We start from the raw sequence: 143,162 nt of genomic DNA, 5'->3' as shown, positions 1-143,162 counted from the left end.
ACCAAAACTTTATTAAGGTTATTTCAGGACCGGTATTTGCTCTCTCTCTGTTATGTTTGTGTGTGTGTGTGTGTGTGTGCGTCGGTCTGTCAGTCTGTCTGTCTGTGGGTGTGCATATGTGCACTGAAGGGAAAGGACAGTTTGGAACATCTCATGAAAACAAATAGTTATGTTACTATGTCATACTATAATATACACTATCAAGTGAATCCATAATTGAAGATGATTTACTTCATTACCATAAAAAATCCCCCAGAGACACAAAATGATTAACTAATTCTGGCTGTGTAAGAAAAGATTACCAAATCACCCTGACTCCAATTAGTTATTTCTTGCTGACTGCAGTGGTCTTGTAAAACCGAATACGATGAACGTATTTCAGCTTTATAGCATCCAGATCTCACAGATTTGCTGACATAGCCACCTCTCACGAAAAACAAAGTTGTTCTCTGCATTCCCAAGGCAAAACTGTGTTCAACGCACTGACATAATGATTTGTTTTCGTCTCACAGTCTTTAAGGAAAGAAATCACAATGTGTATTCAGCTAATGTGCTAAAGACTATACTTTATGTCTGCAAATGAGCAGGTGGTTATGTGATTCCTCTATACCTCAGCTAGTGACTTTGACAAGTTCTGTTCTGAAAAACATCTGTTAGCAATGAAGAATAAAATAAATCATACATTGGTATGTGTTTAGTTTATATCAACGTAAACGTAATAAATTAGAGCCAAATGCTCTTAAAAAATCATAACATTCATGTGATTTGGTGTACATTATGAAATGTCCCAAAAGCTGTTTTATGGAAAATACATTACAGAATGTTATTTTTTTTACAGACTGAACATGTTTGGCATCATAGTAATGAAAATGAATGGCATTTCCCCCCCTCTGCACAGTCCAAGCAGTCTGCCCAGCTATGTTCCTGCCTAGTCTCCAGTGTGTTTTGTGTGTATATCATGTTATTCAAAGCCTTAGGAGCAGTGGTGTAGTGGTAAAATAAGAGGTGGGTAAACTATGAATTCTGTGATTACGATAAGGTGGACTGCACAATGCGATATCGGATTTTTAAAAAAGGCATTCAGAACATGTTTGATGATTGGTGGAAGATATTATCCAATGTTTATAACAATTCCAGTGGTATTAAATGGTTCCTAGATTGGTGGTGTTGATGAGTGTACATCTTGTGAATGTGGATAATACAGTGTGATTTTTGAATGTTAAAAGTTGCAATTGGTGAATAAACTCTTTTGAGAGGTGGATAAATCCTACTTCTGAAATTTCAGAGGTGGATAAACTATGTTTACTTGCATTTAGCCTCCACTACACCCCTGCTTAGGAGGTTAGAAATAGCCTAAGTATAGCTATAAGCTTTGACATGACACAAGCCTCTATGACAAAAGACTTTCAGAGACCACACATAATCACCTGTCTACCTGTCTTTGTCAGCTTTGCTTTCGCTCTCTTTCTCTTTCTCTCTCATTACCTATCCATCTACTTACCTACCTACCTACCTACCTACATTCTATACACTGCACTTCAATGGCTTACCCTAAAGACCCCAAAGTAACTCCCCTCTGCCTCAGGATCGAGCATCCAGGAGTTGGACACCCGCACAAACAGGCCATCTCCAGTCCTCAGTGCGACAGTGCGGCCCTGCTGCTGGCAGTACATGTGGTATCCCCCGACCCTCCAGTGCTGTGTACTCCCACTTTTCATGATCACCGTTGGCCTGACGGGAGCTCCATGACTGGGCCGCTCATGGAAGACATACTGGATCAGCTGGACAGGGCTGGAAGTGGCCGCCAGACGACGGTCCGAGGGATATCCCCGCAGGTGGGACGTGAGGCCTGGCTCGAGCTCGTCATAGTAGCGGAAACAGGTTTTGGTGTAGACGTAGTACAGGCCTGGTTTTTGAACCAGAATCCGTCCGTCATGGTATCTGAACTGGAAGAGGAATCCCTGTTCAGCGTTCCAGTAGATCAAGGTGGCCCGCACCTCTCCTGATTGTAAGAGTGAATGAGTGAGTGAATAATACATCTAAAGGTTTTACAGATTTTTTATATTCTTTAGACAGTAGATCCAAAATAATAAACTGATATCCATGTATCTCAAAATCATAGGCATATCTGATTACAATACTGTTTCTGGGGCATGTTTTTTATCCAAGAAAGACCAATTGGACAAGATTTAAGCAGACATGGAGACACACATTCTTCTCAAATCCCACATTTATCACCCATATACAATATTTTCACTGGCACATCTCCAGAGGATGAAGAGTACATAGGCCTACTTACTCTGTGTGTGTGTGCTTGATGGATTTATCGGTAGATGAGCTACTGGTGTCCTATTTCTAGATCTCTTGAGAGATCTGAGTTGCTGCTTTTGATGGAGCTCTACAAAAGACTCCGCTTGGGCAGGGCTTTTGTCAGCCCCATGTGTCTGTAAGAAATAAGAAGAGACTGAAGCTCTCGGTCGGACAAAGTTTAAAACTTAAAAGTACCCCCTCAAAGAGTTCCACATGCCTTGGATCAAATAAATACAAAGAGACTTCATCATTCCCATGTTAAAAGCACATCTTGGATCAATTGTTTTGTCTTTGAGGGCTAACATGTAGGCCCCAAGACAGAGCAATATAATGCACCATAGAAGATATTTACGCTGCGAATGCTCAGGACTTGTCCACATCACTTTGAAATTCTCACCTATAAGAGATAGGCTCTCTGTCTAACTTAAAGCTGCAGTTGGCAAGTCTGACAGATTAAGGGGACTTAGCCAAAATGAATATTGAATGTTTACAACTCTCATGCCCCTCCTCCACTACCACTGAGCACCCTCTCATCGAGTTTGTGTTCGTCAGTGCGCACCAGACTGTGATTTACTGTCAGATCTCACACAGCCCTGCTCTGATTGGACCAGAAGAACCGGGAGCTGTGGATTTTTGTAAAACAAATAACAGGCTCTAGGTGGAGGTAAAAGTGTGTTTTTTTTCTAAAACCGGCTGATTTATGTTGTTCTGTCGGAGCATAGTGTCGGTTTCAGTAAATATGATCAAAATCTTGCCAACTGCAGCTTTAAAGAGAAAGAAACTTGAAAGCCCCCCCCCTTTCAAAGACGTTCATACACATGGAAGACACAAAAAAGACTTTGTCATCAAAGGTGGCTGGTTGCACTCATCTGAGATCATTTCCTGTGTTTTTGAGAGCTGATATGCATAATGCTGCGATGGATTACAGAAGCAGTGTTTTATGCAGCAGATGTAAAAGACCCATTGCCTCATTTTGTGCAATGCTCAATTATTGCCTTTGTGAAAACTTTGTCTGCTACATAATCATGTGGGCGCTTCACCTTAGCACTGAAGGGATACCCAGGGTGTGCCTGACCACAGACGCGTCACTGAAAGAAGACCACACACAAAGCATGAGGCTCATTCGAATTCATGCAGCGTTGCACTGATGGATGTTGGACTTTTGCACAATGTGAACATGCATTGTGTTGAGTCATCAATGCATTAGATTCAGCCAAATCTGCGCCGCTCTGCATGAAGATGACTGCTCATATGGTTAAGCTAGTAACGCGTGGTTTAATCAAATACACCTGGACTCCCTAGGACAGCGTGGGCTGACAACAGCACCACAAAGTGGCCAGTGGTTTAGGTTGTGCCCACTGAATCACTCACTACAGATGTGGATATGCAAAGTATCTGCGTTAGTGGATAACCTAAATCTCATAATAAAATATAAGCCTTTAAAATGTACCATCTCGACGAAAAGCATATTCATACATTGATAGATGTGCACTGTTGTATTCTCTGCAATGTCAGGCTAGACCAGCAAAATATTTGGAGATGTCGGACCACCGGTCGCTTTCGCGGTGGCGTGCAACTTCTGGTCCGCTGGTGGACAACCATCAACTTTATTTAACTTGTGAATATTAAAATAAATTTTGTCAGAATGAAGGAAAGAGTATAATTGTGTAAAAGCGCTTGAACTGCAATTGGTAAAGCGACGGGGCATTTGTCGCCAACCCGCAGTGGACCGCCAGAAAATCGATGAGTAACACGCCAGAGGATCTGCCCACACGGGACCGACAGTGGTCCATCAGTCTCTGAGAGTTATGTCATGAAAACGCACACATAGGCTAACTATTTTACCCAAATGATCACAGTAAAACATCGATCGTGGACAATATTGAAATATATACCGCCCTCTTCACCAAATAGGCTAGTCCAATGTTAAAAAGTAAACCCATTTATCTAAAGTTATGATGTTGCTAAGCATAATGGATCAAATAAGATGTCACTTACCTGAATGTGTCCCGTTAGATGTAATACAACTACGACGCAAGTCATAACTTGTAGCAATCCCACCAAGATGATGACTTTGGGAACAGATGCCGGCGAATTTGCCTGTAGTCTTGACGCAAGAGAATTCTTCATGTCAGTTCTACGCAGTAGGCTAGGCCACTCCAGGAGTAGGTTATAGGAAATTCAGGACCCTCAAACTTTAAGGATTGCCACACCACAGTTAAGAATCCGGCCGAAAAGCCCATCCCTCCTCTCTCGACTGCTTGCTATTAGGCTACTGTTTTCACGATGAGGATGTGCTAAAGGGCCGTCGATGATGTTTGGTATTCAAATGAACCTTTACAGGCAAGGCTGAACTCCCCCCACATATCCTATAACAGATAATACAGTTTAGATGAGATTAGATTCAATTTTATTGTCATTATGCAGAGTACAAGTACAAAGGGGACATTGGAAATGCAGCTGCTCCCAACTGTATTTCGTTGTCTTTGGGAATGCAGCCCAATTTGTATTTCGTTGTCTTTGTACTTGTACTCTGCACAATAATAATCTAATCTATTCTGTGTTACCTGTTATAGGACATGTGACTGGGAGTTCAACCAGTAACCTTGCCTGCAAAAGTTCATTAGGCCTACCAGCTGTAGTTTCCCTGGCCTAACCAGAGGGCTGCAACTTGCGGCTACATAAGGGACCGTTCGTTATTTATAAACGGGGTCACCGGAGGAAAATAGGTGAGGGTCATGTCTTTTTATTCTTTGTTGAGGGGAGGGTCACCTAACTTTTTTTGTCTAGGAGGGGGGGGTCACCCATCTTTTGTATTAATGAAAACAGCAAAAAAGTGGCTTGTTTGATAGTTGATTTCTGTCGCCATATAACGTTCTCTTTCGTTCCATAGCTCTGTCAATATTGAACAATGAAAATAAGGGAGATTTCCCAGGTTTCTCACGCAAAATACGGGAAATGCGATCCCCATTAACGTTGGAAGGGTTGGAGCAACAAAGTAGCCTACTTTATTCACGCCTAACAGCCTATATCCATTTGGTCAACTTTATCCAGCCCTAAAAAAGCTAACTTTGGTTTACTTGTAGTTTACCGTGTAGCCATAGCCTAACTTTAAACAGTGTGCATGTTTATAAAGCATAGCTTGTGCTTCATTCATCCACACATCCAGCTCCTAACGTTTTGACAAGCATTTCTACCAATTGACCTTGTTCCTGCCCATCTCTAGCTTTGCTGTCTCCATCCTTTCTGTTTTTGTTGTTTGCCAAAAAATATATAGTAGGCATAGGCCCTATTTATTGGTAAGCAACAAGTGTTACGTTCCAATTAGCAGTGCGTAAAATGTGTTACGTTCCAAGTAGCAGTGCGTAATTCTGCTTCATAAAGCAGAGTACAGAATACAAATACATTGGTCATATAAATAGCCAGTTTGTTGAAAATTTTCTTGCAGGCAGGGGAGGGTCATGCAACTTTTGATTGAAGCACTCAAAATCCCTCCGGTGACCCCGTTTATAAATAACGAACGGTCCCTAAGCCTAAACATTCATTCAGAACTTGATTTTAAAATTAGCCTGAAAAGAAAGAGTTTTAATGTGATATGTTGTTGACATGTCAAGTAGCTATAGGTTACACTGCACAGAAGTGCAAAACGTGCAAAACACTTCACTCTGTCCATATCCTCCTTAATCTACAGGTCTGTCTTCCAATACACCTTTTTCACAGCAGCCATTTTGACATTAAATAGTAGGACAAGCACAGGTGTTACTAATTACATTACTGTTCAATTTATGTGCAGCAGAATCAGAACCTTAATTAATGTAATTTGTTACACCTGGGCCTACCATATATTTCATGTCAAAAATGGCTGCTGTGAAAAAGGTCCATTAATGCCGATTGAAATCACCAAAGGCCCAGGAATCAATCATAAATCCACGTGCAACATGGGACGGGCTTTAAGCTATGACAGACACAAAGGAGTAGGGCTATAGACTACAATAGGCTAAATCAGTGCTGTTTAAAGGAACACGCCACCCAATGTCAGTAGTAATATATGTTCTTACCTTAACTTTCACGAGTTGAGTCATACCTCTCCCGTGTCCGTACGTGCACTCAAACGCTCTGGTGCGCGGCTGGACTGTGTTAGCATGTTGCTATGCTAGCGGGCTTTGACGGCAACTAAGCGTAGAAGTAATCAAAAACATCCACGTTTTACCGACTTAAATACAGTTGCACGAGTAGTTGATAGAAATGCTACGGCCACGCAACGTGAAACGTGGCGATTTTCCAAGCGAATAAACCGGAGAACTACAATGTGTGGCGCAATAGCACTTGGGAGTACTTCGACCTAGCGTAGTAGTATTGTTAACACCTAATTGTAGATCCTATCCACCACAGAGTTTAGAATCCATGCTGGATCGACCCTCAGCCTCTCCCTCCCCTCTGAGCGAGAGAGAGGCACACACACTAGAGATGCTGATGGGCTATTATTTCAACCATAACTGCATAGCAAAACTTATCATCCATCAGCCATCCATCAACACCAAAGTTTTTTGACCAATTTTCGAAACGGCACCCGCCCACCATCCGCTGGTTGTTTTAATGTAGGGGAGAACTGGTACAATTGTAACAGCGGTACAAATGTAACAGTGTTTAATTCTCAAGATATGGTGTAGCTACGGAAACGTAAACAGACACATATCATGTAATTATGTATAATCTTACAGCCATCCACATATGAATGGTCTACTATAAATACGACCAGAGATATTAAGCAAAAAGGTGCAAAATTCAAGCATCGGAATTTATTTATTTGTAACCGCAACTGTTTGTTTAAGTTTGCTTTGTGAAATTTGAGCGTGTGGACTTCAATCACATGTCATTCATATCTTCAGTCCCTCTGTTTCAAGTTAACATGAGTCCTATTTGATTTATGTAGTCACAGCACATGCAATTAAATGAAAATAAAAACATGACCTGTGCGGGTCAGTTGTAACACCAGTCTCTATGGCAAGATGAACTGATTTTATCGCGAATGCACGAACATTCTCATTGCGAGTTATGGATTATGATTTTTGTGCCGCCATCACCCAATTAAAGTTAACACAGCAACTTGAAATATCACTGTTGGACCAAATGCTTCAGACATGTAAGAAATAAGCAGTTTATCAACTATATTTACTGGTTTTATCAAGTGGATATGGCCAAAATAAGCATATTTAAAGGTTATTGTGAGCTAGCATAACACCGTATATGGTCTGCAATGGCTAATCAATAATGCAATAAATTAGCTTTAACAGTCATACATTTGGACTTTTTTTCTTGATTTTATATGAAAACAGATGCTCTTTGTTTAACACAGCACTGTTTTGTGTTAAAATATGTTATAGGATTCACGATTTTAGTGTTACATTCATGACGCTACTGTTACAACTGTACCGCACTTTTTTATGGCTGTTAAGTTAAATTATTGACAAACTATAACATCTTTTTTAAATTCTGTTTCAACTTTCATGGAGTAGACATGTACGACTCTGTTCTCTATCGTCTTTGTGTAAATCGAGTTTGAATTGGAAAAATAAAAAAGTGTTACAATTGTGCCGGTTCTCCCCTAGGCTATATGGGTGATGCAGCGCTGCTGACGTGAGGCTAGAAAGCCCTTGCCTGTTCTAGGAAGACTGATCCAATGCAGCAAATATATTAAAAGGCTAAAGTCGTACATTGGCTATGTTGTAGCCTATCCCCAGAATATCAGCAGCAGCTGTCTCGCAAAACAGTCTCCAAATAAAACGCACATCGGCCTGTTGCCTTTTCTGCCAGCTTGTGAAAATATATCGTCCAAAATGCTTGATTGCATTGCATTCTCCACATTTTTAGCTATATTTTCATGTACCACATCAGCATTTTTGTTCAGTGAATCTTTTGTAAATTGCTTTACAATTACCGTCGGGCCTATAGGCCTATTGCCTGGCTTGCCTCAGCTTCGGTCACGTCCTTTTACAATTTTATCATTGTAATAAAAAACGCAATTTGCCACATAATTTCAACATGCTCCTGGCCTATTAATTAATGCCTATTGTACTTTATTTTTTGCAAAAAGAAAGAAATCCTTGATAAAATAACAAGTCATTCACATTATAGGCTACTTTACACACTGTTATGTCAGGGTGACTGAAAGCCTGTTCTGAAGACTCCCATTCATTTTGACTGCACGAGCGCTCTTTTTCAGACAGACAGCGCAATTCATTTTAAAGCAATTTACAAAAGATTCACTGAACAAAAATGCTGATGTGGTACATGAAAATGTAGCTAAAAATGTGGAGAATGCAATGCAATCAAGCATTTTGGACGATATATTGTCACAAGCTGGCACTATAGGCAACAGGCCGATGTGCGTTTTATTTGGAGACTGTTTTGCGAGACAGAGACTGAGTTTGCTGCTGATATTCTGGGGATAGGCTACAACATAGCCAATGTACGACTTTAGCCTTTTAATATATTTGCTGCATTGGATCAGTCTTCCTAGAACAGGCAAGGGCTTTCTAGCCTCACGTCAGCAGCGCATCACCCCCTACATTAAAACAACCAGCGGATGGTGGGCGGGTGCCGTTTCGAAGATTGGTCAAAAAACTTTGGTGTTGATGGATGGCTGATGGATGATAAGTTTTGCTATGCAGTTATGGTTGAAACTAGATGTACCGCAGAGCGGTACAAAATATGACCGCCGCCCAGTCCAGCACATTTTTTCCACAAAAAGAAATCACGCTGAAAGCCCTATATGATTCTAACTGTCTCACTAAATTGCATTATCCACACTCAATTCTCACTGGTATCTGCTAGACAACAAGTACCAAAACATGATTAGTTCATAGATTTCACATGTAAAATTCATTTTATACAACCCCACCTCCATCTTGCCTGTTCATAATTATGAGAAATTCTTGATTGTTTGTGTTATGTTTATGTTATGTGTGTGGGTGTGTGTGTGTGTGTGTGTGAGTGTGTGTGTGTGTGTGTGTGCCTGCGTATGTGCCTGTGCATGGAAGCGTACATATGTCTACTGTGTGAGTATGTGTCATACGCAGTGCCGGCCCAAGCCTTTTGGGGGCCCTAAGCAGAATTTGATTTGGGGGCCCCCTCCCACAACGCAGTCACCTGTGCTTGGTGATAATTGACAACTTCACACTATAATGTCATATTATAAATGAATACAGTGAGGTTATGTATTAATACAGCGACTGATTATGAACTACTGTCCCCTTGGACACAGATGCATAAGGACCCTCTCCCCCTACCCTCTTTGTGCAAATGTGGGTACAAACGGGTGTGTGTGTGTGTGTGTGTGGGGGGGGGGGGTGGGTGGGGATGGTCAGCTGGAGAAGGGCAGTACCTAAATTTGTTCAGATTCATTGCCTTTTGCTTTTTGACTTATTGGTAGTGAATTCACACAACTACTTGGGGTTCAGGGTCCCTTGACCTCTTGGGCTCGGTAGGCTCATTCAGTAATCCATCCTTGCTCACATGCCAAAAATGTTTTGGGGCTCCAATCTAGACTTCTGGCCCCATGTGCTTGGTAAACCAATGTATTAATATAGTTGTTATTTACACCAACCCTGTCACCTTTTAATCTTAGAGGGTACTAAAATCACAGATTTATTTGAAACATTCATATTCAAAGTGAAGCACTAAGGGTGGTTTACTGAAGTTGAATTGACAAATAACAAAATACAACAGCATTTGTATTTGTTGTAAACAACTACATCAGTTTAATGACTTGTTTTTCATCAGATTTGCTGAACAAATCCGCAAATGTGCATTAAATGAGCAATTTTCAACTACAAAATAAAAACAAAATAGACAAACATTAATAATCAAAAATAAAATGTCCCAAAAAATAGATAATTATTCCTACTTCGTTCCTGGTTTTTAGGCATCTGCAACTCTGCAGTGGACGAATCTGCAATGATTAAATAAATACATAAATAAAAAATAAAAAAACGATGTTAAATGTGTCGTGTCATATTAACAGGCTATGTAACCATTTGCCATCAAGAAAACCTCACCTTCTGGTAGGTAGAGTTAGGTAGAGGTAGAGATGTGCTCCAAAGGACTTCAACAGTGTCTCTAAAAAAAAAAAATATTGCATAAGTGCATAGTTGATCGAGCAGAATGAGTTTATTTTGCTATCATTACTTACACTCAAATAACAAGCAATTCCACATGTAACAATTCATATTCTATTGGCAAATGAGGCATACTCAAAAGAGTATACTTAATTGCAGTATGGTGAACGCTTAACATGGTGATCTACTGCAGCCTAAATATTAGGGTAGCACCGCTACATCACTTGCCACTATCTTAATCAAATGTAAATTTATTTTCATCACAGAAGTCTCCCCACCCAACATGGTATATATTCTCAAACACTACCATCTCTCTCCAAAGATCTTAGAGCAGAGCGGACGTACTGTTCCATCTTTGCCTATGAAGCTGGAACGTTACCGATGCCCAGAGTCGCGCTAGTCAGTGGGTTGGGTTGGGACTGGGAGCCTGGGCTTAGTCTGTTGTTGCTATCAGACTTACCACTATGTCACATATTATAGAGCAGTAATAAACTATCAACACTTTCAGGTGCGAAATCAGAAACAATCCCTCTGTGGTAAATTTGCCTTCAGCTACGTTTTCATGTAGCTACTGTAGTGCTAATGTCCACTTCAGTCAGCTAGCTAACTTTAATTTACGACATAATAAGCCCACCTAGAGCTAGGGTACATGCTTGATTGAACATCCAAAACAATCCCAATATCCTTGACATCTGAAATACATCTAGATAAATATATATTAATGGGAGACATTTCTCTGTTGATGGCGGAGATTTAGCTCTGGTGATGGCTTATATTAGATCATGACAGCTAGCTAGCTACCTCAAGCACAAAACATACTGTAAATAATCATGCAAAACATACCTGTATCTTGCTCGTTTTTCTCCTCCTCTGTCATTTTCTTCGTTCTGTTTTCGGCACCAGAGGGATACGTCCTTTTTTGTGACTTGTCTGAACATTACCGTCTCTTCCGATTGTTGAACTTGATGCAGTGTCTGCACGAATTGTATATGCACCCGAGGTGTCTACTTTATGCGCGTGACTCAAAGGCTGGCAGACACAGTAGCAGTAGGCAGGCATATTAATCATGAAATCATAATTTTCTTGATTTGAATGATAATTGTTTCATTTATTCATTCATTGATGTCACTTGTTTACGTTATTTATTATGTAAAAAACAAAAAAAGAAACTCGATTGGGGGCCCCCTGGTGGCCAGGAGGCCCCAAGCAGCCGCTTAGTTCGCTTATGCCTCGGGCCGGCCCTGGTCATACGTATGATTACTGTGAATGTGTGTGTGTGTGTGTATCTGTTTGTGCACATGTGTGCACATGAACTGGGTTAACATGACCCCTGGAGGCAAATATACGGAAAAAATGGTCATCCTAGGCCCTACAGTTCTCAAAATATTCACAGAGAACTGTGTCTGGCCTACCCTCCTTTCGGGGGGTCCAGTCCAGCGTGGGGGCTACAGATCAAAACGAAAAATGACAGTTCCATGCTATCTATGTGGGGGTACATGCCCACCAAGTTTTGTGTACCCCGGTCTTTCAGTGTCCCGGGAATCCTTGTTGGTGTACGTCACTAAATGTACACATAAATTGTTTTATTGTAAGGCCCCCCATGAACGAAAGTACACAAAACTTGGCATGCATTCTGAGGGTGTCATAATGATCCTACACTTTCAATTTCGTGCAGTTTTGACCATGTCAGCCAGAGATATTGTGATGAAAACACCTAATTTTTTGCTTTTTAATTTTTAACTAGGTGGCGCTATACATGAAATAAGTGGTAATGGGATGGGTTGACATGGCCCCTTGAGATCAACATACAAAAAAAAGGTGGACCTCCTAGGCCCTACGGTTCTCGAGATATTCACAGAAAACTGTCTCCGGCCACCTACAGGCCAGTTGGTGTATAGTAACATAAATTAATTTATTGTGTGGCCCCACATGAACGGAATTCCACGAAACTTGGCGTGCATTCAGAGGGTGTCATAATGATCCTACACTTCCAATTTCGTGCAGTTTTGACTATGTTAGGTCACAGATACCTGTGATTACAACACCTCATTTTTACTTTTTTGTGTTTAACTAGGTGGCGCTATACATGAAATGAGTGGTTATGGAATGGGTTGACATGGCCCCTTGAGATCAACATACAAAAAAAAAAAGGTCCTCCTAAACCTTACGGTTCTCGAGATATTCACAGAAAACTGTGTCTGCCCTACCCTCCTTTCGGGGGGTGCAGTCCAGCGGGGGGGCTACAGATCAAAACGAAAAACGATGGTTCCATGCTATCCATATGGGGTTACATGCCCACCAAGTTTCGTCTACCCCGGTCTTAAAGTGTCCCGGGAATCATTGACAGAAATTTGGACATGCGAAAAAGAAAAAAAAATAAATAAATAAAAAAAAATCTGACTAAACCTATATGACCGCCGCTTCGCTGCGCGGCGGTCATAATAATAGCCCATCAGCGCATCTCTAGTGTGTGTGCCTCTCTCTCGCTCAGAGGGGAGGGAGAGGCTGAGAATCGATCCAGCATGGATTCTAAACTCTGTGGTGGATAGGATCTACAATTAGGTGTTAACAATACTACTACACTAGGTCGAAGTACTCCCAAGTGCTATTGCGCCACACATTGTAGTTCTCCGGTTTATTCGCTTGGAAAATCGCCACGTTTCATGTTGCGTGGCTGTAGCATTTATATCAACTACTCGTGCAACTGTATTTAAGTCGGTAAAACGTGGATGTTTTTGATTACTTCTACGCTTAGTTGCCGTCAAAGCCCGCTAGCATAGCAACATGCTAACACAGTCCAGCCGCGCACCAGAGCGTTTGAGTGCACGTACGGACACGGGAGAGGTATGACTCAACTCGTGAAAGTTAAGGTAAGAACATATATTACTACTGACATTGGGTGGCGTGTTCCTTTAACACAGCCAATGGCTGCGCTGATGGCGTCAGTGTTATGGACGTGTGTAGTGTGTAGGCTATGTATGTGGAATTGAGATTTGAGAAGAAATCTGGTGTTAACCAGGCTACTCTTTCCCAGAAAATGGCCCATACCCATTCAAGCATCGAAGAAACTATTTTTATATATTCCAGCAGGTGGTGATATTGGCCTCTTAGGAATAAATCAATCTGGTTCAAATAGTCAAGTGTTGGGCCCATCATTATTTGTAGGCTTCTTGTAATGGTGCCATAGTGGATTTAAACTAGAGACCAACCAATATGGGATTTTAAAGACCCATACCGATCTCGATATTTGAGAATTTTAAAAAGAATAAAGTGGCCGATATAAATTTTTAACAAACACAGTGTAAAAATGTAGTATAGGCTAGCATATTGAAAAGTTCTGATCAAGGTGAGACATTGTGTTTAAATAGACCTAACTATCTGGTATCCTAATGAAAAGCTCTTATAATAAAATAATTATTATGCATAATAGGTATTTAGCCTACTTTATGCATTATGGTGGCTTTTTACATACCGTTTAAAGCATCAAACAGTGTATTAATTGCAAAATGTAAAATAATGTTCATATTCCCATATGATTTGCAGCTTTAACACGTTGCGTCGCGTCTGGAATGGCTCCGTTCCGATTTTCATTTCAGGACCTATACAGCAGTCACACTGCCTTCATCATATATCCACGGCTCAAGCGCGGCTTGAACCGCGCCAAAGTCCTTTTAGGCAAGTCTCTCCACTCAGCGGCCATATTGCAACGCTTTTTGGGCACTCATCGGGCATCCTATTCGGCAGAAATGCGCGTGCGCAAGGCTTCACCACACCAACCTTGTTCCAGCGGCGAGTTCACAACACATGACTGGTCTTCACAACACACCACATGATTGGCTCAATGTATTCACATGTCGACGTTTTGCAGAGGAAGGGGTGTGATATTACAAACTAGCCCCATGCATTTCTATGGAGGGTTTTTTGAGTGCTGTGTCTCCTCATTAGAAAGTCTCTGACCGCGCTGCAACCGCGACCCAGCTAGAGAATAGAAAGGATGCCTATTTTTTCCGCTTCATGTGAGAGAAATACGATTTATCGGTTGGGCTCTAATTTAAACAGATGGTTAAATATTAGGCCTACCAAAAATAATTGTGAAATCCATGTAGATAAGTAAAGCAAATATAAAGGATAGTAATAATATTGGACTTTAAAGCTATTTGCAATGACATTTCAGATGGGAATGATAGCCTAATGAACATATGAAGTAGCCTAGGCTATCAAACTATTTACCAAGAGTAAAAAAATAAACCCTCAAAAAACAAATGAAAAACAACTTGTGGCGATAGAAGAAGTCCTCATGGACTGTGCAGATCTTGAAATATTTTGATCTTGAGACAGAAAGATATCCTGAAATTAGTTTGAACTCTTTCACCATCTTGACCTTTTGACCTTAAGCTTTCCAAACCATCCAGCAGAAAGTTAGTTGCCCTGTTATTCAACGGAAATATACAGTGCCCTGAAAAGGTCATAACTATTCCAAATCAAGACAACACAATAGCAAATACAGACAATACTTGTAAATAAAGAAAACAATTGCATCAATTTGACAGCACGTGTCACATACAAACAGCCTCAATTTACACAAAGCATGGGGTGCCCCCATGGTTGGAAAAAAAAACTTTTTAAAGTGCCCTTAGAAGTGTCCTATTGGCTGGCCTTTAGGCTACATGAGGAAGAGGCTATGAGTGTTTTGCACTCTCAGGTAACTAGACAAAGTCTTTGCAAAAGGAGCAACTTTAGATAAAAAGCAAAAGCAAGGCTATTCTCAATGCTCGCGGTGAATCTACCACAGATATGCAATTAACAAGTACCCAGTGGGTTCAGAGCAATCAAGAAACAGGTGTAGTGGGAGGGGTTTCAGCCCAGACCCAGACCAGACCCTTTCACTATATAGACCAGGTAGATAGATTGATAGATAGATACTTTATTGATCCCTAGGGGAAATTCAAGGTCACAGTAGCATACAGACAACATACACACACACATTCACTAACAGCAGAAAAAGTAATTAAAAGTATATAATATAAAAAACACAACTAAGCAATAAGGACTGTAGAAGATAAAGAATATACTAAATATACTAAAATACAAATTATACTAAATAAAACTTAATCTAAATCAACTCTAAAAAACAGTATCCACATAGTGGGTGATTAATCAATCAGGTGCGCTTGCAATGACTGAAGCAGGGACTGAGCCTGTGGTCCTCTGTGCATAAGGTAAGGTAAGGTGCTCTTTGTGAATGAGTGTCATGGTGATGGTGCAAATGAGTAAGTCAAACAGTGCAACAGTGCAAGAATAAAGTCTATATATCTATATATAAATAACTATATTAAGAAAGGTATAAGTGGTGGTCACAGTTCGGCTGTGGCATGGAGGGAGGGGTTGTGCATATGTGCTAATAAAGCACGCAAACAGTGAGGCAGAAGACAATGGTAAAGTGGCTAGTGGACAGACAGTTCAAGACATGGAGGTGGTGAAGAGGCAGACAGACTATGCGGAGAAGTCTATTTCTCCTCTTCCCTTAAGTGATGCATTGAACAGTTCAATGGCCCTGGAGATGAATGACTTCCTCAGTCTGTCTGTTGTGCAAGGCAGTGAGCTGATCAGGCTCTTCTGCTTTACAATAGTGCTGTGGAGTGGATGACACTCATTGTCCAAGATGTTGATCAGTTTGTTCAGGGTCCTTTTGTCAGATATTGAAGTGATGCACTCCAGTTCAGCTCCCACTACAGAGCCAGCTTTCCTTTCCAGCCTGTCAAGTCGCCCCGCATCCTTCTTCTTTGTGCTTCCTCCCCAACATACCACTGCATAGAAGAGGACGCTGGCAACAACAGACTGGTAGAACATCCTGAGGAGCTTGCTGCACACATTGAAGGAGCGCAGCCTCCTCAGGAAGTACAGCCTGCTCTGCCCTTTGTTGTAGAGTGTGTCAGTGTTGGCTGACCAGTCCAGTTTATTGTCCAGGTGGAGACCCAGGTACTTGTAGGTGACCCCATCAATGGAGACTGGTAGCAGAGTGGGCATAGACCTGAGGAAATCCACCACCATCTCCTTGGTCTTTGAAGTGTTTAGTTGGAGATGATTGAGTTTGCACCATTGCACAAAGTCCTCCACCAGGCTCCTATACTCCTCCTCCTGCCCGTTCCTGATACACCCCACAATTGCAGTATTGTCAGAAAACTTCTGCATGTGGCATGACTCAGTGTTGTATAGCAGAAGTCAGATGTGTACAAGGTGAACAGGACTGGAGAGAGCACAGTTCCCTGTGGTGCTCCGGTGCTGCAGATCACAGTGTCAGAGAGACAGTTCTTAAGTCTGACGAACTGTGGTTGTTCAGTCTGAGGAACTGAGGTTGTTCTTGTTCAGTGGCGTAATGCTTTTTAGATGGTGTAAAATAGCGATTTTTGGATCATGCGCCAGACCACACCATATGTTGTTAATTGCCACAGCCCAGGGCGCAAGGCTTAATGAAAGTGAAGCGCATGGCGCAAAATTTGAGTGGAAGATACGAATAAGCTTTGCGTCGGGATAAGAATATTCAGAGAACCATTCAGTTGATCATCACTTTTAATTATATGCCAATGAAAATGAACAATGTTTCTGATGTCTCTGCTCAAATGACTGTAGGTCAGTTTTTAGGATAAAGCGGTTCTCATTTTGTTTAGAAGCCAGATTGGCCGATGTGTACCAGAGGCACGTACTTTGTTTAGTGCTTTAGCTGTTGGCATATCCTCTAGAGCTAAAATCTTTGTATAGAAGTCTTGCTTTAGCCTCAAAGTCATTTTTGTCAGAGCAGATCCGATGCAGTCTGGTGACCTGACTGCAGGGTAGACCTCGTTTCAGAGATGTAAGGTGGCCACTTGTAGCATGAAGTAAGCTATTTTTCTCTGTGTCTTTCCTGTACAAAAAAGAGAATGTGTGTAAGGGAAATGCAGGTGTCTAAAAAGTTCACACATGAGAAAAATGTTTCAGTGCCTGTAAAGTGCCACGTTTGAAGAACATGTATCAATGAGTGCCCTTCTAGTGTTGTAAACATAAAGCAACACCCTAAGGTGCCCCTTAAAATGGTCTATTCTTGCCGTTCCCTATGTGTGCCCTTCCATTGGAAACGGGTGCCATTTGGAGTGCCCTTTATCCTGCCCCTACATGACAGTGTTCCAAATGGTGTAATTTCCAGAATAGAATGCAGCCCTATAAATTGTACTAGGTGGCTTTCTGATGGAGGAAGAAAAAAATCATGAAGTGCCCTCTTAGATAGCACTGCGGCACTATGAAGTGCCCTTACAATGGAAAGGAACAAATCCCATTAAAATGAGATGTAGTGCCCTTGCAATGGAAAGGAACAGAAGTGAGATGAAAGTGAGACCAAGAAGCCTGTGCACGCCACTGCAACAGAGCTATTCACACCTCGAAAAGTTTTCCAACCGCAAGACCTAAGAAGTCCCCTGTCTCTGGGTCTACACTGCAAAAAATGAATTCTAACCAAGTGTTATTGATCTTATATTAAGATTAAAAAATCTATTTGGTATTGTTTCTAGTATGAAGAGACTTACCTAGCGCCCTCTCAAAAGATCATTTTGACTTAATTTAAGAAGACTTTAACTTATTTTAAGGAGTCTTATCAAGACAAATTTGCTCAACGCACTGGCAGACAAATTTACTTATTTTTAGGACAAATTTGCTTAACGCACTGGCAGACAAATTTGCTTGTTTTCAAGATGAGATATCTTAAAATAAGTCAATTTTGTTTTAAATTAAGTCAAATGATTTCACAAGAAAGCGCTAGGTAAGTCTCTTTATACTGAAAACAATACCAACTAGTTTTTTTTAATCTTGATATAAGATTAATAACACTTGGTTAGATTTTGTTAGATAAGCAGTTTTTGCAGTGTAGAAACTAGAGATCAAGTGAGCCGGTGACAGATCACTAACAAAGTTATTTTTCTCTTTGAAATTGTATTTTCCAACAAAATAAATAATGTCGGATTGTTAGAAAGACATATGACTTGTAGAAAATGGGCTCGTAACTTACATTGCTGAATGTAGGGAAATTCTGCAGATGAATCCAAGCTAATGTTTTTCTATGCATGCAGACGCCAAAGACTGAGCTGTATTTCACATTATGTCCCTTGCTGGCCACCGGTATTTTAACATGGCGCACGTACATGGCGAGTCGACACGGCGCTATGTAAATGTAAATGAGGATTTCCAAGCCAATAGGTATGCTTCGAGTTGTTGGTGGTGGTAATTAAACATGAATGGGACCACATTTATGTATGGGAAATGTTGATTTTGTTAACAAACAACTGAAGAACATGTATCAATGAGTGCTCTCCTAGTGTTGTAAACATAATGCAACATCCTATAAGGTGCCCCTTAAAATGGTCTATACTTGCCGTTCCATGTGTGCCCTTCCATTGGAAAAGGGTGCCATTTGAAGTACCCTTTATCCTGCCTCTACATCAGTGTTTCTCAAACTTTTTCATACCAAGGACCACTTAACCAATAAAAAAAAAATTCATGGACCACCTATCTAAAAAAAAAAGTAGTACATACTTCAACAGTATATTACACAAGGCCTACTCACTGAACCACTTTTCTTATTGTGTCAGAGGATTAATATGATTTAAACTGGCATAGTTTACATAGGCAGTGTTGCAGAACTGTTTGGATTTACATACAAGTTGGTTCAATATAGCATCTATACTATATTTTACCACGTCTGCTCGCGGACCACTTGGGATAGCTTGCGGACCACCAGTGGTCCCCGGACCACACTTTGAGAAACACTGCTCTACATGACAGTATTCAAAATGGTGTAATTTCCAGAACAGAATGCAGCCCTAAGGACACTTCGTTCCTGCTGGTCGGGGTTCAAACCGGCAACCCTCTAGTTACAAGTCCAAAGCGCTAACCAGTAGGCCACGGCTGCCCCTCAGTAGTGTCTGTGTTGTATTGAAAGTCTGAAATGTACAGGGTAAAGAGAAAGGTGGAGGGCACTGTGCCTTGTAGGGCTCCCGTGCTGCAGACCACCACATCCGACTCACAGCCACGTTGCCTCACCAAAAATTGGAGCGGAGCAAGATATTTCACTGGAGCGGAGCAAGATATTTCATCAGGAGCCTCTTCCGGGAACCCGGATCGCACGAGGGATAATCCCCCTTTATGCAGAGCAGAGGCAGCGACTATGGGCATAGCTCAGTCTATGGGCATAGCTCAGTCTATGGGCATAGCTCAGAATGTTACCACATATGCTAAGGTCTTGGTTCTATAGAGTTAAGAATGTGAATTTCGGGCACGTTTTCATGATCCTCAACCCTTTCTGAAAATTTCAGGTACATTTTTAGCATTTTTGAGCATTCCAGTCTGGAGAAAATCGACTTTATTTTGGATTGGAATTTATGGATTGTATTGAATGCACTGGAAAAGTAAAAAAAAAACTCTACTCTCCAAAAAAAAAAACAGTACTCTCCAGGTGAGAGAGAGAACGGTGGAGGAGAAAGACTATTGCATCCTCCAAAGGGTCCAGCTCACTGCCCACCAGGCAACGGAGGTGATCAGGACAATCCTGTCCATGCTCTTCATCAGGTGTGATGTCAGCCTGAAGTGATTGGGCTCCCTGGGTGTGCTATCTTGGGGACAGGAACCACACAGGAAGTCTTCCACAGGATTGGGACTCTCCCCAGAATGAGGCTGATGTTAAAGATGTGCAGAAAGACCTCACAGAGTTCGTCCGCGCAGTCCCTGAGCAGTCTGGGGCTGATTCCGTCAGGACTGATTGTAAACAAAAGCAAATAATAGTAAATAAAACATAAATTAATGTTTAATTAATGATTAATAACACTACAACAATTAAAAGACATAAAAACAGGAAATGCATTTGATTGAGTTAGCAGAGCAATTTGGTCTTAAAACTAGATTTGAAACTGGCAACAGTTGGGGCATTTTTGATCTCATCTGGAAGTTGGTTACAAAGCTGAACTGCATAGCAGCTAAAAGCTGCTTCACCACAGTTAGTTCTGACCACAGGATTTACCAACAGATATTTCTCCCGTGACCATGCCCTCTGTATTTTTTTCCTTCAGGTTACATTTCATGTACTATGTGAAAAAGCTGCAAACTCAGCATTGTGTGAAAATGAGAGCAAAGTAATGTTAGTTGGAAATCACTGTGTGTGCTGTATTTAGGTCTATACAATGGACGCCTAAACTAATTAGGCTATTGAATGCACCGTAGAGTCTCACAGCTCACATAAACTTACATACAGTAAAACAGTACCCACATACCCAAAGTCCAACATAAGCAACCTAGGTTATTTCTCCCTAATGTGGTTTGTATTCACCTGAATAAAAACTAAATGTACAGCATAGCGCACAGTCCTGTACATTCTCTTGCAACTCATGTGCATGTAAATGATTGTGCGCATGTGTGTGTTTGCTTTTGTGTATGTGTGTGCTTCTGTGTGTGTGTGTGCGCACACATGTGTCTGTGTGTGTGTGTACGCTTGTGAGTGTGTGTGTGTGTGTGTGTGGGGGGGGGGGGGTTGTGTGTGTGTGTGTGTGTGTGTGTGTGTGTGTGTGCGCGCGTGTGCGTGTGTGTGTGCATATGTGCGTGCGTGCATGCATGCATGGAGGGTTGGGTGCAAATCACTTGACTAGCCTAATGTTATTTTGGATGGATGGAATTAAATGGATGGATTATATTTTTCATAAACATGACACCATGGCCATTTTTGACCTTGGTATTTGAGAAATCCTGGCTACGACTCTGTTTGCGACCTGATGTCTGGAGGATGTGTAGGCTACTGAAGCATGTCTGCTAGGTAATTAGGCCATGTTCCATTTAATGAATACACAAGCAGTAGTGCTTTAAAGTCAATTATATGAATTACATGTAAGCCTTAAAGGGAGAAATCCGGCGAGATTTCACATAGATCTCCATTTCTAGAGGCCACTGTACAAAAAATCCCAAAAACAATCATGTCCGTGAGGTCCCATTTACATGCCCACAGAGTGTTGCACTATAGCTGCCTGGCTGCATTAGCTGCTGGCTGTAGCAACTCGAGCTAGGTTAAACTGATTGTTTTCGGGGTTTTTTCCGTACCGACAGTACTTGGTGACCTCGAGAAGCGAAGATCTATGTGAGAATTAGTATTAGAGTAATGTGATTACTCTTTTATTTACATTTTCTGTGAGCACCCATCTGCTACATTTTGTATCACCTGAAGCTGTTTTGTGGTCTTTTTAGGAAGGCCTGTGAAAAGCCCACTGCAGTAATCAACCCTGCTAGAGATGCATGAATGAGTTTTTCTAAATCATTTCATTTTACATTTGTAATTCAATGTTTTGATACAAGACCTCTATGTTTGGCTTGTAGAGTGCACATCGGTATTCAGATGATTCAAATGAAGTCACCAAATGATGGAGAAGAGTGCACATCAGTATTCAAATTATTCAAATGAAGTCACCAAATGATGACTCTTTGCCCGGAAATAATTTTTGAAATATCGTGGCTATCCCCCCTCCTCTTTCATAAAAATTACATTTGGGGGAGCTGATATGATGAAAATACTGTTTGCTTGATCTAACCATGTTTCACTTAAAAGTAAAAAATGAAAGTTGTGTGTGCAAAAAAGATCATTAATTGAAAATGTCTTGAAAGAGATCTAATATTCAGAATTGTCCAGTGTTACTGTAGAAGTAATATGATCCGCTGGGGAATTCTGATGTTTTTGTGGTGAAGGTAGCAGGAGATTTGACTAGTTTACTCTGTAAGCTGTTCACTCGATCTCTTCTATTTCTTGTCAATATGACGGGAATAGAAAATGCCACAGGCCTACTGAGTTCCAGCTTGTTCTCAAAACTACTATCAGTGCCATACCTATTGCAGGAACCCAGACAATATCCTATTATCATACCAAGGCTGTAGTCTTGTAGTCTACACAGGTATTGGTATAGAAAATAAGTCCAGATATTGTGGCTAAAGTAGCAAGTGCGTAAAAAAATCATTCTCAGAAACAATGACCAATCTGTACACCTTTATATATGCTTCCTTTTTCTCACAGTCTGAATTTGACTACTGAGGTCGTGGGCAGTTTAGATATATAGATAGATACATAGATAGATACTTTATTGATCCCCAGGGGAAATTCAAGATTTGAAATTCAAGTTTGCCACAGATCAGTTCCAGCAGTGACTTCGTTGTCACCTTCTTGCCGGTATTTCCCAGAATTTGGGCCTACAGTGCATTTCTGTCCACATGGTGTAATTCTATTAAAACACATTACATCTAATAATGTTTAGCACCACTAATTATATAAACAAAAACAAGCCTAGACTTTTTTTATGGCTACTCTTACTCATGATTTTGAAACATTTTATTGGGGTTTTGTGTTAGTGCCGTACCACATTCGGGTCCAAGTGCCTGAGTCCAGCCCAGGTCATTTCCCGATCCCACCCCATCTCTCTCTCCCACTCGCTTCCTGTCACTATCCTATCTGAATAAAGACAAAAAACCCAAAAGCTTGCCCCTCCCACCTGTGCAACTGAAACTCTACTGAACGCACATCTCGTTGGTGAATGGCTGGGAAAGTTTGTTATGTTTCATGGTCTAGGCTGCACCAGGCTGTTTTTGTTGCCGTTTTTTTGAGCCTGGGCTGTCTACAGAGATCACATTTTTTTTTACAGTGTATTTAGGGGACATGCAGCTAGTCGATTGTAAGATGTTTGCTAGCCTATGTGATAAAAAATTTTTTTAGCTTAAAAACCGTGTAATATCGCTTAGAGCACCTTTGTCAGAGTTGTTTGACGGTAAGGTGTGCCTCTCTTGGTGTTGAGAATGCTTCCGTTGTGTTGGGGTCATTTTCCTGCATTGTGTGAACTTGCAACAGACATCGTTGCATGCTAGGCTGTTTGTATGTATCATGTGTTGTCGAATTGATGCAAGTGTTCTCTGTTTTTGCAAGGGTTGTCTGCATTTGTTATGTTGACTTAATTTGAAAGTGTTTTCAGGCCACTGTAGTAACACCAATACCTCTAAACAGGATATCAGGATCAGGATATTCATTGGCCATACACAAGTGAACACACAACATACAGAAGGAAATGTCACCACATCAGTATCACACAAAGGGAAAGCAGACAAATTGCTTACTCTGTCTGCTATTTGGGGGCAGCCGTGGCCACTGGTTAGCGCTTTGGACTTGTAACCGAAGGGTTGACGGTTCAAACCCCGACCAGTAGGAACGGCTGAAGTGCCCTTGAGCAAGGCACCTAACCTCTCACTGCTCCCCGAGCGCCGCTGTAGCAGAATACAAAAAAGTATACAAAAACAGTAATACTGTACACACATTTATGTTTATCTGCTATTATTATTTGATATGAGAACACGTTTATTTTATCACCCTTTGCAAGCCTATAATAATAGCCTAGTGGACGGCAAAAAGACGAATCAAATGAATGGGTTGTAATGGGACATCCACAGCTAGGAGATTATAGTGAGTGAGATTATAGTAATGCCCTTCCAGGACTGTTGGTTTGTTGTTTGGAATACAACATCCCATTTTCTTACATAGTTTTGTTTTCTTTGTGTTTGGGGAGTATTTTAACCACACGGTTATCTCCTCAGTTTATGAAGCACAGCAGCGGTTGCTATAGCAACCATAGACTGAACAGGACGGTAGACTACCAAGCAAGCAAGCTTAGGCAAAGTCTATGGCAAGATCTGAATGTAAATGGATAAACCCGTTCAAGCGTTTTCTTTATTTCCTATTTCTTTCAATTCTTTAACTTAACCCTTTAGGCGCCAGAGGTTTTTTTCCGAAACGATCAATTTTGACATCTTCATTTTAAAAGGCTATATCTTAAAAGTGATAAGAGATAGAGACTTTCTGTAAATTAGAGAAATATTAAGGATGACCCAAAGTTTATGTAGAGATTAAATGTTTATATCTAATTTGCATATTATGACGTCATATGGTGGCGGCCATCTTGGATTATAGAATTTTCATGAAAAATTGCATGTTTGAATGATACAATGCACCACTTCTTTCCCCCAAAATGTCCCTCACCTTCTGTATGCTATATTGCACAATACTGAATGCTCAGGTAAATAGTAAGTAGTGAACAAACTGTGTAAATCATTACTAATAAATGGCAGAAACAAACCAAATGCATGTAGCGGTAGACTGGCCTTTTGCTGTAGAGATTTTCCATTTACTACATACAGTAGGCACTCTGATTCCATGTATGGGGCACATATATATTATTCAGATGACACACAAACACAAGTAGACAAGACCTGTTTAGTTCAAAAGCTCATTTGCCACGGCAAGGCACAGATCAGGAGTGAGATGAGGAAACAAGACAAGAGACAATGTTAGTATTATTTTTCTTTTTGTTGTTTTTGTTGATATTTGTTTGTTTTTTTTCTTAGCTGACAAAGACACACACATCACAAGGACATGAACACACAAAAAGGAACACATAGTGTATGTCCTAAATGATCAGGGAAATAGATAGCAAATCAACAGTGTAAATCATTACTAATAAATGGCTGACATTTTTTTTTTTATGTAGCAGGCCTTTTGCTGTAGAGATAATGACTCCCTATCCCTATCCATAGAGGGCCGGCATTCCCATCATCTTGTGATAGACTATGCATGACCTAATGTGTGTGTGTGTGTGTGTGGGAGAGGGAGAGGGAGAGAGCGTGGCCAGATCTGCCTCGCGCGCGCCGAGTGGAGAGAATTTGCGCAGCTCGGACTAGGCCTACTGTCATTCTCATTGCGACTCCCCACACTGCCACTACGTTCCCCCCTAACTGTCCTATGAGCACTTCGACCTCGTCTAACATACCCAGTGACATTAGACAAAGGCTCCACCACGTTACTGTCGCCGCGATTGTGGAGAGGCACACGTTCAGAAGACAGAAGCTAGCGCTATCATTAGGCTACCTCCAGCCTCGTTCGCCACACCACTAACACCCTGCTAACTTCCCGATGAACACTCCGAACCCGTGAAACATTATTCCCACCAGTGACATTGGGCAAACGATTCAACGTTTGTGCTTGGTGTAAGCTAAACTATGGAGTAAACTCTCACTTTGTCCAGCTGCATCATTGCAAGGCAGGGACGCATCTGAAGCCTCACTAAACGAATCACCGTCATTTTCTGAAGGCAGATATTCCCCTTCAGAATCAGGGTCCGCGAATAGAAGACCCAACACTTCATGTCAGGTAAACTTTTTTGATGCCATTAGACGATAATCTAATGCAAATACCCGCTGATGTTGACAATATCGCTCTGACAAAGTGGCTCACACGCACACTAGCTCCGGTATTGCACGCACTGATTCACTACAGCTGTAGCTCAAAAGTTTTGTTTAAAGCGTGACCTTTTACGGACTCGGGGATGACATATGACATGTCTGCCATCTAGTGGAGTGGAAGTCGAACGAAATATGACACCCTATTTGACTAAATCGGCCGTTTTATTCAGTACCGCATCTTGTCGAGTTAACTCGACAGTGGCGCCTAGAGGGTTAAGACATGTAAGAATTAAGCCTACTTATTCGCTGGGCAACGTAAAAAACTGACGAGTTACATTAGCCCTAGCACTATGAGCTACGATAAACGTCAGCTAGGATAGCTATGGCAGCTATCATACAGTTATTATTTCATGTTCTGGTATGATATTCTTAACGTTTTGACTATGTTACAACTGATAAAAGCATGACAAATAAAGTAACCAAATCGCTTTGCAATATTTTAGTCCAGAAATACTTATGGGTGTTCATTTACAGTAATGTTACGACCTATCTGCCCTTGCTGTTACCACCAGTTTTAATAACTAATCTAGATCTGTGGGTTAGCGGCAAAATCTGGGTGGTCGGTGGGGAACGCTGATTGGTTGGCAGTAAGCAATGTGTTGATTGGCTCTTCAGAAAGGCAGTAAAATTAGGGTCAAAAGTCCGTAAGCTTGTATCTCAGTTTCTCGTACTTTCAGTGTTGCGCAGGAAAGCATCGCGTAGGAGATTCACACACGTACAAAGTATTTGTGCAGGTACATATTTTTTCCACACGTGTACAAAATATTTTTACAGATCCGCATTTTCCCCCCACATATGTACAAAACATTTCTACAGATACACATTTCTTTCACACAAGTACGTAATATTTCTACAGGTACATAATTTTTTCACACATGTACAAAATATTTCTACAGGTACGAAATTTCTTTTCACATGCAGAACTCCTTTTGCACAGCTGCAAAACTTTATTACACATGTGAACATCTTTTCACAAGCTCTCAATATTAAAGACCCTATTTTGACTCCATATTATCTGTCTATCTATGTGCCTGTCTTCCTGTGCATGTCTGTGTGTTTGGCTCGGCTGCTCTTTTGAAACACATGGCAGCTGATGAACAGGTCTTGCATAAGTCCTCACAGAGAGTGAAAGGAGTGGAGGACAGCTCTAATGACACAAGCTGCACCTGCATGTGGGGGTTGCGCTTCAAATGAAGGCACATTCACATATGTAGCGCCCCTTTGCTATGCTGGCAATTAATAGGGGTAGCTATCCTGAATTCTTTTAAAGTATTAAATAAACTAAAATGTTTAACTTTAATTGTCTGTCTTGTTTGTATTTATTTACTTTTGGGTTTTAACGAATCATAAACAATGTTAATCTAAGTGATTAAGCATCCATTCACCTTTAAATTAAATATATCCCCTTAGCTTAATAATCACACACTTATATGCAACAATAACTATTTACTTACACATTAATATTATACATGACACACATTCAACAGTGAATTGCTTCAACCTAAAATTCAGTTTCACCTTTCTCAAATGTAAACTGTTCCAATCAAATAATCACATTCACATGCAATTTGTACCTTTTAAAGGAGAATTCCGGTGTGATATTGACCTAAAGTGTGTTGAAACATGATACCGAGTGTGAACGTATGTCTCATAGCCCATCTCGGCTTGTCCCCTGCACTCCAAAATCTGGCGCTAGTTAGCCGATGCTAACAATGGTGGTGCTCCGGCATCGGCCTAGCCATGCAAATAAATCACTGTTTTACACCATTTACGAGGCTCAATGTATCTCCACACTTCATTGGTAGACTTCCAAGGGCCCTGACATTTAAAACGAGACATTGAGAACTTTGAAAAAGCACTGGTAGTTTACTTACAAGACGATTTATACAGACAGGTCCTTCACGAAGTTTAGCGTTTGCAGCCATCTTGAATTTAGTCACGATAAGTCGAGCGACGAGTAAGAATGAACAGGTATGATAAGGGATCAGATTCCAAAAATAATTCTGTGGAAATGCATGGATTCCAGTTTCTTCCAGTAGCAGCAACTGGAATCCATGCATTTCCACGGAATTATTTTTGGAATCTGATCCCTTATACCTGTTCATTCTTCATGTAACATAAAATACACGTTTCCAGTATTTCTCTTTTAGATAAAAAACATAATATCCTAACAACATTTCTTTAGCTATGAAATTAGAAACAAACATTACATTTATCTTATTAACCAATGCATAACCATGAAATTCCATACATATCACAATATATACCTTAAACTCTTGTGATATTCTTCTAAATGTTTTTAACCTTTTTAAATCTTATTTATTCTATTTATTAGACCTAACTTATTCTATTTATGAATCTCTAAACTTAAATTATTATCTAATTTCCCATAGGGCTACATCCTCCCCCTTCTAAACTGTCTGCATGTCCTCATGAGACACACTATAACATAGTTTAATATCTTTCCTTGACTAACTTTGAACTTTGTCTTAACATCCCAGTTTAATAATTATGCCCTTATGCACAATAGTAATTGGCTGATCTCTAGCTTTTCCTGGTTCATCATAGGTAAGACGAATTACAGGTTTCACTTGTCTCTTAGAACTAGTTCTTGGTCTAAGATCCCTATCTATCATTGGTGTAGACCTAGGCTTAGCTTTAGGAGTACTAATAGGTGTTCTATACTCTTCTAGTTCTGGCTCAGAGTCAGAGTGGTCAGAGTCAGTGGTATGAGCACTAGAATCATCTTCTAACTGACACTCCTCCTCACATTCGTCATCAGGAGCTTGGTTTTGATGTTCGTCTCGTTCTGACACTTCATCAAGTTCCTCATGGTCAGAGACTTCATCTTCACCATGTATAGAGACGCTCTGATCCTCTTCGTTTTGTTCATGGACAGATGGCTCATGTTCCTCTTCCTGCGAACCAGCAACATCAGGCTCCTCATAGGTCCTTCTAGGTAAGAGCTTATGCAGGTATTCTCCATATGATCTATGAGTTCTTCCATATTCTATGTCCATATCTGAAGATGAATCAGTGTCTCCATCTTGCACTTCAGGTGGTCTTTCAACGTTTCTTTGGTGTCTGTTCTTCCTTTGAAGACGTGTCTTTGGTCTCAATGGTGATTCTCCATGATCTTTAATCTCAGGCATTCTCATGGACTGACTTACAGGTAAGAGATGATCTCGGTGCATCGTTTTCACGCCACCTTTTCCATCCTCAGGTTTCACCTGATAAACTGGCAAATTGGGCAGTTTTCCAACCACGACATATGGTACAGAGCTCCAGCGGCCTTCGAGTTTGTGTTTGCCTTTCAGCCCCAGGTTTCTGAGCAGCACTCTGTCGCCAATGTCAACAGTCTGGAAACGCACCTTCTGGTCGTATGCTCTTTTATTTCTTTGATGTGCCTTATCTGCTGCGTTGCGGGCTAGTTGGTAGGCTTTCTGAAGATCTCCCTTCAGTTTCTCCACATACCGGGTATGGTGTCTGTCTCCGGTTCCATCAGGTGAGGTTCCAAAGCAAAGATCTACTGGCAGCCTAGCTTCTCTGCCAAACATCAGCAGATATGGTGAGTATCCAGTTGAGTCACATTTTGTACTGTTGTAGGCATGAACAATGTATGGAACATGTTGACTCCATGAATGTTTCTTTTCATGCCCCAAGGTCGCTAACATTGGGAGTAGAGTGCGGTTGAATCTTTCAGGTTGAGGGTCCCCTTGTGGATGATACGGTGTGGTTCGGGATTTCCGTACCCCCAGGATCATCAAGAGCTCTCGAATCAACCGACTCTCAAAATCTCTCCCTTGGTCTGAATGTATTCTGCTTGGCAGACCATAATGCACAAAATACTTTTCCACAAGAACTTTGGCCACTGTGAGGGCTTTTTGGTTCCTCGTGGGAAACGCCTGTGCGTACCGTGTGAAATGATCTGTCACAACTAATACATTGCTAATTCCTCTTGAATCAGGTTCCATGGAGAGAAAATCAATGCAAACCAAGTCCATAGGACCACGGCTTACAATCTGGTGCAGGGGTGCAGCCTTCTTGCAAGGGGTTTTACGCATGACACATTCTCCACAGTCCTTGACATACTGTTCAACGTCCACCGCCATCTTGGGCCAATAGAACCTACTCCGTAGCAAGTCTGTGGTCCTCTCTACTCCAAGATGACCCATGTCATCATGTAATGACTTCAGGACAGCCCCTCGGAACTCAGCAGGCAGCACGAGCTGGGTTACCTGTTCTCCAGAGGGTTTCTTGCTCGTCCTATGGAGTAGTCCATCTTTCAGCAACAGACGGTCTCTCTCACGCTTGAACAGCATCATCTCAGGCTTTGTCTCTTTTTCACTCGGCCACTTCCCTTGCTGCATGGCTTCCATCACTCTCCAGATGATGTTATCCATCTGCTGAGCTTCCTTCAAATCAGCTTTGGACATCTGTCGCAAGGAAAACAAGTCAAGGTGAGTAGGGAAAGCAAACACATCCGGGATGCACTCTGGGGAAGCTCCCAGTTGATCAACATATCTGGATGGTGTACTAGACGACACAGAAGTGTAGATCCTCTGACAGATGGATTTCACCCCACTCTGAGGTATCTCTTCCCACTTTCCTCTCTTTACCTCATCAGCCATATTCCTGGACAGCAAGTCGGCATCAATGTTGTTCTTGCCGGGCCGGTACTGGATGTTAAAGTCATATGTCGCTAAGGCAGCCAGCCAGCGATGCCCTGTGGCGTTGAGCTTAGCTGTCATTAGCACATAGGTCATTGGATTATTATCCGTTCGGACTGTGAATCTAGCTCCATAGAGGTAATCGTGGAATTTATCCACGACCGCCCACTTAAGTGCTAAAAATTCAAGCTGGTGAACTGGATAGCGCTGTTCAGTAGCACTCACTCTTCGGCTGGCAAAAGCCACTGGCCTGAGTCCTTCTGGGTGTTCTTGATACAATACAGCACCAAGCCCTTTGAAGCTGGCGTCTGTATGCAAGATGTAAGGCTTGTTGCTGTCTGCAAACGCAAGGACTGGTGCGTTAGTGAGGCACTGAATAATACGGTGGAAGGCATCGGTGCATGTCTGATCCCACCGGTCTCCAAATGGTTCTGACTCTTTCAGGTAGGTTGTTGTCTTCTCTTTAAGCTGCTTCTTGCCTCTCTGTGTTGGTGCATACCCTTTGGTGAGCTCTGTGAGGGGTCTGACAATGGCGGAGTAATTTGCTACAAAACGACGATAATATCCGCAGAACCCCAAGAAAGACCTCAAAGATTTCAGATCTGTGGGCCGAGGCCAGTTAGTGACGGCCTCTACCTTGTCGGGATCTGTGGCGATGCCGTTTGCAGATATTATGTGCCCCACATATTTCACTTTGGGTTGGCAAAACTGGCACTCGTCAAGAGACAGCTTTAGTCCTACCTCTTCTAGTCGGTCTAGCACTTTGAGGAGCCTCTCTTCGTGTTCTTGTAAGGACTTCCCAAAGACTATCAGGTCATCCAGGTAAACCAATACCTGGAGAAGGTTCATGTCCCCTACGGCTCTTTCCATCAATCGTTGGAATGTCGCAGGCGCTCCAGTGATTCCCTGCGGCATTCTTTCGAACTGATAAAACCCTAGCGGGCAGATGGAGGCTGTTTTTTCCTTATCAGCTTCTGACATAGCAATCTGATAGTATCCTGACCTTAAGTCTAATACTGAAAACCACCTACTCCCTGTCAAGCAGTCTAGTGCATCGTCAATGCGGGGAGTGGTATATTGGTCAGGCACTGTACGACTATTTAGTGTTCTGTAGTCTATGCACATTCTAACACTGCCATTCTTCTTCCTAGCTACAACTATCGGAGAAGCGTATGGCTACGAGACTCTTTGATAATGCCAGCTTTCAGAAGATCTTGCAAGTGTCTGCGTACATCTTCAATGTCGGCAGGAGCTAATCTCCACGACCGTTCTCTAAAAGGTCTTGTGTCTGACAGCCGGATATGATGCTCGACCCCTCTCGCCAGTCCCACATCCCATTCATGTACGGAAAATACATTGGCTCTTTCTGACAGTTTTTTCTGGAGTCTTGATCTCCAATGTTCTGGGATGGGTGAGTCGCCAAAGTTGATGAGGTGAGAGTCAAAGTCTGTTGGCGTCACCCCAGTCTTTGTCTCAATCTCAGGCAGCAAGGCAGGCATCACAGGATCAGCAGAACACAAATTACCCATAACTGTTCCAACGGGGAGGACTGTATCTCGTACTGACTCATTCCGTACCAGCACAGGAAAATTATTCACATCTACCTCCGGACTAGAAACTACCATGGGCTGCAGTAAGACACCAGCTGGAAGTGGGACTGTAGGCGAAGCATCCACCATCAGCACCCCTTTGTCCAATGGCTTCTCTAACTTCACGCAACAGACAGCACGACGATCACCACCAGCAGGTAAGGTCAGTGGGCCAGGGCCCATCCACTTCACACATACTACGTCCTCCTCTTCTTCACAGGTCACCGGAACCACACTAGGGACTGGTTCATCAGCTCTGATACCCAAAGTCTGAGCTATATCTACCCCTGCAGTCTCTCTACAGAGTTTAGCCAACCGTTTGAAAAGACTGGCATTGGTGCCCAGGATAACAGGAATCTGGTCTGGAGTTCTGGGGCCCGGACAGATCAATGCTAACACTGAGATAGATTCTTTGGAACCAGTGACACTTTCAGGAAACTCTACGTCAACAACGACATAACCCAGGTAAGGATAGCTAGTCTCGCTCAATCCCCATATAGCCAGGCCTGAAACAGGACAGATCGGTACATCTGGCAAATGCTGCTTGTACCATGTGTAACCCTCATGAAATTAGGGCTACTAATCTAGATGCAATTTCATGTATCTTCCTATGGAGGGCGCTCTATGTGTTAGAAGACTAGAGCGTCCTACTAGCAAACATTCTCTCTCTCTACCAGCGACATATTTCCTGTGAACGTGCACCTGAAAGAGCTCCCGGATTTGAAGATAAATAATAACGAAATACTTTTGAAAAGTCAATACTTTACGTCTAGTTATATCCATAAGATATTAGTCTACCTCAAACTCAACTTTGAATAAGAAGGAAAAGTGATTCTGTCGAGTTTACAGCAAATTGGAACTCCGGTGAGTAAAGCACGTTTTGCTAGTTTCTTACTAGCCATCTAGGAAAGGATGTAATTCATAAAAACCAATCGGAGTATGAGTGAGACGATGCTCAATGTTTGTATGAAACCTTGGTATGCCATATCATAGTTAAATAGAATGTTTAATCTCTGACGAGAATCTTAATGTTCCTGCCACTTTGGTACAAGCCGTGTCATTGTGCTCAATGTTAAATCCTAGCTAACGCCCTAACTAGCTGGCGCAGCACGGTAGCCTAGTCAGCCGAGCCGTTAGTAGTGGTTTGAACCATGCGAGATGCGTGGTGCTTAACTTGTTTACATTTTAGCCTTCAGTTGATGCAATAGCGGATGCTAATGAGTTATAATACAGATGCATTAGAAATGCATAGCTTTTGAGTTTCACATGTATATTTTGAATAAGTTAGTTGTAATATTTAATTCATAGTCATGTTACAATGCAATATGTTAAAATAGTCCTTGAAAAGGTTAAAAAGGAAAATGTTTTAGTGTAAAATAGATAAGCACACTGCTTAATAATGTTAAAAACATTATTGTTATTTCATCTATGCAATTCATTGAATTGTACTGAAAGTACATGCTTATAAGTAATGTATTTGCTTATATTTCATTTGTATTGTTTATTGTGATGTAAGTCAGTCATCTCAATGTAATCTTAAGTGCATCCTTAGTTATTGGTTACACATTAGAAGGTGTTCTAAAAGAAAGAAAGAAGTTAATGAGGTCTCATGTTGAAGAATAGAAATAGAACAGAATTCTTATTATTCTGCACTTTGTGTAGATTGGTTTTTTTGAACGACCAGATCAGATTTGGATCCCAGATGGCGAGCCCAGCCCAGTGAGACTGAGAACGATCGTGGATGCGGTGTGGCCAACCGTACGATTTGTCTCAGAGAAACCCAAGATTTGTTCATTCGTTCATCGAACACCAGATAAGATTTTCCACACTGTTGACTCAACACAGTAGTCATATCCGCACACATTCAAGGAACTGAACTTTGGGAATCAATACACTTTTCATACAGGAACTGATACACACTTTTCATACAGGAACTGATACACACTTTTCATACAGGAATTGAACTCTTTCTTGAATCAGTACATACAGGAATAAGGGGCTTGAATTCTAAGTTTCCTTTGATTTTCATATTTTATTTGTTTGAAGAGCTCTTCCTTATCATTTCATTTATATTTTGCCCATTCAATGCTGTGTACCCACACTGCTGTTTTGGAGGCAATAAAACTGTCAATTGTTCAACTTATTAATTCCTCTTGTGAGTTAGTCCATTTAAGCATACCCCTCTTCCGAGCCTAGGTTGATGTTTAGTGCTTGAATTACTGGTCCAGGTCTACGAGCGCTACACAAAAAGTGGCGAGCCAGCCAGGAGGGGTTTTGAGCTCATTTTTAGTGAAACGTTGAACATTTTGACGCTTTTATTGCATCCTATTTGTGAATACTGCTATTACATACTTTTTTTGCATTTTTTGTGGTGATAGCATAAAGTATGGATGTAATTCAGTCACAAAATGTGAAGGTACCTAATTCACTCTTAGTGAGTGGTTTAACTGGTGGTGAAGAGGATAATGAAGTAATGGAGTACTTAGGAACAGTTGGTTCTGTTCAAAGAATAATTAAAGTAACTAGTGATGAATCTCAGTTTAAAGACACTGCCATCGTAGAATTCACATCAGGAGAAACCATTCAGTTTCTTCACGAAGCTTTGCCCTGCAAAAGACCTAGAAGTAATCCAGATGTTATCCATCAAATTCATCTTCTCTCTGAGTTATATGTAGCTGATAAAAGTTCTAGCTTAACACAATCTTACTTAGCTGAGCTACAAGATGTTGCTAAACTAAGCGGAACAAACTTTGAGAAACTTTTGCTAGATGAGCTGGCTAAAATACAGGGAACTACTAAAAGTAATCCCACAACCGAACAACCCACAGCCCCACCGCCCACTATTAATACAGCCCAAGCCAACCCACTAGCTCCTGAACCTCAATCTCCTACTCAAATAGTCCCTGACCTACCCTACTTACCTGAGCGTGATTCTCTCCCAGTCACTGTTAGTGCTCCGACATCAGCCCCACGTAGGCAACAGACTCTCAACTTAACTCCTGAACAGCTCACCACTCCTGAAGTCCAGAAAGTAGTGGTTGAGCATGTCATTAAGAACAGCAACTTGTCCTCCCAATATCATGATCGTGTCAAACTTAGGCCTTTCTCAGGAAAAATCCCTTGCCCAGGTTCTGAGTCTGACTATGACACATGGCGCAACAATGTCGAGTTTCTTCTCGCAGATGTCACTGCGTCTGACAAACACACAGTTCGGAAGATGGTTGAGAGCCTTCTCCCACCTGCTGCCCACATTGTGAAGCACCTCGGGCCAAAAGCATCTCCTCATGACTACCTTAGCCTTCTCGACTCAGCGTACGACACTGTTGATGATGGAGACGAGCTTTTTGCAAGGTTCTTGAGCACTAATCAGAACTCAGGCGAGAAACCCTCCAGCTATTTGCAGCGATTGCAGACAGCCTTGAGCAAAGTAGTGAAAAGAGGCGGCATTGCTGCTAGTGAGTTAGAACGCCAGCTACTTAAAGGGGTGGTTCAGGATTTTGGACATAAGACCTCATTTCCAAGTAATCAAGTGTGATATTTATCAGTGGAGACCGTTTTCAACACGTTTCATCCAGTCCTTCTAATTGCAGAGTTCGCAGGTGCTAGGCTAGCGCATGTCAACGGTATGTGCTAGCCTGCCACTAAAGACAGTCTTACCCACTCTAAACTACACCTGAGGCAAATTCCAGACAATCGATGTAAATGTCTGTGTTGATAGAATAGTGTAAGAAATACAACTACCCTTGCATCGCGTTGCAATAGTTATACTTTGGTCCCTGAAGTTGTTAGTAGTCATTTTGCAACTCAGCGGCGGTCTGCTATTACCAAGGTTACTACTAGGTATCCCCATTGGAGTGCGCTTTATTGTTTACTTTTCGGCGCAGTACTACTAACCGGAGAAGTATAATTCCGCCGCTGCTAAGAAACTAGTCCCTCAAAATGTAATGTGATCGTTGAAATGCAAGGATAGAATAACGTTAGAAATAACACTATCAATACAGACATTTACATCGATAGTCTGGCGTTATAATTTATTTGCCTCGGGTGTACTTTGGAGTGGGTAAGACTGTTTTTAGTGGCAGGCTAGCACATACCGTTGACTTGCGCTAGCCTAGCACCTGCGAACTCTGCAATTAGAAGGACTGAATGAAACGTGTTGAAAACGGTCTCCACTGATAAATATCACACTTGCTTACTTGGAAATGAGGTCCTATGTCCAAAATCCTGAACCACCCCTTTAAGCAGTTCTGTAGAGGGTGCTGGAACAATGCCTTAATTACTAGTCTTCAGCTTGAACAGAAAAAACTGAATCCACCCTCATTCTCTGAGTTTCTTCTTTTGCTGCGTACTGAAGAGGACCGGCAAGCTGCTAAGTCCAGCCGGATGAAACAACACTTAGGCTTCCCTAAAGCCAGAGCTCAAGCAAACGTCCACACAGTTCAGGATTATGACACAGACACAGCAACCTTTGCAGATAGTGCATCTTCCACTGAGACGCATAAACTTGAAAAGCAAATTGCAAAGTTACAAACTCAAATGGCTTCACTGATAGCATCCATGAATAGCTCACGCCAGGCTACTGATAAGCAAAATAAGAAACTAAAGACCAAAACCAAAGTCTCCACTCAGGAAAACTTCTCAGTAGAGACAATACTCACAAAGAGACCCCGCCCGGGGTATTGCTTCAAGTGCGGTGAGGACGGTCACATCGTACCATCCTGCAGCAATGAGCCGAATCCTGAATTAGTGGAAAAGAAACGTAGAGAGTTGAAACAAAAGCAACAGGCTTGGGACGAGCAAAATGAGCAGCATTTAAACTGAACTCAGTTCCTGAGGCGGGACTATCAGGGACTGAAAGTAAGCATAAATGTCCCAAAACAAAACGTCAAATTAAAGCATCCATTCAGTCACACAGAACAGAGAATCAACACCAATTTCCTAAAGGGCTTATTGAACAGAAATGTACAGCTAATATCATGGTGTCAGGAGTGAATTGCAATTGTCTCCTTGACACCGGGTCTCAAGTGACCACCGTTTCTGCTTCTTTTTATGAGAGGAATTTATCAGAGCACCCTATCCAGCCACTTGACGGTCTGAATGTTGAAGGCGCTAATGGGCAAAACGTTCCATACTTGGGCTACGTGCCTATCCGCCTGAAGTTTCCAAAGGACTTTGTTGAAAATGAGCCTGAGGTCTCTACTTTAGCATTAGTAATCCCCGACTTGCGCAGTAGCAACAACTTACCTGTACTGATTGGAACAAATGCTCTTGATGTCCTTTACAATGAACACTGTCACGGCAGAAGGCCAAATGACTTGTCATCTGTCCATGGCTATAGAAAATTTTTTCGCACACTCCAGCTTCGGAAAGAAGTGAACTCAACAGGGAGAATTGGGTTGATGACTCTTCAAGGCAAGGTGCAACAAGTAATACCCTACTGGAAGGATACGTCAAAGCTAACAGCAGTAGCCAGTGTGCCATGATTGAACAGCCGACAACATCTGCCTTACCTGGGGGAATCCTTGTAGAGTGTTGTCTTGTTGCGTTGCCCAAGCAGAACCCTCACAAGCTACAGGTGTGGATTAGAAATGAAGCCGACCATGACATAACACTCCCTTCACACTGTGTCATTGCTGAACTCCATAGTCCTGAGGCGATATATGACAACTTACCTGCTTCGAACAAAAATGTTGCCAGTGTGAAATGTGCTGTCACTTCTCAGCCAGTCAGTGAACCTAACCAGTCTGAGCTGAAGTTTGATTTTGGTGATTCACCTCTTCCAGAAGAGTGGAAAGTCAGAATAACACAGAGTCTAAAGTCTTATACCGATGTTTTTGCCCAACATGATCTCGACTTTGGGCATGCATCTAAGGTAAGACATCATATAAACTTAAAAGACGAGACACCCTTCAAACAGAAGTCCCGACCCATCCACCCCAATGATTATGAAGCCGTAAGGAAGCATCTGCAAACCCTTCTTGATGCAGGAGTGATTCGCGAATCAGAGTCTCCTTACTCCTCCCCAATCGTTGTTGTTCGGAAAAAGAATGGAGACGTCCGTCTTTGTATTGATTATAGGAAACTAAATGCACTGACAATTCGCGATGCATACGCACTCCCCAACCTTGAAGAAGCCTTTTCTGCCCTTGCCGGATCCAAGTGGTTTTCGGTGATGGATCTCAAGTCTGGGTATTACCAGATTGAGATGGAGGAACGGGATAAGGCTAAGACTGCTTTTGTGTGTCCCTTAGGGTTCTACGAATTCAATCGCATGCCCCAAGGTGTCACCAATGCTCCTAGTACCTTTCAAAGGTTAATGGAGAGATGTATGGGCAGTCTTAATTTGAAACAAGTACTAGTGTTTCTAGATGATGTAATAGTGTTCTCCAGCACACTAGAAGAACACGAAGCTAGGCTTTTACGTGTTCTTCAGCAGTTGAGAGAGTATGGCTTGAAACTTTCTCCTTCAAAATGTAATTTCTTCCAAAGCTCAGTGAGCTATTTAGGACATATAGTTTCCAGTAATGGAGTAGCAACCAATCCCGAGAAGGTCAGTGCTCTCCGCACCTGGCCTAGGCTTCAAACTCTCAAAGAGCTCAAATCATTTTTAGGCTTCGCAGGATATTATCGCAGATTTGTAAGGGATTATTCTAAAATAGTCAAACCTTTGAATGACCTCACCAAGGGCTACCCTCCCTACACGAAGGGTAAAAGAGCAACACCCTGCACTGGGGTATACTTCAGTGTCAAGGAGCGAATCGGTGGACACCTGCTTGCCAGAGAGCTTTTGAAAGGGTCATAGAGAAACTCACGTCATCGCCTGTACTTGGATTTGCCAATCCGAAACTTCCATATATTCTACACACAGATGCAAGCACGTATGGTTTAGGGGCAGCTCTTTACCAGGAACAGGATGGTGACATGCGAGTTATCGCCTATGCGAGCAGAGGGCTTTCGCCCAGTGAGAAGCGGTATCCTGCCCACAAATTGGAATTTCTTGCTTTGAAGTGGTCTGTTGTGGAAAAATTCCAAGACTATCTATATGGAAACACATTCACCGTCGTAACGGATAACAATCCATTGACGTACATTCTGAAGTCGGCTAAACTTGACGCTGCCAGTTACCGCTGGTTGGCTGCACTTTCCACATTCGATTTTAATATCAAGTATCGTGCTGGAAAATGCAACCAAGACGCTGATGGCCTTTCCAGACGGCCGCATGACACCCTGGAAGACGACCATGTTTCTCTTGAAGAAAAGGAGCGAATGAAACTGTTTGCTTCTCATCACCTTTCTTCATCTCCTGACCATCAACATTTAGCAGCTGACAAAGTTCATGCCTTGTATCACCGCCATCTCTTGAGTGAGGCTGATGACTGCTTACCTTCCATCACCTGGGTAGAATCCCTGGCTCGTCATGCGGACGCGGTTCCAGATGAATATGAAGATGCAGGAGCACTAGGTTGTCCTACCATACCCACCTACAGTGAGGAAGAGCTCCAACATCATCAGCGCTCTGATCCAGTCATTGGTCCTGTCGTCAAGCTGTTAGAGACCAGAGATGAAGCAAACCCCAACCTCAAGTCTGATTCTTTGGAGCTCAAGTTAGTGCTCAAAGAATGGAAACGCCTAGAGTTGAGAAATGGTCTTCTTTACAGAACCCGCCAATATGATAATGACATCACTTACCAGTTTGTGGTTCCTACATCCCTGAGGTCCACCATCCTCAAGTGTCTCCACGATGATATGGCACACATGGGTCTGGAGAGAACTACAGACTTAGTCTGATCAAGATTCTATTGGCCTAAGATGGCCGCAGATGTCGAAAACAAGATAAAGACATGTGGACGCTGTGTTCGTAGGAAAACGCCTCCTGAAAAGTCAGCACCTCTCGTGAATATCCAAACAACTCGTCCCATGGAACTAGTATGCATGGATTATCTGTCTTTAGAGCCCGATAGTCACAATACAAAAGACATCTTGGTTATTACAGATCATTTTACTAAGAATGCGGTTGCCATACCTACAAAGGATCAGAAGGCCACAATAGTTGCAAAGTCACTTTGGGAGCAGTATTTGGTACATTACGGGTTTCCAGAGCGCCTACTTAGTGATCAGGGTAGAGACTTTGAGTCTCAACTCATAAAAGAGCTCTGTGCCCTTGCCAGTATCACCAAAGTACGCACCAGTCCCTATCACCCGAGGGGGAATCCAGTAGAACGGTTTAACCGAACTCTTCTTGGTATGTTAGGAACCCTGAGTGACGAGAAGAAAATTCACTGGCGTGACTACGTGAAACCCCTAACCCATGCATATAACTGCACCAAAAATGAGGTCACCGGGTTTAGCCCATACGAGTTGATGTTTGGGCGCCAGCCTAGACTCCCAGTGGACATTGCATTCTGCTTACCTGTTAAGAATGGTGCTCCTAGGTCTCACTCCCGGTATGTGAGAAACCTGAAAGCGCGGCTCGAAGAAAGCTACCAGATTGCCAAAAGGAATTCACAAAAGGTTGCTGAACGAAATAAACGTCGCTTTGACAAGACAGTAAGAGAGTCAACACTAGCGGAAGGTGACCAAGTGCTTGTGAGAAATGTGCGGCTGCGAAACAAGCACAAGCTTGCGGATAAATGGGAATCCAGTGTTTACAAAGTTCTGAAACAGATGGGAGACCTACCTGTGTACATGGTACAGCCCATAGATGAAGGTGGTCCCGTCAGAACCCTACATAGGGATCTCCTACTCCCTTGTGGTGACTTATCTGAGCCAGAAGAAGCTGAACAGGACAAGCCAAAGGAAAAACGACCAAGAACCAGGCGTAGTCAACCTCAGCACCTTGAGGAGAACTCTGACTCCGAAGATGACTTACCGTACTGTTCCGTCCAGCCATCTGTCGCTCCTGAGGAAAGGTTTGTCCAAGTGTGTGAAATCCCAAGAACACTCCAAACGCCTGTGACACCAGCCATGCCGTTGACGTCCCAGCTTCAGGATGAACCCAATGCAGACTATTCCGTGTTGCCTGCAGAACCTGCTGGAACACCTCCTGCGGTAGATGAATCAGTGGAACCAGAGGTTATGATCGACCAACCCCATACTGACATGGATAGAACGTTACCTCATGTGACAAATGAAGCTCCAGCTGCGGTTGTTGGTGACCAAGATACATCTTCTGTTAACCCAGACCTGAAAAAGAAGCTGAGACTGAAGTTCAAAATAGTGACTCAGATAACTCAATAACACATAAAGAAACTAATACATGCAAAGAAAGTGAAAATGTTACACATACAGAAACACATGACCCTACATGTAAATCTGAGAGATCACGCCGATCACCTGGTCGTTTCAGCTACCCGGAGTTAGGTAAACCCTTAATCTCCTTTGCAAAGAGTCTCTTAGAAAGCTTTAATCAAACACTTGACACCATTACTTATTATTCTGCACTTTGTTTAGATTGGTTTTTTTGAACGACCAGATCAGATTTGGATCCCAGATGGCGAGCCCAGCCCAGTGAGACTGAGAACGATCGTGGATGCGGTGTGGCCAACCGTACGATTTGTCTCAGAGAAACCCAAGATTTGTTCATTCGTTCATCGAACACCAGATAAGATTTTCCACACTGTTGACTCAACACAGTAGTCATATCCGCACACATTCAAGGAACTGAACTTTGGGAATCAATACACTTTTCATACAGGAACTGATACACACTTTTCATACAGGAACTGATAAACACTTTTCATACAGGAATTTAACTCTTTCTTGAATCAGTACATACAGGAATAAGGGGCTTGAATTCTAAGTTTCCTTTGATTTTCATATTTTATTTGTTTGAAGAGCTCTTCCTTATCATTTCATTTATATTTTGCCCATTCAATGCTGTGTACCCACACTGCTGTTTTGGAGGCAATAAAACTGTCAATTGTTCAACTTATTAATTCCTCTTGTGAGTTAGTCCATTTAAGCATACCCCTCTTCCGTATGAAGGTATATTGGGTGCAAAAGTGGCGAGCACATTTAACTGCAGATTTTGCATGTGCACACTAAAGTCGTAAATGTGTAACAGTAAAGTTGAAGTTGTACATATTTTTTTATATCTTGTTAACACAAAATAGGGGCTACGGGTTCACAAATCCTTTTTACAGGTACACAAATCCTTTTTACAGGTACACAAATCCTATCCTGTGAGTCACAACTTTCAAGAGTCACGCACTCGACACTTTTGCTCCAATCGTTGCAGCGCAGTAGGTGCGAAACACATTTGCACATCCGTGTTTCATAATCTGAGAACATGCACAACATTCGTGCATTTGTAAACCCAAATGTGAACTAATGCATCCGAAGTTGTGCATCTGTGAAATAATTTCTCATTAATAAAATTCTACAGATCGCTTTGATTTTCTTGCACGACTACAAGTCAATTGATACAAGTGCTCGAATCTGCTTCTACGAGTGACGATACTTTTGCTCCTGGCTAGGTGATATAATAGGAGCAAAACGATTTGTATGTGTGCACGTCGAGCGAATCGATCGAGAAAACAAGGCGGCCGGATCTGGATCGCGCTCAGACTACCATTGCCTGCTCATAAGGTAAGTAACATGATAATAATATGAAGAAAGTTATCTTGTTTGTTGGTTTACATTATCATGACAGCTATGTTTAGCTTAGTTTACCTGCTTGCTAAATCCTCCAGTGCCAGATCAAGCTAGCTATCGCTAGATAAATAACTAGTTTAGAAGTACAGAAATATAACACTGCCCGTCCAAAATCGTTAGGACACACAATCTGACACAATCGTTCTGCAATTTTCGAACAGCTGACTTGTATCTTGCACGAAGACTATTGGATAGTGCAAGGCAAGTTAGCAATTGTTTGCTGTGCAGACATTATGAATAATAAGGTCGTAGAACTTAACACCGCACACCGCAACATTTTTTTCCTCGCTTTGTGCAAAGAAAAACTATAAATCGTGTGTCCTTCATTGATAAGGAAACATGCTGAGGTTACTTACTTTATGAGCAGGCAATGGTAGTCTGAGCGTGATCCAGGATCCAGATCCGGCCGCCTTGTTTTCTCGATCGATTGCTCGACGTGCACACATACAAATCTTTTTGCACCTATTATATCACCTAGCTAGGAGCAAAAGTCACTCGTCACTCGTAGAAGCAGATTCGAGCACTTGTATCAATTGACTTGTAGTCGTGCAAGAAAATCAAAGCGATCTGTAGAATTTTATTAATGAGAAATTATTTCACAGATGCACAACTTCGGATGCATTAGTTCACATTTGGGTTTACAAATGCACGAATGTTGTGCATGTTCTCAGATTATGAAACACGGATGTGCAAATGTGTTTCGCACCTACTGCGCTGCAACGATTGGAGCAAAAGTGTCGAGTGCGTGACTCTTGAAAGTTGTGACTCACAGGATAGGATTTGTGTACCTGTAAAAAGGATTTGTGTACCTGTAAAAAGGATTTGTGAACCCGTAGTCCCTATTTTGTGTTAACAAGATATAAAAAAATATGTACAACTTCAACTTTACTGTTACACATTTACGACTTTAGTGTGCACATGCAAAATCTGCAGTTAAATGTGCTCGCCACTTTTGCACCCAATATACCTTCATACTTCCGAGCCTAGGTTGATGTTTAGTGCTTGAATTACTGGTCCAGGTCTACGAGCGCTACACATGTCTCAAAAATTATTGCTACTTGTGAGCCACTGTCTAGCACAGCATCACACTTCTGGCCATTCACTCTCAAATGCACAACAGACGGTGGACCTATAAGCCCTTTAGGAATCTCTCTGGCTACTGCTGAAGTCACTTCACTTTTCTTGACGGAACAGACAGTGTCAGGACTCGACTTCAACGACTTCAACTCCTTGATATCTGCTTTCAAGCTCTGTATGCCTGTCTGTTGGCTGTCCATCTCTGTGTTGGCATGAACTCTTTGGACAGACGTGCTAAGCTTAACTCTAGCAGCTGCATATTCCTCTTCAGCTCGGATCTCGACTAGCAGCTCTAAAAACTTTGGAGGATTCTGCTTTCTCTCCCTTAGTTTAAGCTGAACTAGCATCAGGTCTGAATGTATGGCTCCCCGGAGTAGCTGCTCTACTCGGGCTGCATCCACACGACTGGCAGGAATACCACCTTTACTCACTACCTTGGTAAGGGACTGTTCTAGTCGCCTCAGGAAAGTAGACAGTTTCTCACTTTCTCACCTTGCTGCAATAGCCTAAACTCAAAGTAGAGGTCTTCACCTGACTCTGCCGTGCCGAACGCGCTCTCGATCGCATCCAAGCATTCAGAAGGGGTAACATCAGCCTCAGCTGTCCGCACTGCTTTCACTACAGCTAGAGCAGGTCCTCTAAGACACTCCATAATACGTCTACGCTTTTCTTTGGCAGAACAGTCGCTTTCTTCTACCATCAAACGAGCCTGTTCGAACCAGTGCTCAAACGCTTCTTCCCCTGCGGGGGTGGGTAATGTGCCAGAAAACATCCGCAGGCGGCGATAACTAGTGTTTTCCCCTCTAGGCTTCTCCATCTTAGACAACACGTCGCCAACAGCACGAATGATGGACTCAGCAGAGCCACTGGGTTTCGCCGCATCAAGCAGAACTTTCAATGGGGTCAGTGTGTCTCCATTCGATACTGAACGCCCAGCAAAGATGATAGGCCAACGTTTTCCAGTTGAGTTAGGTGTAATATACAGTAGGGTTTGTGCTTTGATGGGTACAATGTTGCCAGATTGTACCTAGTTGGGCAGCCGTGGCCTACTGGTTAGCACTTCGGACCTGTAACCGGAGGGTTGGCGGTTCGAACCCCGACCAGTAGGCATGGCTGAAGTACCCTTGAGCAAGGCACCTAAGCCCTCACTGCTCCCCGAGTGCCGCTGTTGTTGCAGGCAGCTCACTGCGCCGGGATTAGTGTGTGCTTCACCTCACTGTGTGTTCACTGTGTGCTGAGTGTGCTTCACTTCAGGGATTGGGATAAATGCAGAGACCAAATTTCCCTCATGGGATCAAAAGAGTATATATACTTATAGTTGGGAGACACTGTAGTCTTGCTCTCTCTCTCTCTCACACACACACACACACCTCTTTTCGATAGGCTGAACATGCTTTGCCATGACCATATCTATACATTTCCTTTGGTTTCAAGTGTTGCAATCAAAAGAGGAAGCACTAGCAAGCAAGAACACACACATGCACACTCCTCTTACAAAAAGTCAAATGTAATCACACCCACTATGATTCTACTGATAAGTCAAGACCTGAAACACTCCCTCTGTGCTTGCCAGTGTCTTAGTCTCTCACCACGCGGCCCCATAACATCTCGGGCTCACAGGGGAGGAAAAAAAACAAAACATCTATATCCTCTTCTGCTTTCCAAGGTAAGTTGATATTCTTCCTCAGAGCCATTTAATCTGTTTTAGTGCTCTTATCTTTTCTGTTTTGTTTATTTTTGTTTAAACACTGTATCATTTCCAACTGAACTGAGCACACTTTAGCACTGATAGGACTTTCTTTTTAAAGGTGTGTTCTCATACCATACACGCATATTGGGTAGGCGGACACTTGTGTGGAAAGGTACAGTGTACTTAGCACTCAACAGAGCCCAGGGCGAGAGAGAAAATTCCTTTCACCTGACTCCACATTTACTCAACTGTAACAATGCCAGGCCAACAGATGCACATGATCTACAGTGCTTGAGAGAGAGATTCATATTGGAGAAATCAAGACATTGTGTCTATTCTTAATTAGCCTATCAGAATGCATTAAAACACCCTGTAAGGTCCTGAGAAAATACTTGAAAATAATGTTTTTTCTTTTCTTAAATAGGCTACACTGTTTTTTCCCCTCATAGTTAGAAGACAAGAGCCAGATGCAGAACTAGTTGATGTAGTTGTGTGGTTTATCTGTTCTGCATTCATAATGTTATTTTAGAGCTTTCCCATCCATTCGTCTCATACAAAAGCTATATTTCAACATGCCTCCAAAGTAAACATCAGAAATGTTTGGCCTGAGCATTTAATCACATCAAATAAAATATTGCCATGTAAACCACCACAGTAGTTGTGTTTCCATTGGAATAGGTTTTAAAGGCTTAATATGAATACAAAGCGACTACACGAGTGACTTCATAGATATTCACTGGATAAAACTAGGATTTCCATTTTTTCCTGTTGGCTGTAGCCTACTGCACCAGCCAACCCACTTTGTTATTTTGACATGGTGAATTGAATTTCAATATAAAGCCTGATGAAATTATAAGACACAAGCACCAACTTGTGCCCTGTGTGCTTGCCTGGGCACTTTTCTCCTTCCTCCTCAGAGCCTCCCCATGTCTACCCTGGCGCCGCCTCTCAATGGCAGCAATATCACCATTCCGGCAGACCCCTGGATGTCGGAGACGTCGCGCGTGCTGCAGATCATTGTGACATTGGTCATTATTTTGGTGGGCGTGCCGCTGAACGCGCTGGTGGTGTGGGTGCTGGGCGTGCGCCGCTGGTTCTCCAGGTCCAAACATCAAAGCGGAGAGACGCGGGGCGCCAGCAGCTTCCGCGTGTACGTGGTCAACCTGGCGCTTGCCGACCTCGTGCTGTTGCTGCGCACGCCCCTCATGCTGGGCTACCTGGCGCACCACTTCTCCTGGCCGCTGGGGCTGCACGCGTGCCGCCTGGTCATGTTCCTGCGCGCCCTGGGGCTGTACGCCGCCTCGTGCCTGCTGTGCGCCGTGGCGCTGGAGCGCTGCCTGTGCCTGCTGAGGCCCGTCTGGGCCAGTCTGAAGCGCCCGCGCTGGGCAGTGCCCCTCGCATGCGGTCTGCTCTGGCTGCTGGCGTTCTGCCTGGCCGCTCCGTACCTGAAGACCGCCGAACTGAAGAACTGGGGCGGCAAGTGGCAGTGCCTGGAGAGTGACCCCAAGTCCACTACGGGCCACGGCTTCTTCATCACAGAGACCATCTTCGGCTTCCTGCTACCTGTGGTCATCTTCTTGTCCTGCAACCTGGCGGTGCTGGTCAGCGCCAAGCGTGCCGAGACCGGCATGATGTCGCCAACTGCGTCGGCGACGAAGCCGTCGCTGGGCTCCGTCTCGACCTCGATGTCGGCCAGTCAGAGCTACACAGCGCGCCGCCTGGTGCGCCTCTACCGGGTTCTGCTGCTCACCATGCTCCTCTTCCTAATCTGCTGGGTGCCGTACTTCACCTTCCGCTTCCTGCGCTGGCTCACGGCCATTCGGCCGGACCTGAAGTCCATGAACAACGTGGCTGTGAAGGGTTACTATGTGTCGCTCTTCATGGTCTATGTGAAGAGTGTGTTTAACCCCATCCTGTACGTGTTTGCTGCGAGAGGCCTCGGACGGACAATGCGCGCCTCCCTGTTGTCTGCGGTGGAACGAGTCTTCAACGAGGATAACTCAGAGTCACTACGCAGGAAATCGATGCGTCGTAAAGACTCCCAGATTTAACACTGCGAGTAAGAGATTAGGGTAACTATAAGGACTGTATAGAAGGGCACTGGAACTGTTTGTTTTGTGAGTTAGCATGGACTGGATTTTTAAATAACAACCCATTAAATATATAGTGCTTTATCTAGATACCCAAAGTGTTTCACCAAGCACGACCAATGCGTAGCACCCGTCTGGCTGATGCACGGCAGCCATTTGGCAGAAAGCTCCAGCTGGAGAGAATGTATGAGAATGTATATAATGAACGTAATGTCGTCTTTGTATTCTATATATGTTCTTTCTGTGAATTGTCTGTTCTCATGTTTTGTTTTGTACTTATGTCTACAGTTGAACAAGAAAACAAGAGGAGTGTTTTATTTTTGGTAATGATTTATATTTTGCATTTTGTATTAAAACTAAAAATGCACAGACAAATGAAAAACAACAACAGTTTCTGGTGTTGTGAACATTGATTCAGTTCTGATCATGCACTACACAGGTGACGTGACAAACACAGTCGTGAGATATCTGATAAAGAAGATCCTGTTTGAAAGTGACAAACACTTTGAAGCAAATAGAGCAAAAATGCCCCAGAGTAGGATGGGGCAGTACAGCAGGGTTTCAGAACTACACTCAATGCATATGGGGCAGTAGAGCAGGGTTTTAGAGGTACACTCAATGCATATGGGTGCTTAAAAAAGGGGATAGGGGTAAGTGCAGAAGCACAGTCTTGATTAGAAGGAGACCACAAGGAGCATAGTTGGTGTGAAGGCACTATTGAGAGGCAGACCACAAGCTGGTTGAATCATTTATAGCTGTTGAGGGCGGCTAGGCGCTGGTCGGTGTGTTCATGCGCAAGCTCCATAAAAGTATTCAGCTGCTGGATTTCTGGCATGTTCTGCAGCGATTTCACCATAGCATCCCTGTTTGGCAATAACTTCATCAGCCTCTCCTGAGTGACAGATAGAGACAATGTTAATGCAATCATAGCCCCTGAAGCTAAAAAACTAAAACAAATCTAACCAATGAGGGGGAGCCTGACTGTAGCATTCATACATAAAAGATACAGCGTACATCAGATTATCAGTTTACATGATTTAATTTGTCTAATGGACAAAAATTTAATTTATAACAAGCCACTGAACTTATTGGTGCTATGAGTTTTACTGGCGAGACAGCAAAATCTGGAAAACTCTCTAAACTAGAGTGCTACAGTAGTTGCATTAGGAACTTCCTGTGACATTAGATTTCCTTTTTCTACAGAGAGAGAGCAGTACCCACTAGCCACAGAACTTCCTGTTTCTTGGAACCATTTCTTCACTGTGGTGTTATCACCTCACTGAAGTCCTTAAGGTCTTTCTGGTGATACCAGATGGAGGCCTCTTTTTGCTGAACCGTGTAAAATTCTCTATAGAGTCTGTAGTAATACAAGTTATGCTTTTAAGTCCTAACTGTCAAAGAGAACCATGGTGTTGACCACTCCAGACTGTTTATGCAAGAGCGTGAGACTGTGGTATTTTCTTTCCTCACTAGTGCACATGACTGGTGAAAAGTAGTTAGCCAATTCCGAGGGCCCCTGAAAAAACATGCAATACAGCCAACTAACAAACACAGAGAACTGTGCCTAAAAGGGCACAGGATCATTACAGTTTTGCTGAACTAGATAAAACCTTCTGCTTAGGCATGGGCAGTTCGCGACTGATTCGGTCAGAAAGAACGAATCCCGAAGGTAAACGACGAGAACTGATTCCCAAAACAAGAGAACTGTTTATTTTTTAACATACAAAAATATGGTCAGGTAATAAAAGATACAAACGAATAGAGCTTCATCTCCCTCGACCGTATATCGCGATTAAGTCTAAAACGTGAATGAGAGTACTACAGCAGGTAGCAACCGCGTTGCCATGGGTAAACAAATGATAGGCCTGGCTTTACTTACGTGCCTGCCTGCCAGCGCTAGAACTTGGAAGACGCCATTTGATTCTTACTGCATTCCATTCAGTATATTTATGAAAAAAGGCATGTATGTGCTTAATATTATGCTTGATATTTACATAAATGATGTAACAGACCATATGACAACCAGAGACTTAAGGAACTGAAGGAATGGAAAGAACGAATCAAACGAACGATTTGTGAAGGTGAAGGGAACTGAAAGAACTGAATAGAATCATTTGGCCCATGCCTGTTCTGCTCCCTTATGTTACAACAAGATGCGGTTTCAACCCATACATTGTGAAGGAACCGTTTTAAATTCAAAGTTTGTACTGTCACCTACCTTTTTTTCCATCGGTCGCTTCACCGAAAGCCTAGAAGACTCGATCACGTAGGCCATGCCTTCACGACGAAAACTTGAAGTTTATTTTCCGCTCAAAAAAGGTAATTGAGCACTGTAGTGGTTATGACCATATTGAGCACAGTAGTGGCTATGACCATATCAGTGACTATGTAACTACATGTAAACAGTCCAAATGATGCCTGTGGCTTGCACAGTAATAGCGTTACTGAAGGCTATCTCTAGTCTCACGCTGAAGTCCTGTGGGAATTCAGTTGTTGCAGGAAATGGTACACAGTAGTGTGCAGATCGGAGCGTAGTGTGTGAAGAGTGAAGATCGGAGGTGTTCACAAGGGAAGAAGCTTGGAGTAATTTTTTTGCCGATCCAATGGAAAACCTAACTATGGAGACTATAGCTGATATAGAACACACGGAAGAGGCTTTCGAGTTTGATCGTCATCCTTATTTATTCAAACCAGAGTATACTGACGAAGAACTAGCCTCACAAGAGTTGGAAAGAACAGGACAGACAGAGGGGCAACAGGCAGATGAAGCAGCTGCTCCAAGAACACAGAGTTCGGGCAATGGTAGTGTTTGTGTGGGTGCTGTGACCCAATGCCTTCATTAACGCTATTTGGACTGTTTCCATGTAGTTACAGTACATAGTCACTGATATGGTCATAACCACTACAGTGCTCAATTGCCTAGTTTTGAGAGGGAAATAAACTTTTCGTTGTGAAGGCATTAGCTCTGTGATCGATTCTTCTAGGCTTTCGGTGAAGTGACCGATGGAAAAAGAGGTAGGTGATAGGGATGCACGATATATCGGCGGCTGATATATTATTAGCCGATAAGTGAAAAAATGAAAATATTATTATCGGTCCGATAACAGAATTCTGGCCGATAATATGCGCAGATATTTTTTAAAGTCCTAATTTAGGCCTACGTAAGGTCCGTCTGGCTACACTGAGCTACTTGAGCTTGGTTGGCTATACTTTGTCCTCAATATAATATCAGCGGTGTGAAAATATTTCACCACTCTAACAAAATCTGTGGATATGCGTTCATTTGGGAATCTGTGCATCTCTGTGCATTAACAGAGAGCCGTCTTGTGCTGGTGTGTTTGCACTTTACCGCGCTGGTCGTCGGGGAAACAAATAAACAAACTCGTTAGTGGGACGAGTACATAAGTAGGCCTAGTTCTAAGTTGTGTTTTAGTATTATATTTGCATTACTTTAGCTTGGGTTTTGTATTATTACCTAGAAATATGCTAACCATTCGTGCTTCAGTTCCAGACAGGTCATCATAATAAGTTATTAAAACCTTCGGGGCTAACGCCTTTCATTTCTGCTGCAGCAGGTTGTGCGCAACAGAGTAGACGGACATAAGATAGCCTACAGTCTGAGGAGTTGCAGCTTTATTCAGTTACCTGCAGTTGAAACTAAACCTAAGTTTCCCTCACAAACTCTGATTTGGTCGCTATACTGTAGCTTATTCCAAGCTGAGCCGTTTATGAGCGTTTAGTCCTAAATGAAAACGATTCAAACTCTCTAGCCACTCACTCGCAATTCACTGACGTCAGGTTCACTTAAAGGAGCCACACATAGTGTAGGGCTAGGCTACTGTTATGTTGTTGACTGCCATACTATTGAGGACTATTATGAGTTTTGTCCATCATTTGGTGGTAGGTAAAATTACTGCAATAAAATTATGCTTATTAAATGCTTTCCCCAAATCACTTTTCACAATTTTTTTTCAAGAGTAATATTATCGGTTATCACATCGGTACAAACCAATAAATATCGGTTATCGTTATCGGCCCTAAAATTCCATATCGGTGCATCTCTAGTAGGTGACAGTACAAACTTTGAATTTAAATGTTTTCTTCACAATGTATGAGTTGAAAATGCATTTTTTTTTGTCACGTAAGGGCCCTGTTCATGTTGCACAGAAATTTTAATTGCATTTTGTGTCTGTTAAGTGGCACAAAGGCACTCTTTAGAACATGCCCCCCAAATTTGGCATTGTAGCTAACTGGGGGCTCTGGCCATTAGGTGAAGCAACTCCAGTTTGCTAGCACTGATTTTTGACATTTTTTCCCCCCTACAGACAGTACTCGGTGACATCTAGCGATCAAGATGCAGGTAAAATTAGTTATCAGAAATTAAAGGCCATTATATAATATCATCCATGAATCATTCTGAAGTCCAGCACAGTGCCTGAGAACTTTAACCCCTGCAGTAGACAAGGAGACAATTTATTCAACACTCTTCATGGACATAAACCTATACATTTACAGCTCTCCATAGAGCCACTGATCACCTCATGGAACATGACCCCTTAATTACAAAGCATAGCCACACAGCAGTTCTAACCTGCAGCGGCTGTTCCGTTTCAGAGCGAGGAGGCAGGGGAGGAAGATGGAGAACCGTCTGCTCTCTCCTCTGTAGAACCTGAAAGTAAGTAATAAGAAAGTGAAAGAAAGAAAGAAAATTAATTGACATGCCAATGCCCTGCAGCAAAGCAATTTTAGGTATCAGGATGGCCATGAAAGTTTTCTAATGAGTGGGTTGCATGGAGTGACAGTATATGTGCTTGTTTGTTTGTATGTGTGATGGTGTTATTTCAGTTAGCCTATTAGCTGGTTTGATTTGCATTGAGCTCAATGAGCATTAAACCAGCTAATAGGCTAACTGAAATAACACCATGCCAATCTCTAGGTATGGTGAAGGGTATGTGATGATATGGGGCTATTTTAATTCCAAAGGCCAAGGGAACTTTATCAGGATGCATAGTATCCTGGATCCATGAAATAACTGGCCTTTAAAAATAAATATCTGCCTGCCTCTATGGGAATTTAATATAGGGGTCGAATACTTGACCCCTGTATTTTAAGGAAGAACATTTGTGGGGCAGGCGTGGCCTACCGGTTAGTGCTTCGGACTTATAACCGGAGGGTTGCCGGTTCGAACCCCGACCAGTAGGCACGGCTGAAGTGCCCTTGAGCAAGGCACCTAACCCCTCACTGCTCCCCAAGTGCCGCTGTTGTTGCAGGCAGCTCACTGCGCAGGGATTAGTGTGTGCTTCACCTCACTGTGTGTTCACTGTGTGCTGAGTGTGTTTCACTAATTCACGGATTGGGATAAATGCAGAGACCAAATTTCCCTCACGGGATCAAAAGAGTATATATACTTATACTTATTTATTTATTTATTTACGATACATTATTCATTCACAAAGAGAATTGGATATTAAAGGTTGGATATTTCCTCATTTTTTTACTTGAGGCATTAAGATCAATTTCCAAAAGATAATTTTATAATCCTCTTTTTTAGTCAACTTTAGCATGGGTTCAAAAACGTATGAGCCTAACTGTGTGTATGTATATGTATGTGATATATGTATGTGTGTGTTTGTGTGTGTGTATGTATGTATGATACATAGACTGTATAGAACAGTCTATGGTATGTACCGTATGTACAGTGTGTGTGTGTGTGTGTGTGTTTGAGTGTGTGTGTCTGTCTCTCTGTTTACCTCATGTGATTTCTCCTCCTGCTCCTCCATCCTGGATCTCAGAAGCCTGCATTCCTCGTCCATTCTGTCTCTTGTCACCTCCAACTCTTCCAGGGTGCTGACCACAGACCTTAGGTTCTCCTGAGTGTGCAAACACACACACACACACACACACACAGAAAGAGACACAGACACACACACACACATCAAAACGCACCCAAAGAGTTTAACTCACATTTGGATATACTGTACATGTGTACAAACACTCAACATATCAATAAATCCAACCGCAGATGGAAAACTCGCACTATTAAACACACTCTGCCTGCACCACATTTCAGACATGCCACCTCTTCTGATATGTCACCTCTACTGATATGTCACCTCTACTTCCTCTGCCTTCCTCACCGTCAGTGCCCGGAGTCTCTTTTCCCCCTCTTCCGCCTTTAAGCTCTCTGCCTGGTACTGCCGTGACACGTGCCCCAGGTCCACTTGTTTCCGTGGGGGGACTGTGAGCTGGACACAGCGTTCCAGGAATCTGTCCAAAGGGGAGTGAAAGCATGTGATATCCATGGCCCTATGAACATATCACTGTATGCTCCAGGTGCGACTGCAGCTGCGGCTTGTTGTGACAGGTCTATGAAACATTAACACAAATTGACTGCGGACATAATTCTAGGTGAGCCTTGGACGAAAGTATACATCTGGTTTTAAAGGTGCAGGACTAGATTCTGAATTCAGGTTGTTGATATTTGAGTAAAACAGCCAATCAATCAAACCCTCCGTAACCTGACTCCGCCAGATGGATTTGCTCCGCATTTCCATCTGGGAACTTTTCATTGAAGAACTTTTGGGAAGGGGCGGACATACTGGTTAGCTGATTGGATAAACCATCTGTCTATCACCACCTTTGTTGGTTATCGACGGGCCAAATCAACCAATTAGATGAACAAAGTATTCTTCTACCGTTTAACATACAATTAAGTTAGGTAACGTAACAAACGTTAAGATGTTTTAACTTACCATTTATGAACCTAATCAACGACAATTCCCATCAAGCTTTCACGGTAGGCCCTACACTTCTGAAGATAGTATATTCCTCCATTATGAACTGGAATCAGCCGTGGAGGATGTCTGTGTCGTTCATTCCTCCCAGCTGCATGGCTGAGACTCATAGCTTCACAGTTTACCCAGGAATACTTTCTAATTTGAATAAAACTTGCGCGATAGCTATGCTCATCTCTGTGGATGCCGTCATGTTGTTCGTTGCGTCACACCTCAACCCGCCTCAAAGCCAACGCTGATTGGACGTTCGTTTGGTGAACTGCTCCAAATTTTCTTTAACGGAAAGTATCCAGACTGATCTGCGAGTGAAACCCTGAAGCTCGCGAGATCAGGATGGTCTCACGAGGCTAAACCCTCCGTTCCATACTAAAGAAGCAACATGCTGTTTGGCTGGAAAAGTGTATGGATGTGTCCGTGCCAATTTGTTTGCCATATTTTTGACCACTTTTTTTCCCCACAAACCAGATGGATTGCGGCACGAGGAGAATTTTGCTGAATCTGACTGCAATCTTCAAGCTGCCAAGTGATGGGGGAAACTAGCCCCGGACCCTGATGAGTGTTGTTTGCTTAAACTTTGGTTAACAAATAATTTAAAAGACAAAGGAGTGTGCGGCCACTCCTTATTTATAGGGCTGGGTATCGTTCAAAATGTTTCAATGCGGTGCCAATTTCAATACCTTGATTTCGATGCCGGTTCCTACACGATACTTTTTCCGATACCATATGTTTGTAAATGAAATTCATGTGGAAGCTTGTACTTTTTTATATAAAAAAAATTGTTTTTACAAAGTATAGTATATAAATGTTTTTCTATAAGTGCATGTTTTTTGTAGATATTATGACGTTGTGGATATATGTATATATAAGTGTTTTGTAAATCTATCTAAATATATCACTCTGATGGGTCATGTGACCTTTTGTACTTGTTTAAATATGGCGACTGTCTGTCTGATATTCAAGTCTGATGAAGAGCGTTTAGCTCGAAACGTTACACACGGGTGAAAATCTATAAAAATTCCTGATGGGAGCAAGTGTGCGGACAATCCACTCTTTGATTAAATGAAATTCAACAACAAAAATACATTCTCCTTTAGCAGTGAAACATACGTGAAAAACAATACACCTGTCCGGATAACACACCCCTTTGAATACAATGTCTCCATGTTTTTTTTCCTATGGCAAAATAACGCAGATTTTGGATAATCACGCCTTCCAAACTGTCAATATAGAGATCTGATTTGTCATCTGACATGTAGTGGCTTTTTTGTTAAGAGTTAAGTTCTCCTCAGCACCAAACTCCTTAGCACCATAGACAGAAGCATGTCACATTTTAAAAGGAGTTTACCCACAATTAGCAACTTTAGCATAACAATGCAGCTGCCACGAAACAGAGTGTGATGTCTGTGGATTAAGCCACACTGTCACACTGTCTTCACACTATGTGGAGAAGAGATATTTGTTCTAATGCAAGCCAGCATTGTGAATAATGCTTGTCACTTGAGGGAAACCATAAACCTTTAAATAGCTAGCATAATTAGCTAATCGGTGGCCAGCTATTTAGAGACAAAAGGACACAATTTCGCCCAGAAACCATTCATTGTGGTGTGGATGATGTCGTAGCTGGTGAGAGAGAGTTCTCAAAAACAAAGGGGAGAAGTCTTATATCTTGGTAATTATGCTAGCACCACAGATGGCATACCTTTCTGTTTCTGAAGTAATGTTCAAAGATCGTTCATTTCAACCCTCCTTCTGTGTGACCTGTGTAACTTTACGTGAGGCAGCCAATCACCAGCCACTTTATATCTCTTCACACAATTGTTAATTGGCTAACAGACGCTAAGATTTATTTTTTTTGGGTATCGGAATTTGGCACCGAAACAAAATATTTTTTTTCGATATACAATAGGATCGGAGTGTTTCAGTCGGTGCCATAAAAGCATTGACATTCAGTGCCCAGCCCTACTTATATAGTTCATGATATCATCCTTATCAGCACCTCTGTTTGGCTATGCGCTTCCTCATTTAGTCTTTCATCTAAATTAGTCCTCTTACCTTTCTTTCAAAATATTCAGATGTTTCTGAGTCTCCTCTTTCTCCTTTATTCTCATTGACAGGACAGAGCTGAACAAGGTGAAGAATGAGAAAACAAGAGTGAGACAGAGAGAGAAACAGAGACAGAAAGAGAGAGAAAGAGAGGACAGTATGAGTAACACATCAACACAGCGGTGACCACAGTAGACCAATGATCAAAGAGATTCTCATGGTAGCACTCACAGCACTGACAGCCCTAGCATCTTATCTAGGGCCGCAATGATAGGCTGGGCCAACGCTTTCCATTTCTCTCGGCCTCTGAACTTGTTTATGTCAGCTGATGATGGAGGCCCTGATTAAAAAACAAAAACAAAAACAAAACCAGCTTTCATAAACACAGATCAGAAATTGCGGATGATGAATACAGTGATTAACAAATGCTGCATCTTACGCACTTCAAAGTATGAATGCAGAAGTGATCTTTGGTTGGCATGGAGGGAATGCACTTAGGGTGGCCAGGCTTTGGTGACAGAACTAGATACCATTTACTGTAGATAGACTGATAGTACAAAAGATTGCTAGCTAGCAAGCTTGCGAGATAACTATTCATCCAGCTATAACTATTTAGCTGCAGCACATTATTTACACAGAACAGAGACAAGGCAGACACAAAAGCACTGTACAAAAATATAAATATACAAACTATACTTCCACATGAAAAATAAATCTAATAAAAAAATAATTTAAGATACCCTGATAATATGTTAATAATATTGAGTAAGGCAGGGTGAATGGGTATATGCCTATCAAACGATTTTGGTTTTCCGTCATTTAGGATTTTTGCGATTTGCAATATGGATATCATAACATATGACTCAAAATATTTGAACAATTATTTAATAGCAAAAATGAAAGTGAAAAGACTGTGACAGCATACAACTATGGACTTGCATATTATTTCAAGGATATTTTAACCCAAGACCCCTTCCATCCCACCAATGTTCTTAAAAGTGTTCTTAATTCCATAGGCTACTTACTTTTCCTTTTCTTCACCTGCTGTTGCTTCACTCCTTCACTGCTGGTACCAGGCTCCTAAAACATTTCATGGTGTGAGGTATTATCATGCCATTATTATAGGGTGGTAAATTCAAATACAGTAGCCATGCCATGTATCAAAATAAAATACTGTATTTTTGCAATTTAAAAATACAAAAAAATTAGGATGGATGATCATGCCACTGATCCTGTTACATGCCTACTCAGGGTGCGATTTGTGTAAAAACCAGAGGGGGGGATGATTTTGAATAAGTACAATAAGGGTTGTAACCCCCCCCCCCCCCCCCCCCCCAAAAAAAAAAAAAACTCACCTTGTTCTTGCCCCATCTGAAAAGACTTCTCTACTTTTGCTGCCTCCATCCTTTCTGTATTTGTTGTGTAAAATTTTTTTGTATATGATGGCACTGAAGTCTTAAGTTGGTGAATTGGCTAACAGTGTTAGTTGGTAACCAAATAGCCTACACATTGCGCTACACGCTGCGTAGGCTACGTGCATTCTATCTCCTGCTGATTTGCGTTCAGTAGCCAAGTGCGTAATATTGCGTAAAATAAATGTGTTTATTGTAGCCTACAGAAAATAAATAGCCTATCATACTGTCAGTTAATTGCCTACAGTGCAGTGAAGAGTTTGGAGAGTAAAGTTATAGGGCAACTTGAAGTTTTATGAAAATAATTTACGAACCAGAACATAAAGACCATGAAGCTTCTATTTCTTGCAGCTGTTAAAACAACCGCTAGATACTTTAAATACCCACCAACATTCGTTTTTGCAGTACAGATTATTTCTAAAAGTTATTTGTCTACTACTGGCTGATTTATCAAACGAGTGCTTTCTCGTTCGTCCTCCGCAAACTACAGGTGTTTCGGTAGAGAGCCATTGAATAAGAGATGCCAAGCAATTTCTGTAACACTTTTTGTGACATTCAGCAAATATCTCATCATTTAATGTAAGTTCCTTCGGACAATAGGCCTACGTTCTACTCTACGTGCAGTTGTCCTCCATCTCAGTTGCATCAGTTTTCTAATTTTGAAGGTTCTAAAACATTATTATGCTTCTCTGAATCCTCGTTTTCATTCATTTGTCCAGCTAACTTCTACATTGAACCTAGCCATTTATGATGGATTACACACTTGACATTCTGAAATGTCCTGCACGATCAAGGCCAAATTAAGTTATCACGCAGCCACTGTGTCAGCAGCATCAGTGCTGACGGTGACGGTGCGTTTCTGATGTCAGATTATTATGTAGGCTAGCCTACTAGACTGTTCTCACGTTGCAGCGCTTTACTTATATGAAGTAGCATTAATCAATATGAGGGGCAGAGGGGGATAAATGTTGTCCCCCCCGACGATAAAAAATAATTTAGCAGAGGTAGGGATAGGAAAACCAGAGGTGGGGAAATCCTCACCATCCCCCCCTACAAATCGCATCCTGTGCCTACTGATGATTACATTTCTCAAGAAAAAGCAGTTGCTCAATATCAAAGGGAATGTGCCAGAACAACAATACCCAGGAACATTGCCTAGCAACATTGCTCAGAAAGGTGCCTTGTGTATCATCCGCTTTGGAGGACACATACACTTCACAGTCAAAGTTGCTCCAAAGTTCAATCTACCAAAAACAGGCAAAGCTATAAATGTGGGTGAACAAGTAATCAAAGTAATGTGGCTGGCTGAGTGAGTGGGTTGGTGTGAGAGAGGGAGTGTATTGTGTGTGTGTGTGTGTGTGAGCAACCTAGACTACACCTTAGGCTACTCATCTACACTGGATCATATTCCTGAGTCAATACTCTGATCTGGGCAAATTAATAAGTCAGCACCAGTCAGAAGCTAGTTACATTCATTGCTTTGCACTTTTATGATGTCATCACATGATCAAAAGTATAGGTTTTACCTAAATATTTGGCAGTATTTTTAAACTACACTAAAAAAAATACACGCCTATAAAGTGTTTTGAATGATACAGTAATTTTCTTCAATCCAGTACAAGTGACAAAATACTACTTTGTATTTGAAAAACATGTAGGCCTATCATACTGCCCCCACCATAAAAATTGCCCCCACCTCAGAGGTTGTCGGAACATTTTTTGTACTCCGTCCACTGCCTTGCGGGGCTTTAGTAGATTTTCTTCCAGATCCTCTAACCGGCTTCATAATGGTTGGCATCAAATCATCAAAGCCACTCCATGGAAACAGGCAAGTTTATGATTTGCTGATGAAGCATAGCATAATGTTAGGTTTGATAACAGACTGACCGTATTCAACAACGCCAAACAAATGTAACGTTAACTTGTTACCCAATTACATTTGGGATACGAAGGATTTTCGTATCTGTATCGATATCTGATATCTCTAGGCTACTAGCAGCTAGCCGACTGTTACCAATGGCAAAAAGTATATCTTTACGTTAGCATAAAGGGCTAACGCCACTGCAGACAGTACACAAACTTCGCGAAACTGAAGTTCTTTAATGGTTTGCGGTCGAATATACGTTTACGCGATTAAAACACATGTGATACAATGTTGTCATAGAAAAGTAAGAAATTAACTTGTTAATTGTAAATGGCGATAACGTTATACACCATTTAACCAGACATTCTCTGATTCAACTCACCCCTTCGCGGGAAATTCTTCAAACTGCTGTGTTCTGCGCATGCGTACATAGCTAACTAGCACTGACACTCGGCCAACACTCATGCGCCACTGTTTACGTCAACATTTGGAGACCCGTGTTTCACAGTGGCAAATAATGTATATCTTGTCAATGAACATAATAAAACATCATCGTTAAAAACACAGTGATGGTCATGCACAGAAACGAACTTTGTATATCTTTTATTGGTAAGTCATCATCTGTGGTGAATGAAAATGATATCACAACAATGATAGATGTTAGATAACATCTTTCTCTCCACATGGGTCCTAGAGACAGAGGATCTAGTCCAGTCCAGTCCAATTGGCAGCAGTATTTGTTCATGTATCACCATCTGACGGTTTATGACTTCATGTACATTTACATTCCCACACTGGAGGTAAATCACAAATGAAAGAGTGCTTCAAGTCCATTGCAATCTGCCTTTGGTTGCCTCTCTCCCTTGGGTTTACACAAGTGCAAGGTCAGCAGTTCAGACCCTGTCTGGGTAATAGAACTTTCCAGCATAGCGGCCATGGTTGTGCAGATCGGAGGGGCTTAGGACCTTCCGAATCCCCATCATGTTTCCCTTGGCAATCTGTTCAAAGGTCCAGGGATTCTGATTATTCGTTGCCCTGTCCTCCTGCTCCTTGTGCAAGGCAGCCAAACTTTCCCTGCTCACAACCTACAGGAACAGAATTCACAGGCTAGGTCAGTGGGATATTCAGCATTTAAGTGATGCAAAGATGGTTTCTGAATTAGCTTGGTTACTATATTTGGTACAATCACTTGCCTCAATATTGAGGCAAGTGATTGTACCAAATATAATAACCAAGCTAATTCAGAAACCATCTTTGCATCACTTATATATACAGTATATATATATATATTACCGTTCAAAAGTTTGGTGTCACTTAGAACTGTTTTCATCATTAATGTTGTAAAAGACTGAATGTAATTAGTGTCTACACGGACCCGGTTGGGTGTGGCACCTAGTGAATCAGCACGCTACGATAAAGGACGTGTAGACACAAACTACATTCGGGTTCAAACACCTGGCTCCACAGGAAACAAACGAGCCCACCAAAAGCCTTTCGTGCAACTAGTCAATAAGGAGAATGGAGTCCATGACATTGTTGTTGTAGGTAGGAGCGTAACCATTTTCATTGATTTAAGACTAAGTAGAAACCCCCTTAGTGCTTAATGGGTACTCCGGTACATTTAAAATTGACAAAAAGGGGAATTCCTACATTATGTTACTCTAAACACCCTTCTTTTCTTTAGCTTTTTTAAGATCACTAAATGTTTTTTAAGTGCAGACATGGAAAGGGCAGACAACCAAGATAAGATCATGCTTCATTGCCACATTGATATCAGACGGTCAACCAACCTTGGCAGGGAACGGTAGCTTCTTGGCCACTTCCTTGAGCACAGGTTCCACCTCCCCAAGCTCGATTCTACCTCCCATCTCCAGCACCAGGCGGCCAGCACGCACTGGCGAGACATAGTGGTCAATGGCACCTTTGCCCCCTCCCATTCGCTGGCCAAGGCCCTTGCGAGTGATTGGTTTATATGGGGCGTTGATACGCCAGTTGGCGAAGGTTGTTCGTGGATCCATACGCCGGTTTATGCTCAATCTCATCATTTCTATATGACCCCAGTGCAGGAAGCCTCCTCCAAGGGCCTAAAAAAGAGCAGCTGTGTCAATTTATGACCCATTTCATACCTATAATACTTTGAAATGCATGTAAATCTGATTATGTTCATATTCACACTTTGCATCAAAAACACTTAGTTGTACAATCTATGTATAGGACTCACAACAATGCCATATTGACCCTTCCCAGTGAATTTGTCAGCTCCCTTTGTAGGGCCCTGGATGTCCTTCATTCTCTTCATCTCTTTCTTTGCCTTTTTAAGATTGGGCACTTTATTGATGAATTTCAATTTCGGTTTCTCAGGTAACACCACATCTGTAGGAGTGGAGCATCAAATCACATTCATGGGTGTCAGGTTAACCACAGAAAGTAGAAATGTGTAACCATATAGAATACTTAAGTTAGGGTAAGAGAATACATGTAATGGAAATCATAGATTACCAGCATAGTCTGGAGGTACTTCATAAGTCTTCAGTCCCACAGACAGCACTTTCATATGGGTCAACGCTCCACCTGCAAATACGTAACACTTGCGCATGACACTGTTACACTGTTGCACGTTTACAGAATGATTCTGAATTTGTAATCAAGTTGCTTAATTTGGCAGCGAAAAATACTAACATACGTGAGGTACTGGGTAACGTTAACTTAGCGGGCTAACGTTATAACTTACCTGAACATCCTGTTGTCCTGCCAATTGCCAATCCACAGAACGCAGTTCTGAGGCTGGCAAACATGGCTACAACAACTAAAAAATGTGTAGAATTAATTTAAAAATGATAAAGTATAAATGCACGTTACAATGTATTGGAACTGTTTACAGTATTCATTTTCATGCTTTCAACAAGGTCGCCATCGCCGTACTTCCGGTTCGTATGTAAAAGGACTCGATCTGAAACACAAGCCTGATTTTTTATGTTCCCGACTTGTAAACGTATTTTGGTTGGAGATATGCAAGATTTTTTTATGCAGAAGTCTGTAATGCATCATTAGCAGTGGTGGAGGAAGTAGTGAAACTCAGTACTTAAAGGTGCCATGTGTAAGAATTGAAGTAAAAATATCCAAAAAATGAGCTGCATCAAACGAATGAGAAGAAATAAGGGCGATGATGTCATTAAAAAAATGCCAAGGTATAGTGCTGCAGAGATATCAACCAGAATTAGCATGCTTAATTACTAGCCACAGCCCGACAGGTGTCATAATACCAGTTTCGGCCATGGGAGGCGGTATGCGGGCAACATAACCTCCAACCAAACTGCAATACACGTTTCTCGGTTGTTACTCTAGGGTAGACCAACTCACTTTCTGGAGGTATACTGCCCCCATCTTTTATGGAATGTGGAGTATGAATTGATTTTTGGCAGATATTAAACATGGCACCTTTAAGTAAAAGTACAAATAACCAGAAAAATATTTACTCTACTACTTAAGTAAAAGTAAAAAGTGCCTGCTTTAAAATGTACTTTAAGTATTAAAGGTAAAATTGTTTGCATAACGATGCATTTTCTTAATCTAATAAAAGCAATAGGCCTATGGGCTGTAGGCTAATTAGTTTTAGGCTATTGTTATTGTGCTTACTATCTGTGGCCCAGTTTACATTCTGACTTATAATTCTGGGGACTGTAATTCTGGTTATCTACTAGGGTAGCTTAGCTACCCAGCCATCCAGCACTCAGCCACCCAGCTACCCAGCACCCCTGCCATCCAGCTGCCCAGCCACCCAGCTGTCCAGTTACCCAGCACCCAGCTACCCATCCACCAGTAGCCCAGCTATCCAGCACCCAGCTACCCAGCCATCCAGCAACCCAGCCACCCAGCACCCCATCTACCAAAACAGAAGTGACGTTACCCAGCATCGCTTAGAGCACCTTTAAGTATATAGTAAACCTAGACTATCTATAACCATTAAATCTTCAGCAATAAAGTCACAATTACCAGCAATATACTCATACAGATGCTTGTATAAATTAAATAAATAAATAATTTCTATGTAAAAGCAAACATGTGGCACAATAACCCCTCACTGCTCCCCGAGCACCGCTGTTGTAGCAGGCAGCTAACTGCGCTGGGATTAGTGTGTGCTTCACCTCACTGTGTTCACTGTGCTGAGTGTGTTTCACTAATTTACGGATTGGGATAAATGCAGAGACCAAATTTCCCTCACAGGATCAAAAGAGTATATACTTATACATATACTACAGTTTAGCTGGATTATGGGGATTTAGGATTCTTTTTGGGACCTGGCTATAGTTTGGAAATCCAAAATTGTTTTGGGTGAGCTTTGGCCTACTTTTGGTTGATTTTGGCATGCCAAATTTGGGCCATTTAGGCCCCATACATCCACCCAGAGCTTTACCAAAACGGCAAGCCAGTTTTGGGCCAAATCTGAGCCGTAATAATTGTGCTGTCTGGGTACTGCTCTATGGTGCTTTCTGCCTCTTGCAGAAATCCATGTATAGATTCTACTTAATTAAAGTACAGATACGTGGAAAATGTACTTAAGTAGGCTACAGTAACAAAGTGTTTGTACTTCGTTACATTCCACCACTGATCATTAGGGACGGTGATTTGAATGATTACCACTTACTACTGCACTGCACTGTTTCTGTTCACTATAATAATGATAATGATCCATCTTCTCTTGGGAGTTCAGTCGTCTGAGCAGTCGTTTTAGCCTGTATGAAATTCTGAGAGCAGTGCCAAGACCCACATGTTCATACATGGTCATTGTGGAAGTGTATTGTAGGGCGCAGGATGATTTCATCATAACCTCATAACCTGCCAAATGCATCTCCACATAGCCTATACAAGCACAATTTAGCAGTAATAAGAAAGAAATAAAGTTTCTCAATTATCTACACTCTCGCAGAATTGAACTGTAGGCTTGTGTCTTATTACTTCTAAACTCATTGTTGTGTTTTAGTACGCTATGTGGAGATGCATGTTTCTTTAGCTCTACTCTGTAGAGTTACTTTTTTGAGAAACAAGAGTGCTCACTCAGTCACTCCTGGCAACATCCAGGAAATTTGACAGCTTCTAAAACAATTCCAAAAAGCATCATGAGCATGCCAAGAACTGCCTGGTCTCATTCATGTAGTGTGTTTTTCAAGAGAAATAGCTGATCTAACAATTCCTTGCTCATGAAGGAAATATGCTTTATGTGGACACATCCTCGTTGAACATGCATAGTCCTGATTTGGGTGTGTTTATAATGACTGTTAAAGGGAAACTTGGCAGGATTTCCCCCTCTGCTGGAGAAATTGTGCATTATGCTATTTCAAACTGTGGAAAAATGTAACGATAAAGCACATGGATTTGTTTACAAGCTAGCAAAACGGTTAGCATAAGTCTGGCAGACAATGTGGATGTTACAAGGTAAGAAACACGATTTAAAACTAGTTTCTTGTTTCTCACTTATCTTTTCGGGACGGTAGTCTCAATGTTGCAAGGTTGGTTTTCCGCCTGGGGACGCAAGGGGCAGCGAGAAAAGTCACCATTTTCACCGGAACAGGTCATTTAACCATCCAAATGATTTCTAAACGGGTTTATGACGTTGAAATAGTTGCCAAGTTCCCCTTTAACACTTGAAGGGCTTCCAAGATAGATAGAAAGGTTCTGATGAAATCATCCTGCCCCCTACAACACACTTCCACAATGACCATAGATGGTCAAGATGTTGTAAAATACAACAAATAACAATTTCCCTGGGTTAGAGTATTAAAAAATGTGTCCTTTTGTATCTGTAAGTTGTTTACATCAAAAGTTATCATATTTAGATTTTTCAGGTTTGGTGCAAAGGGTTAAAAATAATCTTAAAATAGACACTTAAATGATGACGAAATAACAGGTTGTGAAAGAAAAAATCACCCTATGCGCTTAGGAAATCAAAAAAATAGTTGATTACACATCTTTGGTATCATTTTTTGCTATTTTTGTCCAGAAATAGGGTCAATATATTGTCAAATGTCAAAAATAACCATTCCATAAAATTCCTGGTCAGAATTGTAGGGGAAATGTGTTAATTTGTCTCTGTATGTTGTTTACTTCAAATGTTATATACTTTCTATATTTTTATTTTTATTTTTCGGGTTCCGGTGCAGCAAAGGGTTAAAAATTAAGCCTTTGGGACATTTCAGCTTGGTACTGGCAGATTAAGATTAAGGCACTTTAAGGATTTAAAAAAATCAGGTGGCATAAAAAAAAGCCAGGGACCCCTATTTCCATCTAGACTAATAGTATTCTGTGAGACATCATAGTGTCTATAATTGAGAAAGAAACATACGTTTTAAGGAAACTTGCCAGCCTTTTCCAGTACATCGCAAAAGTTGTGAAATATAACCACATATTCTGTTTTTGTCGTTTGATCTCCCAGGTTATGTCGGCGACTGGCTACATAAAGAAACGAATCTGTAAATGCGTTCATACGTGCATGCTTGAGATGAAACCAGCAGTTTTTCAGCAGACCTGTCTCTTAATTAATGGGGGAGAATTACATTTAGGTTATGACTTCTAGCAGGTTTTGTGCAAAGAAATGGACAGATTGAGACAAATAAAACCATCAACATATTTAAGGCATCTTGTTGTGAAAAAAGATGCCAATTACAAAGCATGATTATCACACTCTTAGCGTGACTTAGGACTTAATGACTGAGGGGCTCCATTTAGATATCAGGGTGAATAATATAACCAATGTTATTTGACTGAGGGTCCCTATTCAGATATCAGGAGTGAAAAACATAGTAGTGATTTCACACAGAGGCTTGGGCTTTAGGGATCCCTGAACACTTTGGCCCCTCGGCCCATTAGGCCCGTACAGTAATTCATCCCTGCTCATAAGTTTGCCTGTTTAGAACTTTTAAACTGTTTTGGAATTTCTGGTGTGTGATATTCCATAATTATGTAGCCTTATGACTGCCTTTTCTTCAGTAATTTTGTGTCAACGATTCCCGGCACCTGCCAGACTGGACGCCCTGAAAGGAGGGTAGGGCGGACACAGTTTTCTGTGAATATCTCGATAACCATAGGGCCTAGGCTTTTTTTATATGTTGGCCTCCAGGGGCCATGTCAACCCATCCCATATCCACTCATTTGATTGCACCACTCAGTTAAAAATGAAAAAGCAAAAATGAGGCATTGTAATCGCAGGTATCTTTGTCTGACAGGTTGCACACATGCACACACATGCAGGCACACACACACACACACATGCATTAACACACACAGAGACACAAAGGTACGCACACACTCACACACACACGCATGCATGCACACACACACACTAACACACACATAAAGACACATGCACACACATACACATACAGTAGACATGCAGGCATACGCACACACACAGGCACGCACGCACAGACTCACACGCATGCACACACACAGGCATGCACACAAGCACACGCACGTACACACACACACATAAACACAAACACGTACACGCACGCATACACAAATGCACACACATTGATAAGCGTGATTTATTTTTGCAGAGAGAACCTGCAGGACTGAGTGGCGGTCATATTTTGTACCGCTTTGTGGTACATCTAGTTAGTTTTAATAGGCTAAATGTTTGGGATACAAAAGCTGATTTACAAAGTGATTCCATGCTCCCTCTAAAGAATTATTTTGAGTATTTTTAAAAAAAAAGTATTTTATTTTGATATGTAATATGGCTACAGTATTTTGTAGTCTATTTTGATACATTTCAAATGAGGGCATTTGGTATTTTATTTTAAGACACATTCTGATGTATTTTTGCCCATCCCTGACTACACCGCCCCCCCCCCCCCCCTCTGATCTACCTCATTTAACAAATAATTTAATCCAGGGACCCTTAATCTTTCCCTTGCTCTTCATAACTAGCTGTGTTCTATGCCACTTAAATTTAGTGGAACACACCCAGTTTCGAGCACACCTGATTAAAGTCGGTGTAATTATCATAGTCTTGATTAGCCACATCAGGTGTTCTCACACGATAGAGTGCCACTGACAAGTCCAGTCAGGTATGCATAGCAGGAAAGGACTTAAAAAAACACAGACCAGAGGAGGGCTTAGGCCTGTGGTTTTGGCACATTATGGCACTGTGACAAATTTGATTATAGAACATCTTACATTTTCCTTCTACAACTGCACTTAAATGGCAAGTTAAATTGTTTGCCCAGTTCTTGGAGACCTATTAACTCTGTTGATTTCTCATAGTTCAGGTGTTCCAGCAAAGCAGAATGGAGTTTGGATCTAACATCGACCACAACAACCAGAGTCTGTCTGGATTCCCTTATTGCTTCACAAAGGATGGCCTTCTGTGCCATAAGGTCACAGGAGAATTGTATGTTTTCCGCTTTAACTGCCACGACGTCCAGAGCACCCAAAGAGAGCAGGAAACTCTTTGCAGCTTCATCACCACATATGTCTACAACATCCTCGAGCACCACCTGCAGCTGCAAAGGGCCTTTCTGCCCCACAACGAGGGCTTTGTGTACATGAGTCCTGGAGCGCTGCAGAACAAGAGGGCCCTGTTGGTGCTGGTTCAGGACACAGGCACCATACGCTGCGGAGTGTGGAGCTGGAGGATGGTGGTCCGTGAGGGCCTTAGGAGAGGCGGTCAGATTCTCTACGTGCTCTGGGCCATAAGCGAGAGCTGGGGTGTGCTGCTCATGAATCCAAACGAGGGAGGGCTGTCACCTGAGGAGCATGTCTGCCGTGTCTGGGACTGCCTGATCTCCCAGGTTAATCACACTTTTTTTTTTAACACTTTGTGTTCCACATTCCACACAACATGAGCGCCGCTGTAGCAAGGCAGCTCACTGCTCCGGGTTAGTGTGTGCTTCACCTCACTGTGTGTTCACTGTGTGCTCTGTGTGTTCACTAATTCACGGATGGGATAAATTCAGAGACCTAATTTCTTGTATACGCAAGTATACTTGGCCTAGAAACCTGATTTATATTACAACACAAAGGGCCCTAATTGAAATGACAGGCAACCAACAAAGTCTAATAGTAATTATAGTTAATGAGACAAAATCGATTTGCTAAGTTAAAGGCACACTATGCAGGTTATGTTTTTTTAGCTTAATTTATCTTCATTTAACAGCTTCAGAGTCCTTGGAATGGTTATATGACTTTTTTCGGTTTGAATGGTGGCCGTCTCGCTTCCCCCTAGCGCCTGTAAGCGGAAAAAACACCCTTGCAACTGTGGGCCGACGGCCTCAGTGTCAGGAAGTGTAACGAGTGTAACGAATTGCTTTACTGCATTCAAATACACATACCAGGCACTGGCTAGAAAAAGGTAGCGATGGAGTTTCTCAGACATTCGTCATGACGGAGCCAGCGAAAAAGAAGCAAAAACCGAGAAAACAGTAAGGAAATTGCCAATACTGCATAGTTTACCTTTAATGCCATGAGCCAGATCCCAAAGCTGGTGGGTCAGTTGAATGCTCCCACATGGTCATGCTCAAGACACTTTGCACTCAGTCTGTCAATTTAATTATGACCCAAAGTGTTTGTTGCACATTTGATATTTGCAGTTGTAACTCACTCTCACACACACAGCATTGTATATAACTGTGGCAATGTATTGCTTTGACTTTTAACAAATCTTCCAGAGTGCTGCTGAACATATAGTGATGGTTGCTCATGGTTACGGTGGACTGGCGTTCGTGGACCTGCTGTGTCGGCGAGCAGAGGCAGTAGAGAGCCGTGTGTCAGCAGTTGCCTTCATAGACTCCTCCCACAACGTGTGGCACCAGCCCCTGAGGGCAGATGGGCGCGGGTGGCTGCGTGCCCACTCTAGGAGGTGGGTGCTTAGCAGTAAACCCCTGAACGGACCCGTGGGCACCCTAAGAGCTGGCATGCAGCTCTCTGCCGGCACTCTATGCCACGACAGCGCACCTGCTACCTGCATGGAGTCAGTGTTTCGGTTCTTCACCAAGGCAATAAGACCCAGAGCACCACCCACTCCCTTCAGCATCGTCACCAGGAGCAGGAGTATGTGCCTGGCCCAGGAAAGGGACATCAGAGCTGGCAACCACCCCAGTACATAAGACCCTAATATTTAAAAAGAAATATGTTTGGGCTATTATCAAATATGCAGTACATCAACAGATGAAATCCTGTCTTAAGGAGTATAAAATTATTTTCTTTCACTTTTGCATTATTATGCATCTGGAAGTAAATTGGTGATATTTGTTGTGTATGGGGATGCCACATCAACAATCATGAATAAAAGAATAGTAATGCAAACCTTTATTATTTCATTAGTATATCAACACAACCAAAAATGCAAGTAAAAAAACTCAATCCTTGATTAGAGCCATAAATATTTGGCCACTTATTCTGACACAAGAAGAAACTCAAACATCATGTCATATTTTGTTGTTTCCATGGGAAACAAAACTCTCACCACCAGCATCAAATTGACCCGTTTGTCCATTCTGTTACCCTACCCTAGATGCCATGGTAGAGTAGATTGTACTTGGGGATATTTCTGGGGTCTATGGGGCTCTGAACAATTAGCTTTCCTCTCATGGCTCCACGATAGATCACCTCGATGAGATCCATGAAGTCTTGCTTGGTTTTGAAGCTCCCCACAAACTTCGTGTGATCTGGAGACCTTTGGAAAGAGTACGAAAGAGATCAGGGTAACGCTACAACCTGACCCAACACATAGGATTTGGATCAACACGTGTCGAAAACCATTGTCTATAAAAATGTCCATCAAATTTGCACGCTTTGTCTCCATGCCTCACCCGTAGTCAACTTTCATATGTTGTCCGTTGAAGAAGAACACCGTCGAGGGGATGAAACTGATGTCAAAATAGCGAGAATAGATAGGTGCCTTGTCCACATCCACAATATAGATTGCAGCCATGTTGCTTAAATCATGGGATGTTTTTGACAGCTAGTGACAGAAAATGGAACGCGTTATTATCAGCATAGGCTACCGAAATAATCAGATTCGACTGAGCTGGTAAGGCTTTTACGTAGTCTAAGACAAACACATATTGTGGGTAAGATTAGCATTCATGCATTAACGTTACAGTAGTTTGCAAACGTTAGGCTACGTTTACTTACAATTTCATCTAGTTGCATGCATATCACATCATCATCTCTTCCAAAACGTAGAACCAGAACCTTTTCAGCAACAGTTTTAATGACTGTATCGATGTCTTTTTTGCAAGACAACTTAGGAAGAAATAAACTCATAACTGCAAAATGAGACACTGTCTGTCAAAACCTCCTTATAAACAACATCCGATGCGCGTTTTCTTCTGTGCAACAATATCAAGTTTCCGTGTACAAATTGGGATCTTTTTAAAGTAGGCTTACAGATATTTTCTGTATGTGGCATTACGTGTTGTAGAAATATATTTATATTACAGGTATCACAAGTTACATCCTGTATCTAAACAAATCGAATTTGATCACATATATATGAAGTGCATGTAAGAGAATATGATGTGTACGTAAGCAAGTTGTTTCCCCACGGTTAGAGAAACCAGATGCACTGATGACCAACGTGACCTTCCATGGAAGCATGAGCACAACGGGACACAGTGCATCATATTAGCGGTGAATCTTTTGAGTTTTCTTTATGTACTATTACACATAACTGCTTGCACCCAAGTCTTACACATGATGGATGACAATTTGGAGAGGTCACCACACCAAACTAAAGTTGGATGTACAAGTTTTTAAATAACTAGCTTCTTTGCTAGCAGTAGAAGTCGGAACCACTTTGCTGCCTACCTTTACTTCACAGGCTGTTAATCACGTACATGTTCAGTCATGAGCATGAGATTCGCGAAGTTATCTCTGCTGAATGAATTGCGACAGTGTTGTCATTCTTTGCCTCCAATATTAGTTTTAAAGAAAAGGTATCTGTCGCCATCTGCAAACTTCGCGTCTTCACTCAACCACCTCCAAAACCCTACACGGTCTCTCAGCACAAGTTGGCCGAAGTGGAAAGATGTGCCTCAGCCCAAAGACGAAGAAACAGAGAAGTTGGACTTGGACATCTGGAAATCCGTAATGAGGTCTCAGGTGGCACAAGAAGAGACGTCAAGGGCCAGTGACGATGACACCGTCCGAGGAGAGGCCAGGGAGATGAGCCAGGATCCCCCACGGGAAGCTACCCGTGAAATGGTGGAGATGTGGCGTCAGGCAGGAAAGCAGGTGCCAGAGCACATTACGAACGAACAGCTAGAGATTGTAGCTGAGCTCACCACCAAGTCTGCAAAGAAAAAGTACTTAAAATTCCTGTCCATCAAAGAAGGTTACAAGAAGGCCAACAAGGAGAAACAAGAAAAGAAGAAGATGGAGTGGTTGGCCAAAAAGGAGATGAGCAAAGAAGAGGGTGATGAAGAAGAAGGCAGCAGCAAGCTAAGGAACACTTTTATTCTCCACTTCTGGCAGCGGTCTCTTGACCGACTAATTGGCTGGCAGAGTGCGCAGGCTATGCGGTTTGGCCAGCCGCTGGTGTTTGACATGAGCTATGAACCGCAGATGACACGGCGTGAGATAGAAAACACAATCAACCAACTAATGGAGACTGAAGGCTGTAACCGACGTTCTGTAGAACCATTTCACTTGCACTTCTGCAACCTCAATCCCGAAGGTGCCTACCACAAGGAACTACTCAAACGCTACAGTACTGAAGCATGGGAGAACCTCCTAATTACCACCTCCCCCCAGCGACACATTGACATGTTCCCTCGTGAACAGCTGGTGTACTTGACAGCTGATTCGCCCAACGTGCTCCGCACCTTTGATCACAACAAGGTGTACATCATCGGGGCCTTGGTGGACCGCTCTAACCTGCCCGGAGTCTCTTTGGCCAATGCCAAGCGTCTGAAGCTGACCACTGCGCGTTTGCCACTGGATGAGCATTTGCACTGGGAATGTGGTGCCAAGAACCTGAGCTTAGATCAGATGTTCCGCATTCTGATGGCCGTCAAGGAGACCGGAAGCTGGGTGGAGGCCTTGAAGTTTGTGCCCCAGAGGAAGCACGCCGGCTTCTACTCTGCCAAGAAGGGCAGTACTGACTTCAAGGGTGCAGAGGGGAGAGACACAATACAGGCAAACAGAGAGTTGAAAAACTTGTTCATCAGCAAACAACGCTCTAAAGGTGGAGCGGAAGGTAAAGCTCCTCTTCAGAGCCCAATAATGAATGTACTGAAAAGTAAGGTGGCTGCACACCCTGACACTCAGAAGGCCAGAAAGAACTGGTGGGAAGAGTAACCATTGAATGGTATTGCTATCAGGAACTTGTGTACAAGTGCCATCCATATACTTACACAAAAACAAAGCAATTCACTGGAACTAAGATCTCAACCCATGGACCTTCATAAGTCATCATCGATGTTAAATCACTTTGTTAGGATCTCAGTCATCTGGATATTATTGTGTGGGGAAATCTTGATTGATTTCTGAAAACCTCATGGAAAGGGTGGTACATTGTCTATGCTATTAGTGCTGCACTAACTAAAATGTTTATGGCAACAGATTCAAGAAATGTTAGACCAGTGAAAGCCCATTAAAAGGATATTGCTGATGTCTTCTGTCTGTATTGCATCATTATTATAGCAGTACTTTGCACAGACCCTCTTATGCAGTGTTGAATGTTGTATTGTAGAGAACATGAATTACTAATTATGAATTAAAATGTAACTCCGGAGTAAAAACAACCTAGGGTCTTTTTATGGTAGTTAACAAATTCAAACTTTTGATTGAGAGCAAAATGACGTTAATTGATGCCGTTTTTGGTTTGATCTTGCAACTCTGCGCAGATCTGGCAGAATCTTTCAATACAACCATGCCAGATCTGCGCAGCACTGATTTGATCAAACGCGCCCGCTGATTTGACGATACCGGACCAGGAAGTCATGGAATTTTCTTCCTACAGAAACAGGTCTTGTTATAACCTCTCTGTACACATTCAAAGTTTACAATACTTCGGTTTGTCTGTAGAAATCCTCACCACAGAAGTGTAATTATATTTTGAGCATTGTTAGTGGTATAAGATAGCTACGTGGCACCTTGCCCTGCTAGCATCACTGTAAGCCCATTCAGTGACAATGCAAACGGTCTTGCTCAAAACGTCACCAATTCATGTAATTTTGCTCTCAATCAAAAGTTTGAAGTTGTTAACTACTGTAAAAGGACCCTAGGTTGTTTCTACTCCGGAGTTACACTTTAATCCAGAGAAGTTGGATTTGTATTATATTAAGTATAAGACAAACAACTATTTACCACAATCAATTTATTTTGGTCTCAAAGATAACACAAAATCCAAGATTTGAGATTATGCTGTATTAAACTGTTTCAATACAGCTCACACATCAAGGCATCACAAAGTGTGACATCACTTCCTCCAATAATGATAGACTCCTGTTAAGAATCCTCACTCTTGTGTGGTCTTATTTGTGCAAATGATCACTTTATACTTTTATCAAACTGAAAAAAAAAAAAAAATTCTTGCACCATAAAATGTCAAAACCATTACCCAAAGTATTAGAAATATGAAATGACAAGTGATACTCACTTTGGGACTCAATTCAGTGTAAAAGCATAAGGGAAAAAATAAAAACACCGCTGTGCATCATATCGTACAGCAAATACCACTTCTATTATTATACCCAATTAATGCTTGATAAAAGTGACAAATGTAGTTCCACTGATATACTGTATGTCTTAATAAATACAGCCATTGTCATATTAAATTCACACAGATCACTTAAAAACATAATATAATAATAAATTGTAAAACAGTTTACAATTTTGCAGCCATAATACAAACTTTTTAGACATTTCAAGTAAAACGTGTTAATCTCAAATCAATCTCTCTACAGCAGCACCCCTTTTCAAGTAGGCCTTTTTCATATTGCAATAAGGTTCATGTTGACCTGGGCAGTACAACTAATCAAACATCAGCCTCGCTACACCCAGGAATGCTTGAGTTTTTCCACTAATAACGCTCTTTGGTTACAAACAGGAACCAAGTAGTGATCCAATGGATAGTACAGTAATTTGGGAATTGTTCAGAGTTTTGGTGTAGTATCTGAGAGTTCACACTCTTGAAGCCTGGCAACATACACACTCACCCTGAAATTTTTACAAGAATTGGTTCAGATTACACTAATGAAATACAAATGGTTTTTCCCCAAATCAAATTTGTGAGTATCAAGCAATAACTCTCTGGCCCCCTCTATAGCACCAGCAGTTCTCCACTGCAGCGCTCACAGCAGTTGAAAGTGATGTTCTCGTATCGTGTGTACGGGTGGAACCGTCCTATGCTTTTCTTATTGGGCAGGAAGGATGAAGGCGGCAAGTCAGGCGAGTCGTCTTCACCCTTGATTTCCACGCCAGATATAGGGTCCAGAGTCCGAAGCACCTGTAACGAGGCAAGGAAAGATGAACTTCAGGGCTCCCACTCTAAATCAAATGTAAAATTCCATGACTTTTCCCAGACCTGAATTTTCATAGCTGCTTTAAATGCCTTTTCAAAACAAAGCTGCGTTTTTTACCCAAAGCAACAACCAGTGCAAAGACAGTGACTAACTTATGTAAACCTGAATTTCAACAGATAAAATCAGAAGCCATTCTACAGTTGACCAATACTGTGAGCTATATACACACATAATTTGGCTTAGTACAGGATAATATTTGGCACCAGCTAAGTCATTTGCCAGTAATGTCGCACCTTCTCAGCCATCTCACTACAGGTTATACTGTGGACCTTAAAAGCTTACCAATAGCAGTGCCAACTTTTTATCAGAAGCAAAATAAACAAACAGAAAAGTCTATTGTACCTTTTCAGCCATCTTCTCTGCGGGCGTGTTGCACAGCTCCGAGCTCGGGTTGCTCTTGGGGCTACTGCTTCTGCTGCCTCCCACGTTGCCCAGTAAGTGGGCGTTGATGGCATCGGCCAGCTTGCGGTTGGTCACGGCCAGCTCCCCCGTGCTCAGCGGCTGAGCACTGGGATAGTAGGTCTGCTGACGACCCCACTGTAGAGATACCAGCAGCTGCTCCAGAGATCTGTCAATCACAGCGTCATGAAGTCATCAACACCAATGTGAGCATGTCAGTCAACACCCATCTAATCAGGGGCCCACCTGTGTTCGAGCCTAGTCGACACATTCAACCAAAAAATCCTCACTATCGCTCCTAGTCAAATAACATCTCTTAGTCAAACAGATGTTATTCTCAATTCAATCAGTCATCAACAGTCAGTCAATCAGTCATCAACATTAGTGGATCAGTCATTAGCTAAATTACATTTTCTCAGTCTTTATCAGTGGCAGCCATAACAGAAACACAACAGGGTTTTTGTAATCATTGTACATTGCAAACATCAGTCAAAAAAAAAAATCTAACCACAAGACCATTATCCTTGCTAGTGTCCATCAAAACACATCTATCCACAAGATCACACTATAAATGATGTTACACAGTTAAATTATGGCATAAAATATATGATATACCTGTGTGTGTGCACCATGTCTCTGGAGAACTCCTCTCTCTCATTCAGGAGGTCCTGGATGGCGCTCTGAGCTTCTCTGGTCTGTCTCTGAAGAGCAGCTCTAGCATTGGTCAGCTCTTCAGCCATCACTCTACATCAAAACCAAGACATCATAAGAACTATGAATTTCTGTAATTGGGAAACCTGCAAAAAACAAACTGACAGCCAATTTGGCAAATCAGGATGATCCAACATATAAGCCACATAAAACAGACGAAGCATCACTGATACTGTATGGTTTTGTTATAAGAATGTTATGAGAACAACTACAACTACTGCCCTTCATGGGAGCTTTGTCTCAGATACTCATGAAAACACAGATAGATTATAACATTTTCTCTGTCCAGTGTACAAAAACTTGAATATCTGGTGCCACATGTTATGTACCTGAACTCACACTCCCACACATGAATACAAACACACACATGAGTACGAGTACAACCACACACACACACACACACACACAAATACACACAAATACACATGCGCATAACCACACCCACACCCACACACCTGCTGGCGAGGAACTTGCTCCTCCAGACGTCACACTGGATGCTCATCCTCTCCAGCTGCTCTGCCGTGTGCGCCAGGTTGCGGCCCAGGGCCTCGTTCTCCAGGATCAGCTGGTTCTTCTCCCGCGCCAGCCGCTCAAAGTGATACTGCAGGTCGTCCCCCACCGACGCCACCAACAGCTTCTTCAGCTCTCTGTTCACCTACAGATAAAGGCACAGTTAGTTTAATAGACCTATATCGCAGTAGCCACTCTGACACGAAGTAGTAGGCAAGAACAGACATTGCTAATGAATTAATGAAATTTCTGTTAAATTTAAGCAGAGTAGAATCAGAATCTTAGTAAATGTCATTACACAAACACCTGTACATGCCCTACTGTTCCTGTGAAAAAAGGCCCATTGCTCTAATTGCCGGGCATATGAATGGCTGTCATTTCTATTCAAGACACAAGCCGAATAATGAGAGTTCAACAATTATTACTATTACTATTACTAACACTGATGATACACAGGGGAACTTGTTGAGCAATGTTGTTGGCCTATGTTCTAATGAGTTCCATGAGTATTGTTCAGGTACATTCCCATTGATATTGACAATGATATATTGGCTGGAGTGAGTAAGCAAATTATCATGATCATCCAATCAGAGCACATATGCAACCGGTTATGTGGTTGCCCAGCAACATTCCTCAAAAAGTTGCCCCATGTATCATCCCCCTAGGTTTATGAGTTTAGCAGATGCTTTTACCCAATGCAGAACACAGAATAGGAAATCGACAATTAATTTGCATAATTTAAGCATATGAATGTGCATGTGTTAATGATTAATGACTTAAGGATAGTCCACTGCAATAAATATAACCATTATCATAATATAATGATGATAACTGACCCACTTAATCATTAAGACCTAGAGTGCCCATTAAAAAGGCTCTCTAAAACCTAAGCATTTTCTGAAAACCACCTGCTAAAACCTGAATCAGAAACACGACACGACACAGACGACACATCCGGCCTTAAAGGGAGAAACACTTGTAAGGTGCATCCGGTCTTAATGGGTTAATAGTGAAGCTGAAGTTTAACAGTTACTATAAGTATAAGTATATATACTCTTTTGATCCCGTGAGGGAAATTTGGTCTCTGCATTTATCCCAATCCGTGAATTAGTGAAACACACACAGCACACAATGTACACACAGTGAGGTGAAGCACACACTAATCCCGGCGCAGTGAGCTGCCTGCATCAACAGCGGCGCTCGGGAAGCAGTGAGGGGTTAGGTGCCTTGCTCAAGGGCACTTCAGCCATGCCTACTGGTCGGGGTTCGAACCGGCAACCCTCCGGTTACAGGTCCGAAGTGCTAACCAGTAGGCCACGGCTGCATCTCCATACTATTCAGAAGAATTTCCATGTATGTAATGAGCCCAATCCACTTCCTCACCTCAGTTTGCACCCGTAACTGGTTGGACAGACCCTCTTTATCCTGCAGCAGCCTGCGCTCTGAGTTCTGCAGCTTCTCCATGGCACTCTTCCACTCCAGCAGGTCGGAGGAGTGGTCCTCCCATTGCAGGGGCGACCCCTTCTCACCTCTCCCATAGTCTCCCCTCCCCTCCTCATGGGGTCCGGCCCGTGTGCTCCTGCTGATGGCGGCTCGCGGAACCACAATACGGATGGCTTCCACCTCTGTGCAAGCCTCGCGGCTCACTTTGCCGAGGTGCAACACGCCAGGAGCCTGAGGCGGTGTTGGTGCTGGTGCCAGCAGGGCAGCCCGCCGAGGACTCACTCTCGGGGTGGCCACTTTCAGCAGTGGTATCTCCGTGGAGATCTCCGGGGCCAGCACCGACTTGTCCATCTCCATACCATCTCCGGGCCCACGGATGGACACAGTGGAAGAGGCTGAAAAAGAGGCCATGTTATCAGGGTTGGGATCAAGGAATGGGATTGGATGAGACACAGTCTCTCAAGTGGTTGGCTACTGTCAGGTCTGGTATGCAAGTTTGTTTACAGTCTACTGAGAGATACAGGAGACTTCCTACCTTTCATGATGACTTCTGTAGACATAACTGTGATGAATCGGGTACTTCGCAGATAGGGGAGAGGGGTGTACGTTGTCGTTGTTTCAGTTTAAATAATCCCTGACAAAGATAAAAAAAAAGGCAACGTTAACCAAAACTTAATTTATGGTATAGTGTCTGAATATGTCCAATGTCATCATCTAACGCCAGCAATCCATTTAAACGAATATGCCAAGAAAGCTGCCAAAATCATTAAAGCCTAGCTTGCTAGTTAGGTAACGTTAACTCCACCTTCTAGAAAAACATTGTCATGTTAGTGTTCTTCATGCCACATCAACAGGAAATGGCATCTATTAGCCCTGAGTCCGGTTCCCTCTTGGCTAGGTATTCCATTAAGTATTTGTTTTCTTTCGCCGTTATCTTTAGAGAGCTAAAGTTAACGTTAACTCGGCTAGCTAGCAACACATAATCTTTTATGTTACTTTATACGATATAACGATACCATAACCAACATTTGCCATGCTGGGATGGCTGCTATGATGTACCATATCTGCGAAAATATAGCACTAAGCACATGTTTTAACAAAGGGAATAAACAATAACCCAACTTACATGATAACTACGACAATCTGTTGAAGTTAGCAGTCGCCATCTTTGTTTACCGGATATTGTTGGCGTCCAACTCACTCGCGCACTCACGCATATTTCCACGGCTCTGCACATCTCAGAGCAGTATCGCCACCTAGTGTCCTAGTCCTAGTGCCTGCACACTGCAGCCAGGGTTAGACTACTTGTCCATTCAGTTTCAAGTTTATGGGATTTAAGTTACCAACGTATTAATTAAATTTCTAAATAAAATTATTTGTTACAGGATGCTTCCTAAAATGCAGTAGCATACCATGTAATATGGCATTTCTGCTGGGAAAGGCAGCATAATATATTTGATATTTGCATGCCTAATATTATGGCCCCAATTTCCATCTCTGACCTCATACCGCCCCATTCAGCCCCCAGGTCTTTTGGCAACAAAGACCCTCTCCATATCCTCTGCTTTCGGCTAAGGCAAAAAGGCGATAAAGCCTTTGCAGTCGCTGCTCCAACGCTTGTGGAATCAGCTGCCACCTTATATAAGGATTACCCTCTCCATCACTTTAAATCTAGCCTGGAGATTCCCCAAATCCGAAAGATTAAGGGTCTGGCTACGAATAATGTAATGGCCCAACTTGAGGGGCGGCATCAAGCATGCATTTGAAAATCTGACTGCACACAATTGGATAACACTAAACAACCAATGTTAACTGACTGATTCCAGACTTCGACGCAATTGGATAATACTACGACTGTCATCTCTTTAGCTCGCCTCTGGTCCGCCTATATCAGAGACACAGATGTGATTGGTTCCCCGCAATGCAAGGGGCAAAAGTAACGTGCATCATTACTCATTGCCAGAGTCTCTCGCTGAGCAAATTGATATTGTGCTCCTGCGAGAAATCTGGATTCAAAGGGTACTTTAAATCCATGCCCGCCTGTTCTCTCTTCTCTGCCCTAACATGCTATGCTCGTTTTCTGTGTCCTGCTGTTCCTTGTTTAATATTTAGATGTATGTGTATTTTATTTGTATTTACTTTTATTTTATTTTATTTTTCTTTCTGTTTTGAAAACAGAGCTTTGGTCTGTGTAAGCTGTGTAAATGTGCTATAAAATAATTATTTACTTATACTTATTTATATTTACTTATTTACTTAATTGCTACTTACCCATCCTCCTGCCATGCTGGCTATAGGTCAAGGATGGTTGGTAGCTCAGTCCTTGTGATGCTCTGAGCTGAACTGACCATCGTCTGCAAAGCTTGGTCATGCAGTGCTGTTGCCGTACCATGCTGTGATGCTATAATCAGGAGGTGTTTCTTTGATTTATATTTACTATATATAATTTATATTTACTTTATATGATATATACTTTTATTTACTTTGTTTTATATTTTTCTCTATGTCTACACTAATACACACTTAGTCAGAATTCTAACAATTTCATTTCATAGGCCTATTGTGATTTTTTGATAGTTGCATGTGCATTTTATTTGCATTTGATTTGATTTACAGTCAGTATAATCTGAAACTGCGGGATATTCACACCCAGACTGGCTGGGTTCAATGCGCAACGTCATAGGATCAAATTAGATTTGTGAAATATACTGAGATTTTGTATATATTATTGCAGTATTGTCATGTAACATTATTTTAGAAGTTATTAATTGTCAAGCATTAAAGACATCAAAGGCAAGTGGGCTGCAGGTTTGTAACAGATTTGTATACAGCTCACGCACCTTTCAGTACACCATACAATCCAAGCCAAATGCCGCCACCAGGGGGCACAAGAGAGCAAGACAAGCACCCTGAGGGCTTGTCTTCAAACTGGGGGCGAGTTTGACGGCGATATATGTCAAGGCGGGGACTCTGAAATGGGCGAGGCCTTGACCTTGTGAAGTGAAATGAAATAAACCAATCACATGCAACCAGTGTTACAGTTTTTCTCAGTGGTTTTGCCATATTTCTCAGATCAGAATTGAAATCATCAAAGCTGACTCCATAGTCCATCCACTCCATCACTTGTGCACATCATTAAAGCAGTTCCTCGCCATCTTGTACAAACAGCAATAGGCTACTTTAGTTATGTCCATGCAACTGATTTTGTACAAATGTCTGCGTTTTTTTTTTTTTTTTTTTTCAATTGCTAATGTCATGTTGGTCGAAATGCACAATACTGGTCCCCTGCTGAATAATCCTAGTACCTATAAAACAAATTGGCCTTATTTCATCGCTTGTGTCATTACATGCAAATGTGTTGAACTAGTTGTCATAATTTGTTGTCACAGTCTGTCTGCATATATTATGTGACCAGACAGCTATGTCAGGATGAAATGTACAGTGAGATGTACAGTGGTGCAAAGTTCTTACCAAGGGGTGTTTTACTGTATACTGGCACTTTTTCATTTGCACAATGTCCGTCAACAGTACAAATATATCCACTCTCTTGCAATCATCCCCCTCCAAACATATTGGTCATTAGAAAATACGGAGTAAATTGTCATATTGACAACAAGACAAACAGTTTGACTGTCTTGACATAAACAATGGCATTTCTAAGAGTCAGTTTGATTGCCCTGACAGTTTCATTGTTATAAAACAAAGCATTTTGTAGGGATCGACCGATATATCGGGCCGATATTTACGTTTTTTACGTTTAAGGCTATCGGCATCGGCCAATAAGCGGCTGCGTTCGCCGATAGTTTTTTCCCCCGCATTATTTACATACAGGCGTCCAAAGGCAGTGGTTTTGCAGGTAATACACTATGTGGTGCAAATTGCATTAATTGTTAATTGTTTTGAGAAATACACAACTATTGTGCAAATGTCAATGATGAATTGAGAAATGCACCAAAGTGACTGAGAAAAACTGTACATTCTGATATATCTGTTATTGATTTACTTTCGTTCTGACTCTGCCCACTTCATGTGTCTGCGTCTGTTGGCAAAACACGCTGTCAAACTCGATGGTAAATAAGCATTTGTGACATGTGAAAACAAAACATAAAACCACTTGACGACTTTGCTTAGATTGACTAGTTCCTCTGAGAACAGTTTGCCTGTTGAAAGGCACTTTGGCCTACTTTTCTTTATCAGACACGTTATACTATCTGTGACATCTGTATGGGAAAGGAGGAAACCACACTCAGAGGCTGATGCTTCAAAAGTGTTGTATAAAACTTTAAGCCGAAACCAACCATTTCTATAATTTAAGCCGTTAAGGCCTTAGAACAGAGACTGGGAGGTTTAGCATCTTCAGTGTTCTCAGTGTGAAAAGTCTTCAGTATGTAAATCTTCACACACACACACACACACACACACACACACACACACACACACACACACCAGCAGGAAACAGTGGCTTTAATTTAGCCAGTAACTAAACACCAAGAGATGTAGTCAGTTGTTTTTACATGTTAGTACTGATTCTATGAAGAAATATTCTTTATATGTTTTAATGTTTACACATGATCTGCTCTGCTCTCTACATCTGAAGAGGTAAAACAATGATTGAGTGGAACAATGCAATAACGGCAATAAATAAATGGTTTACTTCTCTTTTCATCAAGGAAGTCAACAGTTTAAGATTACCAAAATGTCAAATTAAATACAGTGGAAGAATTATTAATTTTACCCTTAATGGTGGAAATATTTTTGCTTTGGAGGATGCAGTGAGAGAAGTATGTTCTTCAGATGACTCAAATAAAGACCAAAGAATTTGCGGTACTTGTTGAGACTTGATTAAAGAGCCCACATTGGCGGGGCATATGCACTTGCTAAAGACGTGCCTTCTTGTGGCTTACAAAGACGGGTTCTTTTGTTGGACATGCTGGCTACTAGCCAGATGTTCGTGGCCTTCTCCAGATAGATTGTGACTTGACATTAACATTTTAGCCAATTCCAGCCTATAGATTTTTATGTTTTTCCATTAACACTAGAATTCTCCAAGGAGCCCTTTTCTGTCCAAAAAGTGACCAATGGTGTGATCAGACACTGATGTACCTTGACCTTGGAGTTCACCTTGGAGGTTTTATTTGGCTCTCTGTCTTTCAGTCTGTCCTTCTGTCCAGCACGGGCAGCCACACCCAGTGAGATTGGTTATAGTTCTATGCACCTTAAACTTGCAAATAATATGTGGAACTGTTGTCGAAGGAACATCAACGTGCTCGGATGTTCGCATACCCTTTACCTCGCACATGTTTGGATACCCTTTACCTTTAACATGCATGTCTATAATTTTCTCAGGCAGAACGCTTTCCTTTGATTTGTCTGGTTCATGTTCATTTATGTGCACACAATGATGCCAAACTTTAAGTAGGCTTAATGACTGAATACAATATGAAATACATACTACTAATTACTAACAAATCTATCTGGACCATTTTAGAATATCCTAAATAAACAAAAAATGATGTCTTACAAACTTTCCTTAGCTGTTTCCTTAGCGAAAATTGCTTTGAAATGTATCCCTTTTAAGGAAGAAATGCATTCTTTCAATTCGGTGTGGTTTATGTACGGAAGGCATACACATTAGGGTGCATCAAATTTGAATGGGAAATTTTAATTTCAAAATATCAATTTGGCTGGCATTGCATTTTGTCCTATAGACAAAATGAATGGAGGTCAATGGGACATGTTAACGTGGCCTTACCCTGAATTCTGTGCAGCAGTGATGGATGTCGGACACACATATAACATTTAATTGACTTTATTGTTAAACACAAAGGGCGATACTGACGAACTTAAAAGAACAAACCCTCTCTAGTGGCTAACTCACTGACTAACAGGGCCTAATGGTAAGAGCTGACACTAGCTAAACTCCGAACAACTGCTCAGTCTGTGCCAGAGTCTCTGCTCCACTGAGCAACATCACCAGGGAGAAAGAGAGAGGGAATGGAACCTGAACTCTGAATCTAGCCAGTGTGTCTCCCCCACCCGCCACCCAAGAGTAACCGTCCTATTCAGGGATTAGCTTGGGTTTGCAGCGGAAAAGGTTTGGCTGTTGGTTGCGGTCATGTTCAACTCACACACAAACACACACACACACACACACACACACACAAAGACACAAAGACACACACACACAGACACACACACAGACACACACACACACACACACACACACACACACACACACACATACAGACAGACACACAGAGAGAGAGAGAGACATACACACAAAGACACAGACACACACACACACACACACACAAAGACACACACACACAGACACACACACACACATACAGACACACACACACACACACATACAGACACACACACACACACACACACACACACACACAGAGACACACACACACACACACACACACACACACACAAAGACATACAAAGACACACACACACACAGACATACACACACACATGTTCTCCACAGCCAAAGAGATAAATAGAGAGAGAGCGAGAATAAGGGATACAAAGGAAAGAAGTAAGACACACCCAGAGAAAGCGGATGAAAAAAGGAGAGACAGGGCCAGATGTATGTTTTTGTGCCCACATCAGGCATATTTCATTCGCAAAGTGCACGTAAAAGCATGGCGAGGTATGTACAAACAGGCCGCACTGAGGAAAAAGCGTAGACTGCCTGTCATGGGAGCTGCAAATGGCTATTTGCGCTTTTCCGTGTCATGCATATGCATTCATAGGGGGGAAAGTGGGAGTATCGTGCAAACACAGGAGACGACAAGTGCTAATAGCATTGATTAGGTATTCCGCCATATGTATGAAAACAGCGCATGTCTGTTTTGCGGTGAAAAACTTGCGCCTGTTAAAAGCAGGTGTAATCAAAATCGCAGTTGAATGCGTCAATTAGAGAAACTTTTAGAGACAGCTGAATAAGTATTCAGAGCATCAGTTTTCTTCATTGTGCAATAAATAGTTCAAGTATTTTTAAGTAGATTAGTAGAACTACTAGGCCTACTCTGTATGTCGCTGCTCGTTGACATCTTATTATCATGTATGAAAGTAATTGTAGATGAATAATTACTTAATATTGATCTTAGACTGGCGAACTTCAGGAAAAACTCAGGAATCAGGTTTATTATGTTACAAGCTGAGAGAGAGTACAAAAAAAGGTCTATGGTCTATGTAGGCCTAGCCCAGGCCTGAGGCCTAGGTTGGCCTGTAGCCAACTTATCCTCTCTTCCGCTACATCCTTAGTCCAAGTCTAGAAAATCTGATCTGACAAACATTGCAGTTTAGTTACTTTTAAATGTTTTAAACAAAGAACAAAAATGGCGCCAAGAACAATCCCACTATTGGTTCTCCAGTTGGCATCAGACACACCTACTCACACCCACTTCACACCTATATGAATAGCATGAGGAGAGATATCTTATATATCAGAAATATCACTTATAGAATGTTCCAAACATTCTCACAATCACATCATTACAATCCTTGTAATGAGACTATCAAAATGATACCAGACATGAATACATTTACATTTCATGATACATGGATACATTGATACATTATATCAAGGTAGCATCCTTTGTCTTGTGTAAGTGATAGGCCTTAAACCAGCACATTAGCATTCCATTGGGGGAGGGGAGGGGGTGTTTGTTTAAAACCATGAAGGGTTACATGGCTAACTAAAAGTAGTCTTGAAGTTAAATTATTATCCATAAATTTTATTGCTATCAATTCCCCCTTTTCAAGTCTGAATGACTTGAAGTTTAAAATAAGATTCCATAACATGAGCCTTCTTGAACATTTTTTTTTTTTTTTTTTATAAAGTCCATAATCAGTCCATAATCAATGTAAGTGTGTGCGTGAGCAAGGAAAGCAGCGTTCAGCATACATCCTTTCTTGCGTTTTTCTTCCGTTGAAGAAGGGTCCTCTTATGAAACTTGAATGTGTCTGCATTGTTTCAGTGTAAGTGTATGCGAGTGCAAAGGGTGTGCATGCAGGCCGCGTTCGGCGTGCACCCTTGTGTCAGTCCAAACAGTCCATGAACAATGGGCCATGAGTGTCTTTGATGATGCGGGAGTGAAAGGCTGCTTTCGGCACCCCCTTTTGTTGCTTTCAGTCAGTCCAGTTTTGTTGCTTCCAGAGTCATGGCAGTTGGTTCTGCCACAGGTTCCGTTGGACCTGTGGTTCCTGAGCCTCGTCCAGTCTCGTCTCATGACATGGCCTGGCCCCGACCGCTGCTGCTGGCTGTACCTGAGCCCAGGGCAGAGTTGTCTGGTCCATCAATCTCGTCCAGTGGCATGGCCTGGTCCACACTCTGGCGTGGTAGCTGAGCCTGGTTGGTGGAGCCATTCGCCATCTTGAAAGGATCTTCTGATATGTTTGCTTAGTGGTAGTCGAAGACAAAGGCATGTCACACCTCCCTTTGTCCCTTCTGGCATGAAAGAGATTCTGGAGAGTGGATTCACAACAACTTTGAGAGACATTAGCATGAGTGTAAACAGAGTCAAACAGTGTCTCGTGAATGCAGATTCACAAGTCAACAACAGTATGCTAATGTATTCAGTTTCTCAATTGGAGACAGTCACACCTACAGTATGGGTCTTCTAACATAGCAGGGCTATTTATCTCCAAACAGAGACTACACATTTGCATCTATTGGCATAAGGCCAATATAAAGAAAATAAATAAACTTTGGTTAAGTTTAGATGTTTAAAAGAAAAATAATCCACAGACTCACGTGGGTAGGGTACCCCTGCATGTCTTTTAAAGAGATTTTGCATTAGAAGTGAGGGACAGTAAAACAAAACAGTAGGCATTTAAAAAAATGACCATTTGAGCAATAAAACCAGTAAACTTAGATGGTATTTCAAGTCAATACCATCTATCTCCCCCTTTTTATAGTTTCTTAACTATAACAGATTGTGATCCCAATATGAATGAAGAAAAGAAAATACACCACTAAAAAAAACAAAAAACAAATAAAAAGTCATTTCAAACATAAAGAAACTCAAGTTGTGGGTATGAATCCATTCAATTGAACATTTGCCCACATCAAACAAGGCGTAAACATGTAGCAAACATTTCCCATTGGCATACAAGCAAAAATAAAAATATGTCTTAACATGTTAACCCCAAAAGATGTCCCTCAAATGAAAGAAAGAAAATGGTTGAAATCAACAATGGTTTCCCATTATCACTCCTCTTAGGTTCATATCTCCCCAGTGAAGTTCCTTTTGTGTCCATGGGGGAGAAGCTGGGGGGTTGGTTATAGAATACAGTGCTGCTAGAACAAAGGCAGTGAGATAAGATAGCAAAAGGTGTGAAAACTTTTGACCCAAGAAAACAAAGAAGGACTTGAAACAAAAAATGGAAACAAACACATATAAAGAAATAAACAAATTTCACACACACAGGGCCGGCCCACACGCGCATTCATTCATACTGGACACACAGACACACACAGCTCCATGGAGCTGGAGGACAACTTTAAACGGGCTGCAGGAAGAATTTCCTGCTTAAAAGAACAAAAGAAGTTTAGTCAAGCCTTTTCAGTTAGCTCATATTAGCTCACAAAGACAGACGCCCCTAGCGGCAGCTAGTTAGCTCAGGCGTACTTAAAAGAGGCCTAATGCTCTCTTGAGCTTAGGCCTATGCTGTTTGAGCTTATGTTTTCACACTTGAAAAAGATTACGACATGAATCCTGGATTCATCATCTGAGTGTAGATGTAGCCTAAAACAAAACACCACATCTACTCAAAAACAAAACAAGACTAGTGTTAGCTTAACACTTTGGATTCTAGCCGCTCATACGCTCTTGGTGATAAAAACAAAAACAGCAGCAGCGCCAAGTTCTGTCTAATATTCTGTTTTGGTAATGAAGGAATAAAATGTTCTGTAAACAAAAAGGGGCATAAACTACGTAGCTTTTTGGGTCCTGGCCAACGTACCCGTTACCCACGAAAAATAGATTGCACACGAACCACCGTGTTTAATACTGAGCTGCCTAGCACACTCGCTAATCTATTTACTCTTTATATCCAATAAAGAGGCACCATTGGACTTCAATCTAACACATATATCGACGCTTTAAAAAATATGGATTAATTCGTCTTGTGCGACGTTTTGCCAAAATCGGGGAAGCACAAATTTATGTCCACTATTAAATTACGGTTTTGCCAAAATATTGCCAAAATCGGGGAAGCACAATTTTGTGTCCACTATTAAGTTACGGTTTTGCCAAAATGTCTACTCACTCAGAATGCCTTTTCCGATATCTTAACGCCCATTCCAAACTGTGGTTAGTAGGAACCGCCCGGATTTACAGATCCACCTTCGTTCATCACCAAAGAAGAAATGCAGATAAAAAGCGTCCTTAACTTGGGAGCTGTCACCAGAGCGATGAGAAAAAGAAAAAAGGAAAAAAAAACTGCGGCATCTTAGAATCAGCGACAAAAGTATATTATCTCTGCGGTTGGAACCTCCATGAAAGTAATTGTAGGTGAATAATTACTTAATATTGATCTTAGACTGGCGAACTTCAAGAAAAACTCAGGAATCAGGTTTATTATGTTACAAGCTGAGAGAGAGTACAAAAAAAGGTCTATGGTCTATGTAGGCCTAGCCCAGGCCTGAGGCCTAGGTTGGCCTGTAGCCAACTTATCCTCTCTTCCGCTACATCCTTAGTCCAAGTCTAGAAAATCTGATCTGACAAACATTGCAGTTTAGTTACTTTTAAATGTTTTAAACAAAGAACAAAAATGGCGCCAAGAACAATCCCACTATTGGTTCTCCAGTTGGCATCAGACACACCTACTCACACCCACTTCACACCTATATGAATAGCATGAGGAGAGATATCTTATATATCAGAAATATCACTTATAGAATGTTCCAAACATTCTCACAATCACATCATTACAATCCTTGTAATGAGACTATCAAAATGATACCAGACATGAATACATTTACATTTCATGATACATGGATACATTGATACATTATATCAAGGTAGCATCCTTTGTCTTGTGTAAGTGATAGGCCTTAAACCAGCACATTAGCATTCCATTGGGGGAGGGGATGGGGTCTTTGTTTAAAACCATGAAGGGTTACATGGCTAACTAAAAGTAGTCTTGAAGTTAAATTATTATCCATACATTTTATTGCTATCATGTATGATCGCTGAAGTTTGTTTCTTTTTAATGTCGCAATTGGTTAACTATTCAACTGCGCTTGTGGTTCAGCTGTGGGCACGCAATTAACTTTGCAGGGGGGGCGGGGAAACAACTACAGATATGATAGTAATATGTAATAACACATCCAACACAGATCAAGATCACCTCAAACAGAAAGATCACCTCATTTTTCTTGAGCTGTAGTATTGTTTACCTCAGATCTCCATGGCGACCATTGAGCACTGTTAACCACTTTATCCAACAAAAACAGATGTGCGGTGGCACCCCTAAATCATAATGTACTGGAAAAATATTTAGCATGTATTGTTTAAGCAATATAGCACGAGTGAGAGTGGGGTTGGTCATGGATATTCCCACGGGTGTTGTTCGGCCATAGCCACGAGGCCAGCTCATACATTTCCTGTGGAACGTCAGCTGTGTTGTGTTGTTTTGACCACAGGTACAGCAGTAATCAGAGAAATAAGTGATCGAGAAGATGACGAAATCATTTAAATTTAAATTTCAGCATTGTGAACGGACAACAGTTGAACAGTGCTGTTTCCCTAGTTGTCATTGGCTAAATTCAATTCGACCACAAGTTCTCATACTTTCCCCTCTGATGACCGATTGGTATCAACAAATTCAGCTACGACTGCTTGATTTCAGTTTGAAATGCCCTCCTACTTGACAAATTGGTGCTTTAAAGGTAAGTATGTGGAAGCTTTTTGAGGAAGGAAGCGGCAAGTTGATGATGTTATCAGTGTCAGCTGATTTTTATAACCTTACTTCTAGGCTATTTAGAGTTTCCACAGTAACCCACGCCTATTTGCCAAAGTGTCAATCACAAGTTTAAGCACATTTTCTTGAAGAGGGTATTTTGTTTTACATTGACCTTTCTTTGCATGTTGAATGAAAAGTTAAGATATCTATTGAATAACTTGTGTCAAACAATGTTAACAAATCAAACACTTTTAGAGTATTCAAAGTAGTCACATTATGTCTGACTGACACCTTTATACATTGGTCAAAACCGTTTTACCTCCTCACTCTCCAGTCCAGCTGGTCTGAGTCCAGGATTTCCAGGGTGAAAAGAGAGAGAGAGAGAGAGAGAGAGAGAGAGAGAGAGAGAGAGAGAGAGAGAGAGAGAGAAGGGGTAGGCAAAGAAGGAATAGGCAAAGAAGGAATCGCAGAAACATTGTATAAATAAATTGACTTTTCTGTTGCTGGTTCCTTTAGTTTAATTTAAAGATTTTAATTTGTAACTTTAATATATATTGACTGCAGACTTCAGACTGTTAATGAACACTGCACGAGTATCACCTACTAATATGAGGATTCATATGAGGATCATACACATTGTAAATACACACTGCATATTTAAATGCAAGTGGCATTTGAACTTGAAGTTTTTGTTCCCATTTGAAAGGGGTAACAAATTGTAGACTTTTATTCCAAGTTTGTGGGCCTCAACCTCATGAAGGTAGGCTATACTTGTTTCCTCACAGAGTTGTAAGACATTTAAGTGAAATATTTTTTGAAAGATTTAGTTAGCACTCTTTAAACAAATGTGTTAGAAAAAACACCAACTGTGTTGTCCCTATCTGGACACAGAGATGTGTGAAAAACAACTTAAGTTGTGTTATTTTCAACACATCCGTTTTAAGTGTTAGGGTGAGTTGACTGCTGTGATGACACCAGCTCAGTCAGAGTCAGTCTATCTGTAAAAGGCATGCACTTACTTAGCATACTTGCCTTGCAAAGGGATGAGCAGATGCATGCCTTCTCCCCATTTTTTTTCAACACAGGAAAAGACACGACTGAAGCAAAGCACAACAGAGCTGACAATGTGTGACACACAAAACAACACCTTAAACCACATCCCTTTGGCAGATAAGTCACCATGTGTGCGTGCGTGTGTGTGCGTGTGTATACTGTATGTGTGTATGTGCATGCCTGTGCATGCATATGTGTGTCCATGTGTGAGAGACAGAGAAAAACAGCAAAGAGAGATATAGAGATATTGAGTTAGAGGGAAAAAGAGGGGGGTGGGGGTTGCAGACAGCCATACAGTACATCACTTCCTTTAAGCATACAATTAGGTGAGAAACGTTGCTACTCTTCTTGTGTCTTCTTAGATTCCTTTTACAGCACTATAAAGGACTAAAATGGACACTGTGGTAACAGTGTTGGCGTTGAGCGTAATGGAAATGTTAATTCTACTCTATTTGTCACACCATGTGGAAATAATGAAGCATTACATTCCCCACATTAGTGTTTTTTTTTTATTAGGACACAGACACGTTTAGAACTGAAGGAGCATTCACATGCAGCAAGGCTTGTAATTTTGTACTTTCGACAGCTGACCACATCAAACGTGTTTGACTTCAGGCCTAGTATTTGGTTTGAGCAAGGTCAGTTGCCTGTGTGGTAACACAGTGTGCAAAAAGCTTTCAGTAGTCATGTGAAAGTACTGGGTGTTGAGACAGGACCTGCAGTACATCAATGCCCACTGTAATGTATGTCTATACAGTTTGTTCTTACTTTTTACAATTAGCTTAGCTTAACCTTAGATAACCTTAAACCATGGTAATAGAGATCATGTACATTGATCTGCTTATCGAAGTGAGCTTGTCAGGCTCAGTGTCTTACATTTTTTGATATGCTTTTGCATAAATACTATTTTATTATTGATTGCACTGAATAAAGCTGAATAAGTTCACCTTAATCCTTGTAACATGTTTAGGTCACGTTTTCAATGTCTGCGAAAAGAAAAATTATGCTTGGCTCATTTTCTGTGAAGTGTGAAGAACATAAAAGATAACTGATTTTCATTGACTGCACCCCCCCCACACACACACACACACATACTGTAACTATTACATATGTGGTGTTTGGATGTGTGTGTGTGTGTGTGTGTGTGTGTGTGTGTGTGTGTCTGTGTGTGTGTGTGTGTCTGTGTGTCTGTGTACCTGTGTGTGTGTGTCTGAGTGTAGGTGTCTGTGTGCGGGAATGTTGTCTTTCTGCACCTGCTATTCCCACACTAAGTTACAAAATGTTTATATTTCAAGCACTCGCACCTGTTCTGAATAACTTCTAAGAAATAAGCATAATGATCAAAAATCTTATTTCTAATTTTTATCCCACCCATACCTTATTTATAATTAAATTCTGAATTCATTCTGAAAATCAGTCATATGATCAGAAATGTGATCTCACAGATATAAATGGCAAATATGAACGATAAATGATGTCTATATCATTGGTATTTGAGCTATAGTAAACACCTTATTTTACATAAATTGTTATGGCTGTATTGATTTAAAAGCCTAATAATGTGGTGGGTCCACCAGACCCGGGAACATTGGCTGAGTAACAAAAATATGAACACCTTACAAGGGTTAACCACAATGATGGAAAATTTTGTGACTCCAAGTTTTGTAATGTTAAAATATTAGGAAAATATTATGGCAGGTGTTGTTAATAAGATTGTTAATTCAAGTCATCAATAACAAATGAGAGTTTTTATAATTGATGCATGATATTTATTTTTCAAATATTTATAAACATATTCACACTCTTCCTATTCACACATTTCCAATAAAAAAATACTGTTGTGGGTGGGGTACACAAAGTAAACATTTTGAGCATGTGTCAGCACTGGCAGAGACACCATTCTGTCTATTAAAACAACACCATGGAGTTTTTCAACCTTCATAATATATTTCCAAGACCCTTGTGATGGTACATCGACTTACAATAGGTTGAATGACACGTCTGTCATAGCCTGACGGGGTCTGTATCGCTTTTACTGGCATTACGGAACTTCGGGTGAGGGGGGGGGGGGGGGGTAATTTGTTTGATGTGATTTCCTGTATTCTGGTGCATTTTGGGGATGGCCAGTACTTTCATTCAATCAGATTCATAGCCTACATCCTGATGTGTTGATATTGAGGCAATGACTCCATGCAATGGCTTGGGCTTCAGGGCCCCCTGGGCCTGGGCCCGGTAGGCCCATGCAGTAATCCATCCCTGCAAGTTTGGTAGGGGCTACATTCTTGCAAGTAAATGATTAGATGGACAAAATCATCGTTTAGGCTAACTAGCCTAATGACTGCAGGCTGATAGTCATGTTTGTTTATTTATTTTTCTGGTGAAAGTGTCTTGCCTCAGGCTATAATGCAACTTTGCAGATTCATCTATGGTGGTAGCTTGATATTATAATATTGACGATATATGGCTATTACCTACCACACAAACATTGAATTGAATAGCATATCCATTCTGTAAAACAGTAGCCAATAGGCTACTATAATGACGCTGGCTTGTAAACGTGAGCTATGCAATCTTTTGGCGTTTGAGAAAAATAAAACCCATGAAATTATATTCATATGACATGCTGAAATATATGCCACTGTACCTGGGATGAAGACATTTCACACGCAACGCAGGCAGTCTGCCCAAGACGTGAGAACTCCTTCTGCAGAGTTCGGGGGTATCGGCTTGTCAGAAAATGCACGTGTATCTCCTGGTGTAACCATGACAGATTTTACGACAGTAGTAGAAGACAATACTGTTTCCCAACTGTAGGGGGACCCCGAGAGCAAAACTTACATGGTGTTGCTTTAAAAGGTTGGGTATGATCAAAATGAGTTTTAAGCCATTATTTCAAGGTTGATAAACTATAATGACTTACTTTGAATACAGTAATATCCTGTATATTAGCCGCATCAAAGATTCTACAGCGCTCCGCTCTAGAATCTTTGAGTCACATTGTGTATAAACTGCAGGACCAGAGGTGTAAAAGTCTGGCTTCAGAAAGTCAGAGTCCTATCACATATTTGCTCCAACCATTCACTAAACCAGCTGATTCAAACTGGTACAACTCCTCAGCCAGGTAGATCACCTAACTAGCTAAATCACCTGTACAGGTAGAACTAATATAGGACTTTTACTTTCTGAAGCTGGACTTTACAACTCTGTGCAGGACAGGGTTTAAATGCAAATAATAATAATAATAATAATAATAATAATAATAATAATAAATCCTGTATTAACTGCACCATTGTATTAACCGCAGTGCCCAATGCGCCCCTTTTTTGGGAAAGCAAGCTAGCATCATGTCATTGATTCTAATGGGAGAGACGGCTAGCAGTCACAGTCTGCTTTCCCCGAAAAGGGCGTGGGACGTGTAACGATTTCAAAGTTCCCAGATGTACCGCTGTAACATAAAGCTCAATGGATCAGAATCAGATTGGGTTTTAATCATCAGTCAAGAAGAATGAAGAAAAGAAATGCATTCCCAGGTGTAGCCCGGCCTTGTGTATTAACCTCAAGCTGAAGAAATTTGGCAAAGTCAATGTATAAACCTTGGTTAGTAGTCAGGAAATTACAGTATTATCTTCAATAATGTACTGATCCAATGCACAATATTTTGGTTGTTATGTAACAGCAATGGCAATGTCAGCAATATCATGCACCACCGAGATGCCATCCTACCTATTATAAGTCTGTGCACTGCACCATCAAAAACAGTAAGTAATGCCTTAATCATAATGTGCTTTAAGGTAGACATGTTCTCCAGCAATATTCAAATATGCGCAAAGTGCCATTACACAACCTGAGTTTTGGTGAAATGAGAGACGAATAAGAAGAGTCTTAGTAATCTGGTTGTCGAGGCCCCTTCCTCCTGGGCTGTGGTAATGGCGGTACTGCCTCGTCGTCATCCTCCATGGGGGGCGGCGGGGCCCGAGGCCTGGGCTGTCTCACCGCTTGAGGGGCTGCTGGGCTGGGCTCCCCCGTTGGACCCTGGAGGTAACCCTCCTCGTCAGGAGTTGGGGGCACTGGTTGACCCCGGGCAGTCTGCTTTGGTCGTGGACGTGAATTGGTGCCGATGTACTGGAGGTTGGCCAGCCGCAGCTCCTCCTCATCTGGAGAGATTAGAGAAAAATGTGCAGTTGAAACATACTGAATTTGAATTTCCCCTTGGGGATCAATAAAGTATCTATCTATCTATCTATCTATCTATCTACTGAATGTGGTTATCTGTAATGAGCAGTGAGACTTAAAGAGAAAAGGAGCATGCATTGTGAACTCTGGACAGCCAAGGTGATTTGGTCACACTTTTTACTTGGATGGTCTTCTATAGACTATCTACAGATGTGGTGATTATTAAACATCTGTTATACACTGAGCATCTGTTGACATTCTGTTAACAGCCATTTATGGTTAAGGTTAGGGTTATGGGTTTGGTTTGGTTAAGGTGGTATTCAGTCAGTAGTTAAAAAAAACAATTCTTAAAAAATAATTGAATTTCAACTGTAATGCCTCTGTAGTCTACAAATAATAATCTTTATTTATCATATATTATAAATATATTTATATAATTCTAAAGTGCTTTACAGTTTTTTGCCAATTGCTTACACGCTTTTTGCAGAATTTGGCTCATTGTTTCCTTGCACTCTACACACAACCCACATAAGACATAGCACTTGGAGATAAACAACTCACATCTATGTCAAAGTGAAACTTTGCAGTCGACACGTAACAATCCTTTCTCAGAATTTAATTCTTGCAGCACAATGATACACACATGCATCATTTTTTGGTTGGTGGTCATATACTTGTCATTACCACACTGTGCGTTTCCCAAAACCATAGTTGCTAACCTGTTAGCAACTTGGTTGGCAATGGGAAATTGCATTGCAACCAACAAAGTTGCTAACTTAGTTAGCAACTATGGTTTTGGGAAACGCACCCCTGAAGGCCAACAGTAAGTAACATGGGGAATAGACACAATGGAATACAAAGTAATAGTACAGACAGGGACCAGATCCTAACAGTAGGAAGCCTATTTTTGCTAGTTCCAAACCTCTCCAAAAAATGTGAGTACAGCTTTTTCAGTTGATAGTAGCTAAATATCCAATCAGCAAAATACATCAATAACAAGGCCATTAACCCATTATCGACGCAAACAGGACTGTTTCAGGTGTTCACATGGAGAGTGTCTTTTGTTGCTTTGAGTATTGTTTGTGATCAGTTGAGACCTCTTGAGGTATTTCGAGCAAATGCACTAGTAATTGTGATATGAAACCTTGCTTTTGAACTGCTACAATCACAACCTGGCATCAGCAAATACAGGCCATGATTTCTGGCAAAGCAACGCCAAAATATGTCATTGTGACCTTGGGGGTTTTTCCGGAAAGCGTTGTTGAACAGTTACCAAAGTTGTTGCTACACGGATAAATGGTAAATGATTCAGGAACATATTGGATATTCTCAGCAGCATAATGCCTGCTGAAGTAGCCTACATTTTTGGGAAATGCAATCCAGAGAAGGTTTCAGATGGAACTAGAAACTCTGTTTCAGGAAGTTCAAAATGATCGCACACATTTGCCTTATTGAATAATTAACATGTATGTGTGTGTGGACTAGGCTGTCAGATAACTCTGAATACTAACAGCAACAGGATACATGTCAGGGCAAAGCACTAGCAGTACTAGGTTAGACCAAGGTACCAACAGCATCAGACTACTTTTCAAAGTAACGGACCAACCTTAAGTATTGGTATTTACACCTTAGTGTCAATTTTCAATGTACTGGATAGATACATGTGAAAAATGGGCCTTTCAGCTCACATCCACACAGTATGGTGTATTTACACTTAAGCGCCAATTTTCAATGTACTGGATAAAGTAGATACACCTTTGCCTTTGCCATTGCATTAGTCCACACATTCCTGCATGGTACACAAAGTTACATTCTGCAATATACCAGGTGTTCCAGACACACAGTGGCAATAACAGAGATGTGTGCCATCAAAATGAGTCTGAACAAAAAAAACTATACAGTTTCTTTAAAGGCACCATTAACAATTTTTGACCTTAACACAATGTTTCCAAAATCATACACACATTACCTCATAACATGACGATCGGCACTTCTGCCATTGTGTGAGCCTCCCACTATACCCCCCCCCCCCCCAAATAAAAAAGAGCTGCTATGCTACAGACATTTGGAGATATTTTTCTACAGACTGCTGTCAGTGCATTCCCTCTATATTATATCGGAGTTATGTTCATACTTTGTTGCAAAAGACGCATATTTAGTTTGTTTATTATTGTGTTTCTCATCTGTAGGGGGACCAGACAGTAAATCTTGTTTGGTGCTGCTTTAACCATCAGACCAGGATACAAACAGCACATAGTTAACTGTCAGAGCATAGAGCACGGTATAAAGAGCACCAAGCCTAACAGTCAGAGCAAGCAGCAAGTTAACTATCAGCTGCAATGAAGTAGTAAGACCGGGTTAAAACTGTCAGAGCAAAGTGCTGACAGCACAGAGTTCATTGGTAGGGAAATTCTTCTCAAATGAATTGATTGTGGCTACTGACTGAATTGTCTGGAGGCTATAGCACATTGCAGTACTTTTGCATTTGTTAACATGGACAGCAAAATCAGCTATATGGAAGATGAGAGAAAAACTCAGTACAGAGTAAATTTGGTGGACATGAGTTTTGTTGATTGCACAACAAAATGGGGTGTTCATATTGAATGCTCACAGATCAAACAGGGGCGCATTTTCTAAAACCATAGTTGCCAACTAAGTTAGCAACTTTGTTGGTTGCAATGCAATGCAATGCAACAGGTTAGCAACAATGGTTTTAGGAAACGCACCCAGATTCAGTATGTGTTGATGGAGTTCATGGCTGTTGAGTGGAGGTTGAGGTCTAAGATGAAATGCGTTTGTGTTTGGATTTCTAATTTCTTGTCAGATCCTTGAAATTACCTGTTGTCATATAATTATTTTTAATACTACATGGTTTATCATTCTCATGGATATACAAGAAGAAAAAAACATTTGGAATTACATAAAATGTCTGTGATGAGAGCAACCTAACAGACGTTTCCTCCCTGGTGAACAGACAGATCAGGACACTGTGTGTGATGTGGGTAAAGAGGCTGTACCCTCACAATGCTCATGTACAACAGGATGTGAATAGACAATGACAGAGAGGGGGGAAGGAGAGAAATAAAGAGAGAGAGAGAGAGAGAGAGAGAGAGAGAGAGAGAGAGAGAGAGAGAGAGAGAGAGAGAGAGATAGTTTACCTCGTAGCCTCCTTTTTCTTCTGCGATGGTTCTTACAGCAGATGGCGATCAGAGACACGATCAGGACCAGCAGTAGAAATCCACCACCAGCAATGATTCCAATCATCACCCATTTGTTATAGCCAAACAGCAGGTCTTTATTTGAAGGATCTCCTAGGCCGGACAGAAAGAGAGAGAGAGAGAGAGAGAGAGAGAGAGAGAGAGTGAGAACACTGTACGATGTAGAACATCTCTACAATAATCTACGCTGTGCCATTATATTTGCCACAAACATATGATTGCTGTGCTATATCTAGATCTTGAATACCTTAATAGATACTGTAACAATACAAGAAATGACCCCCACACACACACAGACACACACACACACACTTTCTCTTTTCTTTTTAATTGGCATTGTCTTAAGTTAGATGATGTGTGCATATCAATACCAAGATTTTAAATGTGTTAACTGTACGTTGATTATTTGTTACAGATATTTACCAGAGACGTCACAAGACAAGGTTTCTTCTTTACTGTTTCGGGTGTCTGGGTCAAGACCATTACTTAGTTTACATTTGTAGCGATCCCTTGCTCGATGGTTCTGAGGATTTAGAGGGTTAGACTTCTCATTCATCTCAGCATTGTTCTGGAACCATGTCAATGTGATGCCCTCAGGAATGCTCTTAGGACCACACTGGAGGATGGGCAAACCTGATGGGGAACATTCCCACACCAACTTTGGGTCTGGAGTCTTGGCTAGAACAGATGAATTCACACATTATTTGGGTTCTGTCAATATAAACATGGCAAGATTGGATATTTCATGAGAAGTTGGACGACTTTCTAAACAAAGCCACTGTTGGGCCATTTTGGTTTTGTTGTACTTACAGAACACACAGAGTCTTGCAGAGAGTGATGTAATGTATCTCCCATCTTTATTATGATGTGTAGCTGTGTATGTACAAGCCATTGACTTGGAAATATTTTTCAGAGTAAGGGAGCCGTCAATCTTTCCCTTCCTCCGTTTATAAATGACCTTATCAACACATTTCCAGACCAGCTCATCTCCATCTTGTTGAGGTGAATTCAATGTCAAGGTATAGGAATCTCCTACATATTTGTTCACACATTTAGGTTCTGTGAAGGACAAATCATGAGATCAGTGACTGAAAATACAGAAGGATTTCATTTGATGAAGCACATTGAATTATTTACTCTTTTGACCAATTCATGAAAAGGGAAATGTACCAGCGCATTCTTATGAATTCAGCAAATTCACTGACAAGTTTATTCACTAACTAATATATGGACACAAAATTTAAACTGATCAATCAAAATTGTATAGATCATTACCAAGACCATGTTTAAGCAGTCAACTGTTATGATGATGTGGTTTTGTGTTGGTTTCTGGCATTATATATAAACATTTTCTGTGGTACCTTAGATGACAGTACTATATCTGGACACAGATTAAGTTAGTACTGGTTTACAAATGACAGGAACATAATTAGGCTTGATGTGTCAATGTTTAATGGAATTTAATTAGACTGTCAAGAGGGATATTCAAATTACTTTGCATACAGTAATCTATTAAAACACATTAACAAAGAAATTAATCAAACCACTCATAGCCTAAATTAGTGAATCCGTAAAGCGAAAATATTTCATACAGACCTAAACAAATCATTACTCACCTTGGGATGCATTTAAATTAAGAACATAAAGACACAAAAACCCCAAAGCAATTTGGAAGTTCATCTTCTCACGTCCCTTAGAAGCGCAAATGTCAGGGTAGCTGAGAGAGACGGTTTCCTGTGTGTGAGTGTGTAAGTGTATGTGTGTGTGTGTGTGTGTGGGTGGGTGTATGCATGCTGGTGTATGGGTGAGTGTGCATGTGTGAGTGCCTTTGAGTGGTAATGGTTCAAATAAAGAGGAAATGAATCTGTCAGTATGATCAGCGATAATCAAAACACAAAAAATGCTCCTTCCCTTCTGGTCATCTTCAGGCTCTCGGTCTGCGATCTGTCCTTAAACTCCAAAACAACAAACACCTTCATCTCCCACCCATGCAACCTACTTTTTCCAAATCGATAAGATGCAGACATCTTGATTTTGACATTTTGGCCCAAGTCCACTACAGATGGCTTCTGAAAATGTTCAGCTAAATTTTGTGTGTGATGGTGGTTACTTAAAAATGACCATGTTTAAAGCTTGGCATGCTTAAGAATTGAATAGAACGACAGCAAAATCATTTTCTCTTGCATACTGTATTTCACAGAAAAGATGAGAAGTTGTCATGAGGTGATACTAAAATGCCTTATGGATGGACATAAAGTAAGTGAGTTTTATGTTTCATTATAGGCAGAAGCAATCTGGAGTGTGTATGAGTTGCCGCCACCAATTTGAGTTACTACTGACACCTAGTGACACTATGACAAGTGAGAAACAACTGAAATAAATCTGTTATTATCTCAAATTATATTGAAACTTCACACACAGTATACGTTAAATGTGGAAGTGAAAGTATGGGCCTACCTTAGTCCTAAATTTCCATATATCAAACCATCAGCCATTTGCCAGTTCCTGGGGCTTAGCAGATAGGTGAACCTGGCTTCTTATGTCCAGGCCATAGACTCACTTCCCAGGACAAAAACAGCAGATTTGTATACCTCACAACTTCATTGGATTGCTTTAGCCTATTTGTTTCTCTAAAATGAATAATTAAATTGTATAGTCTCCTTTGCTCCTCTTTTTAGAGGATTTGTCCTCCTCCTGACCTCTGTAGCTAATCTCTTATTTCCATATGGATAGAAGGGAGATCTGGACACTGTGGGATCCAGATCAGTTGTTTGTCTTTTCTCTTCTCATACTACAAACCTAAACTTTATTTATGAGGTGAGCTCTGTATTGAGAAATATTTATAGATGTGCACATGAAATATATGTCCATACAGTGTGTTCGTGAAACATATACATTCAGCTACATAACTAGAACTGCACTCTTTCTTTTACGTTAAACTATTTATCAATTCTGTGAAGATGTAGGCCTATCAGAAACATGCATACACGACATGCAGTAGGGTAGCAACACAACATACTCTTTATTATTTTTGGGTCGATCAAGAAACATTTGGTCAGCCACCTACTTTTCCTTAACCCTTTACTTAATATTTTATTTCTCTGTTTTTTATCAGCTCATATTTGCAAAGCACTTTGAATCACCTGTAAATTAATTATATATGAGCAAATGTGTCTTTCAAGTATGCCCACTAGGGGGGGATATAATATCTTTTAATGTCGAGCCTTGATAAGAAATTCTATTGTCAGAATTATGAGGACTCACTTAGGTTTCTTCAGATCATGTGGGATTTTACATCATGCAACCATCAGTCTATAGCAGAGAGATTAATTGTACCTCTTTTTTTGCATTTCTAAATTAAGCCCCTCATTAATCCTGAAAAAAACAAAATTAAGACTGAAATTAAATAAAAACCAAAACAAAGACTAAAACTAAATGAACTAACTAAACCGAAACCAGATCATTCTGCAAAACTAAAACTAAAACTAACACTACTTTTGCCCTTGTAAAACAAACTAAAACTAAACTGAAATCAGAAACTATAATACTTCAAAACTATAATAACTCTCCATCTCTGGGGTCCGGATGTTGCAGTGGTCCTCAGGAGCAGCTTGTTCCAGTTGCTGAGGATCCGTGCTGGTGTAATAGAAGAGTGACTAAGCACGCCAAGATTAACAGCAAGTGTGTGTGTGTGTGTCTGAGTGTGTGTGTGTGTGTGTGTGTGTGTGTGTGTGTGTGTGTGTGTGTGTGTGTGTGTGAATGTGCATGTGTATGTGTATGCATACATGCTTATAATGTAAGTGTGAGGAAGATCCAGTTATTTTTGTATTCCCTCCCCCTATGAGAGATTTGTTTAAGCATGTCACATGTTAGACAAAAGTGATGTGAAACCTTTCTAATGCACTATTACTCTATATTATTCCACTATTGCATTCAGAGAGATATGTAGCAAAGCAGTGCCAAAACATTTAATCTCTCCTTGGGGGACATTTCCTGTGTGATTGCACAACCAGAGAAGAGAAATGGCTCACCATGTTTCCTCTTTTTATGGCCACAGTTCTTGCAGCTTACAATCACGAGTAACAGAGTCCAAACCAGTAATAGAAATCCAACACCAGCCAGGACCACCAGCATCACCTGTTTCTCAATGCAGATCAGCTTGCCATCTGAAGGACCAAGGACAAGACAAGAAGGGCTTAGCCTCCAGGGTTGTAGGTAATGTGCGTGCACGGAGCGCGCCGAAAAAATGTCATCACTCCTTAAAAGGGCTATAATGAATTGGTATTACATAACAGGGACACCATGCCATTCGTTTTCAGTTTCACAATATTGCTGATTATATTGCTGATTATAACAGTCTGCGGGGAGTGATATTTTAGGCCTAGCTTGCCAGTGGCGCCCACAGAAAATGTTAACAGGGGTGGCCAGTTGAGGCCATTGCAAATCCTCGGGTGGCACACCAAAAGGCGACTGGATATGTCATTATCCCCTCCTAGCCAAACTTGGACCTCGGTCATAAAAGATCTGTCATAGGCCTTTAACAACATTACCGGGAGCAACAGTCCCTTACGAAAAATAACTAGCTGAAAGTCATACTAGGCATATATGATTTCTATCGTATAGTAGGCCTTAAATATAATAATATAATACAAAATACTAAACGATTTCGTATAGTAGGCCTATAATATAATAATATAATACAAAATACTAAACGATTTCTATAGTTACCCCCTGCAACACCTGACTGCAATAGAGCAACAGCTTAGCTACAGCAATGGAAAACAGCTAAATGTAACCGGGTCATGTTTAGAGTTTATTCTTTTTTTATGTCATTGGCAAGTTTAATAGTGCATGTCTCCTTTAAATGCCAGAAAACTAAAGTATAAGTATAAGTAAGTATATATACTCTTTTGGTCTTGGTCTTGGTCTTGGTCTCTGCATTTATCCCAATCTGTGAATTAGTGAACACACACAGCACACAGTGAACACACAGTGAGGTAAAGCACACACTAATCCCGGTGTTATACGGTAACTGGCTTTCATGTTAACTGGCTGGACTGTTCACTTTGCCTCTGGAGTTAACTTAACCGCCCCCTTCTTTTGCAGATGTGTTCAGCTGATGATTTAGCCTCCGATACCTGGCCGCAGATTCGTCTGTTTAACTGAAGTTCAAATAGACATGTTTGTGATGCTCCACTTTGTTGTTTAATAAACCTTTACAACACGATGTGTCGGCGTTGGAAGTGTCAGGTTGTCTGTAGTAGGCTAGGCTACATGCGCTGGACCATGAATATGCCACCAAATAAATAAAACGAAATAAACTCCACGTGGGTCTCGAACCACTACTAAATTAAACTGTTTGCATGATAACATGACACCATCCTGCTTGCGCCACTAACCAGTTGACACTTCCCAGTGAAATTGGTGGTATGTACTAGGCCTACTAGTAAATGAGGTCAACTAGTATGTTATTGTGTTTAGCAGGTTAACACAGCGGATTATGGTGACTGGCTACTGTGTTATCTTGCAATGTTGCCCAAAGTAGCTATCATGGTTCAGTTTACAAACGTTTCACTGATTGCTGCCAGGCCGCCTCTACGTGAAGTGTCTTATTATGAACGCCAGCAAATAAATAAAATAAATCAAAAAGGTTTGAACTCGAATGACAAAACTAGAACTATAATCTGCATATTAACCTGATGCATATCACAACGAACGTGAAACACGCATTGAAACGCACAATGTGCAGAAGTCTGTGTCTTCATTTTACACAAAATTTTACATATCACAAAAGAGATGTAATATGAAATATCACAAGATACACGTAGGTCTAGGCTATTTACGTTCGTGTTTTGACATGTTAACATAGGTTTGAGGTGTATTGGATTTATATATATTTTAATAATTTATTTCTCACCAAGTTATAAGATATGTGGCACAACAGGTTGATGCGTTGATAAGGCTCTTTTTAGTCTAGCCTACGGGTTCAATCCTCGCCATTCACAGTTTTTTAAATGTATACATTTTTAGACAAGCAATGCTTCCTCAATTTAGGCTGAAGATAGACTAGGTGGCCACGGGCAGCCTGACCAACAGTCAGTGAAACGTAAAAACCATTAAGCCTAGGCTATACTTTGAAGGTCTAAATGGCTTGGGCAATGCAGCAAGATAACACAGTAGCCAGTTACCACAGTTACCAGTTATCCACTGTGTTAATCTGCTACAAACACAAAACATACTAGGTGACCTATTTTACTTGTAGGCCTAGTAAATAAGTATGGCCAATTTCTCTAGGTTGTATCAGCTTGGTTAGTGGCGCAAGCAGGTAAATGTCAGGTTATCATGCAAGCATTTTAATTTAATAGTGGTTCGAGACCCACGTGGAGTTTATTATGTTTTATTTATTTGGTGGCATATTCATGGTCCAGGGCATGTAGCCTAGCCTACTACAGACAACCTGACACTTCCAACGCCGACACATCGTGTTGTAAAGCTTTATTAGCCTAAACAACAAAGTGGAGCATCACAAACATGTCTATTTGAACTTCAGTTAAACAGACGAATCTGCGGCCAGGTATCGGAGGCTAAATCATCAACTGAACACACCTGCAAGAGAAAGGGGCGGTTACGTTAAGAGGCAAAGTGAACAGTCCAGCCAGTTAACATGAAAGCCAGTTACCGTATAACACCGGCACAGTGAGCTGCCTGCAACAACAGCGGCGGAGCAGTGAGGGGTTAGATGCCTTGCTCAAGGGCACTTCAGCCGTGTACTGGTCGGGGCAACCCTCCGGTTATAAGTCCGAAGCGCTAACCAGTAGGCCACGGCTGCCCCAAGTGACGTCAAGATGTTTCCAAATGGGTTTTTGTAGTGATTTCTGGGTAGATTCAGAGGAGCGGGAATGTTGTAAATGAGACAAGGCTGCTGGCACGAATGAAAGAGAATAATCGTCGCCAATAGCATGTTTAAGTTGCATAATTGTTAAAATAACACCATAATACACGTTTAGTAGTATGTAATTTAGTACATTTTGAGAAATGAGTTTGCTAAAGGAGGCCTGTTGATTTAGATGATATGTGAATTAGCCTCGCAGTCCTGAAATGTGTGCTTGTAGATTTGTCCTTGGTCAATGCAATGCTGTTTCGTTCGTTATGAAAGTAAAGGTTGAATGACATTTAAGGTGTGCTAGGAAATTAAGATGTTTTATTAAGGTGACTAAAAAGCCACATTGTTTTATCTAGTTTTGAGACTTCGTCGTGAGAACACCCGCCAATGCAGTAACGTGACGTTGAGTATCGTTTGTGTCGTTCGAATGTGTTGCTTTCATGTTCAATGATATTTTGATGGAAGGTATGAGCTTGATGTAGGGTGTATTCATGATTTTGTGTATTTCCCTCTTAGTATCACCGCTACCGTTTTATGCCACGGAGATTTACACTGTATCACCATGTTGAGCTGTTAGTTTTTATTCTGCTAAATCTGTAAGCTACTACTTTTGGCCCCGCCATCTTGGATGGATTTTTGTAAGGCTTAAAGGAGAATTCCGGTGTGATTTTGACTTAAAGTGTTTTGAAACATGATACCGAGTGTGAACGTATGTCTCATAGCCCATCTCGGCTTGTCCCCTGCACTCCGAAATCTGGCGCTAGTTAGCCGATGCTACCAACAAGGCGGTCAATGGTGGTGCCTCGGCATCGGCATAGCCATGCAAATAAATCACTGGTTTACACCATTTACGAGGCTCAATGTATCTCCACACTTCATTGGTAGACTTCTGAGGGCCCTGACATTTAAAACGAGACATTGAGAACTTTGAAAAAGCACTGGTAGTTTACTTACAAGACGATTTATACAGACAGTATCTTCTCGAAGTTTAGCGTTTGCAGCGAGCGACGAGTAAGAATGAACAGGTATGATAAGGGATCAGATTCCAAAAATAATTCCGTGGAAAAGTGAGAATGTGTCCTGTGTAGGAGATATGTGATGGCATCGTCCACGCCCACTTTCTCCTGGTATGCAAACTGTAGTGGGTCTAGTGCATGGCGTACCTGGGGTCTGAGTATGCACAAGACCAGTCGCTCCATTGTCTTCATCACGTGTTGTTAGAGCGACTTTTTAGAGCAAGATTTGCACTTGCATTGAACCAACTCAAGGATGGCCTTTGGGGCTGGGAGGACCTCTGTGGTCACTGGTTTGAGCATGCCATCCGAAAGTTTGAAGTATCCTTTTTGTAGAGGATCCAGCTGTGGATTCTGCAGAGCAATGGCTGCCTGTGCCCATACCCCTGTGTCCTTTTTGCAGAAGCACTCTTTCTTAACCAGTAGATTTGTATGGGATCGTGTGAATCAGGGGCGCCTGCAGGAATTAATGCTATGGTACGCACACCCATCACCCCCCCGGAAAAAAAAGGTCCGTGCATTGGTCAGTCAGCAAAAAAGTAACCTACATAGCATAACAACATCCACATGCAATAATACAACAACAACGTCCAATGACCTATTCATTTGGACAACTTGATACAGCCCTATACAGGCTAAAGTTACCTTTAGTTTTGTTCTAGCGTAACGTGACGTCTGGCTTTAGTGCAGTCTAACGTTACTCCTAGCTTTGCTGTCTCCATCCTTTCTGTTTTCGTTGTTTAAACTTGTGATATCCATGATGAGTATTGAGTTAGTGAATTAGCTCAACAATGTGTGCTGATAACCATATATAGATAGCCGAGTAAAAGAAAACAACAAGTAGCCTATTGCGTGCCTGCGTGCGTATTCTCTCTCCTGCTCAAACAAAATGTGTGCATGTTAATTTTGATAACGTGTTCACTAACTTTACGTAATAGAAAATGGTAAATAGCCTGATGGCATGCAGCTAATGGGATACTGTGCATAGTTGGGAAGGTATGGCCATACCTGTCAACACACCCGTTTTTCCCGGGTTTCTCCCGTATTTCAAGGTCATCTCCCAGCACCCTCCTGTTTTGTTATTTCTCCCGGAAAACTCCCGTAATTTGCATGGCCATCAAACTTCATTTTAAAATCATTGATCCATTCAGGTTGCCAGATTGTGTATGAAATACACCCTACACATACACGATCACTTAGTTTCAATTTCAACCGTTTTGTCATAGTCTAAAACCTGGCAACCCAAAACCCAAATAAGGAAGCGGCTGCCGACTGCGCAGCCTGAGTCTCGTCGTAAGAAAGCGGGCTAGTTGAATGTCCTCCAGAACTAGCTGTTGTGAAATTGTTGGGAATTTAATTGATTAACACATCACATAAACTGTTATTGAGTGTTGTTGATACACTGAACTGAACAAATCTGACAGCAAGCAGCTTTGGAGTTTTGGAAGTAGGCTGCAGGCAGGCAGATGGTGGATACATAACTGGCATGCGTAAGGTAAGGTAAAAGCAACGACCGAAATGCAGTGTTGAAACACGTGTATGAAACGTATTAAATATGCAAACACAGATCCGGTATAAACTCTGACCCCCCCCCCCCTCCCCCCGAAAAAAATCTCCCGTTTTTGGAAAGCTAAATGTTCACATGAGGTATGGTAGGCCAGTTTGGTGTGAATACACACACACACAAGGGAAATTTTCTCTCGCTGTTGAGTAGCCTGATGGTACGCACAGTGCGTACGGACGTACACCTGCAGGCGCGCCTGGTGTGAATGGCAATGAAGAACCAGATGTTGAGGGGTCGGGCTCAGCGGTTTCTGTGCTTCTTCTTTTCTGTCCACGCTTTTTGGCAGTGTAGTGTCCTGTCTAAAGCATGTGCATTGCGGTCTCTTGCACGAAAAATCACTGCAAATAAAATCTTTCAACAGGATACTTTGTGTGTGGATCACTCTCAGCACCCATTCTATTAGGTTTGCAATGTGCATGTCTTTGTAATCATTCCCACAATAAATATTAAATGTTTTAATGACTGATATAAAAAGTATTTATTTTTTGAATAACAGCGGGAATATGAAATGATAACTTTTTATTAAAAAGATATTGCAAGAAGTTATATATACTAATTATTGTTTCTGCAAAGGCAGTGATGTTACATGTTGCAATATATTAACACAGCAAAAAGAGCAGAAGGACAGGGATGAAGAATCTGGAGAAGATGATGACAGGACAACGGATGAGGACAGAGAGGAGTAGTAGAGGCTACTGTAGTTCTTCACTTTGTTACTCAATTGTGAGTCACAGCAGAGGGCCAGTGAATAGCTATTTTCAAAATTATTGTGGAATTCAGAAAATATTTGAGGATCCAAATTATTCCTGAACACTGAACATTTTTATCCTCCAAAAATCTGTCTAAATCGGCCCCAAAAACTCAGCTTAATGAGAGTAAAAACGTGACCAAACCAAGTTTAAATAGTGATTTTGAATCTTGAAAATGTCAGATATGGACTCAACATCTCCAGTAACCCCTAAAAACATACTAACATTGTCCATTTTGGCCAAGCAGCTCTTATAATATCATCAATATAGGCGATTATGCTAATTTATGCTAATTAGTGCAATTACACAAATTGCACAACATGTGCAAATTAGCATCCGGCAGTTTCTACATGCTGGGAACCCATACTATATATTTCCATCATAAAACTTTGGTGTACTCAACATTTCCGGGTCCACAATGGGGCTCTATGGGCTGTCCACCGGACTATATGTATAATCTCCTTTTCTTCTCTTCAGATATTTGTCCTCCTCCTGACCTCTGCAGCTAATCTCTTATTTCCATATGGATTGAAGGGAGATCTGGACACTGTGGGCAGTTGTTCGTCTTTTCTCTTCTCATACTACAAACCTAAACTTTATTTATGAGGTGAGCTCTGTATTAAGAACAGTGTTGGGAGTAATGCGTCACAAAAGTAATGTAATTACTGTAATGTATTGCTGTTTGCGGTAACGTGGTAATGTAAGGCATTACAAAAAAGAAATTGGGTAATATTTACTCGGTACAAACTTCAGTAATGCGCGTTACAATGCATTTTAACCCAAAATTAAGCGCTTGTTTTGTTTTGATACATATTCGCAAACACCACCGCGAGAACAACAGACGAGAAAAAATCCGCGCAAAATAGTAGAACGTATCTCCTGATACTGGTTGAAGATGACTGTGGCTGCAGCAGACTCAAAGTCGGACTCTATTTGCGGGATGGACATAAGCCTACGCTCATTATTTTTAGCTTGTCAGAGACAAGGATATGAAGAACATAATAGTTAGTGCACTTTGTGTGCGAAACCAAAAGATCTCACTATGCCTCGCGAAATAGCACAAGTCATTTAATGAAACATCTAAAGTGGTGCCACGCTAATCTTTTTTTATTCTTGATAAAACACAAACTATGTTCTTCTAGTGCATGACAGCTTTGAGCTGTGAACTTGAATTAAAGAGAATAAAGGGATAGAAATGCAGAAAAAGATTGTGTAGCCTGGCAGTGCCACCGCTCCCACCACGCGCATCACGCACTTTGCGTAGGGCACCAAAGGACAGAGGGGGCACCCAAATGTAACCAATGAATAGTAGCTTTACTGCAAACTGCGTTTCACTCTTCATCAATAACGTTTACAATGTCAGAATGCACTAACACCTTGGTACATGGAAGTTTGATACTTTTTGGGTTCTCTCAATCTCCACCACGTAGTACTAGTAGAATGGAATTGGTGGGTCTTCAATAATTCGTTTCCCAAGCATTTAGGCTACATGAAGCACATGATATGCCAAGTCGACAAAAAATCCATTCAGATAGCTAGGTGGATACCAGGCTCATAATTCACTTTTATTTGCAAAACGAAATGTGAAGCAATGAAGGCTGCTTAAAACAACTTAACATTGTGCATATTATTGTTAATATTGTGCTATCAATGTAACTCAACAAACAAGGCTTGTAAACAAGAGCTGGCAAAAGGGCATTATGAGAACGTAAAGATCAATGCTCTTAAAGTGACCGTGCACCATTTATAAGAAAACAGCATTTCTTCAGAAATTAATGTTAAAAAACACACAGTAATGGTCTGTATAATAGGACTTTTATTTTACTTTAGGTGTTTGAGTTACCATTTAAATGTCACTCACTCAAAGCCACTCACTTAGGGCACCGAAATGGCCAGTAGGCCACCATCTTGACATGTCTTTATTAAGCTTTGATTTACAATAGGCTCTCTATTGAGCAGGCCTAGGCCTTAAAGTTACAGTAGGCCTATGTATATCACAATTTACCAGACTTTGACCTTTTGTCGGTTTTTAACAAAATTCTGACTATGATTGTTCCTTGTTTTGCATCATGAGCACTGCGCCTATTGCATTCTTACTGTATGTTGTTAGCCTTAAGCCTAGCTCAGTCATTATGCTATACCACATCTCCCTCCATTGGAAGAGCAATGAGCTGCATTGAGCGTAATAAATTGCATTTAGAATGGCAAATCCATATTTCTAGATATTTTGGTGAAAGTAACTTAAAAGTAATGCAATAGTAGTGTAATGCCTTACAATTCAGAGACAGTAATATTATAATGTAACAAATTACTTTGAAATGACAGTAATAAGTAATGCATAGTACATTACGATTTTGAAGTAACTTGCCCAACACTGATTAAGAAATATTTATAGATGTGCACATATGTTTATGCTACATATAGGGTGAATTGTCCTAATGTGGGACACTTAAGATAATGTATACTGGCTTAACATCATAATCTATATCCAGTCCAGAATGCAAAATTGTCCCACATTAGGGCAATTCACCCCTATATTTACTACTACAACTAGAACTGCAGACTTTCTTTTATGCTAAACTATTTATCAAATCTGTCAAGAGTATCAGAAACCTAAAGAAGGACATGACATGCAGTAGCGTAGTAAAAATTTTTTTTTGTTGGGTGGATCAAGAAACATTTGACCGGCTACCAAATTTTCCTTAACTATTCCTTGACCTTATTTTATTTCGATGTTCTTTTGTCTGCTCATGTTTGTAAAACACTTTGAATTACCTGCCTATGAATTGTGTTATGAGCAAATTTGCCTTTCAAGTATGCCCACTAGGGGGGGATGTTACATTTTGATGTCAAGCTTTATGCAGCCATCAGTCTATAACAAATTATTGTAACGTCGGCGCAAAAAGACAGTGTTCGCGTTCTCCCGCGCAGGGGATCCTGGGATACGAGAGCGAACATTTGGGGGGTTTATGTCGTTATTCTCGTTAGTTTTGTGTGTAATGTTAGCGTCTTTATTGTAACATGTTTCCCTTTTAGTTCTCCCTCGTGTGTGATCCTTTTTGTGTGGGAGGCTGCGTCCTCCCCTGTATGTGTAGTGTGTGTGCGTGCTTGACCTGCCCTGTTTGCATTGTGTTCTGTGTCTATCTGTGTCCCGGCTCTCGTTCCCAGTGAATAAACCTTTTGATTGGACAACTGTGTGGTTCGCTATCAAATCGTTACATTATGAATAATAGCACAAAATACCACCAGGGGGCCAATATGAATTCTGAGTTGATTAGCCCACGATGAAACCTCAGTATCTTTGTATCACAGTTGGCTTGAAAGTGGTAAGGTGTAAACAGTGTTGGGAGTAATGCGTTACAAAAGTAATGTAATTACTGTAATGTATTGCTGTTTGCGGTAACGTGGTAATGTAAGGCATTACAAAAAAGAAATTGGGTAATATTTACTCGGTACAAACTTCAGTAATGCGCGTTACAATGCATTTTAACCCAAAATTAAGCGCTTGTTTTGTTTTGATACATATTCGCAAACACCACCGCGAGAACAACAGACGAGAAAAAATCCGCGCAAAATAGTAGAACTTATCTCCTGATACTGGTTGAAGATGACTGTGGCTGCAGCAGACTCAAAGTCGGACTCTATTTGCGGGATGGACATAAGCCTACGCTCATTATTTTTAGCTTGTCAGAGACAAGGATATGAAGAACATAATAGTTAGTGCACTTTGTGTGCGAAACCAAAAGATCTCACTATGCCTCGCGAAATAGCACAAGTCATTTAATGAAACATCTAAAGTGGTGCCACGCTAATCGTCCCCTTAGAATTATAAGGTTCTATCTGACATTTTTGTCAAAATTGAGTTATTTACATATTCTTATTCTGTGACACCTTAAGAAGATGAGGTGAGGTGTTTCTTGTAGTTGTATACATTTTTGGACATTATATCTGAAGAGGTTTGTTCCACTTATCAGTATAAGTCTATGGAATTCTTAGACTTTGAAGCTCAATATCTCAGAACTACTCAGAACGTAGATAGAACCCTATAATTCTAAGGGGACGTAATCTTTTTTATTCTTGATAAAACACAAACTATGTTCTTCTAGTGCATGACAGCTTTGAGCTGTGAACTTGAATTAAAGAGAATAAAGGGATAGAAATGCAGAAAAAGATTGTGTAGCCTGGCAGTGCCACCGCTCCCACCACGCGCATCACGCACTTTGCGTAGGGCACCAAAGGACAGAGGGGGCACCCAAATGTAACCAATGAATAGAAGCTTTACTGCAAACTGCGTTTCACTCTTCATCAATAACGTTTACAATGTCAGAATGCACTAACACCATGGTACATGGAAGTTTGATACTTTTTGGGTTCTCTCAATCTCCACCACGTAGTACTAGTAGAATGGAATTGGTGGGTCTTCAATAATTCGTTTCCCAAGCATTTAGGCTACATGAAGCACATGATATGCCAAGTCGACAAAAAATCCATTCAGATAGCTAGGTGGATACCAGGCTCATAATTCACTTTTATTTGCAAAACGAAATGTGAAGCAATGAAGGCTGCTTAAAACAACTTAACATTGTGCATATTATTGTTAATATTGTGCTATCAATGTAACTCAACAAACAAGGCTTGTAAACAAGAGCTGGCAAAAGGGCATTATGAGAACGTAAAGATCAATGCTCTTAAAGTGACCGTGCACCATTTATAAGAAAACAGCATTTCTTCAGAAATTAATGTTAAAAAACACACAGTAATGGTCTGTATAATAGGACTTTTATTTTACTTTAGGTGTTTGAGTTACCATTTAAATGTCACTCACTCAAAGCCACTCACTTAGGGCACCGAAATGGCCAGTAGGCCACCATCTTGACATGTCTTTATTAAGCTTTGATTTACAATAGGCTCTCTATTGAGCAGGCCTAGGCCTTAAAGTTACAGTAGGCCTATGTATATCACAATTTACCAGACTTTGACCTTTTGTCGGTTTTTAACAAAATTCTGACTATGATTGTTCCTTGTTTTGCATCATGAGCACTGCGCCTATTGCATTCTTACTGTATGTTGTTAGCCTTAAGCCTAGCTCAGTCATTATGCTATACCACATCTCCCTCCATTGGAAGAGCAATGAGCTGCATTGAGCGTAATAAATTGCATTTAGAATGGCAAATCCATATTTCTAGATATTTTGGTGAAAGTAACTTAAAAGTAATGCAATAGTAGTGTAATGCCTTACAATTCAGAGACAGTAATATTATAATGTAACAAATTACTTTGAAATGACAGTAATAAGTAATGCATAGTACATTACGATTTTGAAGTAACTTGCCCAACACTGGGTGTAAAACTAAATGTTTACTAGTTCATACACTTTGCTGTCTGAATCTGATACAGAGGTTGCCTCCATACTTGTTTGCTTTGTATTTTTACATCTGGAATTAATTCAGATGAACTGTTTTGTTTCTATGCATTTGAATTGCTCTCAGTCTTAGTGCCCTAGTAAATAAGTAGACTTGACAAATTAGAGTCTAGCAAGTAGACACTGCTAAATTAATTTGTGCTATTTACCATTAATAATTTTTGTGGAACCCTTAAATATAAATGTATGATGTTCCCATTTGGAGAAGGTTTGTGTCTAGTCTAAAGTCTATGTATTCACTCTGTATATGCAAGCACAGGTGAGACCACCTGCAGGGCATTCTGCCTGTTTCACTTCCGCCAGCGCAGTGTTGGACCGGCTGCAGGGTCATCAGCCGGGAGCCACCCTTCCCTGATGTTTTGCTCCTTTAATCCTGGAACATCTCCTGGTGGTGGAGCAGTGGCAGGGATGACTCCCTTAGGCCCTAGGATCCATCTCTTCCCCTTAAGCCTTGTCTTTTCTGCGGAGCCAGAGCCAAAAGCTGCTCCCTGCTCCGCCTTCTCTGCCAGGCCTTCCCCAGCTTGGAGCTTCTGACACCGAGAGTCTTGAGGAACCGCTGGGTGGGGGTTCCAATGAAACCTCTACAGCCAACCTCCACTGGATAGGTGTAGGCTTGGTTATGGCCTGGTGTATTGCCTACGGTGCATCCCATTTTCTTCCGGTATGAACTTGGGCCTTGGCATTTTGTACCACACTGAGTCTGGCAAGTCTTTTTTAGCTCAAGCAACAGCCTCACCTTCTCCAGTTTGTAGCCTAAGCTGATGGTTTTTTTATCGGAAGCCTCAGGGTGTTTCTCCCAAACAGAGCTGAGTTGGACAGGCATCGGGGAAGGCCAAGCCTTTTCCGAAGCTTGTTGTCGCATGCCTCTGTCTATAGGAGTCTCTGACCTGATGGGGACCTGACTCCTCTAACCGTCTGTCTTTCACCGATTAAGATGACCTAATCCTGATCAAAAGCTGCTGTGAAGAGTATAGGAGAGGTGGAACACCCCATTGCTATTCCTTCCTCCACCTGGTGGCACCCAGTTGTAATTTCCAGAGGTGGAGTAGCAGACTTGAAGGTTGTTGAAGTAGTTGGTTATGAGGCACTGGATGCACGGTGGGATGTGGAAGAAGTTGAGAGCAAACCTGATGAGCTGGAGGGGGACAGACCCATTGGTGTTCACAAGATCCAGCCAAACAACATGGAAATTATATGGCCACTTTTCAGATGACAACAGTACAGTATGTTAAGACACATAAACATACTCCTTTCATATACATAACAAATGTGTGTTACTGTATATTGTGTGGCTCTATCAAAACTGTATCAGTAACTGGAATCACCACTTTTGTGACCTATAAAATGGTCACATAAATGGTCACATAAAATGGACATACAGAGAGAAGCATGTTCTGTCTGCAGGTTGGCTTTATGTCACTACTTTCAGTCATGGTCTCAATTTTTGGTTAATGCATCATGTACAACTCTTAAATTAGACCTGTGCCACAATATCCTGTTCTTCGGAGCATCTCAGCACTGGTTTGTCTGGCATAGAGTTGTGAATAGTATGGAAATTAAGTAGAGAGCTTTTACTTCAGTGATCCACTCCTCACACACACTAGGGCAAACAGTAAAGTAATATATGAATATAAATTTGACAATTTGATGTCAATTCAGTTCTAGTTTTCTTCTGGTATCGGGGCTCAGCACTGGGATGACAGGTGGCTAGGACGGAGTCAGGGTGATTAAATGAAAACTAAGATGAAAACTAGCTATGAAGAAATAATTTAGTTAACTGAAATAAAAATAGGAACCAAAGTTTTCCAAAAACGAAATACAAACAACAATGGATAGATAGATAGATAGACAATAGATAGGCACACAGACATATGACATCCACGCACACATACATACTACAAAAATACAAAGGAAGATATCAATAGTGTGCCATTACAGTAAAGTTAGATTGTAACAGCGGTGAAAAAATGCAGAAAGGTGTAATGGTATCATAGTGCAAGAGAGTGTCAGTAGAAGTACATTGCCAGTGCAAAACACAATATATCAAACATAGAATAATCATTACTTAACTATACATAGAAAAAAGGAAAAGACTTGAAGGAAAGTTTAAGTTAAAGTTGAAAACTGTCCATACAGACAAAAAGACAGCGTGGTGAATTGACCATACAGGAAAGCTAGCAAATTGGGCAGGTGGCTAATATAGCCAGTAAGGGATTGCCAATCAGTCCAGTCCAAGGTAGTTTATATGTATGTATAAAGGCACCCAGATGAAGGCATGGTACAAAGGGCAGTGTGCAGAGCAGACTTAAACACTCAAGTCAATCACACTCCTCCCCTTCTGTGTAGCGTTGAAGAGCTGAATGGCCCTAGGGACAAAGGACCTACGCAGCCTGTCTGTTTTGCAAGACAGAGACAGGAGCCTACTGAACATGCTCTTCTGCTTGGAGAAAGTGGTGCAAAGTAAACAGTCTTCTCAGGGCCCTCTTATCTGCAACTGATGTCAAAAAGAATCAGATTTGACTCTTTCATTGAACCTTTTTGAAACTAGATCATTCTGCAAAACTAAAAGTAACACTAATTTTGCTCTTGTGGAACAAACTAAAACTAAACTGAAATCATAAACAAATTTCAGAGCCATAATAATTCTCGTCAGAGTCGATTTCTGGGGTCTGGATGTGGCCCTGGTTCTCACGAGCAGCTTGTTGCAGTTGCTGAGGATCCGTTCTGATGTTCCTGAGGTAGTAAAGGCTCAGCTCCTCATGGTCTGGTGGGATTAATAAAAGAGTGACTAGGCAAGCCAAGATTATTTTTTCCATGATTTTCCCTTCCCCATCTGAGAGATTTTTTCAGGTATGTCACATGTTAGATAATAGTAATAGTGTAGGAAAGCAGTGCCAAAACACTTCATCCCTCCCTGGGGGACATTTCCTGTGTGATTGCGCAACCAGAGAAGAAAAATCACTCACCATGTTTCCACTTTTGATGTCCGCAGTTCTTGCAGATTATAACCACGAGTGACAGAGTCAAAACCAGTAACAAAAATCCTACACCAGCCAGAAGACCCAGCATCACCTGTTTCTTAATGCAGACCAGCTTGACATCTGAAGGAACTGAATCTAGGAGAGAGAGAAAGGGAAAGAATGGGCGTATGCATTTTTAAACTTCACACAAACATTGTAGTTGTTGTTGTTGTTTTGTTAGAGAGAGAGAGAGAGAGAGAGCGGTATTTTAACTTTTACATTACATATTACATATATGTGTCAAACATACTGTATAATGATTACAGTTGCAGTTATGATTATATATTAGATCTTGAACAGCTCAATAGAGAACAATACACAAAATGATCCACACACACACACACACACACACACACACACACACACACAGACAGACACACATGCATACACACACACACAGGCAGACACACACATAGGTACACAGGCACACACACACACACGCAAATTACCAGATTTTGAGACTTCACACGATACAATTTCTTCATTACTGTCTTGCTCGTTGAGACTGCTACTTAGTCTACATTTGTAGACATCATTTCCCCCACACTTCCATAGCTTTAAAGGGTTAGTCTTCTCCTTTATCACTGTGTTGTTGTGGACCCATGAGAGTGTGATGTCCTCAGGAAAGCTCTTAGGTTCACACCAGAGGATGGCCACACCTGATGAGGAACATGACACGTCCAACTTTGGGACAGGAGCCCTGGCTAGAACAGATGAATTCACACATTATTTGGGTTCTGTCAGAAACAAACATAGCAAGACGGGATATTTCATAAGTTAAGTGTGACAACTTCCTAGACAATCAGCCCCTGTTGTGCCATTTTGATTTTGTTATACTCAGGGGTGTAGTGGTAAAATAAGGTAAACTAGGCATTCTGTGATGGACTGCGCCATGTGGTGTCAGATTTTTAAAAAAGGCATTCAGAACATGTTTGACAATGGTGGAGTTTATTATCCAATGTTTATAACAATACAGTGGAATTAAATGGTTCCTAGAGTGCTGATGAGTGTACACAATTGTGAATGTGGATAATACAGTGTGATGTTTTAATGTTAAAAGTTGCAATTGGTGGATAAAATCTATTTCTGAGATTTCAGAGGTGGATAAACTGCGTTTACTTGCATTTAGCTTCCACTACAGCCCTGGTTATACTTACAGACAACACAAATTCTCTCAGAGTGTGTTTTAAGTCTTTTCCCATTTTTATCATGATGTTCAGCTTTGTATGTACAAGCCATTGACTTGGAAATATTTGTCAGAGTAAAGGAGCCTTGCATATCAACATATGCAGCTGGATAAATCTTTCCCTTCCTCCGTTTATAAATGACCTTGTCACCACATTTCCAGACCAGCGTATCTTCATATTGTTCTTTTGAATTCAGTGTAATGGTATAGGAATCCCCTTCCAATTTGTTTACACATGGAAGCTCTGCGTTGAGAGATGGACAAATCATTAGATCAGTGACAGAAAATACACAAAGATTTCACTTGATGAAGCACATTTAAAATCTTAGATGTGGAGTAACTTCACTGATATTGGGCTTGAAGCTTAACTACATATCTTAGATCTTAGATGTGGAGTTAAGCTTCAAGCCCCATATCAGTAAAGTTACTCAGACAGATTTCCACCTGAGAAACATTGCCAAAGTGCAGCCCTTTTTAAATAAAAAAATCTATGGCATACTTGTAGGGGGTTAAGGGTTATGGCTGCCAGTCTTCCGGTCATTGTGTTCTTTAAACGTTTGAATATAAAGTCATATAGTCACAACACATACTAAGACCATTCTAAGGCAAACCGCTACTGATTTTTCTCTATTGTGTTACATGTTTTTGATAATGATTGACTCTTCTCTATTATTGTGTTACATGCTCCAAATGTAAAGCACTTTGAGCTGCATTCTGTGAAATGTGCTATACAAATAAAGCATATTATTATTATTATTAAAATGTATACTTTTTTGACCAATTCATGAAAAAGGAAATGGCCAACGCATCCTTGTGAATTCAGTAAATTCACTGACAAGTTTTTCACTAACACATATTGACACAATATTCAAACTGATGAACCAAAGTTTTCCATATTACCAAGAATGTGTTTAAGCAGCGAACTTGTATGCTGTTTGCAGTTTTTATGTTGTTCTTTTGTCATTTAATGTAAATCATTTCTGTGGTACCTTGACAGTATCTTGACACAGATGAAGTTACTGGTCCAGAAATGACATGTTTATGATTTGGCTTGATCAATGTTCAAAGTGTCATGCAGGTTAGGGGGATATTTAAATTACTTTGTATACAGTAGCCTATTGAAATACATTAGCATTACAGATTAATCAAACCACACATAGCCTAAATTAGTGAATTAGTAAAACTAAAATAAATCATATAGACCTAAACAAATCACTACCCACCTTGGGATGCAGTTAAATCAAGAACATAAAGACACAAAAACCCCAAAGCAATTTGGAAGTTTATCTTCTCACGTCCCTTAGAAGTGCAATTGGCAGGTTAGCTGAGAGAGACAGTTTCCTGTGTGAGTGTGTATACGTGCAAGTGTATGTGTGTGTGTGGGTGTATGCATGCTGGCATGGTATGGTTGAGTGTGCATGTGTGAGTGCCTTTGAGTGTTAACTATGCCTAATAGATTTTGTTACATATATTTACCAGAGACTCCAGATGATATGATTTCTTCATTACTGTCTTTTGTGTCGATACCATTACTAAGTTTACATTTGTAGCGATCCTTTCTCCCTTGTTTCTGAGGTGTTAGACGGTTAGATTTCTCATTTGTCATCTCATTGTCGTTGTGGAACCATGTCAATGTGATGTCCTCAGGAAAACTCTTCGGAACACACTGGAGGATGGGCACACCTGATGGGGAACATTCAACCTCCAACTTTGGGACCGGAGTCCTGGCTAGAACAGATGAATTCACACATTATTTGGGTTCTGTCAGAGCAAACATGGCAAGATTGGATATTCCATTAGTAAAGTGTAAAAAAGGTTCTAAGTAAAGCCACTGTTGGGTCATTTTGTTGTACTTACAGAAGACACAGAGTCTTTCAGAGAATGTTTTAGTTGAGAATGTGTTCCCATTTTTATATGAATGGTTAGCTGTGTATATACAAGCCATTGACTTGGAAATATTTGTCAGTGTAAGGGAGCCATTGTCATCCACATCTGCAGCTGGAGCAATCTTTCCCCTTCTCCGTTTATAAATGACCTTGTCACCACATTTCCAGACCAGCTCATCTCCATCTTGTTGAGGTGAATTGAATGTCATGGTATAGGAATCTCCTTCAGACTTCTTTACATGACATTCAGATACTGTGTTTAGAGAAGGATAAATCATGAGATCAGTGACAAAAAAGCCTACATTTGACGAATCACCTAAAAAATAATACTTTTTTGACCAACTCATGGACAGCACATCCTTGACCTTGTGTATTCTGTGAATTCACTGACAAGTTCATTTACTTACAATTATTTGGACACATCATTTAAACTGATAAATCAAAGGTTTACAAGACCATGTTTAAGCAGTAAGATGTTTTTGCTGTTTCCAGTTTTTTTTTTTTTTAATTTTATATAAATGATTTCTGTTTTATCTTGACACAAATTAAGTTGGGATTGATCTACAAATGACATGAGCATTATTTGGCTTGATGTGTCAGTGTTTAATGTAATTGAATTAGACTGTCAAGCAGTATAGAGCGATATTTCACTTGATATTCTGTAGCCTATTAAAACATACTAACACAAGAAATGAATCACACCACACATAGCCTAAATTTGTGAATCAGTAAAACAAAGATATTTCATATAGACGTAAATAAATCATCTCTCACCTTTGGATGAATTTAAAACAAGAATATAAAGACACAAAAACCCCAAAGCAATTTGGAGGTTCATCTTCTAACGAAGCGAAAATATTATGTTAGTTGGGAGAGACAGTTTCCTGTGTGTGAGTGTGTATGTATACCTGCAAGTGTGTGTGTGTGTGTGTGTGTGTGTGTGTGTGTGTGTGTGTGTGTGTGTGTGTGTGTGTGTGTGTGTGTGTGTGTGTGTGTGTGTGTGCATGCTGGTGTACTGTATGTGTGAGTGTGTATGTGTGAGTGCCTTTGAGTAGTAATGGCTCAAATAAAGAGGAAATGAATCTGTCAGCATGATCAGTGATAATCAGAACACAAAAAACTCTTTCTGTAATGGAAAAAACTATAAGAATAAAGAATGAAAGATTGTTATCAATTTAGCATTTATTTAAGTCTATTCAGAGGGCAGGTAAAATAGCTCTGTGGTCGTGTTAGTATTATATAGGCCTCAGTGGATGTGCACCCACCTTATAATTTCCCACCCTTTCACTCAAACCAACTGACTGGGTTATTATCTGGTTTAGTAGCAAATGTATTTACTCATCACCCAGTAGATCAATGAGAAATTAATATAATAAACAAAACAACAACATTTGTTTTATATAATAATCGCGATAATCATGACAATTATTCCAATTGTTTTATTCCACTATACAATTTTAATTTATAATTTTGCTTTGTTTTAATTTTATAATTTTTATTGTTTAAGTGTTTTGAGACCATGACAATGGTGATATTACACTATAAATATCAATAAATTGAATTGAAAGAAAAGAGGGCTTCACTGTGTCTCCAAATAACTTATCACAGTTAGTGTACAATAACTTCACAGCAGCTCAGTAGCCTGTAATTATTTAGGCTACCTTTCCATAATCACTCACATCGGTGGAGTTTTAAAGAATAAGGTTTTAAGTCACAAAGATTTTAAAGTGTCCAGAGACAATAACCTTATCAATATCCAAAATAACTTCATATTGTTACCTTAACCTTATATTTTCAATCAAAATATATTTCTTGAGTTGCTCTTAGGCATAGGCCTAAACTGTCATGACATGACAGACATCTTAAGGCTGCATTTATTGAAACAGGATACTAAAATGTTGAAACGTTAAACCAGTCTGTAAACTCAACCCTTTCTTTAAAGAAAAGAAATATTGTATCAAACACAATGACTCCACTGTTGCACAGAGTTGCATTAAGTATCCGAAACACACACTTGAGTAGAAGCACAGATATCTGATTCAGAAATGACTTAGTAAAAGTAGTCTATAAGCATACCACTTAAGTAAAAGTCTTAAAGTATCTATTATTTACAGTACTTAAGTATGACTAGTAGCCCATTATAAAACATACTTAAGTACAAAGTAGTACAAACTCCCTCCCTTAATAAAAAAGAAAGCAATCAGAACTTTGGATATGCTATAGTATTAAGTTCATGCAGCACCTTAAAACTTGGATTATACACTTCATATACAATGTCTTCAATGTCTGAACAAAAGTATGGCTGCTATTAATTCTTCACTGCTGCTTCCTTTTATAGGCCTATAATAAAAGTTTATCCAACATGTTTAGAAAGGCAGCTACATCACACTCCATAAACAGGCTTTGAAAGCCTAAACAAAAATGCTATTAATGAAAAGCAAGCAATTCAAATTCAATTCAATTCTAATTTAATTCAGCTCCTTACAACAGCCTCCATAGGCCTTGGTGTGCTATGTCTTGACTATATTTGCTAAGCCTTAACTCTTGTCACTATGTCTTCATTCATTGCTGTGTCCCGTGGTGACATCAGGTCAGAAAATATCTAACATGCTGAATGGAAACTGTGGCTTTTGTTTTCATTTGCACATTATTTTAGCCTACTTTCTACTTAATGCTGCTAATGAATTACTAACAAATGTAGCGTAGTAAAAGTATACATTTAATTTAACAAATGTAGAGAAGTAAAAGTAAAATTGGGAATAAATTGATTCATTTTGATACTCCAGCGCCGTCTACCCGTTCAGACTCACCAGCCGTATCAAAGTTTGTGGTGCAACACATTCAGTATGAAACGAAACGAAACTACGTGACTCCAGTGCAGCTGCAAAACTCCTTTGCACACAAAACAAAAACACATCTTCATCTCCCACCCACATTCATTTGCTGTCATGCGACCTACTTTTTCCAAATCAATAAGATAGCAGGCATCTTGATTTTGACACATTTTCCCGCATCTGTGTGGTGGTGGTTACTGAAGAATTGAAAAACTTCACCAAAGTAATTTTCTCTTTGTTTCTCTGAATGTATGAGCATTTGCCACAACGTGATACTAAAATACCTCAAAGATGGACAAAAAATGAGGGAGTTTGTGTTTCATTAAATAGGCAGAAGCAATCTGGAGTGTGTATGAGTTGCTGCCACCAATCATTGAGTTACTACTGACACCTATGACACTATGACAAGTGAGAAACAACTGAAAATAAATATTTTATTGACTAACCATCATCATTTTATTACTACAACATGTCTACTACATTACTTACTATTGTATCTCAAATTGTATTGAAACTTCTCATACGTTAAATGTGGAAGTGAAAGTATAGGCCTACCTTAGTCCTAAATTTCCATATATCAAATTATCAGCCATTTGCCAGTTCCTGGGGCTTAACAGATAGGGCAACCTGGCTGCTTATGTCCAGGCCATAGACTCACTTCCCAGGACAAAAACAGCAGATTTGTATACCTCACAACTTTGTTGGATTGCTTTAGCCTATTTGTTTCTCCAAAATGAATAATTAAATTGTAATTTGCTCCTCTCTTCAGATATTTGTCCTCCTTTTCTTCTCCCTTCAGATATGTATACCCTCCTTTTTTCTCCTCTTCACATATGTATACTTTCCTTTCTCCTCTTCACATATGTATACTCTCCTTTTCTCATCTCTTCAGATATTTATACTCTCCTTTTCTTCTCTTCAGATATTGTCTTCCTCCTCTTATTATGACCGCCGCGCAGCGAAGCGGCGGTCATATAGGTTTAGTCAGAATTTTTTAAAATTTATTTATTTATTTATTTTTTCTTTTTCGCATGCCCAAATTTCCGTCAATGATTCCCGGGACACTGAAAGACCGGGGTACACAAAACTTGGTGGGCATGTAACCCCACATGGATAGCATGGAACCATCTTTTTCGTTTTGATCTGTAGCCCCCCCGCTGGACTGGACCCCCGAAAAGAGGGTAGGGCAGACACAGTTTTCTGTGAATATCTCGAGAACCGTAGGGTTTAGGAGGACCATTTTTTTTTGTATGTTGATCTCAAGGGGCCATGTCAACCCATTACATAACCACTCATTTCATGTATAGCGCCACCTAGTTAAACACAAAAAAGTAAAAATGAGGTGTTGTAATTGAAGGTATCTGTGACCTAACATAGTCAAAACTGCACGAAATTGGAAGTGTAGGATCATTATGACACCCTCTGTATGCACGCCAAGTTTTGTGGAATTCTGTTCTTGGGGGGCCACACAATAAATTAATTTATGTTACTATACACCAACTGGCCTGTAGGTGGCCAGAGACAGTTTCTGTGAATATCTCGAGAACCGTAGGGCCTAGGAGGTCCACCTTTTTTATGTATGTTGGTCTTAAGGGGGCATGTCAACCCATCCCATTACCACTTATTTCATGTATAGCGCCACCTAGTTAAAAATTAAAAAGCAAAAAATCAGGTGTTTTCATCACAATATCTCTGGCTGACAAGGTCAAAACTGCACGAAAATAAAAGTGTAGGATCATTATGACACCCCTCCGAATGCATGCCAAGTTTTGTGTACTTTCGTTCATGGGGGGCCTTACAATAAAATAATTTATGTGTACATTTAGTGACGTACACCAACAGGGATTCCCGGGACACTGAAAGACCGTGGTACACAAAACTTGGTGGGCATGTACCCCCACATGGATAGCATGGAACCGTCATTTTTCGTTTTGATCTGTAGCCCCCCCGCTGGACTGGACCCCCCGAAAGGAGGGTAGGGCAGACACAGTTCTCTGTGAATATCTTGAGAACTGTAGGGCCTAGGATGACCATTTTTTTCCGTATGTTTGCCACCAGGGGTCATGTTAACCCATTTCATGTGCACACATGTGCACAAACAGATACACACACACACACACATACATTCACAGTAATCAAACGTATGACACATACTCACACAGTAGACATATGTACGCTTGCATGCATAGGCACATACGCAGGCACACACACACACACACCCACACACATAACATAACACAAACAATCAAGAATTTCTCAGAATTATGAACAGGCAAGATGGAGGTGGGGTTGTATAAAATGAATTTTACATGTGAAATCTATGAACTAATCATGTTTTGGTACTTGTTGTCTAGCAGATACCAGTGAGAATTGAGTGTGGATAATGCAATTTAGTGAGACAGTTAGAATCATATAGGCCTTTCAGCGTGATTTCTTTTTGTGGAAAAAATGTGCTGGACTGGGCGGCGGTCATATTTTGTACCGCTCTGCGGTACATCTGGTTCAATGCCTATTTATTCATCTCATGCTCCAAAAAAGTAGATTCTTGAATGCTACGCTGCTGCTCTGAAATCATTGGTCGGTATGTACTATTCATTACCTAGTAAGTCATGAAAATTCAGTTTTTTTTTTTTTGTCAGGAAAATTCATGGACATGCAGTAGCCTAGCAACACAACATACTCTTTATTGTTTTTGAGTGGATCAAGACAGCATTTCAACATTCAACAACATTTGGTCAGCCACCTACTTTTTTTTAACATGTACTTTACCTTTTTAATATTTTATTTCTGTTTTTTATCAGCTCATATTTGTAAAGCATTTTGAATCACCTGTAAATCAATTATGCTATACTGTATGAGCAAATGTGCCTTTCAAGTATGCCCACTAGGGGTGGAAATTATATTTTAATGTCGAGCCTATAAGAAATTCTATTGTCAGAATTATGAGGACTCACTTAGGTTTCTTCAGATCATAAGCTTCATGTGGGATTTTACATCATGCAACCATCAGTCTATAGCAGAGAGATGAACTAGATGTACCGCAGAGCGGTACAAAATATGACCGCCGCCCAGTCCAGCACATTTTTTCCACAAAAATAAATTACGCTGAAAGGCCTATATGATTCTAACTGTCTCACTAAATTGCATTAGCCACACTCAATTCTCACTGGTATCTGCTAGACAACAAGTACCAAAACATGATTAGTTCATAGATTTGGTCATCCTAGGCCCTACGGTTCTCAAGATACCGCTTCGCTGCGCGGCGGTCATAATAATAGCACTAAATACCACAAGTTAGCCAGAGGTCAGGTATGATTTCTGATTTGATTTGCCCATGATGAAACATAAGTACCTTTGGCATGTTAATGTCCAGAACTCGACAGCAGATCCATGTTGACCTAAAACTGTGCCCACAGTTGGCTTGAAAGTGGTATGGTGTAAAACTAAATGTTTAGCAGTTCATACACTTTGCTGAATCTGTCTGAATCTGACACAAACTTTGCATCCACTGTTCTTCATAAATTTGCAGAAACTTTTTACAGTGTGTGTTAGTATTTTATTTGAACTTGCTGAAAACAAATGCAGTCAAAGGCTAACACATCATGCACCAACAAAGACACAGGATAGACAAGGAACTGAACCTTCTGATCACGCAAACATGGTCAGTAATGTTAATTTCATGCGGCATGACGGGGGAAGTTGCTAGAGTACGCCACCCCAGGAATTATGGGAGCCCAGGGAACACCCATTCATCTCCATCCCAAGAAGGTCACACAGGTACATGATACGATGAAAAGAGACTTGCATACTATACAAAAACACATGATTTATTGACATCAAATACATACAAAGACAGACAAGGAGACAACATTATTGACAAATAAATTAGGCTTGACCACCAGAAGGGGCAGATAGGCAGTAACCATCGGCCCTGTTCCAAACCGCTAGCCGGGAGAAAACTTCCCAAGTTACCTAGGAGTACTGACCCTAGGCAGATGGATGAGGCCCTGGAATCGTGGATCTGCTCGAGGTTTCTTCCTACATGTATCTCCAATTCTAGGGAGTTTTTCCTCGCCCCTATTACTCATGGCCCTTCTCTGATTGTTTAACACTCTGTAAAGCGCCATGTGACATGTGCAATGTTTTGGCGCTCTATAAGTGATATTAAATTGAAATTGAGTAACACTATGGAAGGGGGTTCGCCACAGAAACGAAAGAGGACACCTCAAGAGGCCACATGTGTCACACATTGCACACACATTGCAAAAGCGATGAGTAGTAGTTGCCAAGCACCCATACTATTTCAATGTCAATCACATCATACTTTTAAATGGTGACAGAACCATCACAGTTAACTCCAAACCTAGCCAACATGGAAAATGGAGGGTATGGAGCTATGACTCCTCTAGTAAAGGGGGAGGAACTGCACAATCAGTCCATGTACAGTACACTCTCTCAAAGGGTTAAATACAAAGACATGAACAAGAATCAAAGAAAAACACGAACAGTAAATAAATGAAGGTAATAACTGCGACAGCAAGCACAGAGGGAACTCCTGAAACAAAAACAGCAGACCTGTCTTCAGTCATCACTGTAAAGACAACATGAATGAGATACACACCAACAATTAATTAACAAACAACACCAACAAACAATTAATACACCTTAAAACAAAACCAAGACACCTACCAGTTATCCTGGTTGAGCAGAGAGCGGGAGGCACGGGAAGCCACTCTGAGGGCTACAAGTAAAACTGACAATTCGCTGACTTATCGGCGGTCAGAACGAGGCTACAGGGTAGGCTGCACTTGCCATTATACTTCAGTCCAGCAAATGGTGGTAATGCTCTCCGTTTGCAAACTGCCAAAAACAAAAGCTCACAGAAAAAGAAGGGTTCGCTGGCCTGCCAGACTTCTTCTTCTTCTTCTTCTTTCTTTTTATTGAGCCAGGATTTTCAGGAGCCCTTCGATTATTTTGCCAAAAATGACATAGAACCATAGATTTGTTCATTTAAGAATGCTCTGCTTCTCCTCATCAGTGTAGGGAATGTTGCATCATCTTGACTCTCACTCACTTGGGAGGGCCCTTCACCTATCATTTCCCTCTATTTTCCTCCTTATCCTTAACTGCCTGCTTTCTATCTCCTGTCTCGGATTTCTTAAAACAACAAATCTCTAAATTACTGACCAATAATTTATATAATTTGACAACATTATGTTGTTATGGGCCTTGAGATAATGTCCATCAGACCATTAATTATCCCTCCTATATAACATTGATATAGCTTAAGTTTCAGTGCAGGTTAGCTAACTGCATTTCCACTGAATTTCAACATAATATTTTCATTACAGGTTAGCATGTCATTGGTAGCCCTATTACATCTGTATTGTATTCAACCATTACTTTTCACACCTTCCCTCCTTCTCTTTCATGTACAGCTGGTTGATATAACTCATCATGTGCTTCATATATAATCTATAACATATTTCACTTGATGACGTGGACTTGTTGCGGTAATATAACCATGGAGAAACTGAACTGTATAGGGTATTTAACCACATACATCATTATTGTAGAAGAACACATAATATACAATACCATAATGTCATAAATGCAACATGCTAATATGCTTATCTGAGCTGGCAGAGTCCTGGGTTTTTGGGATGAGGTTCAGCTTCCGACGTGGCTGTGGGAACGGTGTTCCCAGTGTTCCTGGTGTTCACTTGTGGTGTTCCCAGGGGCCTTTTCCGCTGGTAACGAGGCTCGATACTGGGCTGACAGGCGAATAGGACGGGATCAGGGTTATAGTGAATGAAAACTAAGATTAAAACTAAAACTAGCTGTGAGAAAATAATTTACAAATAAAAAAAAGTCAAAATAAAAATAGAAACTAAAGTTTTCCAAAAACAAAATACAAACAACAATGAACAATGCAAAACTAAACAGAATTAAAGGTAAAATCAGTTTTAGTAGTTTTAGTTTCCCCTCCAGTGTGCACTATGGTTCTCCTGTTCTGTTTGAATTATTTACAGACACTGGCCTATTAAAAACTTTGATAAGTATATAACAAATTCAGATTTTACTTTTTCATTGTAACTTTTTTTTGCCATTTCTAAATTAAGACTCCTCATAATACCTGAACAACAAAAATGAAGACTGAAATTAAATAAAAACTAAACTAACATTAGTTTGCTCTTGTTAAACAAACTAAAACTAAACGGAAATCATAAACAAATTTCAGAGCTATAATAACTTTCAACAGAGTCCATCTCTGAGGTCTGGATGTGGCCCTGGTTCTCACGAGCAGCTTGTTGCAGTTGCTGAGGATCCCTGCTGATGTTCCTGAGGTAGTAAAGGCTCAGCTCTTCATGGTCTGGTGGGATTAATAAAAGAGTGACTAGACAAGCCAAGATTGTGTGTGTGTGTGTGTGTCATTTGTCATATTAAGTAGTTAATATGTCTGTGTTGTTGGCTGTCAGATAACGCTCTGTGGCTGCAACCCAAGAGAGCTGTACTGAATACTGTACAAACAGCAACAGGATACATGTCAGGGCAAAGCACTAGCAGTACTAGGTTAGACCAGCAATACCAGACTTATTTTCAAAATAATGTACCAACCTTAAGAATGGGTATTTAAACCTTAGCGTCAATTTTCAATGTACTGGATAGATACACCATTGCCATTTCCATTGCATTGGTCACATTCCTGCATGGTACACTAAAGTTACATTCTGTAATATACCAGATGTTCCAGGCACACAGTGGCAATAGATGTGTACCAAGCATCAAAATGAGTCTGAACAAAAAAAAAACTACAGTACATACAGTTTCTTTAAAGGCACCCTTAACAGTTTTTTTTTACCTTAACATAACGTTTCCAAAATCATACACACATTACCACACATATGATTTCCAAAATCATACACACATCAGCACTTCTGCCATTGACTGAGCGTCCCTCTATAGCCCCCCCCCCCCTCTATAGAGCTGCAAGGCTACAGGAATTTGGAGATATTTTTCTACAGACTGCTGTCAGTGCATTCCCTCTATCTATGGGAGTTATGTTCATACTTTCTTGTGAAAGAGGCATATTCAGTTACTTTATTATTGTGCAACCAGAGGGGGACCTCGAGCGCAAATCTAAGTATAAGTATATATACTCTTTTGATCCCGTGAGGAAAATTTAGTCACTACATTTATCCCAATCTGTGAATTAGTGAAGCACACTCAGTACACAGTGACCACACAGTGAGGTGAAGCACACACTAACCCGGAGCAGGGAGCTGCCTGCTACAGCAGTGCTCGGGGAGCAGTGAGGGGTTAGGTGCCTTGCTCAAGGGCACATCAGCCGTTCCTACTGGTTGGGGATTGAACCGGCAACCCTCCGGTTACAAGTCCGAAGCACTAACCAGTAGGCCACGACTTCCCCCATGGTCACAGCTGCCCCCATCTTGTTTGGTGCTGCTTTAACCCTCAGACAAGGATACAAACAGCACATAGTTAACTGTCAGAGCACGGAGCACGGTAAAAAGAGCATCATAACTGTCAGAGCAAGCAGCAAGTTATCAGGTTAAAACTGTCAGAGCAAAGTGCTGACAGCACAGAGTTCATTGGTAAGGAAATAATTCTTCTCAAATGAATTGATTGTGGCTACTGACTGAATTGTCTGGAGGCTATAGCACATTGCAGTACTTTTGGATTTGTTAATATGGACAGCAAAATCAGCCATATGGAAGATGAGAGAAAAAACTCAGTACAGAGTGAATTTGGTGGACATGAGTTTTGTTGATTACACAACAAAATGGGGTGTTCATGTTACATGTTCACAGATAGTTAAGTAGACTAGTAGATTCAGTATGCGTTGATGGAGTTTTAGGGCTGTTGAGTGGAGGTTGAGGTCTAAGATAAAATGCTTTTGTGTTTGGATTTCTAATTTCTTGTCAGATCCTTGAAATCGCCTGTTGTCATATGATTACGTTACTGCAGGATGTGAATAGACAATGACAGAGAATGAAAAGAGAGAGAAAAAGAGAGGGGGGGTTGACAATTAGATTAGATACAGTAGATAGACATATAGATAGATAGATAGATGGGGAGAGACATAGAGAGAGATAGAGAGAGAAAGAAAGAGAGAGGGGGGGGTTAGTCTACCTCGTAGCCTCCTTTTTCTTCTGCGAGGGTTCTTGCAGCAGATGGTGATCAGAGACACGATCAGGACCAGCAGCGGAAACCCGCCACCAGCAATGATTCCAATCATCACCCATTTGTTATAGCCAAACAGCAGGTAGCTGTTATAGCCTTCACATGATACCGTTTCTTCTTTACTCTCTTTCGTGTCGAGACCATTACTAAGTGTACATTTGTAGAGATCCCTCGACCTGCGCTTTTGAGGTTTTAGACGGTTAGACTTATTTTTCATCTCAATGTCGTTGTGGAACCATGTCAATGTGATGCCCTCAGGAGAGCTCTTAGGCTCACACTGGAGGGTTGCCACACCTGATGGGGAACATTCCACCTCCAACTTTGGGTCTGGAGTCCTGGCTAGAACAGATGAATTCACACATTATTTGGGTTCTGTCAGAACAAACACGGCAAGACTGAATATTTCCTGAGAAGTTTGACAACTTTCTTAACAAAGCCACTGTTGTGCCATTTTGGTTTTGATGTACTTACAGAACACACAGAGTCTTCTATAGTGTTCTTTAATTAATCTCCCATCTTTATTATGATGTTCAGCTTTGTATGTACAAGCCATTGACTTGGAAATATCTGTCAGAGTAAGGGAGCCTTGCATGTCCACATCTGCAGTTGGTTCAATCTTTCCCTTCCTCCGTTTATAAATGATCTTGTCACTGCATTTCCAGACCAGCGTATCTCCATCTTGTTGAGGTGAATTCAATGTCATGGTATAGCATTCCCCTACATATTTGTTTACACATTTAGGTTCTGTGATGAGAGAAGGACAAATCATGAGACCATGAGAAAATACACAAGGATTTCATTTGATGAAGCACATTCAATTATACTGTATACTTTTTTGACCAATTCATGAAAAGGAATATGGACCAGCACATTTTTGTGAATTCAGTAAATTCACTGACAAGTTTATTTACTAACTAATCTATGAACACATAATTAGGCTTGACATGTCAGTGTTTAATGTAATTTAATTAGACTATCAAGCTGGTTAGAGGGATATTCAAATTACTTTATATACAGTAGCCTATTAAAACACATTAACATAATAAATGAATCAAAGTACACATAGTCTAAATTAGTGAATCAGTAAAACTGAAATATAGTTATTTCATACAGATCTAAACAAATCATTACTCACCTTGGGATGCATTTAAACCAAGAATATAAAGATACAAAAACCCCAAAGCAATTTGGAACTTCATCTTCTCACGTCCCTTAGAAACGCAAATGTCAGGGTAGATGAGAGAGATAGTTTCCTGTGTGTGAGTGTGTATCTGCAAGTATGTGTGTGTGTGTGAGGGTGCATCTCCCACCCATGCGGCCTACTTTTTCCAGGCATCTTGACATTTTGACTCAAGTCCACTATATAGATGGCTTCTTAAAGCTGTTAGTTAAGAGAGATAGTTTCCTGTGTGTGAGTGTGTGTATGCATGCATAATGAGCACACTACTTAGTAAAACGTGCACATGATTTAGCCAAATGTGCACACAATATACTAAATTGTGAACACAATCTAGTAAAATGAGATCACAATTCAGTAAAATGATTGCACAAAATAAGTACATCTGTAGCAATCCTTTCCCCCTTGTTTCTGAAGTTAGAGGACGGTTAGACTTCTCATTTTTCATCGAAAGTAAAGTAAAGCCTGTTGGGTAATTTTGTTGTACTTACAGAAGACACAGAGTCTCACTGAGAATGTTTTAGTTGACAATGTGTACTGTAGAAGTAAAAGTAAAAGTGGGAATAAATTGATTCACTTTTGATACTCCAGCACTCCAGTTTGTAGTGCAACACAGTCAGTACGAAACAAAACTACACAACCCCCAGTTCAGCTGCAAAACTCCTTTGCACACAAAACAAAATGTGACCTACATTGTGACCTACTTTTCCCAAATTGACAAGTTGGCAGGCATCTTGCTAAATTTGATCTGTGTGGTGTAATTACTTAAGAATAGAAAAGATCAATATCAAGACCACCTGTTAAGAGACGGGTGGCCTTTTATGGCACACCTCTCCTCCCCCACCTCCCCCACCATTCTAAATCAATTGTATGCACTATTGCTATGTATTTCTTGAATTTCCCCTTGGGGATCAATAAAGTATCTATCTATCTATCTATCTATCTATCTGTATCTTATCGATTTGGAAAAAGTAGGTCGCATGACAGCATCTTGATTATGACGCATTTGCCTGTGTGGTGGTGGTTACTTAAGAATTGAAAAAAACTACACCAAAGTAATTTTCTCTTTGTTTCTCTGAATGTATGAGCATTTGCCACAAAGTAATAAAATACCTCAAAGATGGACACAAAATGAGGGAGTTTGTGTTTCATTAAATAGGCAGAAGCAATCTGGAGTGTGTATGAGTTGCTGCCACCAATCATTGAGTTACTACTGACACCTCGTGACGCTATGACAAGTGAGAAGCAACTGAATTAAATCTGTTATTGACTAACCTTCAGCATTTTATTACTACAACATGTCTACTACATTACTTACTACACTGTATCTCAAATTATATTGAAACTTCCCATATGTTAAAGGAACTATATGTAAGAAATGTATTTTAATTAATCATAAAATGGCCCTGATATGTCACTAGACATTAAGAAATCATGTTCATTTCAAATACTTATATCACTGACAATAGTAGACCGGCCAGGATATTGTCATTTAAAAAGTGAAGTTGCAGCCCTCAACCGGTCTCTGACAGATGACGTAACAGTATAATCATCCGCCATTTTGCAGGTATACTGAGGTAGTAGCTGAGGAACGTTAACGTGAGCTTCTAGTTTTAGTGTTGTGGAAAATGGTTCGGTCGTGTTGCGTAAAAGGGTGCAACAATAAATCTCACAACGGAAAAGGTGAGAAAATTAATCATGGGGCGAGATTTTTCAAGTTTCCCACCTGGAAAAACAGCCAAGGACCGCAAGTTGCGGATATTACAAAAAGACGTCGGATGGCCTGGGTTGTGGCAGTGAGGCGAAAGGACATCACTTTCGACAAGATATCTCCCTTCATGACTGTTTGTTCCCGGCATTTTCATAAAGGTATGTTTTCAAGTAATTTAACTGATTTTATTGTTTGTCTATGTTCTTAAGCACTAGCTAACGTGTATGTTGTCTTTGTGTTGCGTGTAGCACTAGATGTTTGCTAGGCAAGCCGGCAATGTTAACGCTAACTTCACACAGGGCAGCAGACAGCTAGCTAAGTCTGATCTTGCTGGCAGTGTTTTGCCGGCAACTAACGTTGGTGTTGATATTATTGATATCATTTTTAAAACATTTCACTGATTGTGGTGTTTTTCTGTGGTCTTTAGCTCTACCTAACTTTACGTTGTCTTTGTGCTGGGTTAGCGGATGCTTGCTAGGCAAGCTGCCAACGTTAACGCACAGTTCGGTAGACAGGACGCAAAGTCTGGTCTTGCTAGCACTGTTTTGCCAGCAACCAACGTCGTTGTTCAGGTGTTTCTCAAAGTTTTTCAGACGAAGGACCACTTAACCAATAAAAAAGAAACGCACGGACCACCTAGCTAAAAGAAAAAGATTCGACCTACTTCAGTAATATAGTGCTTATTATCTCTGCACTTTGCTTATTGTGTCAGAGGATTCATATGATTAAACTGGCATTTTACATAGACAGTGTTGCAGAACGTTTTGGATTTACATACAAGTTGGTTTAATATTGCAAACAACTCATCTATATTATATTTTACCACGTCTGCTCGCGGACCATTTGGGATACTTGCAACGGTCCGCGGACACTTTGAGAAACACTGGTTTAGGCTATATAATTTTTCAGAATAGTTTTGATGGCATATGATGTGTGATTAATTGTGGGGGTCTCTCCTTTTATACTTTGGTTTTTCCTGTGACCAGCACCTTGTGGAAGCAATTGTGTGTGTGTGTGTGTTTCTATTTTTTAAAACTCGTTTTTTAAGTCTGAAATATCATACATCCATGCTTATGCAGGTCAGCCTGCATATGAGATGCTGGAGACTGATCCAGACTGGGCACCATCTCTCCATCTGGGCCACATGGATACCACATGCACAGACACAGCACGCTCTGCAAGGAGAGGTAAGCGGGAGCAGCTGAAAAATGTCACACAGCAGCAAGTTAGGACTCAAGAGGCTGGACATCACCCCCCTGAGGAGGACACACAAGAAGCTGAGGAAGGTGGCCAGGCACACCACATGAAGAGGGCACTCAGGACAACATCGAGGAGGTGCCAGAGACTGAATGTCATCTGTGTGCTCTCAGGTCTGCCGAAGTAAACCGCTTGTTTGACGAAAACCGAGAGCTACGTCGTGAACTAGAGGAATACAGAATGTCTGAGGGTTTCTTTGGAGATAGTGATGATAAAGTGAAGTACTATACAGGTCTGCCAAACCTGGCAACATTTATGGCTCTATTCAATTTCTTGGTGCCTTTAATGGCAGACCAGAGAAAAATACTCACTCCTTTCCAAATGGTATTGTTAACTTTCATGCGTCTTAGATTGGATCTGCCTGCACTACACCTGGCCCATCTCTTCCGTGTGTCTCCAAAGACTGTATATAGGACATTTAATGACACTGTGGCATTCTTGTATGCAAACCTGAAGCGTTCCATTGTATGGCCTGACAGGGACACTCTGCGTAGCGTTATGCCACACCAGTTTGTGGAGGCATTTGGACACAGAGTTGCAGTGATAATTGACTGTTTTGAGATTTTCACAGAAAGACCGACCAACCTGAAGGCACGTGCCCAGATGTTTTCCAGTTACAAGCACACACACACCATGAAATATTTGATTGGTATTACACCCAAGGGATCAATTTGTTTTCTATCAAAAGGTTGGGGTGGCCGTACAAGTGATAAGCATATTACGCAGAACAGCGGGTTTCTTAACAACTTGCTGCCTGGTGATATTGTTATGGCTGACAGAGGCTTTGACATTCAGGAAAGTGTTGGTATGTTGTGTGCAGAGGTAAAACTTCCAGCATTTACAAGAGGTCGCTGTCAACTGGCTGCAAGGGATGTAGAGGAGACTAGAAAGATAGCACACTTGAGAATTCATGTTGAAAGGGTCATTGGGAATATTTGTCAAAAGTACAGAATCCTAACAGGAACTATACCCATCAACATGATCCTTCCATGTGAAGGTGAGGATGTCACATTTCTGGACAAGATCGTCACTGTGTGTTGTGCACTGACTAACCAATGTCCAGCCATAGTTTAGAATGGACTTTTCTTTCCTATGAGTGTGTTTAGGATCCTGTTCCATTTTTGAGTAGCACTACTAGTGCAAGGGGCTAGATTGATATGTATATATTCATTTTGCTTAACTTTGTTTCTGTACATATTTTAATTGTCTGACATTTACTGCTTGTACTGTTTAAAAATAATTTATTTGACTTCTAGAATAAAGTATGTGAAATGGTGATTCTTAAATCTATTCTTCTGACTGTTTCCTTATCAATCTTTACTAGACCGAATGAGGTATGTACTACCGTTCACACAAGGCAATGTTTATTTGTAAACAATTCATTCATTCATAGTGCAAATTTGCTGTAAACAGTAACAAAATGCATGTAAGCAAGTTTTTAAAACTATTTGTAATCAGTGTTGAATAGTAAAAAAGTGCATATAATCAAGCAATACAAATATTAAGTATCAAGTAAAAATATATTAATTTAAGTTATACAACAGTTGAAGTAAAGTAACCAGTTACAAGCTCAGGGAGAGACACAAGCTCAAAAAATTGCTGTGCCTTCTCCAAAAGGGCATTCCAGAGCAGTGGGTCAGGTGCAACCCGCAGCACAACACAGTCTTTCAAAGTCCACAAAACAAAATCGCAGTACTCCACATCAGTGACAAAAATTTGTGTCTGTACTTGCTTGTAGTATGGGCTACTTTTCTTTAGTTGAAGCTCCCCATCCACTACTTCCAAACAGAAGTTTGTATCACCACTGCTGCATGCCTCCTCAACAGTGTGGTCACGGTACTTGTATGGACACTTAATCTCAATGCAGCCCCTTCCGCAACAGATACATTGAACAATCCCATCTGGTGATGCTCCAACCTGAGGAAACTTTGGGTTTATGATGAGACCACATTCACTGATTTCCATGCCACAGTGATGATTCTCAGTCTGTATTCTATACTGTTGTTTTGCATTCTCTTCATTTTGTCTTCCCCATGTAGTAGCAGCACAGTGGTTGGCAGGACTGTTGTTTGGGTAACACACCGCTTTTACAGTAGACAACGCAGGCTTTTCCAAGTTAAACACAAAGACTGAGTGCATGTTTGATGCAGTGATCCTTCCAGTGCGAAAGTGATACCAAGACGAGGATTGGTGCTGGCTCTTGGTTTGTCTTTCAACAAATTGTGCCTGATCAAGGGAAACATCCACCTTACCTATTAAGGTCTTGCAGTGTAGACGCAAGGCAGACAGTTCAGTGCCATTCATTTGCTCATCCCGGAGATGGCACAGTGAGGTTGGTGCTGAGAGTGGCTGTATAGGGTCTGCAAAAGCATCACAATAACCGGGATAATTTGACAGAATAGCAGCTTTAGGGGACACTTTGTGAAGTTGTGCAAGATATGACATCCACTGCTCCTCTGTAGCAACTCCAAATTTGCAGGAGGCGTTTGATGAAGTTCTTAAAACAGGCATGCTTGACTCCTCCCCATCCAGAAGTCTGTTAAATGATTTTCTTTTAGCTTTTGCAGAGGTGAAATCTATTCTGTGTCCTGCCTCTGCACCCACCTTTGTCATGTTGCTTGGTATCATCCAGTATGCAGGCTGGCCAGTCACTGTTGGCATCTCCCTGCATCTCACCACTGCCTCCAATTTAAAGAGCATTGCTGCAACATGTGTACAGGTCTCATCTATACCAGCCATGCATGTACAATGGCCTGAGGTTATAGCCCCTGATGAGTTGATGATGGCCCAGGGTTTGAGTGGTGTATCATTCAGACGCTGCGAGTGTAACACCTGTAGAAAATATAGAATATGAATGGGTTACTTTGATATTACTTTGAAAGACAATGTGGGGCCTCTATCTATCTATTCATTTACTTTATGTATTATTAAAAACTAATCAATCACACACTTTACCCACAACATGATACAATCATGGACTATAAGTAATGTCATGTAGCCTACTGTTGTTGACATGAACTGACTCCCTTTGCACCTTGCACTTTAACATTGCGTTGCACGTTATGTATATTTATGTGTAGGCCTATTTATTTATTTCCTACATAAACTAGCTTATTTGTTATCTATTTAAGTGGTAATATCTGTTTTTATTTTTTTTACAAGTTGAATAACCTAACCTAAATACCGGTAGGCTATGCCTCTATTCCCTGGCCTGCTGTCGGTGCATCGTAGTGCTCGTGTAGCCTATATTGCTTCCACTAGGCTAAATCAAAACAGGCACATGACAGGCCTAACCTAAAAAAATCGATTAGTTACCACACCGTATGCTGTTTACTGTTAGTCCCTTCCCGATATCAAAGCCTATCTGATCCATCCCGTCTTAAGTTGCCCTAGATTAGGCTACATTGTAGCCTTGTAAAACGGGTGTGGTAAAAACCAGCTTACCTTAGTTGATACAACGACGTTGTCACAGTCCTTTGGTCGAAATATCAACAAATCCTGCACCCAACCATTGGTGAAATGTCCGTGGGCTTCAAGAGATTTATAGTTACAAAACTGTTCGTAAGTGTAAGCACTAATGCCGTGGATGAGGTAGTTAGTAATATCCAAGTAAGATGTTGGAGGTAGCAGTGCAGGATCAGCGCTCCAGCTTTTTCCTGTCAGATCGTATGGATCAATGTTATTAATAGACAACAATTTCTCGAAATAACGGTCTCTGGCATCTTTGCCGAGTTTGTCTCTATATGGTATCCTCTCGCGCTGTCTGTTTTTGTCCATTTCCCTTTTCTTATTTTTTTGCTGTATACAATAGTAGATAGCCTTGGCTACTCTTTGCTACTACGCTTTGCCTCAGAGTTGCCGCCCACTGTCACAGTGTATCGTTCTGTCTGCAATACCTGCAAAATGGCGGCTCGTTGACGTCACAATGATTAACAAACGTAACTGACAGAGACCGACTGATGTTGTGTCTTGTCATGTCATGTTGTGTTTTGGCCTGATGCGCCACTCTCCACCTATCTACTAATCATGAAGTCAGTAGTGTTTCGGCATGTGGGTTGGCAACCTCGAGTCAGGGGGGAGGGGGAGGGGATACACCGCTCTACAGTAATTTGAAAGTGATTGCAGTACCTGTTTTGGCCACAATCTTACATATGGTTCCTTTAAATGTGGAAGCGAAAGTATTCGTTTGTGTCTCATGACGTCACTGTAGCTTTACGCCGCCATCTTTACGACCGATTCGGGCAGCTCAGCCGCCCAGTGGTCACACAACAGCTGACCGTCTGACAGCTAACAGCTGATAACCCACCACAAACTGTTCCCATAAAGTCACAATCGCCTCGTTTCCCTTCCCTTCGTGTTCTTTCAATGAGTATAAACCATGGAGTGTATAAAATACGTATAAACACATCTTACATTAAAGGACATTATCCAGATTAATGACAGCTAGCTGTGAGCTAAATGACACTAAAATGAGTGGTAGGCTAGCTTGCTAGCTTAGAACTCACTACATGTAGTAAGAGTAAACTACCACCAAAATTATACATTTGAATTGTTTTTACATAATACTTACATTTCCCATGATTAAATATAAATCCTTGGTGGCCAGGTGCCGCCCTTTTAACGTTTTTGACCCATCCAGCCACAGCATATTGATAGGCAGGGGAGCAGTTGAAACACTTTTTAATTAGGTCTAAACGTAATTTACCCTACAAACCGATCGTACCACACTGAAAGCTAATATTTGGTCACTATAACCTACATCTGTCCTCTGTCAAATACAAATGCTTTTCCAGCTTTGAACAAAACCGTTCAGGAATTATTACAGCAAAAGTGGGACGTGCGTTGCATTCGTCCCTCCTCGGGACAGGTATTTACGCCCCCCTTAGCTCTCAGGCTCAAACACATTGGTTCCTGTTCCTAAGCATTTATGTAGGCTATTGCCTATGGAATGGCACGGTTTCTTCTTCTGAATATAAAATTATATATTTAATTTTGATTCCCCTTAATCTGGTATTCCATGCCTGTGTAACAGAGGTCGTCTCTCCCCTCCCTCGATCACTCTGCGTTGTGTATAAATGATGGACGCCACAACCGACCTTAATTTTTACTGTTTACTGCTCTCTGGAATATAGGACAAAACAAACACAAATCAGGCAGGGAGCGAGCCAGTCGCGTCACAGCTCCTCTGCCTCAGGACAGTAGCAAAAGAGCGCCAGCAAGACCACGAGACACGCAGTTAACGGCGTGAATCGCCATAAAAGTACATGTGAAAAGACAATAACAAAAGTACATAAAACAAACATGGCATACCTGGAATATAGGACAAAACAAACACAAATCAGGCAGGGAGCGAGCCAGTCGCGTCACAGCTCCTGCCAACCCACATTTAAATACATTCAGTCAATTCACCAGTATGAAGATCTGTAAGCTAACTAGTTAACGCCGCTACACCTGCAGCCACGTTAGCAGACTGTAGCATGTAAAACTGAGGTAATATGCATTGTGTCACGATCTAACATAAAAACACGAGATTAAACAAACGTAACTCGTATATGAGGTGTGCAACACCAGGAAACAGTTCTTTGTGAAAAATGCACAATACAAGTATATAAAAGATATGATGTATTGTATGCAAGACTCCACATACCTCTGCCTCAGGACAGTAGCAAAAGAGGCAGAGGAGGGGGGCTACATGAACACTTAAGGGGTCTTCAGCGTGGGAACCAGGGGCGTTTAGCCCGGCTGGACCGGATGTAAATGTAAAGATTAGCTGAGGATTTTTTTGATATATATACCATACATAAAAGGTGTTATTATAGTAGACAACAGACTACATTAAACTGCCCAAATGATTTATTATTGAATTACTAGGTACATACACGTTTAAGTGTGAGGTGGCATGTAATGTATCATTAAGCAAATGTTCTGCACCTCCTTCTGTTGATCTCCCTTCTCTCTCCATCACCTGACTGCTCTTCTGTTGTTTGATCTATGCCAGAGATCTACCAAAAAGACAGTAAATTGTTTGGTCAGTGGATCTTCTGGCCAATCGATTTCCGTTTCGGAAATGAAAATTAACAAAACATAAAACGAAGGATTATTTGATTTCCGTTTTAAAATACAAAATCGAAAAACGAGAATCAAGTTGTTTTCCGTTTTCCTAATCGGTTTCAAAACATCAAAAAACAAATACCGAAATTAGTCTTAAATTTCGATGATCATTATTCAATGAAGCCTATTCTTAGGCTAATCTGAGGAGGCCTAGAAGCTCGCATCATATCTTAGGCTAATTTGGTAAAAATACCTGTTAGATATGGCGGCCTTGGGAAATGTTGCGAGGGATATAGAAGAGATGGTTAAAAACGACATGTCTTATGCAGAAAACACTTTAAATAACTTTTGTTCACAAAGAGGTTACTCTGAGAGGAGCATCTGATGATTTTGCACCCAGCATAATTAGGCATCCACTAACTCGGGACCACCTGGGAACTAAGGTGGCAAAAGCAGTTTGCGAGGTAGCCTAGGCCTTAGGGGATGCCAGGCCTGCGGTCATGTAGCCTACCATGCCTACTGTATGCAATCACTCATTTTACTTTGATGTATTTATTAGGTTGGTCCAACATACAGTACCTCAGAATTATTGGCACCTCTGCTAAAGTTGACTAAAAAGAGTAATGCAAATCTTTTGGAAATTGATCTTAATGCCTTAAGTAAAAAAAATAGGAAACCTATAAGGACACCAATTTTCTTTGTGAATGATTAATGTATCATAAATAACTAAATGTTCTTCCTTAAAATAGGGTATTGGCACCCCTATGTTACATTCCTATAGAGGCAGATATTTCATGGATCTAGTATACTATGCATCCTGATAAAGTTCCCCTGGCCTTTGGAATTAAAATACCTCCACATCATCACATACCCTTCACCATACAGATTGGCATGGTTTTATTTCAGTTGGCCTATTATAGCTGGTTTGATTTGCATTGAGCTCAATGAGCATCAATCATCCATAGTGTCTATTTGTTTACTGCTACTGCTCTACTATTACTATTCTACTGCTCTTCATCCTGCACATACTTATTCTTAATAGGCCTACTATTATATTGTTACTGTTTCTGCACTACGATGGTACTGTTACCACACTGCACATAGCTGTACATACTGTACATATCTGTTTATATGGTTCATACTAAATATCCATATTTATTCAGTTTTTCTGTAATATATTCTGTTAATACACTGCATATATCTATATTGTTCTTACTACTATAATGTATACTGCCACTACATTGCACATATCTGTACATGATGTTCATACATTGTCCATATTACAGCCATATTTATTCTGCTCTTATAAGGTTACTGCTAATACACTGCACATACTTATATTTAATGTATACTACTCTAAACCACCTTCTGAAAATAACTGTATACTACTGTCTACACTGCACTATATCTTTTCTTTTGGTTAGACGCAAACTGCATTTCATTGTCTCTGTTGTACTCTGCACAATGACAATAAAGTTGAATCTAATCTAATATAATCTAATCAAACCAGGTGTCCTGAGCATCAAACCAGGTGTCCTTAGGCTATAAATTGGATATTTCCTCATTTTTCTACTGGCATCAACTTTAGCAGAGGTGCCAATAATTC

At 41.0% G+C, this 143,162-nt stretch overlaps 12 protein-coding genes across 15 annotated transcripts; 4 read left to right on the top strand and 8 right to left on the bottom strand.

Annotated features, from left to right (window-relative positions):
* Positions 1 to 1,185: 1,185 nt before the first annotated feature.
* Positions 1,186 to 4,513, bottom strand: LOC143141993 (tumor necrosis factor ligand superfamily member 11-like). Its single transcript, XM_076302682.1, has 3 exons — positions 4,309 to 4,513; positions 2,300 to 2,444; positions 1,186 to 2,002 (listed from the first exon to the last, which is right to left on the bottom strand). The coding sequence occupies exons 1-3, from the start codon at positions 4,438 to 4,440 to the stop codon at positions 1,539 to 1,541; spliced, it is 741 nt and encodes a 246-aa protein (XP_076158797.1). The 5' UTR covers positions 4,441 to 4,513; the 3' UTR covers positions 1,186 to 1,538.
* Positions 4,514 to 45,284: 40,771 nt separating this feature from the next.
* On the top strand, positions 45,285 to 47,919 carry LOC143142477 (C3a anaphylatoxin chemotactic receptor). The gene is made up of 2 exons (XM_076303385.1): positions 45,285 to 45,412; positions 46,354 to 47,919. The coding sequence occupies exon 2, from the start codon at positions 46,363 to 46,365 to the stop codon at positions 47,485 to 47,487; it is 1,125 nt and encodes a 374-aa protein (XP_076159500.1). The 5' UTR covers positions 45,285 to 45,412; positions 46,354 to 46,362; the 3' UTR covers positions 47,488 to 47,919.
* An 83-nt stretch (positions 47,920 to 48,002) lies between these two features.
* Positions 48,003 to 60,049, bottom strand: cenpq (centromere protein Q). Its single transcript, XM_076303386.1, has 9 exons — positions 60,022 to 60,049; positions 59,472 to 59,619; positions 57,389 to 57,443; positions 56,595 to 56,703; positions 56,373 to 56,441; positions 53,664 to 53,793; positions 53,277 to 53,396; positions 52,118 to 52,195; positions 48,003 to 48,418 (listed from the first exon to the last, which is right to left on the bottom strand). The coding sequence occupies exons 2-9, from the start codon at positions 59,571 to 59,573 to the stop codon at positions 48,272 to 48,274; spliced, it is 810 nt and encodes a 269-aa protein (XP_076159501.1). The 5' UTR covers positions 59,574 to 59,619; positions 60,022 to 60,049; the 3' UTR covers positions 48,003 to 48,271.
* A 178-nt stretch (positions 60,050 to 60,227) lies between these two features.
* Positions 60,228 to 62,583, bottom strand: mrpl16 (mitochondrial ribosomal protein L16). The gene is made up of 5 exons (XM_076303387.1): positions 62,371 to 62,583; positions 62,139 to 62,210; positions 61,861 to 62,012; positions 61,430 to 61,723; positions 60,228 to 60,724 (listed from the first exon to the last, which is right to left on the bottom strand). The coding sequence occupies exons 1-5, from the start codon at positions 62,432 to 62,434 to the stop codon at positions 60,533 to 60,535; spliced, it is 774 nt and encodes a 257-aa protein (XP_076159502.1). The 5' UTR covers positions 62,435 to 62,583; the 3' UTR covers positions 60,228 to 60,532.
* Positions 62,584 to 67,924: 5,341 nt separating this feature from the next.
* On the top strand, positions 67,925 to 69,742 carry LOC143141802 (cotranscriptional regulator ARB2A homolog). The gene is made up of 2 exons (XM_076302509.1): positions 67,925 to 68,428; positions 69,305 to 69,742. The coding sequence occupies exons 1-2, from the start codon at positions 67,925 to 67,927 to the stop codon at positions 69,740 to 69,742; spliced, it is 942 nt and encodes a 313-aa protein (XP_076158624.1).
* Positions 69,743 to 69,929: 187 nt separating this feature from the next.
* Positions 69,930 to 70,985, bottom strand: txnl4b (thioredoxin-like 4B). The gene is made up of 3 exons (XM_076302681.1): positions 70,773 to 70,985; positions 70,448 to 70,599; positions 69,930 to 70,311 (listed from the first exon to the last, which is right to left on the bottom strand). The coding sequence occupies exons 1-3, from the start codon at positions 70,902 to 70,904 to the stop codon at positions 70,146 to 70,148; spliced, it is 450 nt and encodes a 149-aa protein (XP_076158796.1). The 5' UTR covers positions 70,905 to 70,985; the 3' UTR covers positions 69,930 to 70,145.
* A 213-nt stretch (positions 70,986 to 71,198) lies between these two features.
* Positions 71,199 to 73,251, top strand: trmt10c (tRNA methyltransferase 10C, mitochondrial RNase P subunit). The gene has a single exon (XM_076302679.1). The coding sequence runs from the start codon at positions 71,487 to 71,489 to the stop codon at positions 72,936 to 72,938; it is 1,452 nt and encodes a 483-aa protein (XP_076158794.1). The 5' UTR covers positions 71,199 to 71,486; the 3' UTR covers positions 72,939 to 73,251.
* Positions 73,252 to 73,944: 693 nt separating this feature from the next.
* blzf1 (basic leucine zipper nuclear factor 1) lies at positions 73,945 to 79,417 on the bottom strand. Its single transcript, XM_076303384.1, has 7 exons — positions 79,356 to 79,417; positions 78,765 to 78,863; positions 78,170 to 78,624; positions 76,732 to 76,931; positions 76,181 to 76,309; positions 75,509 to 75,734; positions 73,945 to 75,090 (listed from the first exon to the last, which is right to left on the bottom strand). Exons 2-7 carry the CDS (start codon positions 78,787 to 78,789, stop codon positions 74,905 to 74,907), a joined length of 1,221 nt encoding a protein of 406 aa, XP_076159499.1. The 5' UTR covers positions 78,790 to 78,863; positions 79,356 to 79,417; the 3' UTR covers positions 73,945 to 74,904.
* Positions 79,418 to 92,956: 13,539 nt separating this feature from the next.
* Positions 92,957 to 100,602, bottom strand: LOC143142474 (uncharacterized). 2 transcript variants are annotated; one of them, XM_076303383.1, is made up of 5 exons: positions 100,218 to 100,602; positions 99,412 to 99,660; positions 99,025 to 99,279; positions 98,542 to 98,691; positions 92,957 to 95,364 (listed from the first exon to the last, which is right to left on the bottom strand). In XM_076303383.1, exons 1-5 carry the CDS (start codon positions 100,279 to 100,281, stop codon positions 95,093 to 95,095), a joined length of 990 nt encoding a protein of 329 aa, XP_076159498.1. In that variant the 5' UTR covers positions 100,282 to 100,602; the 3' UTR covers positions 92,957 to 95,092. The 2 variants fall into 2 exon arrangements, with proteins under 2 accessions (XP_076159498.1, XP_076159497.1); XM_076303382.1 differs by having other exon boundaries at positions 98,542 to 98,694; positions 100,218 to 100,596.
* Positions 100,603 to 114,687: 14,085 nt separating this feature from the next.
* Positions 114,688 to 121,219, bottom strand: LOC143142473 (uncharacterized). 3 transcript variants are annotated; one of them, XM_076303380.1, is made up of 7 exons: positions 121,099 to 121,219; positions 120,296 to 120,577; positions 119,915 to 120,166; positions 118,410 to 118,682; positions 117,702 to 117,956; positions 117,199 to 117,348; positions 114,688 to 115,367 (listed from the first exon to the last, which is right to left on the bottom strand). In XM_076303380.1, the coding sequence occupies exons 1-7, from the start codon at positions 121,160 to 121,162 to the stop codon at positions 115,228 to 115,230; spliced, it is 1,416 nt and encodes a 471-aa protein (XP_076159495.1). In that variant the 5' UTR covers positions 121,163 to 121,219; the 3' UTR covers positions 114,688 to 115,227. The 3 variants fall into 3 exon arrangements, with proteins under 3 accessions (XP_076159495.1, XP_076159494.1, XP_076159496.1); XM_076303379.1 differs by lacking the exon at positions 114,688 to 115,367 and adding an exon at positions 116,322 to 116,996; XM_076303381.1 differs by lacking the exons at positions 114,688 to 115,367; positions 118,410 to 118,682 and adding an exon at positions 116,322 to 116,996.
* Positions 121,220 to 126,717: 5,498 nt separating this feature from the next.
* LOC143142472 (uncharacterized) lies at positions 126,718 to 132,577 on the bottom strand. The gene is made up of 4 exons (XM_076303378.1): positions 132,496 to 132,577; positions 131,832 to 132,104; positions 131,310 to 131,699; positions 126,718 to 129,531 (listed from the first exon to the last, which is right to left on the bottom strand). The coding sequence occupies exons 1-4, from the start codon at positions 132,557 to 132,559 to the stop codon at positions 129,383 to 129,385; spliced, it is 876 nt and encodes a 291-aa protein (XP_076159493.1). The 5' UTR covers positions 132,560 to 132,577; the 3' UTR covers positions 126,718 to 129,382.
* A 1,738-nt stretch (positions 132,578 to 134,315) lies between these two features.
* On the top strand, positions 134,316 to 136,580 carry LOC143141801 (uncharacterized). Its single transcript, XM_076302508.1, has 3 exons — positions 134,316 to 134,406; positions 135,328 to 135,435; positions 135,558 to 136,580. Exons 1-3 carry the CDS (start codon positions 134,316 to 134,318, stop codon positions 136,577 to 136,579), a joined length of 1,221 nt encoding a protein of 406 aa, XP_076158623.1. The 3' UTR covers position 136,580.
* The last annotated feature ends 6,582 nt before the right edge of the window (positions 136,581 to 143,162 follow it).

Source organism: Alosa pseudoharengus, unplaced genomic scaffold (assembly GCF_046254945.1).
Source record: "Alosa pseudoharengus isolate Yale_2024_CS ecotype anadromous, Long Island Sound unplaced genomic scaffold, YU_APseudo_1.1 YU_APseudo_1.1_scf_24, whole genome shotgun sequence".
Taxonomy (NCBI): Eukaryota; Metazoa; Chordata; class Actinopteri; order Clupeiformes; family Clupeidae; genus Alosa; species Alosa pseudoharengus.
This window is presented reverse-complemented; position numbering and strand designations above follow the sequence as displayed.

Coding starts and splice junctions, on each gene's coding strand:
- LOC143141993 (XM_076302682.1), bottom strand. CDS start 4,440: ATGAAGAATTCTCTTGCGTCAAGACTACAGGCAAATTCGCCGGCATCT. Junction 2,445..4,308: donor ATCTAACGGGACACATTCAG/GTAAGTGACATC, acceptor TATTTCTTACAG/ACACATGGGGCTGACAAAAG. Junction 2,003..2,299: donor ATCAAGCACACACACACAGA/GTAAGTAGGCCT, acceptor TCTTACAATCAG/GAGAGGTGCGGGCCACCTTG.
- LOC143142477 (XM_076303385.1), top strand. CDS start 46,363: ATGTCTACCCTGGCGCCGCCTCTCAATGGCAGCAATATCACCATTCCG.
- cenpq (XM_076303386.1), bottom strand. CDS start 59,573: ATGCCAACCATTATGAAGCCGGTTAGAGGATCTGGAAGAAAATCTACT. Junction 56,704..57,388: donor GCAGGTGAAGAAAAGGAAAA/GTAAGTAGCCTA, acceptor TTTTTTAATCAG/GGCCTCCATCATCAGCTGAC. Junction 53,794..56,372: donor CTGAATATTTTGAAAGAAAG/GTAAGAGGACTA, acceptor CCCTTTGGACAG/ATTCCTGGAACGCTGTGTCC.
- mrpl16 (XM_076303387.1), bottom strand. CDS start 62,434: ATGTTTGCCAGCCTCAGAACTGCGTTCTGTGGATTGGCAATTGGCAGG. Junction 62,211..62,370: donor CAGGACAACAGGATGTTCAG/GTAAGTTATAAC, acceptor ACGTATTTGCAG/GTGGAGCGTTGACCCATATG. Junction 60,725..61,429: donor AGCTACCGTTCCCTGCCAAG/GTTGGTTGACCG, acceptor CTGTTCCTGTAG/GTTGTGAGCAGGGAAAGTTT.
- LOC143141802 (XM_076302509.1), top strand. CDS start 67,925: ATGGAGTTTGGATCTAACATCGACCACAACAACCAGAGTCTGTCTGGA. Junction 68,429..69,304: donor GGGACTGCCTGATCTCCCAG/GTTAATCACACT, acceptor CAAATCTTCCAG/AGTGCTGCTGAACATATAGT.
- txnl4b (XM_076302681.1), bottom strand. CDS start 70,904: ATGAGTTTATTTCTTCCTAAGTTGTCTTGCAAAAAAGACATCGATACA. Junction 70,600..70,772: donor GCATGCAACTAGATGAAATT/GTAAGTAAACGT, acceptor TTCTGTCACTAG/CTGTCAAAAACATCCCATGA. Junction 70,312..70,447: donor CATATGAAAGTTGACTACGG/GTGAGGCATGGA, acceptor CTCTTTCCAAAG/GTCTCCAGATCACACGAAGT.
- trmt10c (XM_076302679.1), top strand. CDS start 71,487: ATGAGCATGAGATTCGCGAAGTTATCTCTGCTGAATGAATTGCGACAG.
- blzf1 (XM_076303384.1), bottom strand. CDS start 78,789: ATGTCTACAGAAGTCATCATGAAAG. Junction 78,625..78,764: donor TACAGAAGTCATCATGAAAG/GTAGGAAGTCTC, acceptor CCTCTTTTTCAG/CCTCTTCCACTGTGTCCATC. Junction 76,932..78,169: donor AGTTACGGGTGCAAACTGAG/GTGAGGAAGTGG, acceptor CTTTATCTGTAG/GTGAACAGAGAGCTGAAGAA.
- LOC143142474 (XM_076303382.1), bottom strand. CDS start 100,281: ATGAACTTCCAAATTGCTTTGGGGTTTTTGTGTCTTTATGTTCTTAAT. Junction 99,661..100,217: donor TAATTTAAATGCATCCCAAG/GTGAGTAATGAT, acceptor TGTCCTTCACAG/AACCTAAATGTGTGAACAAA. Junction 98,695..99,024: donor CTTGTCTTGTGACGTCTCTG/GTAAATATCTGT, acceptor TGTCCGGCCTAG/GAGATCCTTCAAATAAAGAC.
- LOC143142473 (XM_076303379.1), bottom strand. CDS start 121,162: ATGAACCTCCAAATTGCTTTGGGGTTTTTGTGTCTTTATATTCTTGTT. Junction 120,167..120,295: donor TGAAAGACTCTGTGTCTTCT/GTAAGTACAACA, acceptor CATCTGTTCTAG/CCAGGACTCCGGTCCCAAAG. Junction 116,997..117,198: donor ACATCAAAAGTGGAAACATG/GTGAGTGATTTT, acceptor TAATCCCACCAG/ACCATGAGGAGCTGAGCCTT.
- LOC143142472 (XM_076303378.1), bottom strand. CDS start 132,559: ATGAAGTTCCAAATTGCTTTGGGGTTTTTGTATCTTTATATTCTTGGT. Junction 132,105..132,495: donor TGGTTTAAATGCATCCCAAG/GTGAGTAATGAT, acceptor CTCTCATCACAG/AACCTAAATGTGTAAACAAA. Junction 131,700..131,831: donor TAGAAGACTCTGTGTGTTCT/GTAAGTACATCA, acceptor CATCTGTTCTAG/CCAGGACTCCAGACCCAAAG.
- LOC143141801 (XM_076302508.1), top strand. CDS start 134,316: ATGGCCTGGGTTGTGGCAGTGAGGCGAAAGGACATCACTTTCGACAAG. Junction 134,407..135,327: donor TTCCCGGCATTTTCATAAAG/GTATGTTTTCAA, acceptor ATGCTTATGCAG/GTCAGCCTGCATATGAGATG. Junction 135,436..135,557: donor AGCACGCTCTGCAAGGAGAG/GTAAGCGGGAGC, acceptor CACCACATGAAG/AGGGCACTCAGGACAACATC.